Source organism: Pristis pectinata, chromosome 28, assembly GCF_009764475.1.
Source record: "Pristis pectinata isolate sPriPec2 chromosome 28, sPriPec2.1.pri, whole genome shotgun sequence".
In the NCBI taxonomy this organism is placed as follows: domain Eukaryota; kingdom Metazoa; phylum Chordata; class Chondrichthyes; order Rhinopristiformes; family Pristidae; genus Pristis; species Pristis pectinata.
Genome location: NC_067432.1, coordinates 7,121,510 through 7,265,688, shown reverse-complemented (window position 1 = coordinate 7,265,688; position 144,179 = coordinate 7,121,510). Strand labels below are relative to the sequence as shown.

General features: G+C 44.2%; 2 protein-coding genes across 5 annotated transcripts; both read right to left on the bottom strand.

Annotated features, from left to right (window-relative positions):
- Window positions 1-4,508: 4,508 nt before the first annotated feature.
- Window positions 4,509-18,192, bottom strand: LOC127583867 (transmembrane emp24 domain-containing protein 3-like). The gene is made up of 3 exons (XM_052040261.1): window positions 18,049-18,192; window positions 7,656-7,904; window positions 4,509-4,751 (listed from the first exon to the last, which is right to left on the bottom strand). Exons 1-3 carry the CDS (start codon window positions 18,190-18,192, stop codon window positions 4,509-4,511), a joined length of 636 nt encoding a protein of 211 aa, XP_051896221.1.
- Window positions 18,193-33,053: 14,861 nt separating this feature from the next.
- LOC127584045 (membrane progestin receptor gamma-B-like) lies at window positions 33,054-131,498 on the bottom strand. Of its 4 annotated transcripts, none has more exons than XM_052040579.1 (9): window positions 131,397-131,498; window positions 88,343-88,553; window positions 75,907-76,034; window positions 60,123-60,328; window positions 58,170-58,296; window positions 51,064-51,108; window positions 46,064-46,160; window positions 44,574-44,718; window positions 33,054-42,366 (listed from the first exon to the last, which is right to left on the bottom strand). In XM_052040579.1, exons 2-9 carry the CDS (start codon window positions 88,391-88,393, stop codon window positions 42,101-42,103), a joined length of 1,065 nt encoding a protein of 354 aa, XP_051896539.1. In that variant the 5' UTR covers window positions 88,394-88,553; window positions 131,397-131,498; the 3' UTR covers window positions 33,054-42,100. The 4 variants fall into 4 exon arrangements, with proteins under 4 accessions (XP_051896539.1, XP_051896538.1, XP_051896540.1 ...); XM_052040578.1 differs by lacking the exon at window positions 131,397-131,498 and adding an exon at window positions 113,723-113,869; XM_052040580.1 differs by lacking the exon at window positions 131,397-131,498 and adding an exon at window positions 102,687-102,721.
- Window positions 131,499-144,179: the final 12,681 nt, after the last annotated feature.

The window sequence follows — 144,179 nt, the reverse complement described above, 5'->3', positions numbered from 1 at the left end:
CAGAATTAGGCCGTTCAGCCCATCGAGTCTGCTCTGCCATTTGATCATGGCTGATTTTCCTTTCCAACCCCATTCTCCTGCCTTCCCCCTGTAACCCTAAACTCCCTTTACCAATCAAGAAACTGCCACATCCCAAAATGGGATTCACGCTAGTCTATGGTTCGGAACACCTCTTCAGCAGTGATTCCATCTGGAGTTTCTGTAGAGTGGTACTGGGTATGTCCGAAGGTGCAGTGGGTAGTCACCACTCTGTGGGAGAGCTAGGGCAATGGAGAGTCTATGGTCAAGCAAGTTGGCACCATTGTTTGGTTCCTGGTTCTAAGTTTTTGTTACTTCTACCTGTAACTGTCAGGCTGCAGACAACAGGTAGTTAAAAACTGAGCACAAACTGCTTCAACTAAACACCAGATCAGTCAGTTCTTGCTCTCTTTGTTCTCTGTAATGAGAAACCAATCACTTATTCGGTTGGCTGACCTGCCCAAATGGCTCGAGCCCAACCCTCTTCAATAGTCAACAGAAGAACAAGATGTGCTGATACTGCCCAAGCCTTGTTGTTGAAAGTGTCTCCAAGTTTCATGTGCCACCATTCGCCAAGAAATTATGTCAATCTAGCCAAGTTTAATTAAACATAAACCTTTAAGTTGAAAGAGGTCTAGTCTCTGTGCCATTGCTCTTTGCTGGCTCTGGGTCTGGTGATGACACTATAGTTGTCAGTACATTGCAGTTGTACAAGACATTGGTGAGGCCACATTTGGAGAATTCATTTTTGGTCACCCTGCTATAGGAAAGGTGCCATTAAGCTAGAAAGAGTGCAGAAAAGATTTACAAAGGTTTCCAGGACTCAAGGGACTGAGTTATTGGGAGAGGTTGAGCAGGCCGGGACTTTATTCATTGCAGTGTAGAAAAATGAGAGGTGATCTAATAGTGCTGTATAAAATCATGAGGGGCATAGATAGGGTGAATACACACATTCCGTTTCCCAGGGCTGGGGAATTAAGAACTAAAGGGCATAGGTTTAAGGTGGGAGGAGAGTGATTTAAAAAGGACTTGAGGGGCAACTTTTTCACCCAGAGGGTGGTCCGTTTTTGGAACGAGCTGCCAGAGGAAGTGGTCGAGGCAGGTACATTAACAACAGTTAAAAGGCATTTGGACAGGTACATGGATAGGAAAGGTTTAGGGGGATGTATATGGGCCAAGCGCAGGTAAATGGGACTGGCTTAGATAGGCATCTTGGTTGGCGTGGACTTGTTGGGTCGAGGGGCCTGTTTCTGTGCTGTACGACTCTATGGCTTAAAATGTGGTCGTCAAATCTACTGGCTTCCATTCACCAACACCACCCCCACCACTCCCGGCTCATCTCATTCAGTGCTGTGTGGGACATAGTGAATAACAATGATATGTATTGATACCAAGCCTTTAATGTAACAAGAACAACTCAGGACATTTCACAGAAGAGTTGGCAAAACACTTACAGCCAGGCAGACAAGTGGTATCATATCCAAAAGCAAGATACTGCAAATGCTAGAAATCTGAAATAAAAACAGAAAATACTGCAAATTCCCAGCAGGTCAGACAGGATCGCCACAGATGCTGCCTGACCCAAGTGTTTTAGCTCTTACCAAAGGAGCTATTGCAGCTGGTGACAAAAGCCTTCGTCAAAGAGATAGGTATCAAGGCGGGCCTTAAGATCAGAAAGGGAGACCGGCAAATGAAGGTACAACCACCAATAGTGGGGCAATTAAATTCAGGAGAGGGTCAGGGGCTGGAATTGGGAGAGCGCAGAGTTCCTGCTGGGTCATGGGGCTGAAGATAGGGAAAAGCAAGACACAGAGGGATTTGAAAACCAGGATCAGAACTTTAAAACTGAGCTGATGTTGAAGTCAAAACAGTCAGCCATTACTAGGCTCCTCGTGGCCCAAGACATGCCTATTTCTTTGATCCATTCCTCCTATCAGAAAGCACCAGTTATTAATTTGCGGGAAGTGCTTTCATTTCTTTTTCAGCCGACAGATTTACCAATTGCAAGCTTTCCAAGAAACACTGGGTTGAAACTAGCAGCGGAAAACCTGGCCCATTTCTTACCCCATCCATTCTCCATTGGGGCTAGGGCCAGTTATAAAGTCCCCTGGTTGCACCTCAACCCATAAGCCAGAAAGCCACCTTTACATCACTGAGAACCCACAACCTCAAGAAAATAGGAGCAGCAGTAGGCCACTCGGCCCCTCAAGCCTGCCCTACTATGCAAAATTATCAAGGCTGATCAATGCTGGCCTCAGCTCCTCTTCTGTGTCAGTTTCCCAGAACCCTTAATTCCTCAATCTTTCAAATATTTATCTATCTCCACCTTAAATATATTTAATGGTCTGGGATCAGGGATGCAGTACTGAGAGTGGTGTGCAGTGGGAGCTGCTGGTTTTTAAGCTGAAGTGTTGCCCCTTGGATAGACACAAACAATTCAAAGACAAACAGGGAAGTTCTCCCTATCTCCCAATCAACATTTATTTCCTTAATCAACTGCTGAAAGTCATTGGCAGATTGGTATTTCCGGAACCTTGCTGCGTGAAAAATCGGCTTCTATATTTCCTACGTTACAACAGTAATTGCAAGGTTTTCCTCCGGGTGCTCCGGTTTCCTCCCACGTTCCAAAGACATACGGGTTAGGAAGTTGTGGGCATGCTGTGTTGGTGCCAGAAGCGTGGCGACATTTGCGGGCTGCCCCCAGAGCACTCTACGCAAAAAGATGCATTTCACTGTGTGTTTCGATGTAAATGTGACTAATAAAGATATCTTATCTTAATTGCATTTTATTGGCTTTGAGGTTGAGAACGGGTGCTGATTATTTCCAACTAAGAGGCACAGATACAATGGAATGCTGAAGGACTCCAGAGGCAAGGGTAGGAATTGTCACGCAGAGGGTGAATTTTCCCTGGTTTACATAGAAGAGTACAGAACAGGCCCTTCGGCCCACCATGTCTGTTCCGACCATAAAGCCAAATTAAACTAATCTGATCTGCCTGCATACGGTCTATACCTTTCCATTCCCTGTCTGTTTATGTGCCTGTCTAAATGCGTCTTAAACATTGCTGTTGTAACATTTCCTGAAAGAGGTGGCAGATATGAGAGGAGTGTTTCCAGGTGGGATGTATTTGGATTTAAAAGGCAGACAAGATCACAAGATCACAAGACAAAGGAGCAGAAGTAGGCCATTCGGCCCATCGAGTCTGCTCCATGAGCTAAACTAAAACTATTCCTATCTAGCCCCAGTTTCCGGCCTTATCCCCACCTCCCTTGATACCTTGACTAATTAAATACCTATCAATCTCCCCCTTAAATGCCCCCAATGATTGGGCCTCCACAGCTGTAGGTGGCAAAGAATTCCATAATTTCACTACCCTCTGGCTAAAGAAATTTCTCCTCATTTCTGTTTTAAACCGGTACCCTCTAATTCTAAGATTGTGCCCTCTAGTCCTGGACTCACCCACCAAGGAAAACAGCTTGGCCACATCTACTCTGTCCAGTCCTTTCAACATTCGAAATGTTTCTATGAGGTCCCCTCTCATTCTTCTGTACTCCAGTGAGTACAGTCCAAGAGCCGACAAACGCTTATCATAAGTAAGCCCTTTCATTCCGGGAATCATCCTCGTAAGTCTTTTCAAAGAGGAAAAGGGGAAACCAAACCCCTCAGTGGCAACTTGAAAGATAGGAGAGTTGCTCAGAGTCAGTGCAGAGAGTTAACATGTGAAGGAGGAGTGGAGGGTGGCATTATAGAGGGCAGAGCCTCAAGAGACCACGTGTTGGAATCAGGAGCAAAAAACAAGCTGCTGGAGGAACTCAGCAGGTCAGGCAGCACCTATGAAGGCAGAGGGATGGTCGACATTTCAGGTCGAGACCCTGCATCAGGACTGAGTTCTGGCAGCAGCTTGTTATTTGACAGAGGTCAGACTTGTGTCCAACTGATGGTTTCAAAGTATTGTGCAGCCTGGTTGCTGATTTGGTCTGCCGTTCCCTGAGCAGCAGCCACTGTCCAGTGTGAGCCATGATTCCCTCCCTCTTGGTGGCACCACAGATAACCATCATCCACCACTCTCTGGAACACTGACGTGTACAACTTCGTTACTGGGATGTGAGCAGGACGTTAAATCCACCAGCTTTTGGAAGGGCATCTGAATTAATCCCCATCTGAATTGCTTACACACCCCAACCACATCAGCACCATTCCACACCACCCGTGATTAATTGCTAGTTTTCCTCCACATAGCAAGTGAATTGATCAGTATACAAAGAGGTTTTACAGAGTTATATATAGTTTTGATAGTTGTAAAATTCCCTTGAGGTGTCCTGAAGATACAAAAGGCATTATAAGTGATGACAATAAGACACAGGAACAGTTAATATTTAGTTAACTGTTACTAGTTTCATCTTATCTCCCCTTAGTCATAGCATCATAACCACTCTGTAACACAGCACAGGCAATTAATGAGGAAAGAGCAGTCAATGGATGAATGGTTCTAGGTTCTAGTGCCGGCCGCATATGCATTGGCCTTTTTCTCAGAGAAGAACCTCTTCAGAACAATCACCTGTCCAACCGTAACCAGGAAAAGGATGATGGTCTCACTCGCTGCCCAGTACAGGATATGGGTGTTGACACTGTCTGCATGCAGCCAGTCGATCAGTGCCTGTACACGTTGTTGTGACTGCAGGTTGGCCACTTTCCTCAGGGTATAATGGACGTTGGTACAGGAAGACTCCAGCTAAAGGGGGAAGCAAAAAGGATCGTGATGAGTTTCAACCAACGGGCCATCAATGGTTGTAACGCAAAAGAGGTCTAATGCTTGGACAAATAGTTATGATCAGTCATCAATCTTGTAGGGCTTGGGATAATTGCCTATATGTATGGGATTGTGTAGAATTTATTCTCCTTGCATGCAGTGGCTGGATGAGGCATTAAATGTACCTAAAAGGGGATTTGAGGAGGGCAAGGAGAAGCCTGTTTTACATGGCAAGTTGCCAGAATCTGGAAGGCAACAAATACAAAAGAGAATTGGAGATATCTTTGAAAAGAAAAACTTAGCAAGTCAATGGGAAAAAGAAAGAAAATCAGATGAGTGGGGCAGATTGCACATTTCTTTTCAAGCCTTCTGTGCTGTACTGTATTTTGCTGTATGGGGGCATCAAGGGTTATGGGGAAAGTGGATTCCATGACTGACCAACCATGATCTTACTGAGTGGGATCGATGCGCTCAATGATCAATTCTTTGTTGTGTTTCTTATGCTCTTACGTAAGGAGCCACCATGATTCCAAAAATCTCACCCATTTAATGCAAGGAAAGTGGTCAGAAATGAATCATACCCTCAGTCTTACTTAACCCATCTCCAACAGAAGGCCATCAAATCTAGGCCAAATGCTCCTCTTCCTACTTGCATCCTTGTTTGGTTGTCGCTTTGGAGCTTTGTTGCCTTCAATTAGCGCTCTAGGAACATGAGAAACAGGAACGGGGGGCAGGCCACTCTGCCCTTCAAACCCACTCTAGCATTCAATAACATTGCTAATCCAGTCCACGCCTCAACACCACTTTCTCACTCTCTCCCCACTCCCCCTGACTCCCTTGGAGTTTAAACATCTGTGATTCTCTGCCTTGTACATAAACAATGACACTTCCTCCACAACTCTCTGGGGAAGAGAATTCCGAAGATTCACGGCCCTTAGAGAAGACATTCCTCCTCATCTCCATCTTACATTTTCAACCCCTTATTCTGAAACTATGCCTCCAGTTCTGGATACATCCCCAAGGGGAAACATCCTCTCAGCATCCACCTGTCAATCCCCCTCAGAACCTGTTATGTTTCAATAAGACCACCTCTCATTCTTCTGCTTTCAGACTCTTGAACGGACCTCTCATACAGTAAAAGATGAACTCTTGATCTCCCAATCTACCTTGTCATGGCTCTTGCATCTTATTTGTCTACCTGCACTGGAATATAACCAGAGCACATGCTCTACTGTTCACTTATTTATGCAGCACAATAACAGGCCCTTTCGGCCCAACAAGCCCCCACCGCCCAATTACACCCATGTTAACCCACTAACCCGCATGTTTTAGGAATGTGGGAGGAAACCGGAGCACCCGGAGGAAACCCAAGCAGACACGAGGAGAACGTACAAACTCCTTGCAGACAGTAGCGGGAATTGAACCCCATTCGCTGGTGCTGTAATAGCATTACACTAACTGCTACACTACTGTGCCGCCCTTATTGTCATCATATCGATGACATGAAGTCTACACTTCTTGCTGCCTCAGTAAAGCAGCCAACATAATCAAAATCCCCTCCCCCCAGACATTCTCTCTTCTCTCCCCTTCCATTGGGCAGAAGATACAAAAGCCTGAAAGCACATACCACCAGGCTCAAGGACAGCTTCTATCCCGCAGTTATAAGACTATTGAACAGACCTCCTGTACGATAAGATGGATTCTTGACCTCACAATCTACCTCATTATGGCCTTGCACCTTACTGTCTCCCTGCACTGCACTTTCTCTGCAACTGTAACACTATATTCTGTATTCTGTTTTCCTTTTTACTACCTCGATGTACTTACGCATGGCATGACCCAGATGGCAAGCAAACAAAAACTTTTCACTGTATCTCGGTACACGTGACAAAAATAAACCAATTGCAATCTACCCTACCTTTCTTCAAACATCAATCCCCTTTCTGCAATGCAATGCCAATCCAAGCACATTCTCCCTTGCCCTAAACTGCACTCAGTACTCCAACTGGGGTCTCACCAGTGTCCTGTAAAGCTGCATCAAAACTTCCCTCCTTTTATCCTCCATACCCCTTGCAATGAGGCCAACATGCCATCATCTCTCTTGATTACTTGTTAACCTTTTGTGTTTCATTTACTAAGCCTCTCAGATCCCTTTTTACTACAACATTTTGTAGTCTCAGTGTTAAAAATACACATTCCAGAATGTAGCAAACAGTAGACAGGTTTAGCAGCAAACCAGCTGACACATCTGATTTTCTTTTTTACCCATTGACTTGCTAAGCTTTTCTTTTCAACGATATCTCCAATTCCCTTTTGTATTTGTTGTCACCACACATTCAATAGTTGTAGTGTCGCAGACATTGCAGCCAATTTGTATACTGGAAGCCTCAAAAAAACATATAATGTTTTAGTTTTAATGAGAACAGAAGATGCCAAAAACACTCAGCAGATCAGGCAGCATCTGTGGCAGAAGATACTGTCAACCTTTCAGGCTGGAACCTTTCTTCAGATTTTAATTTGTTTTTTAAATGTTTTAGCTCTGTTGACCAAAGGATAAATATTAGCCTGAACACAGCAGGAATAACTCCCTTGTTCTTCAAAATATTGCTGTGGGATCTTTTATATCCACATTAGGAAGCAAACAGAGTCATGTGTTTAACACTTTACCCAAAAGCTAGCACTGTTGACAGTGCAGCCTTCCCTCAGTACTGCAGAGTACAAAATACATTCCCTGTCTCTGGAATAGGACTTGAACTAACAACCTGAGAGTGTGAATATTGCATATCCACTACACTGCAACTTGCAATGTTTCAAAGCCATTTACTTTTAGAGGCTCTGTTAGGTGAGGTAGCCAGATTTTCACAAGCCCTGTCACAACCAACGGACCTGGGTGAGAGCAGAAGCCCTGCTGGGGTCATCAGGGATAACTGGAGACATTTTGCCTATCTGAAGGTGGAAGTAGATCTTCTTGTGGGTGAAGCTGGAGAACTGGTTGCCAAAGCAGAACTTGTAGACCCCTGACATCTCTGCCTTCCCTTTGTAGTTTTCTTGGTGTATCTTGTGCTTCCTGTAGATCATTTGCCCTTTGGGATCTTCAATGAAGCAATCTACATCATAGTGTCCGCCTGCAATCACCTGTTGGGAACAAAGATGTTCAACTTTTATCAATACATCCAACTAAGATAAGATTTCTTTATTAGTCACATGTACATTGAAACACACAGTGAAATACATCTTTTTGCATAGTGATTTGGGGGGCAGCCTGCAAGTGTTGCCACGCTTCCGGCGCCAACATAGCATGCCCACAATTTCCTAACCTGTACGTCTTTTGGAATGTGGGAAGAAACCGGAGCACCCGGAGGAAACCCACGCAGGCACAGGGAGAATGTACAAGCTCCTTACAGACAGTGGCCGGATTTGAACCCGAGTCGCTGGTGCTGTAAAGCATTATGCTAACCACTATGCTACTGTGCCTGCCAACCTAACTGACTGGTTGCATCACAGCCTGGTACGGAGGCTCCAATGCACAGGATCACAAGAGGTTGCAGAGGGTTGTAGTCTCAGCCAGCTCCATCATGAGCACAACCTTTCCCACCATCGAGGACATCTTCAATAGGCGGTGCCTCAAGAAGGCGGCATCCATCACTAAGGACCCTCACCATCCGGGACATGCCCTCTTCTCGTTACTACCATTGGGGAGGAGATACAGGAACCTGAAGACCCACACTCAATGCTTCAGGAACAGCTTCTTCCCCTCCGCCATCAGATTTCTGAACAGTCCATGAATCTGTGATCACAAACTCATTATTCCTTCTTTTTGCACTATTTATTTTAGTAATTTATAATAATTTTATGTCTTTGCACTGTTCTGCTGCCGCAAAATAACAAATTTCACATCATACAAATCAGTGATAATAAATCTGATTCTGATTCATAAAGGCAAAGGGAGCATAACCAGCTATGCAAATCTCATACTCACCCAGCCAATGGGCGAGGACTAAACTACCAACATTCCCAAAACATGGGGCACATCCTTAACTTGTTCAAACCTTTCTTTCCAAATCTGTCTCTCCCTGGTCTTCTAATTGATTATTGGACCCCATTCACCAGACTAAACACTCACTCCACCACCGACAGACAGACAGTAGCAGCAGTTTGTACCATCTGCAGGATGCACTGCAGCAACTCACCAAGACTCCTTAGACAGCGCCTTCCAAACCCACCACCTCTACTAGCTAGAAGGACAAGGGCAGCAAAAGCATCACCATCACCTGGAAATTGTCCTCCAAGCCACACACCATCCTGACTTGGAGATATATCACCATTCCTTCACTGTCGCTGGGTCAAAATTCTGGAACTCCCTCTCTAAAAGCTCTGTGGGTACACCCACACCTCAAGGACTGCAGTCGTTCAAGAAGGCAGCTCACCACCACCTTCTCAAGGGCAATTAGGGACAGGCAATTAAATGCTGGCTCAGCCTGTGAATGAATAAAAAAATGATTCATTTAGGAGCACTGCACCCACATTTGTGTCTATCAGACAACTCTTACATGATTCAGCAAGAGTTACGATTGTTCATTGGACTCAGAATCAAAAAATTAGAGACTTTTGTAGACAGAGGCCACTCAGCCCATCACATATAGAACATTGAACAGTACAGCACAGGAACAGTCCCTTCGGCCCACAATGTCTGTACTGAACACAATGGCTGGTGACGGAATTGGGGTGGTGGAATGTTAATGGGAATGCACGGGAACGAATAGGTTGCAGGGAAAGTAAGTGGGGGAAATGGGACTGATGGGAAATTTCTGAAAACTGGCATAGACTCGATGGGCCGAACAGCCTTCTTTTATGCCATAAGGAATTATGGAAAGTTCCTGCTGTCAGCTGCTATGGTGGGATTCAAACCCATGCATCATTGGTCTAGGCTTCAGCTCGTCAGTAACATGGTCACTCTGTTACCATTCCCTTTTCAATGTTAACGTTAACATGTTTCCACCACTCACAGGGATCAGACAAGCTCTTATAAAAACAATCACCACCTCTCTCCCGGTTGTTATGGCAATTATCTTAAATCAGTGTTTTCTAATTCTGGTTCCAAGAGTGGACACTTTCTCCATCTACTCGATCAAAATTTTTCATGCTTTAGAAGAGCCCCGTTAAACCTCCCTTTAACTTATGGTGTCAAAGAGTAATAAAGCACGTAGACGGGCCCTTCAGCCCAACTCATCCATGTTGTCCAAGATGCCCATCTACGCTAGACCCATTTCCCTGTGTATGGCCCATATCCCTCTAAACCTTTCCTATTCATGTACTTGTCCAAGCATCTCTTAAATGTTGTCATTGTACCTGCTTCTACCACTTCCTCTGGCAACTTGTCCCATATATCCACCACCCTCTGCGTGAAGAAGTTGCCCCTCAGGTCCCTTTTAAATCCTCTTCCTCTCACCTTAAACCTATGCCCTCTGGTTTTTGGTATTGGTATTGGTTTATTATTGTCTCTTGTACCGAGGTACAGTGAAAAACTTGTCTTACAAACCGATCGTACAGGTCAATTCATTACACAGTGCAGTTACATTGGGTTAGTACAGAGTGCATTGAGGTAGTACAGGCAAAAACAATAACAGTACAGAGTAAAGTGTCACAGCCACAGAGAAAGTGCAGTGCAATAAGGTGCAAGGTCACAACAAGGTAGATCATGAGGTCAGAGTCCATCTCATCGTATAAGGGAACCATTCAATAGTCTGACCACAATGAGATCGAAGCTGTCCTTGAGCCTGGTGGTACATGCCCTCAGGCTCCTGTATCTTCTACCTGATGGAAGAGGAGAGGAGAGAGAATGACCCTGGTGGGTGGGGTCTTTGATTATGCTGGCTGCTTCGCCAAGGCAGCGAGAGGTAAAGACAGAGTCCAAGGAGGGGAGGCTGGTTTCCGTGATGCGCTGGGCTGTGTCCCCAACTCTCTGCAGTTTCTTGCGGTCCTGGGTAGAGCAGTTGTTATACCAAGCCGTGATGCATCCAGATAGGATGCTTTCTGTGGTACATCGATAAAACTTGTTGAGTGTCAAAGGGGACATACCGAATTTCTTTAGCATCCTGAGGAAGTAGAGGCACTGGTGAGCTTTCTTGGCCATGGCATCTACATGATTTGACCAGGACAGGCTATTGGTGACGTTCACTCCCAGGAACTTGAAGCTCTCAACCCTCTCGACCTCAGCACCATTGCTGTAGACAGGTGCATGTACACCGTCCCCTTTCCTGAAGTCAATGACCAGCTCTTTTGCTGATATTAAGGGAAAGGTTGTTGTAATGACGCCATGCCACTAAGCTCTCTATCTCCTTCCTGTACCCTGACTCATCATTGTTTGAGATACGGCCTACAATGGTGGGATCATCTGCAAACTTGTAGATTTCCTTTCTCTGGGAAAAAGACTGCATGCCTTGTGATTTTCTACACCTCTATAAGGTCACTCCTCAGTTGCCTACACTCCAAGGACTAAAGCCCCAGCCTGCCCAACCTCTCCCTATATCTTCTCTGTTGAATGGAGAGCAATCCCAGTTCCCCAGTCTCTCCGTGTAACTGGTACCATCTGGTAACTCTCTAAGACCTTGGCATTCTTGCTAAGGAGTGGTGCCCAGAATTAGACACATGACTGTAGAAGATGCAAACCAGTGATTTGCAATAAATCAGCCCTTGAAATCTAACCTTTTATTTATACAGCCTAAAATTGTGTGTGTTTTTTAACTGGCCTACTAACTTGCATTTCTACTTTCATAGATTTGTGCATTTGATTGCTAGGTTCCCTGTTTCTCAATCTGTTTTAAAACTGTACCTTTTAGTTTCTATTACCTTTGTTTATACCTCTTTCCAATTTTCCAAAATGCATTTCTTTTCCGCGCTGAATTTCACAGTTCAACTGTCTGCACATTTTACCAAGCTGCCTTCTGAAGTCTTTTACCATCCCCCATTTTGAGCACATTTCCAAGTTTCATGTTGCCTGCAAACTTTGACATAACACTTGTCCAGGTCACCAATATACATCAAAAGTTTCTGTGTCCCAATGCCAGCTACAGCGGCATGCCATTGTTCGTGTTCCCAAAATCTGATTAGCAACTAGGAACAACTACTTGAAAATCAAAAAAAAAATTACAGGTGCTGTGAACGTGAAGAAAAAAACAAAATACCAGGAATACTCAGCAAATCAGGCAGCATCTATGGAGACAGAAACAGAGTTAACCATAGAACCATGGAACCATAGAACACTACAGCACAGAAAACAAGCCATTCGGTCCTTCTAGTCTGTGCCAAAACTTTACTCTGCTAGTCCCATTGACCTGCAACCAGTCCATAACCCTCCAGACCTCTCCCATCCATGTATTTATCCAATTTATTCTTAAAACTTAAGAGTGAGCCCGCATTTACCACGTCAGATGGCAGCTTGTTCCACACTCCCACCACTCTGAGTAAAGAAGATCCCCCAAATGTTCCCCCTAAACCTTTCCCCTTTCACCCTAAAGCCATGTCCTCTCGTACTTATCTCCATTGATGCCGACCTGCTGAACATTTCCAACATTTCTTGTGTTTATTCATGAGCCCACTAAAGTTTCCCTTGTCCAATCCTGCTACCACTGCCTTTTGAATTTTAAGGATTCAAAATACATGGGATTAACAAAAAACTACTGTTGGAGGAACTCAATGGGTCAGACAGCGTCTGTGGAGGGAAAAGAAGGGTCTTGACCCAAATTGTTGACTGTCCATTTCCGTTCATGGATGCTACCTGACCTGTTGAGTTCTTCCAGCAGTTTGGTTTTTTTTTGCTCTATATTCCAGCATCTGCAGTCTCTTGTGTCTCCGTGGGATTATTGTAGGATTTGTGTAAATAGGTGGTTGATAGTCAGTGATGACTCAGTGCGTCAGGGAGCGGGGGTGCCTGTTTCCATGCTGTTTCTCTCTATGATTTCAGTTTTGTGAACAAGACTAGCAAATGATATTTGCTTTTAAAGTCTAGGTACATACATCAACTGGATTATCCTTATCAACAGTCCCAGTTACCTCACAGAAGAATTAAATTTGTTACACAGAATCTTTCTTGAACTAATCCACCAGACTTAGGTGTGTAGAAGATTTGGCACAACTGTCATTACCTTATACCCCAACTTAGCCCTCGAACATTGTGCTCAATGCAAAACCAGAACCATCACCTCACCTGCAACTCACTTTACACCAGAGGTAGCAGTGTTGGTAGTGGAATGCTCCAGTCAGGACTAGCACATTAAGATTTGGGAATGAACCAAGTTAGACTATATGCCAATTCTTGGGCGCCTTTGTGCTGAGTGAGGTGCAAGTGTACACGTATGGAAGTGATTGGCATAAGAACCAAAAGTGACCTAAGCAAGTTTTTTTTATTACTCAGTGGAAATAGAGTCATAAGAGTACTACAGCACGGAAGCAGGCCCTTTCGCCCATCTAGTCCATGCCAGCCTGGTTTTCTGCCTAGTTCCATCTACCTGCACCAGTGAAGGCTTAGGGTCTAGAATGCATTGGCTGGGGTAGGAGTGAAAGTTTATCCAGCTCCCTTCTGAACATTAAAGTAGAATAAGTATCTGAGAGGAAAGAATTTGCAGAGGTATAGGGAAAGGGATTAGCTGGATTGTTCACACAGAGGTAGAATGGTCTCTTCTGTGTTGTAACTAGATAAGTTAAGATATCTTTATTAGTCACTTGTACATCGAGACACACAGTGAAATGCATCTTTTGCGTAGAGTGTTCTGGGGGCAGCCCGCAAGTGTCGCCATGCTTCCGGTGCCAATGTAGCATGCCCACAACTTGCTAACCCCTACATCTTCAGAATGTGGGAGGAAACCGGAGCACCCGGAGAAAACCCACGCAGTCACGGGGAGAAGGTATAAACTCCTTACAGACAGCAGCCGGAATTGAATCCGGGTCGCTGGTGCTGTAAAGCGTTATGCTAACTGCTACACTACCGTGCCTGCCCATTTCTCTAATCACTATTCTGTGATTCTGAGGCTGGTTCAGGAACCTGGATCTGAAATTGGAATAAATCCAGTTTAGGAAGAGACGTGTAAAGCAGCCTGGCAGGGAAAATAGTAAGAGCTAGTTGAGTGGATGGATGTTGTATGAAAGAAAGAAAAATCAGAATTGTTCTTCGAATGATTAAAAAGCCAAGGTGCATTGGGTAGAACTTCCAAGGAGTGAGTACTGACTGGTACCCTACAGAAGAACTATTGACTAATGTCTGAACCACTCTGAGGAACTGACGGACAGATTTACCTGGCTCTGTGTTGACACATGCTTATCAGTAAAGGCCAACGGTGTGTGTGAAGTTCCACACTGTGTGTCCTTGGGCAATGACTAACACCCAACAGAACAACAGAGACACAAGAGACTGCAATCTGGAGCAACAAACAATCTGCTGGAGGAACTCAGCGAGTCGAGCAGCATCTGTGGAAGCAATGGAATTGTCGACGCTTTGGGTCTGATGCAGTGTTCCGACCTGAAACATCAACAATTCTAAAGCCCCCCACAGATGCTGCTCGACCCGCTGAGTTCCTCCAGCAGATTGTTTGTTGACCCAGTGGAACAAGTCTGAATGGGTGTGGTATGGCGTGTGTGGAGGTGAGGCAGACTGTTGCCTTTTGACCTGCCAGTGGGAAAAGCTGGACATATCTGAACTAAAAGCATCTGAAGAGTAACCTGCAATACTGGAATACAGTAAAACTCTGTTAATCTGGCACCCACTGGAGTTTGGTGGCATTGGATTGGCAGATTTTCTGGACTATTAACACTCCAACACAATTTTCATTCACTTTTATTTAGATGTTACGCAAGGGTATAATAAATTTTCCAATAAGTCTGGTGAGATTCAAGGGAGCACGGTAACCGGGGATTTGGTGAGTTTCAAGGAAGAACGGGAATCAAGGCCCCAGTGAGTTTCTGGGGAGTGTGGGAACCGAGACCCAGTTAATTTCAATGGAGCACAGAATCCAGGCCACCAGTGTGACAAAGGGAGCACAGGAACTGGGGTCCCATTGTGTTAAATTAGCAGCTGGGAGCCAGGTGCCAAACCATCAGGATTTCCAAACCATTGGACAGCAGATTATTGGAGCTTTAATGTATAGTTCATTGAAAAAGACTTGCATTACTATAGCACCTGCTGTGACTAATCATACACTTAAGCACAGTGTTTCAACTTAAGAACCTCAGCAAAACTTTTTCACCCAGCAAGCTGGCTCAACCAGTATTATGTTACAGGCTGTCATCGGGTAATGAACAGATGAACAGAATTTTTACAGATGTCCCCAAGTCAATTTTGTCCATAAGTCAGAAAATAAACAAAAATCACTTGATATGGTGACCACACCCCCACAGTATTGTAATGAAGGGCATCAAAAGGACACAAGACTGATTTGAAAGAACAATCACTAAAAGTGGAGAGAGAGAAGAAACTAGTTCTGCCGTTCATAGGAACAAATGTATGTATGTACGTTGGACTCTTGAATTTAATAATATCATGGGAACTCATTCGTATGTAAGGGTGTCCATAAGTTTAGTATTTGTAACCAGGGGACAGCCTATGGTAACCAGATATCCCCTGTTTCGGTAATACCGAATGAGGGGTATATATTGAACATGATTCCAGCGACAACTCCTCAACTCTTCTTTGAGTTGGCAGCACCTGGGAGGAGAGATGTGCCTTCGGTTTATCTCTGAGAGCGTAGCTCTCCCCCAGTACTGCCAAGGAGAATCAGCCTAGATCACCCTCAGGGACAGACAATTACAGAGATTCACCACCTTCTGAGAGAAGACGTCTGCATAGTTTTAAATGACTGGCCCTCTTATTTTGTAGCTACATCTCCTTGTTTGTGACTCTCCCCCTGGTATAAACATCTGACCATCCACCCTGTCAAGCTCCCTTGGGATCCTACAGGATCCCTTAGGACTTTTTTCCCTGGAATGGGAATCAGAATTAGATTTATTATCACTGACATATGACATGAAATTTGTTGTTTTGCTCAGCGTTGGAGGCTTTACAAAGGTTTATAAAACCTGAGGGGCAAAGATAAGGTGAATAGCCAAAGACCTTTTCCCCGGGGCAGGGGAGTCCCAAACTAGAGGGCATTGGTTCAAAGGGAGAGGGGGGAGGTTTATAAGGGACCTGAGGGGCAAGTTTTCCACACAGAGGGTGGTGGGTATATGGAACGAGCTGCCAGAGGAGGCGGTTAAGGTGGGTACAATTACAACATTTAAAAGACATTTGGACAGGAACATGGATAAGGAAGGTTTAGAGGGATATGGGCCAAATGCAGGCAAATGGGACTAGCTCAGGTTGGCAACTTGGTCAGCATGGATGAGTTGGGCTGAAGGGTCTGTTTCCGTGCTGTATAGCTCTATGACTCTATATGTTTGAATAAGGTCCCCAATCTTCTAATCAGGGAATACAAACCCAAACTGTCTAACCTCTTTTGATAGGACAACCCTCTCATCCCACTTCCCCTCCCCTCCACCTCCCTTTAAGCTGATTTATCCCTGGGGCTTGGCGCTAATGGAAACCAGAAATCTTCTAATACGTTTACTGACTGGTTCCCCGGGAATGTTTCAAAATGCAAAGTGTACAAGACATTGGTGAGGCTGAATTTGGAATACTGTGTGCAGTTCTGGTCACCTACCTGCAGGAAAGATATCAATAAGCTTGAAAGAGTGCAGAGAAAATTTAATAGGTTAGGACTTTATTCCCTGGAGTGCAGGAGAATAGGGGAGATCTTATAGAGGTATACAAAATTATGAGGGGTATAGATCGGGTGAATGCATGCAGGCTTTTTCCCTTCAGGTTGGGTGAGACTAGAACGAGAGGACATAGGTTTAGGGTGAAAGGTGAAACATTTAAGAGGAATCTGAGGGGGAACTTCTTCACTCAGAGGGTGGTGTGAGTGTGGAACGAGCTGCCAGTGGAAGTGGTAGATATGGATTCAGTTGTAACATTTAAGTGAAGTTTGGATAGGTACATTGATGGGAGGGGTTTGGAGGGATATGGTCCAGGTGTAGGTAGATGGGACTAGGCAGAAGATCAGGTCAGTATGGACTATACGCACCAAAGGGCCTATTTCTGTGCTGTAGTACTCTATGACTCTATGTAGTTGCCTTTCAAAGAAAGCAAGACGGGGAGGGGAAAGGAGGGGCGATAACATTTCCACCCTTCAGTACGGATAGCTCTCCAAAGCAGAACTGATGTAAGTTAGCTGTTAAAAATGGCATGCATCAACTGCTTAAACCGTCCATCTGCCAGGTGGCAGCTGTTCATAGATGGACTGCAGTTATACCTCTTCACGCAGAATTCTGCAAGCAGTTGATGCAATATGTGAAACTGCTGACAAGTCACTATAGGATTTGCAGATGAGATTGAGTGAGCTAGGGCTTTTCTCTTTGGAGAGGAAGATGAGAGGTGACTTGATAGAGGTGTACAAGATGATGAGGCATAGATCAAGTAGACAGTCAGAGACTTTTTCCCAGGGCGAAAATGGCTAACACGAGGAGGCATAATTTTGTGATTGGAGGAAGATATAAGGGGGATGTCAGAGGTAAGTTTTTTACACAGAGAGTGGTGGGTGCGTGGAATGCACTGCCTGCAGAGGTTGTGGGGCAGATACATAGAACGTAACAGCACAGTACAGGCCCTTCGGCCCACAATATTGTGCCGACATTTTATCCTGCTCTAAGATCTATCTAACCCTTCCCTCCCACATATAAGAATCTCTTAGATAGACACATGAAATGGGGGGCTATGTGGGAGGGAAGGGTTAGATAGATATTAGAGCAGGATAACATGTTGGCACAACATCGTGGGCTGAAGGGCCTGTACTGTGCTATAATGTTCTATCTTCTATGGCCAGAAAGTTGTGAGTTCAGTCACTCAAGGACCAGGGTCTGGGCTCATGCAGTGGATGTGTGGCGCTGTTGGGTCAAAGGAAACAAAAGATCCCAGGCCATCACCACAAAGAAGAGCAGGTGCCCCGACCAATATCGATCAACCAATACCTAGACATAACATTATCCGGCCATTCTCACAGTGCTGTTGGTGGAAGCTTGTGCACAAATAGCACTTCCACTACAACAGTCCAGCACTTGAATGAAGTAAGTCGCTGTTAAAGCTGTTGTGGGACATCTGGAGGCTGTGACCGGCGCTATGCAAATGCCCGTCTACATCACTCAGACAGCCCAAACGTGTGTATTCCATTTTCCCCCAGAGATTTAAGGACTCTACCTGGAACACGAGGTGATACTCGGCGTCCTTCTCGACCTCGTCGAAGAAACATTGGACCTCCCGATCGGCCAGCACGAAGGTGAATCTCGACAGAGTGGCGCCAGTCAAAGGCAGCAGCGGCAGGAATAAGACAAGGGTGATCATTGTGCAGGGGGCAGAAAGTTCAGATTGCACCGGGCTCCCAGTCCGCAGATTGAAATCATCGCCTCGTTGCACATGTGTCTCAGCTCCTCCCTCCTAAGCCTGACGTGGCACCGAAGTCTGAAGCTACCGGGAATGGGAAGGTGTTCAGAGGACAGCGGATTGCAGGAGGCTGGTCAGACAATGGGATCGCCACTGGGATTTCTGCACCACAGCGCGGTCAGGATTACATCCCACTTTTACCCCGGCCCTCTGATGTGTTCACTTCGTTCCTTGCTGATACCTCCCCCTCTGACCAGGGAAAGCAACATCTGCTCATAGAATAACCATTCGGCCCATTGCATCTCTGCTAGTATATTTAATGGGCTTTCTACCTCAACATCTTACTCGTTCTCTTAATTTTAGGTTTCATGTATTTATTCATTACCTCCTTAAAATTCAGCTTCTAACACGTAAAAGAGAGAAAAGCTTTTGTTTTTAATAAAATCTTTTGCTGGTCGGGAGTTTGTTGGCTATTCAACTGTGAAAGGAATCACAGTGATGGGATTGTTTACGATTCCAGTGGCTGAAGTCCTCCCACATGTCCTATTATTTCTATCTACACTTTCAACGTGTTTTCTGGTTCCTGAGACTGGAATGAGAGTTACATAGAACATAAAACAGTACAGCACAGGAACAGGCCCTTCGGCCCACAATGTCTGTGCTAAACACGATGCCAAATTAAACTAACCCCTTCTGTCTGCAGAATCCCTCCATTCCCTGCAGATTTGTGTCTCTGTCCAAAAGCCCCTTAAATGCCACTATTGTATCTGCTTGCACCACCTTCACAGGCACCCCCATGCTCTATGCAGAAAAACTTGCCCCACGTGTCCTCTTTAAAGCAACAAACAATCTGCTGGAGGAACTCAGTGGGGTCAAGCAGCATCTGTGGGGGAAAGGAATTGTCGATGTTTTAATTACAATTACGATGTTTAAAAGATGTTTAGGCAGGTACATGGATAGGAAAGGTTTAGAGAGATATAGGCCAAATGCAGGGAAATGGGACTAGTTTAAATAGACAAATCGGTTGGCATGAACGAGTTGGGCCAAAGGGCCTGTTTCCCTCTGTATAACTCTGTGACTCTATCTACCTCCTCGCTGAGATTTCCAGATCCTTGACCTGAAACATGAACTCTCTTCCTCTATCCATGCATCCTCCCTGATCTGCTCAGTTTTAAAAATAATTTTCTGCTGTTAGTTAAAATATTTTATATCCATTATGGAGGGGTGGTGGGTGAATGGGAGGGGGGTGGGGGAGGGGGAAGTGTGTAATCAGAAGCTGAGAACCATTGGATCCCTTTCCTAATTGTTCGGTTCTGTACAACCTTGGCTTTAGGGCTTGCAGGAGCTTCTATTTGAAGTGAATTTCATAATTGCCCATTAGCTTAGAACAAACCTACAAAACCACAGGAGCCAGTTTAACGCACTGCAATTGCAGGCGGATGTTCTGCACGTGAGCAGCAGATGGACAAACTGAGGGGAAGGGGGGGGGGGGAAGGAATTCCATGCTCTTTTTTATTGCTGACTTGCCCACTGTGAAATGCGGATCAACGGGAACAAAATGGGCAGAAAGAAATATCATGTAGGGTCGATGGAGAGAAACTATTTCTTCGGATTGAGGGTCCAAGATGAGAGGGTATTTTTAAGGCCAAACCTTTCAGGAGTGAAGTTAGAAAATAATTCTCCATGCACAAGAGTGCGGAGGTTTGCTGCAGTTCTTCTGGTGAAGGTGCTTCCATGGTGCTTTTGGGGAGGGAGTTCCAGGGCTTAGACTCAGCAATGATGAAGGATCGATGATATATTTCCAAGTCAGAATGTGATATTGAGGGGAACCTGCAGGCAGTAGTGTTTCCAACAAAACTTTTTTGGTTGAAGCATTACTGTTGACCAGAATAGCTGAGGAAATCCTACTCTTCCCAGACAATGCCATCTGATAAAGTAAGTGGGACTAGTGTTTCATGTGAAAGGTACCTTCTCCAACTTTTTTTGGAAATTCAATGCACCCCCCACTCTCTGTGTAAAAAACTTACCCCTGACATCCCCCTTATACCTTCCTCCAATCACCTTAAAATTATGTCCCCTCGGTGATGTCCTTCACTGAGTTGATGATCTTTCAGTAGGACTTGATGTTTGTCTCGGTATGTGCCCTGGGAACAGCCCATAGAGGCCTCTGTTACGTTGCTGGTCAGGATGAATCTCAATGAGGATCCTTTCCCCTTTGGCTTGTTCTTTTGAAACAGTGTATGACCTGGAATATTGAGTCCTGGTCACCCTGTAACCACTTCTGTCATTGTTTTACATCACACTCATATGTTGCTATCTGTGCTATCAACCCATTTGTTTTGTTGCAAAGGCTACGCACAGTCTAATAAGAAACATTAAGCATTGATTTTTTTACAGTTATTTACAACTCTGGATTTGCTCTGCCTCACATATTTTCATTTACATCTTCTGCCCTGGCCTATCACACTATTTAGTTTCCCCCTCACTATCCTGTGCCACTACTCTTTCATTTCCTCCTGATTTATTAAACCTTCCATTCTTGGAGCCCTCCCCTCTCCCAGTTAGCTTGAAGCCCTGTCTACAGCCCTACTTATGCAATTTGCCAGGACACCAGTCTCAGCGCGGTTCAGGTGGTGCCCATTCCAATGAAAAGCTCTCGTCTTCCCCAGTACTGCTGCCAGTGTCCCATGAATCAGAACCCATTTCTCCCACACCAAGCTTTAAACCAGGCATTTACCTCTCTAATCCTGTTTACCCTTTGCATATTCGCACATGGCTCAGATTATAGTCTGGACATTATCACCCTTGTGGTTCTGTTTCTCAATTTCACCCCGAGCCGTTCATAATCCCTCATCAGAACCTCCTTCCCAGTCCTACCTATGTCTTTAGTGCTTACCTGGACCATGTCAACTGGATCCTCCCCCATCCCACTTCAAGTTCTTCTCCAGCCCAGAAGCAATGTCCTTAACCCTAGCACCAAAAAGGAAACACAGCCTTCAGGACTCCTTGGAGCAGAGAACAGAATGGCTCCCTGTGTCGTGGTGCTGTGGACAGTTTGCACATCCCCTGCGGTCCCCACTCTCGTCCACACAGAGAGCAAGAACCTCATCCCTGTTGGGTAAGGGTAAAGGCTGAGCCTCTGGAACTACCCTCTGGATCCCCCTACCTACCTCTTCTGCAGTCACATTGTCGTGTCCCTGACTATTGGCCAGTTTAGAGATAGTTGATCTAGGAGTGTGTCTGCCCCCTGGAATATTGTGTCCAGGTAGCTCTCCCCCTCCCTAAAATGTAAGTGTTTGGAGATTGGACTCCAGCTCGTCGATCCCCATCCAAAGTTCCTTACGTACCCAACACTTGCTGGAGACACGGTCATTGTTTATCACAATGGTGTCCGTCAGTTCCCACATGTGGCAACCACTTCATCTGTCCAGCTGTCTGTTCTAATTGGTTCTATTTATTAGTTTATATTAGGTTTTACTATGTTAGGAATACAGACCTTGCTCATATTAATGTGTCCTGGTTTTAAACTCTTGAGCAATCAGAATAGGCAGAAAGAAGATAAAAGAACAATACCCACCAATCACTTGGAGACACACGAGACTGCAGATGCTGGAACCTGGAGCAACACACAATCTGCTGGAGGAACTCAGTGAGTCAGGCCGTATCTGTGGAGGGAAATGAACAGTCAATGTTTTGGGTCAAAATCCTTCATCTGGATTGGAGATACAAGAGACACAACACACAACCTCTTCCGTCTCCATTTTGCTACTCCACTGCAAAGTCTCTTCAAGATATGCCCACTTTGAGGAAGATTTCCTCCAGTACAGATGAAGGATCTCGAGCCGAAACGTTGACTGTCCATTTTCCTCCATAGATGCTGCCTGGCTCGCTGAGTTCCTCCAGCACCTTCGTGTGTCATCCCACCAATCACTCACCTAGTTACCGCAATCAGCTGACTCCAACTGAGGAATCAGCTGACTTACTGAGCAATCAGCTGTCTCCTACTGAGCAATCAGCTGTTTCTTACTGCCGCACTTCTCTTCCTAGAAACTGTGCCGTTGGTCTCTGTGAGGTCTGGTCTCTGAGTCCTCTTACCCCGTCTGCCGCTGCTGCTGAGTGTAAGCCTTGGCTATATTTGTGCTTGGTCACCACTTTCTGTGCTCTCCCTTCATCTGCCTCTGCTGCTGAGGGACTCCTGCAGTGATGTCCTGGGACTGGGATGATTAACCTTCAACAATCATAATCATCTTCCTTCCTGTAAGGAAGACTCCAACCACTGGAGTGTTTTCCTTTGATACCCATTGACTTCAACAGGCATCTGGGTGCCACAGTTCAGATGCTGCCTTAATGTTATGAGCAGTCACTCTCATCTCACCTCTGGAATTCAATTCTTTAGTAAATTGGTAAATTGGTTTATTATTGTCACATTTACCGAGGAACAGCGGAAAAACTCGTCTTGCATACCGTCCATACAGATCATTTTGTTACAACAGTGCATTGAGGTAGTTCGAGGTAAAAACAATAACAGAACGCAGAATAAAATGTTACAGTTACAGAGAGAGTGCGGAGCAGGTGGTCCAAGTCTGGAGTGAAGTAGTCCTGGCAAAACCTAAACTGGTCCACAATGAGTAGTTTATTGGTAAGTAGGGGCCACTTAGTAGCCCTGTAGAAAACAGCTGCCGTCATCTTGCTGATGATCGAGAATAGTCTGATGGAGCGTTAATCAACCAGATTGGATTTGTCCCTTTTTTTGTGAACAGGACATGCCTGGGTAACTGGCCACAGTGTCAGACAAGTGACGTTGCTGTAACTGCAGCATTTACTTCAGCATTTGTCACCTTAGCATTTCTTTTCGCACTACTTCAGATTGCCCTTCTATCTTTGCACCATTCTGTTGTTTTCAAATTCAAGTTACTCTATTGTCATTCACCCACTTGCTATAAAAACACATGGAGGAACGAAATGTCGTTTCCCCCAGACTCATACAACAGAGGACATACATAAAACAGAAGACATACAATAAACGCAGACAAAAAAAAATTGTACAAGTACAAATTTAGTGCAAAAAGCGGTATATACAGAATACAAATTTAGTGCAGGGTTAGTGCAAAACTGAGTTGGACGAGGAAAATCCAGAACTCGGTGTGATGCACTCATTGTATAAACATGTTCAGCAACAGCCAACGTTCTTACACGCCGTTGTGCAAACCAGGGCTTATCATTTTGCGTTTGTCATTCTATTTATTGTATTTATTGTTACCGTAGATAGTTTACTACGTGAGCACGTGAGCAAGGAATTTCATTGCACCCTGGTGTATATGACAATAAACTAATCCTTACTAGAGACACAGCTAATTCTGGAATACAGGGCTTCAGCCTGTCTCAGTACTGAGACTGATAGATTTTGAGTTATTCAGGGGCGGATGGATGGAGATAGGTCATGGATCAGCCACTATCTCATTGAAGGACAGAACAAATTCAAGTTGCTAGCTGACTCCTGCTGTACTTGTTTCTGTTTAGGCTCCTGATAACATACGTATGGTTGCACAGTTTCTGCTTCATCTGAAATCTATTTGAGACATATTAAGAACACAAATATTGTGTCTGCAATTTTGATCACTGGCTTTGAAGAGTTTCGAGGTAAATTCATTAATCCCCAGCTGGACCCCTTTCCCCGCTGTCCTGTCTTTCTTCCATAAAATTGTGTTTAAAAACCTTTCGTACACCCGTAAGGTTGGGCCTGAGTCATCACCTTTCAAAGTCAAGGGACCCCATCTTTGTGGTTTTCCTATGTAATTCAGATGTCAATCATTAGCATCCCTGTTGCATCTCCAAGACTTGAAGGCTCCTCTTGTGTCATGTTACAGAGTCATAGAGAGTCATTGAGTCATAAGCACGGAAACAGGCCCTTCGGCCCAACTTGTCCATGCCAACCAAGGTGACTACCTGAGCCAGTCCTATTTGTCTGCATTTGGCCCATATGTCCCTGAAATTTTCCTATCCATGTACCTGTCCATGTTAACTCAAACCTTCTAGCAGGTGAATGGTAACAGCCATTGCTGTACAGATGAAGCCACACAATCATCCAATTGTAGGTTCCAGTACTAGTCCAGGGACCTGAGGACAAAACCTAGGATGACGCTCTAGTGCATTATTGTGGACCAAGTGCTGAGCCTCTCACTGTACGTTGGAGGTGGCATCTTTAAGATGAAATGATAAACAGAGGCCTCATCTGCCATCTCTGGTGGAGGTATAATGGCCTATGATATCTTTGGAGGAGGTACACATTTTGGGATCTTTCTATGCACAGTTTGGCTTTGGGGGCACCATATAGAACATAGAACAGTACAGCACAGGAACAGGCCCTTTGGCCCATGCTATCTGAACCAACAATGACGCCACTCTGAACTAATCCCATCTCCTTGTACCTGATCTATATCTCTCCTTCCCCGTCCTGTCCATGTGCTTCTCCAAATGCCCCTTAAACGTTGCTTTTGTATCTACCTCCACCACCTCCCCTGGCAGCCCATTCCAGGCACCCACCACTCTCTGTGTAAAAAAATTTGCCTCACACATTTCCTTTAAACTTTCCCCCTCTCACCTAAAAGCTATGCCCTCTATAAATGGAAGTTGTTTCTCTTTAAGTGTGAAGTGTTGCTTTGAGTTTTTTCTATGTTTCATTAGTATCTGCCAGAGGACCAGAAAACAGTGAGGGCACTGGACTGGGCTAGAGCAGGGATGGTAACTGTTGTGCAGAGAACGGAGTGCAGCGCCAAGGAAGGTTACTGGGATGGAAGAGTCTTCATCAAGGATGGGTCCAGGACTAGGATTGGAGACCACATCCATCACAGGGTACAAATGGTCGTTGTTCCAGCCTAGATTTGGCCCTGTGTGATAATAATTATGGAAAGCCTTTCCCTGAACTTCCTCTACCCAATATTTTAGTGGGAGTGGTGTGTGGAGAGGGAAACAGTTGATATTATTTTATCAAAACTCAGTATTTCCAGCACTTTTTGATTTTATTTCAGATACCTTGCATCCACATTATTTTCATTTGTTTTTAACAAGGATGTTGAAGTCACTTGTTTGATGTTGATCAATGCTTTGTTCAAAATGCTGCCAAATCTCTCTGGGTGACTAAGTCTGAGTCTCACCACACCAAGTCTTTTGCTCATTTAATGAGCTTGTTAAACAAGATTGTACCAGATGTTGGCTCCGTCTATGACTAAAGGAGACCTTTTTTTTTGTTTATTTGTTTTTCAGGATCAGGACGTTACTGACAAGGCCAAAATTTATAGCCCATCAATTGCCTCCCTTGAACTGGATGGGGCTTGCTAAGCCATTTTGGAGACCATCCAAAAGTCAACAGCATCGGTGGGTCTGGAGTCACATGTAAACTGGAGTGTGTAGGATTATTGCCTGAAACCTTCAAAACTGGTGGCTGCACACAGATTTTGAAGAACTGAAGACTTTCTCTGGTCTTGGAACTCATTGGCACACAGCTGCACTTGGCAATGTGGACAATCACCAGGACTTTAAAAGCCAACCCCAACTTAACAGCTCCCAGTGGTGTGGAATTATCTCCCTCTCCTCACATTTGTTGAGAGGTTGCATGAACTGTCAGTAGCTTACACTTGCTGATGCATTGGAAGCTCTCCGACCCCTTGCCACAGGGTTCCAGGGAACGCTGTCTGGTCCCCACTGCTCTTGCCTTGTTAATTTCAGCAGTAATGATGAATGGAATAAAGCCTGACTGAAAAGAGGAATCCATTCAAGACCCGATAGCAACGCTTCCTGGATTTCACAAACCTCATGAATGTGACTGGTTCTGACAGGGATCCAAACCGGGCATGCTGCAAATCAAACCCTGCTTTGCCTGCAAATCTGATCAAACAGCAGACCACAGCATAACATCCTGCCCTTGATACCAACTCAATAACATATCTTTGAGATAAACTCCCTCTCTGAAAGGACAAGAAAGAGGCTTACAGACTTCAAGTGCAAATTATTGTTGCTCCAGCAGTAAGCCAGAAGAATTGCTAAGGTAGTGAAAACGTAACCTGTTTGTGGCTGAGGGTTTCCCTAACTGCTGGTCTGGGATAATGGTGGAGCTGGGCTATGTTACAGATGTAGAATATTTACATATTCATACATACTCCCCGCTGCTTATCAAGATTATTAGTGGCCGTCCTTCAAAATGGCATGTATGTTGGCTAGAGTATGTCAACAAGGTGCTTTCTCTGTTCCCTTCCAACATCCCACCACCATCTCCACCATCCTGGGAATAGCAAAAATATGGTGAAAATATCAGGGCCAATGAGAAATAAAGTGCTCTGTAAAAATTCCCTTGATTGGTCTCCCCAGGTGATTACATGGACCAAGTGTTGACTATGAGGATATGGATCTGCTATAAATTGGGCTGGGTCCCTCTCAAAGACAGGGGGGGCCTCATTCACTGCAGCAGACGCATTGCAGGTCCTTGGAATGAGAAGAACCCTTGTTGTAGGAGATGACGTTTTGGCATGGATAGAAGATTTTGTCTCAAATGAACCAGAAGCCTGAAGTCGCACACCACCAGGTTCAAGAACAGCTACTTCCCTTCAACCATTCGGTTCTTGAACCAACCTGCATAACCTTGATCACTACAATTTAGCAACACTATGACCACTTTGATCACTTTGCACTAAAATGGACTTTATTTTTTTTATGTTCTAATTGTGTTCCTTCTTGTAAAAACTGTGCATAATTTATGGATAATTTATGCTTCTCTTGGGAATGCCGCTTGTATGATGCTATGTGCTTGTGATGCTGGAGCAAGTAAGTTTTTCATTGCGTCTGTGCATACATGTGCATGTGACAATAAACTCGACTTTGACTTTGAATAAGATCCTGAGCGGCCTTCACAGGGTGGATGTGGAGAATCTAGAACCAGGGTAACTGTTTAAAAATAAGGAGTTGCCCATTGAAGACAGTGGTGAGGTAATACTTCTTCTTGAAGAGTTTTTGGCATTCTCTTCCTCAAAGAGCAATGAGAGCAAAGTCATTGAATATTTTTAAGGCAGAGGTTTATTGAAACTTGATAGAGAAGGGGAGGAAAGGTTCCCACAGGAATGTAGAGTTGAGGTTACGATCAGAGGACAAAAAGATGTTTCTCAATGAGCGATGTGGGTGGGAAGGGTTAGATAGATGTTAGAGCAAGAAAAAATGTCGGCACAACATTGTGGGCCGAAGGGCCTGTACTGTGCTGTAATGTTCTGTGTTCTATGTTCTATGAAAAGGACATGATGGCTGACATCCAAATCTTGAGGTGAAGATTAGCTATCACTTTATTAAATGGTGAAACAGGTTTGGTACTGGTATTGGTTTATTATTGTCACGTGTACAATGATACAGTGAAAAACTTTGCGTTCCATCCAGGCAGATCGTGCCGTACATAAGTACATTGAGGCAGTAGAACAAAAACAGTGCAGAATATGGAGTTACAGCTACAGAGAAAGTGCAGTGCAGGCAGACAAAGTGCAAGGGCCACAACGAAGTAGATTGGGAGATCAGGAATTCATCTTTAGCATATAAGAGATCCATTCAAGAGTCTGACAGCAGCAGGATAGAAGCTGTCCTTGAGTCTGGTGGTGAGTGTTCTCAAGGTTTTGTATTCTTTCCCTATGGGAAAGAGGAGAAGAGAGAATGATAGGGGTGGGAGGGGCCCTTGATTATGCTGGCTGCTTCCCCAAGGCAGCGGGAAGTGTAAATGGAGGGGGGGGGGGGCTGGTTTGTGTGATGGACTGGGCTGCGGAGTGAAGTGGCCTTCTCTAGTTCCTAACTCCCGTGTTCATTTGTAACGTACAATCCTTTCCAAATTTTATTTTAAACCTATATGCCCTAGTCCTTTCAGATTTGTTTATCTCTCAGTAGGCATGTTATCAGGCCCTATATTATTTTATAGACTTCTATAAGGTCACCTCTAAGCTTAAATGCTGTAAAATAAATAGACCAAAGAGCCCGAGTCTATTTGTGAACTTGAGGTTCTGCATCTCAAGATTTGGATGTCAGCCAGCACATCATTCTCATTGAGAGCCTTCTCTTTGTCCTCCTCTGTACCCTTCACCACATTACCAGAATCAACCAGAACTGTCCTCAGGTTGTGAGAAACAAGGCTGTAAAACAGTTGAATGGATGAATCTGTGAGGAGTTACCAGCACTGAGAGTTAGCGTTTGGTTCCATTTATACGTGGCAGCCCCTGAACAGACTGAGGGTGAGATCTAGCAGGTCCAACTTCCCCATGAAATCATGGGGTCTTTACCCAACCAACTGCTGTGTATGTTGGAAGCAGCAAATCATGGATCATCCCTTGAGTTGCCCTACAGCAGCATTCAGCAGGCTGCCAAGCACAGTGAATGTCTTCACAAATGTTCATAGAATATAGAACATAGAACGTTACAGCACAGTACAGGCCCTTTGGCCCATGATGTTGTGCCGACATTTTGTCCTGCTCTAATATTTATCTAACCCTTCCCTCCCACATAGCCCTCCATTTTTCTATCATTCATGTGTCTATCTAAGAGTCTGTTAAATATCCCTAATGTATCTGCCCCCACAACCTCTGCAGGCAGTGTGTTCCACGCACCCACCACTCTCTGTGTAAAAAAACTTACCCCTGACATCCCGCTTATACCTTCCTCCAATCACCTTAAAATTATGTCCCCTCATGTTAGCCATTTTCGCCCTGGAAAAAAGTGTCTGACTGTCGACTCAATCTGTGCCTCTTATCATCTTGTACACTTCTATCTCATGCTCCTTCTCTCCAAAGAGAAAAGCCCTAGCTCACTTAACCTGTCCTCATAAAGCATGCTCTCCAGTCCAGGCAGCATCCTGGTAAATCTCCTCTGCACCCTCTCTAAAGCTTCCACATCCTTCCTATAATGAGGCGATCAGAACTGAACACAATACTCCAAGTGTGGTCTAACCAGAGTTTTATAGAGCTGTAACATTACTTCGCGGCTCTTGAACTCAATACCCCGACTAATGAAGGCCAACACTCCATACGCCTTCTTAACAACCCTATTGACCTGTGCGGCAACGCAGGCGGAATTCTGACTTAGAGGTCATAATTCCACATATGGGAGCTTCACACTATTGGCTCCTCAGACACCCACATACATCAAATATCTGATCTGCAGTTCCTCTGTGGTTTATCTGCAAACCAAGGCTTAACCTTTATCTGTTTCTCCTTAGGAATTTGCTTGAGGTCGTGGATGACTTGCTTCCTCTCCGGTTCACTGGTTCTGAGGATGCTGATAAGGCCAATGTGCAACCTGTAGCCTTGTGCAGGGCGAAGTACAAGGTGCTTGATTGGACCATAAGACATAGGAGCAGAATTAGGCCATTTGGCCCATCGAGTCTACTCTGCCATTCGATCATGGCTGATTTATTATTCCGTCTGAACCTCATTCTCCTGCCTTCTCCCCGTAACCTTTGACGCCCTTGCTAATCAAGAACCTATCAACCTCCGCTTTAAATATACCCAATGACTTGGTCTCCACAGCCATATGTGGCAATGAATTCCACAGATTCACCACCCTCTGGCCAAAGAAATTCCTCCTCATCTCTGCCTAAAGGGACGTCCTTTTATTCTGAGGCCATGTCCTCTAGTCCTGGACCCCCCCACTACTGGAAACATCTTCTCCACGTCCACTCTATCCAGGCCTTTCAATATTTGGTAGGTTAGGGTTAGGGATCCCCCCCCTCATCCTTCTAAACTCCAGAGCCATCAAAGACTCCTCATACATTAACCCTTTCATCCCCGGGATCATTCTCATAAACCTCCTCTGGACCGTGTCCAACACCAGCACATCCTTCCTTAGATATGGGGCTCAAAACTGCTCACAATATTCCAAATGTGGTCTGACCAATGCCTTATAAAGCCTCAGCACTACATCCTTGCTTTTATATTCTAGTCCTCTCAAAATGAATGCTAACATTGCAACTGCCTTCCTTACTACCGATTCAACCTGCAAGTTAACCTTTAGGGAATCCTGCACTAGGACTCCCAGGTACCTTTGTACCTCCGCGGGTGGGTGTTATGGGGCTTGGGACAGGGGGGAGTTGGTGCTCTCCTCCCACTGTTTTTGTTGGGCGTCCTTGTGCCACTGATGAGGTTCTCAATACCACACCTTCTCCATCTTGAACAGCCATGGGCCAGAGATTTGGTGGGGATGTTACAGTTTGTGGTCATTCTTGGAAGGTTTCCTCTGTCCTCCTGGTACTTACCTGATGCAGCAGAGCTCGGAGTAGTGCGTCCATTTTAGGAATCTGTTGTGTGGCACATGACGATGTGACCTTCCCAATGGAACCAATTAGAATCCCAATGCTGTGGATGATGGCTGGCGTTGGTTTGCTTATCCTGCCAATAGATTTGGGAGATTTTACAGAGACAGTGTTGGTGATATCTCCCCCGTAGTCTGAGGTGCCACCTGTAGATAACCTATACTTCTCAGAAGAATGTAGGACGGCAGTGATCACAGCTGCCCAGTAAACCATGAGATTGATCCAGGGCAATGAGACCATGAGATATAGGAGCAGGATTAGTCCATTTGGCCTATCGAGTCTGCTCTGCCATTCAACCATGGCTGATTTTTTTAACCCCTTTCTCCTGCCTTCTCCCTGTGACCCTTAACCCCCTTACCAAAAAAGAACCTATCAATCTCTGCCTTAAATACACCCAATGACTTGGCCTCCACAGCCCTCCATGGCAATGAATTCCATGGATTCACCACCCTCTGGCTGAAAGAAAATCCTCCTCATCTCAGTTTTTAAGGGATGTCCCTTTATTCTGAGGCTGTGCCTTCAGATCCTAGACTCTCCTACTGATGGAAGCATCCTCTCCATATCCACTCTATCCAGGCCTTTCAGTATCCGGTAGGTTTCAATGAGATCCCCCCTCATTCTTCTGAAAGGCCTCAACCTTCTGAGAAATCCTGGTAAATGACTGCAACATGTAGGATTATTATCTCCAGTGGGCATTAAGGTCCACAACAGTGATTGCCTCCAGCAGCTTGAAGGGAAAAGATCCCATAGAAAGAATGTTGCTTCCTGATTATCCAACTATGAATATTGCAAGAATTTGTGAAACTCAGATTGGACTATTTAGTCACATGGGACACTGCAAGCCATCAATGTTGGACTCTAATATTCATAGTCTCCTGTAGGAGAAGGGATGTCAATAGGGGTACCGATATTTCACCCATTGTATCTGTGTTTATATACTGAAACCAAATGTATGAAACATAGAAATAAAGAAACATACAGGAGAACACTACAGCACAGTACAGGACTTCCGGCCCACAATGTTGTGCCAACATTTTATCCTGCTCTAAGATCGATCTAACCCTTCCCTCCTACATAGTTCCCCATTTCTCCATCATTCATGTGTTTATCTGAGTCTCTTAAATGTCCCTTATATATCTGCCCCCACAACCTCTGCAAGCAGTGCGTTCTACGCACACACCACTCTCTGTGTAAAAATCTTACCCCGACCAGAACTGAACACAATACTCCAAGTGTGGTATGACCAGAGTTCTACAGAGCTGCAATGCCACCTCGTAGCTCTTGAACTCAGTACCTCGACTAATGAAGGCCAACACACCATACACCTTATTAACAACCCTATTGACATGCGCGGCAACCTTATATGTGTATGTATATGTGTTTTTTTTCTCTCTCTTGTTCTGTCACTCTCTCTCTCTCGCTCCCTCCTTCCCTCTCTCCCTCTCTCTCTCCTCCCACTCTCTCCCATCAAAGTGGAGAGGCAGACTTTCTTGGACTGAAAATATGTTCCTGATTTCCAACAGTCTTGCTCTCCACATTACCTACTTTGTGTTTGCCCCAATCTCCTGGACAATATTTAGTGCTCAACCAACAACAACTGACCATCACCACATCAGTGTTGTAGAATCATGATGTGCATAAATTGGTGACTGCATTTCAGAAAGTATTTCATTAATTGTAAGTCACTTGGGACATCCTAAAGTTGAGAAAGAAAGCCTTTATTTGCAACACTTTTTCCATTAATCTTCACAGATGATTAAAATATGGCTATTACCTGGTGCAGCCAGCATGTAACAGACCTGTTCTGACCGCGAGTCTGATGCACCAACTGGTACTTTAACCATGGTACTGAAACAATGACATCCAGCACCAATATTGAAACATATAAATTCAAACAAATAAGGGAGTAGGTTATGACACGCAACTGCTCTGCCCAAGACCGCAAGAAATTGCAGAGTTGTCAACGCAGCCCAGTCCATCACGCGAGCCAGCCTCCCCTCCATTGACTCCGTCTACACTTCCTGCTGCCTCGGGAAAGCAGCCGACATAATCAAAGACCCCTCCCACTCTGGTCATTTGTTCTTCTCCACCCCCCCTCCCCTCGGCAGAAGATACAGTACAAAAGCTTGAAAGCACGTACCACCAGGCTCAAGGACAGCTTCTGTCCCACTGTTATCAAACTCTTGAATGGACCTCTCATACAATAAAGATGAACTCTTGATCTATCTATCTGCCTCGTCATCGCCCTTGCACTTTATTTGTCTACCTGCACTGCACTTTCTCTTTAACTGTGAGACTATAATCTGCATTCTGTTTCTTTCCTTCTGCACTACCTTGATGTACTTACGAATGGAATGATCTGTCTGGATGGTGCGCAAACAAAGTCTTTTCACTGTTTCTTGGTACATGTGCCAATAATAAACCAATTACCAATTACATTGGTGGCTTACACCCTAAATTACTGGAAAATCCACATTGTTCTGCTGATGTCCTTGATTAAGATGATGATAACACATCAAATACAATAGGTGTGTGCTTTTAGCCATGGAAACTTACTGCATTGGAAGCCACTGCAGCAATGAAACCATGATAGAAACATATAAATGGACAGTTGCATGTTTTTGATGACAGTTCTGTAAAGACAGCAGACACCACATAACCTCCAGAAGAGGTTAGAGATATCTGGGAGCTGTGTGAGAGAGTCGATCATTGAGCTGAATGCAGCAGCCAAAAATCAGTCGAAACTCACCCCTTTTCTCCATCACAAACCACAATTTGACTTTTTTTGTTATTAAATAACATCATTTACTTTCCCACTAACACTATGAATTCAGTGTTAGTTGTGAACACTGTAACAAAAATAGAATATCTTGCACAAACAAGTTACAGCTGAAAATGTAGAATTCTCATCGTCTAAAGATACGTCAGTAGTCAAAGGAATCACAAAGTTGCAATCTTAGTGCAGTTATCTGATTAAAGTAACTTAATTGCATTTCAATGAAGGAACAGAAAGAGCTTGAACAATACAATTCACATCCCACATAAACACAAAACTACATTTTCCTGTATTCAGAACACACGATAAACTGTAGCCAGGCTGACGCAGACTCATACATAAACCTGGCTGATTAATATATACATATTTAATTTCCCCTTTGTCTAAGTTCTTTGCCAGCCTGTGATTCTACTTAGCACCAGGCAGTTTGCACCAGTGTTAAATAGGCTTTGATGGTTGCTCTGACTTTGAAATGCAACAATGCAAGGCTCATCCAGAGGAGAGAATCTCAATTGACCTCACTTGATTCCAGAGTTGCATCGTAAATTCCCAGGGCAAAGCAAAACTGTTTCACCCCTATAGGGCAAAATGCACCCTGTTGCATTGTCTGTGGTCAATGGTATTGTATCATAATTTGTGGGAGGTCACAGTGGCTCATTTATTTGCTATTTCACTTTGTTCTTAAAGAGATCTGGGGTGCTAGGACTGCACAAGCAAGGCTTTCCTTTATCCATGTGTGGTGTCAACGTCAAGAAACCCCAAGTTAGTTATCATCCAGGGAGATTTTTTTTGTAATTCTCAGGACACACAAATACCTTCATCAGTGCAACATTTTTCCATTTACATCAGCTGTCCTGTGGACAATATAAATAAAATTACCATTATTTTAAAATCTACGGGGTGTGCACTTCATTGGCAAGAGGCATTTATTACCCAAACTTTATTTCCTTTTTAACAGTGAAGGTGAGCTGCCTTCTGCAACCACTGGATCCCTGCAGTAGTGTAAATCCCTGGCAGTTCAGGCGAGCTTCCCCAATTTTGCCCCACATTCCCCCAGAACAACAATTGGAAATATTTATCATATCCCACAATATGTTCCCTTTGCTCCTCATCGTTAAGATGTAATTTTCCAAAAGTAAAGGCACAGACATACAGACATAGAACCTGCAACACCTGATAAGTAACTTGGTGCATGAAAGCACCTTAATATAGAATAGGTGACAAGAAACCGATTGTGAAAATATACACTTAAAAGGAAGTTTCAACATCATTAGTTTATAAGTACAGGTTGAAAAAAAAACTTGTGCTTCTGAACAAAGAGATGACTTCAAATTTATTCTCTGCGTTTGAGGCTAAGTTTTCACAGCTCAGAGTTCCAAAGGTCCCTTGACACTTTATCAGGGAATTAATGAATCAGAGCTTCTTTGTTCAAGTCCTACCTCAGAGATCTGAATTCAGACTCTGCACCGCAGTACTGATGTGGCGTTAACTTTGTAGGCTGATTCAAGTGGATGTAAAAGATCTCACTACATGGTGTTGAAGGAGGACAAGTGAGAATTCCCTCATGATCTAGTAAACGTTCATCTCTCAATGAAAATTACAAAAGGATGAACCAAATGTTCATTGCATTGGTGTTTGTGGGAGCTTTCTATGCACAACTTAACAACTAATCTTTCCCACATTACAGCAGTGACTACACTTAAAAAAGTTTCTCATTGGAAGCCCTGAGTTGGTGAAATGTGCTACAAGGATTTTCTTTTGTCCTTATCCAGTTTTTCATTCAATCCATTAATGGTCACTGTAATAGCCAGCTCCACAATCTCCCCATGGACTGGGTAAAGCCATTTCTCTGGAATTCCCTCTTAGATTTACTGCTGAGTATTCATATTTATGTCCCCTAGCTTTGGAGACATAAAATAAGTGCATTGCGAATCATGTTGTAACAGGTTGAATGTTTTTACAAGCATATTTTATGTAACAAGAGACTTCAAATTAACATTAAAAGATCTGCTTATTTTAACAGACATACATGAAATGGAGAGTAATGTGTCCCTTCAAGGTGCTGTTGCTAAAATATTAAAGTATAAAAAAATGCAAATATCAGAAAATTGCCAGCAATCTTTTTTTTAAACAAAAGAAATCAGTACTTAATAGTTTGTTCTAGGTTGGGACCAATACATAGAGCCATAGAGTTATACAGCACAGAAACAGGCCCTTTGGTTCAACTCGTTCAGGCTGACCAAGATGTCTATCAGATCTACTTCCACTTGCTTGCATTTGGCCCATATCCCTCAAGGCCTTTTTTATCCATAGAACTGGATTTTAATATTTCCGGGAGTGCAATCCTCAACCAGGTAAGTTTGAGGCGATTTGTTACAGCTCTAGGTTATGGTGCTGGCTTTGTGTTAGACTTTTTAACCCCATGAACACAGCACTGTGCCAAGCTCATCCTAACTCCAATATTAATTTGGCATCTCCGTGAACAAAAGGTTAATTTGAAGCAAGGTCACAAAGACAGCCAAAAGTGCAATTTCTAAGAAAAACTTTCTTTGAAGTAACTCAAAATATGTGGGCTGTATGGGAGAGGGATTTGGAAAAATAATTGGAGACACAAGAGACCGCTGATGCTGGAATCTGGAGCAACAAACAATCTGCTGGAGGAACTCAGCGGGTCGAGCAGCATCTGTGGGAGGAAAAGAATTGTTTTCAGGACTGATGCAGGGTTTCGACCCGAAACATCGACAGTTCCTTTCTTCCCACAGATGCTGTTTGATCTGCTGAATTCTTTCACCAGCTTGTTTGTTGCCGGAAGACCGTTTGATTGGGTGAGGAGACATGTGCCAGGATCAAACCTTCAGGAATGCCTTCAGCCACCTTTGGCAGTCCAAGCTATATTGTCATAGAGTTGTAGAGAGACACAGCACAGAAACAGGTCCTTTGGTTTACCATCTAGCACCAATATACACTAATCCCTTTTCATTCTCCCCACATTCCCAGATTCTCTCCACCCTCTACCACTCTACACACTGGGAGTAAATTACAGTGGCCAATTAACCTACCAGGTCACAAGTTTTTAGGATGTAGGAGGAAACTGAAGCACTCGGAGGAAACACATGTGGTCACAGCGAGAACACGCAAACTCCACATAGACAGCACCCGAGGTCAGGATCGAACCCAGGTTGCTGGAGCTGTGAGGCAGCAGCTGCGTCACTATGCTGCTAGTGCCTCAGACTCTGAGTGTAATGGCCTCCAGTCCCAATTAACCAGTTGAGCACATGGAGAAGTCTGCTGCTTCAGTACTGATGGTGCGTTGCGTTGCCAGGGGTGTAACTGAGCTCAGCTGCAGGGGTAAACTCAGATGGATGTTGAAGAAGTTACAAAGAAGGCAAGGAACCTCCCCACGTTCCTCCCCAGCTAACACCAAAAACAGACAGGTCATCCATCTCATTTACTGCTTGTTGGATTTTCCTTGCTGTGTGCAAGCTGGCTGTTGGGTTTGAACAGATAAGGTAATAGGATCAGGCAAAGAACAAGGGCAGCACCCCCACCTGGAAGTTTCCCTCCAAGCCACACACCATCCTGACTTGGAAACATATCACCGTTCCTTCGTTGTTGCTGGGTCAAAACCCTGGACCTCCCTTATAGCATTGTGGGTGTACCCACACCTCAGGGACTGCAGCGGTTCAAGGATGAAGCTCACCACCACCTCAGGGGCAATTAAATGCTGGCTCAGCCTACGTCCCTTAAATGAATATATAAAAAAAGACAGGTAAGCAAATGCCAGCCTTTCACTAGTAACACTCAGATTGAAAACATTGGTCATTGCAGACTTCCCCAGAAAAGCTGGAAAAAATTTGGGATTTACTTGGCTGGGTTTATCCTTTCTCAGCCCAAAGCCTGGTCAGTTTTCAAATCACAGAGTCAAACAGGATGGAAAAAGGCTCTTCAGCCTGCCAGAATCACACTGACCATCAAACATCCACACACTGATCCCTTTCTTCCCCTCTTGTTTCCTCATCCACTACCTCCTCTCCCCCGCCAACTCTCCTGCCACCCACCTACACTAGGAGCAAGTTACAGTGGTGAATTACACTGTGGAAACCCACGACATCAAACGGAGAACATGCAAAGTCCACACAGGTCAAGGTGAGGGCTGAACCTGGATCTCTGGAGCTGGGAAGCAGCACCGCTGGATATAGGTAGCATTTTTGTGCATCTGTTCCGTATCTAGTGGCTATGAGATGCTGCCAAAGTTGAAGAATTATTATGAGGAGAGATGACGAGGCCAAGTTTGCTTTCTTTGGAACAAAGGAGACCGCAGGGAGATTTAACTGAACTATTACAACATTAGGAGAAGCCCAGACTGGGTGCGTAAGAATGAACTACTTCCCTTGAAAGATAGGTAGCTAATCAGGTTTCTTAACTTTAAATTTACTGCTGGAAAGATTAAAAGAAGTTGAGGAAAAATCCTCATCCCCAAACTGTTGGAGATCTGGAACTTATTGCCTGTGGTCGTGGTGAAGACAGAAACCTATTTCAAAGCTTATAAGGTACTAAACTGAGTGCTTGAAATGCAGTAACCTAGAGATAAAGATAATCTCAAATCTCTTTGTTTACTGACGTGGATGTGATGGGTCTCCTGTGCTGCATGTTGCTATCATTCTGTGATTGTCTTGAGACATCTCACCAACCTGATTGTGAGGTATGATGAATTTTTGCAGTGATGTGCTTCCAAATTACGGTCCAATTGTTTCTGGGATGAAGGTACAAGGAGAGAGTAAAGAGAATTGTCCAATACTCACTGGAGTTTAGAGGAATTAGAATCAGGTTTATTATCACTGACTTATATGACGTGAAATTTGTTGTTTTGCGGCAGCAGTACAGTGCAAAGACATAAAAATGACTATAACTTACAATATAAATAAATAGTGCAACATTTACCCATGTAAGATGGTGAGAGGCAGTTTTCCCTGGCTAAAGATCGAGGGAGAGTGCAGTCTCAGGATAAGAGATCAACCAGTTATCACTGAGGTGAGAGATTTCCTCACTCAGAGAGTTGTGAATCTTTGGAAAATGCCCCAAAGGGATATGAAAGCTCATTTGATTTTAATTAAGGCTAAGACAAGTAGATTTTTGAGCACTAAGAGAATCAAGGGATATGGTATAAAGCTGGAATATAAAGTTCTTTATTCATTCATTGGATGTGCACCTCACTAGCAAGGCCAGCATTTTACCCAAACCCATTTGCCCTTGAACGGATTGGCTCTTTTGTCACTTTCAGAGTCAACCTCAGTGGAGCAGAGTTCAATGTCACGCATCTAGAACATAAGAAACATTAGAAGGTAGGAGCAGAAGTAGGCCACCTTGGCCCTCAAGCCTGCCCCACCATTCAATATGATCTGTCCCAGGCCTCATTTTCTCTTCTATGCCAATTTCCCATAGCCCTCAATTCCCTGATCTTTCAAAAGAATATATAATAGAGGACATTTTCTTAACTCTTCTTGACCTCATTTTGTACCTTTCCTTTCTCTCTTACTATAGTTACTATTTGATGGCTTTGCAGTCTTTAAACTATTCTCTTCAACATTGTTGGGATAACCGTCTGGGCTTTAGTTTCTATCTGTTCAGCAGGGTAAGGGTTAATTATCGAAAACCAATAAGATCAGATGTTTTTAAACATCTCAGATGTCTATAGGCACATGATCCTCTATCATAAGAGCAGGGGAAGCAATCAACAGTTTCTTATCCATTTCCTGTATTTCTAATGGGGGAAAATAGTTACTTTGAAGACCATCGATACCCATTGGTAATTTCTCAGGATTAATCAATAGTGTGTTCATCATTATTCCTGTTAAATAGCCCTTTTAGTAGTATCCTATCATTTCTTTATGACAGCACCACGCTCTTTATAAAAAGCAACATTAAGTACCTTTAAGATATATTAATAATTGAAAATTGTTTGAGAAGCAAATGCGCTATTTTTTATGTACTAAGTCTGTCACTCCATTTTTAAGGCACATGGGGGACAAACATTTACATTGGCTCAAAATACAAGATATTGTTTTATAACATAGAATAAACCTCAGAACATGACAACCAGTTCAAGGTTACAATAGACAAACAGTCCATTCAATCCAGTCATCTTTAAGCTGATTATTATCCTCCACATGGGCAGTGATTTGGATTCTATAACCTTTCCCTATTCTCTCAACCCTTTATTCCCCTCATCTTCAACTGGCCTTAAGGGTAGTAGAATCTCTGTTTCAATTACTTACATACTCTACAATTCTTTGTGCAAAAAAAAGTCTTATCCTAAATCTCTTATGTTGAATCTTGTATCAAAGCCCCCTCATTCCGGACTCCTCCAGCATTGGATACAGTCAGTGTCCAGCTATTCTGCCCCACAACATCATCCATTCAACAACTACAACATTTCAATCTGTTTTAAGTAACACACACCAAAGGCATTCAGGAACCCCTTGCAAAATTATATGAGGATTTTCTACGGTTCTAGGATTGCCTTTCCCTGTAAGTACATTAACTAGAAAATCAATCATTGATGGTTGGATGGATGCTTTGACCTTTTGAGACCGAGTTTAACATTAGGCAAATGAAAATGCAAGCTTCAGTGCTTTCTTAAAAAAGTAGACATGTAGCCTCTACCCTGATCGCACAAGATTGTCACAGGTTTTGAGCCAATTTAGTTTTCAACATGTAGGATAATGAAATCTCTAACCTTTAAGTGGAATATTATATTACATTTTAAGGTCCAATTCCCATTAGAACCATCACTGGTTTGAGTTTGGAGCAGGGGGTTTGTCTAGGTTTCTGTTGCTCTTAGGGGTGTAGCCATCCCACGTGACATTAGCATCTGAAACTTGAATGTGCACGTGTCAAATTTCTTTGTTCCTCACTTGTAACAGACACACTAAATTTCCATTCAAAGTAAATGGATTGTATTCTCTGTTAAAACACTGAGCATATGTGAAATGTTTCTAACTTGTTGCTTTGTGTTGATAAAATTACTAAATTACCGTTTCCTACATTACAACATTGCCAAACTCCAAAAGTTAGAAAAGGTACAATTGAATCTTATTGTCTAACATAATGCTTCAGCAACATCTTAGAAGATTTATGCCTGTTTTTGTTGAACTTCCTTTCTTTGCTAACATTTTTAATGCTACATTCGTTCGCATAGATTCACACAAAAAAAACTGAAAAAGATACCGTTTGTTGACTTCTGAATCTCCCTTAATCTCTTTTCTAGAAGGCTATTACAGATTCTCTAGATTTCCCTCATCTCTGGTACCATTCTGAATAGACTCTTGGGAGCTCAGTCCTACCAATGATACAGTTTGGTGATGACAACATAATTCACAGTTTGAATTTTGACCTACATCTTTCAGCGAGGAAATGCTAAATTGCTGAATTCAATGTATTTTATCCTAACATCATAATATACTAACAGAAAAGCTTTATTGAGAAAACAAAAACAGATGCTTTTGAGCTGGAGGTGGGGAAATATTTCTTTGATCACTGTGCTCAAAAAAAAGCGTGGTCCTGATTTTTCAGTGCCTCTTTACATTCAACTTTCTTCATGTGAGAAGCAAAGTATATTCTTACAATCTGGCAATCGGAGAAATTCTCCACTCAACATCTTCAAGGAAGTCCTGGACAAAACGTTTTCTGTAACCTTAAATTAAATAGCCTATTCTGGACAAGAACTCATTAATCTAAGGAGAACAGTGATAAGGTAAGGCAAAGCAAGGGCACCCTTACAACAAGAAGAAGAAACATTCGGAGTACCTTAGAGATCTTGGGAGGTGGCATTTCAGGCTACGTTTAAGCATTAATATAATGAGTTAGATGCAGAGTAACATTGTTTAAATTCATTTTAAAATTCTCTGTCATGAGTTTAAATTCCCCAATGGCCTCACCTCTCCCATTTTCGTGATCTCTTCCAGCCTGATAAACCTCCAAGATCTTTCTATACCTGCAACGAAGGTCTCTTCCGATGAAAATCAGTGAACTGCTCCATTGCTGTTAGCTGTGTCTTCACCCGCTAAGTCTTAAGGTTTGAAATTCCCTTCCTAAACTTCTCTTCCTCTCTACCCCATTTTTCTCTTGCAAGTGCCTCCTTTAAATCTAGCTCTGGCCAAACTTGAGGGCAAAATTAAGATGTCAGTTTCTTTAAATTTGGTCCATTTTCTCAAGATTACAGCCTAACAATGATAATTGCCTGGTTCTTCCTTGAGCTAGGGTGGTAATTAGTTCTTAAACACCTCCTGGAACATACATTGACAAGAACATCTGTTGATTCAACTACAGCAAGAGATGTCTTTTTCTCAAACTCTCATAACCTGGTCTCGGAGATAAAACCCCAATCAAATCTCTTCTGGAGGAAAGGCACAATGTTATCTTCCATCCAAACAGGAGAGCTTTTACCTCCTTTATGCAACAGCTTTCAGAGGCACTGAGTTGATACAGAGGCCACTGAACCAACCTGTACTCATCCAAGACCAGTTTTATAACGCAAAAACATAATGGTGTAATCTAAATATCCACAGCACCAGGCACAAGCATATTAAAGGTTACCATACACTCATTAAAGGCACAGCATATTATTTGGGAATTCTAGTCCTTTTAAGTAAATGTGTACTTCATTTCTTCCCTTGTCAGAGTATTGAACTGAGGTGGATTTCCAAATGCTTTTCTCCTTCAGTAATCTTGGCCTCTTCCTCAGCTGGGCCAAGGCAAGGTGTGTTGTCCTAATCGACCTTTAATTTCTCAGTGTGGTGTTGATTCTTCACTTCAGGCATCTTTGGTTTCCAGTACAAGCCCAGAGAGAACAGTGCAATGATGAGGAGGTTCACCAGAAGGGCAAGGCTAACCGCACCAATTGTGTCCATGAATGAGGGCAAAGACGCATGAAGTGTAAGCCAAGCTTGGCGCAACGTCATGTCCATAGTGATAGCTTTCATCTGGAAGTGTGTGCCTATGATAGCACAGATATGAAACAGCTGATGACTGTGACCTGAAAGAAAGAGATCCAGAAGAGAGGTTGTCACAATGCATGGAAACTCTACTCAGTGTTCCTGAAAGCAAGTTACTGAAGTGATATCCATGAAAAGCAGTTTGTGTTTAAGTTTCCCACAGATTCAGTTGCTTTATCTTTCAGCCAATGAACTGGTCAAGCATCAACCAAACAAAGTCATTAGCAAAGCCACGGTTTTCAACCCTAATGTCACCAACAGTACTGCCTCACCAGAGAAGTTGGCACAGTGGCATACAAGTGAGAGGAGTGATGTTAACATTGAATCTGGATCCCATGAATTCTCATGGCCTCTGGTCAAAGATGAGGAAGGAAATTTCCTCCTGATTACCACCGACCACCCTGGCTCAGTTGATGAATCCATGTTGAGCACCACTTGGAAGAGACACTGAGGGCTAAGGAGGCAGAAAATGTAGCTTGGCTGGAGAACTTCTCTGCCCATCACCAGGGATGGGTTGGCAGCACCAACACTGACTGAGCTGGCTGAATTCTAAAGGGCACAACTTCAGGATTAGATCTGCAGCAGATACTGAGGACCAACAGAAGGCATAAACCTTTCTCCCTCACCCCTCAACCTGTCACAATACAAGGATGGAATCATCTCCACAAGGATCATTCAATGGTCACTCCATACTGCCATGGAAAGATGCACCATCTCTCATGTTGAGTAACACTATAATCATACTAAGTGGAAGAGATTTAGATTGGCTGAGTATATCCATGGGCCCTTTGTGTCATCAGCAGCACCAGAGTTGTATTCCATCCCAATCTGTAACCTCATCGTCTGACATTATACACAGTGATGCAGTTAACGCTATTACAGCGCCAGTGACGCGGGTTCAATTCCCGCCACTGTCTGTAAGGAGTTTATACATTCTTCCCGTGTCTGCGTGGGTTTCCTCCGGGTGCTCCAGTTTCCTCCCACATTCCAAAGACGTAGGGGTTAGGAAGTTGTGGGCATGCTATGTTGGCGCTGGAAGTGTGGAGACACTTGCAGACTGCCCCCAGAACACTCTACGCAGAAGATGCATTTCACTGTGTGTTTTGATGTACATGTGACTTATAAAGCTATCTTGTCTTGTCTTATCTTATCTTATACGATAAGATGAACCCTTGATCTCTCAATCTACCTCATCATGGCCCCTGTATTTCTCCACCTGCGCTGCATTTTCTCTGTAACTGTAACACTACATTTTGCATTCTGTAATTGTTTGCTGTTTGTTCTACCTCGATGCACTTACGTATGGCATGATCTGTCTGGATAGCATGCAAACAAAGCTCTTCCCTGTATCTCAGTAATGAGACAATAATAAACCAATTACCAATTTCCATTACCATCAAGCCAGGGGACCAGTCCACAGTGTGCCAAGTATACGCAGAAATAGATGCCAACTTGGCGATGGTACAGCATTGGAATATATGTACACTGATTAGAGGAAGTAGCAGTCCATAGAGAGCTGGGTGCTCCCACAACCAAAGGATAAGATCAAAGGTCTGCCACATCCAGTTGGGAAAGTTGGTGGAAGACTAAACAGTTAAGGAGAGGAGGAAGCTCCCTGAGCATCCGCAAATGCGATGATGGAGCCACATGTGTGAAATTGCCAAAAACAAGGATGAAAAGTCTGCGATCAACTTCTGGCAGGAGATTTGAGTGGATGATTCATCAGCCTTTCTCCTGAGGTCCCCAACATCACAAAGCCACTTTGATTTACCCCGTGTGCTATCGATGAGAGCATTCGCTACATCAAAGATTATTGGCCAGGGCATTGCTGTCTCTTCATGTTGAGCAACATCTGTCAGTGGAGTTCACCAATGGGACTCCAGCTGTGGTCAAAGTGTGGAGAAGTCCATTAAGCACCTCATGCATTGCCCAATGGATGGTCTTCACACAACCATGGTGGACCTCTGAGGTAGAATGATGGAATGTTATAAGTTATAAATTCCTAGAATGTTCTCCCTGATATTATTCTCTTGATATTAAAAGCCCAGGTTACTAATGTTTATATTGTCAACATACAAATAGCAAAATCAAACTTTGATCCAAAACTGTCCCTTTTTCCTTTCCTGTCCTCCATTTCAGACAGAGCAAGGGTTGGTTTCTGGCTGTCTATTTTCGGGACACAGTTACTAGTAGGTAACAGCACTAAGAATGGCATTGAGGTATTGGTATCATAATTCCAGCTCCTCACCAATGTAGTCAAACCTCCCTGGAGCAAGGCGCTCGGGTAAGTGAGTCGCAAACAGGAAGCCGGTCAGGAATGCAAGCACCACGTGTCTGTAGTGGATAGGAATCGTCTCATTGTGTGCACATCCTTCTCCTGTGCAAAGGAACAGCTGGGCAGAGGGAAAGAAGACAGAAACGCTACCTGTTACACCACAGCTTGTCCAGAAAATCTCAGGACATTCTTATAATAACACAACACCAAGTACACACTTCAAAAGAGCATCTGACCATGTCTGTAGCTTGGAAGCCTCATTGTTATTTATCTATTTATATGTAAACTATGCATATATTATATGTACATATTGTGAATATATATGTACAGAATGTGTACGTAATTCTGTTTTAGTTACATAATAAACATTGATATCACTTTGACACACTTTGTATGTCAAGGTGATTTGACTCCGGCTTCATTAGGGTTTGTCTTCTATGTTCGATTTCCATCCAGACATTAACTAGCAAAGAACTAGTTCCACCCAACTTTTAATTATTTGCTCCTGTGTCCTTCTCCTCATGGTTCTGAGTTCAGTGGGTGGTTGCTTCTGTTTGACACCTAGGGATGGGAAGCATTGTGTTTAAGTTACTGGACTAATAACCCAGAGGGTTAGATAGTGACCAGAGTTATGAGTTCAGTTCCCACTACCGGGGAAGTTGAATTCAGATAACAGAACCGGGATAAACAGTTAGTACCATGAACTGTGGTAACCATGAAACTACCAAGAAGTTACTAAATGTCCATCTGGTTCACTAGTGGCCAACAGAGAAAGAAATCTGGTGATTACCCGATTTGTTCTACATCTGATTCCACACCCACAGAAGTGGGATTGACTCTTAACTGCCCTTTAATAGCCTAGTTCTGTTGAGTTGGAACTCCTTGAACTCAAGGAGGCAGCTCACCATGACCTTGACCTTGGATGTTGTCTGTGTGGAGTTTACATGTTCCTGGTTTCCTCCCACATTTTAAAGATGTGCTGGTTGTTATGTTGTTATGTTGTTAATTGGCTGCTGTCAATTACCCCTTATGAAGGTGACTGGCGGTAGGAAGATCAGGATGGAGTTTTTGTGCACATGAGAGAATAGGTTACCTGGAAATAAGTGGGGGAATGAGATGGATGGGATTACTCTGAGAGCTGGCATAGACTCAAAGGGCCAAATGGTCTCCTTCTATGTCATAAGAACCTAATATGAATCTCAAGAGCAAATGGAGATGGCCAATAAATGGTGACTCTCTCACCCTGTAAGAGAATGAAGAAACCCTCCCCGTACTTCACCTAAACGTAACAGGTACAACAAAGGCAAGAATTTGATTCCCACATGCTGAGTTAAACATTAAAGTTATGGAAGGAATTGAGGTGTGTCAGCAGCTTCCAAGCATGCAGCATGCCCTGAAATAAAGGCAAGTGAGCAGAAGGCATTCCTCTTAATGTTACCAATACCACACAATGCTAGACATACCCTGTAAAACAGCGGGATGTTATCAAAGAAATATGGATAAGCAAACGCCAAAATTCGCAAGACTTTGCTCACGTTTGGGTGTTCCTGCTCTGGAAATCTGAAACAAGAACAATCATTAGAGGAGGTTACACAACAACAACGTGTTCCTTCTATAACCTGAATAAAGTCAGCCTGTTGTTGTGGCCGCTGCAGCTAAATATGAAATGGCAGCCGAACCTCCTAGTTACCTTCTCTCTCATTTGCATCTTCTCCTTTCTTCCCCTTCTATGACCATGGTTCCACTGCATCTTGTGAACACCACCAAAGACTCATTAGGGCAGAATTGCGGAATAGTCGGACGTTTCACAAAGGTTGTTTCCTATATACAATGCCTAATATTCAGGTCAATGACGTTGATGGAATGGTTATGAGGACTGCACCATATCTGGTGACTACTTTTTTCCCTGCCCATTTATAAGTTTGGATTTTGAGGCTTGTACCTTGTGATGGAAAGAGGTCAAGAAGATGGAGCTCAATCCTACCCTCCTCCATGTTCACACAGAGCTCACTGAGTAGCATTCAGAAGTGGGAGTTCTGGCTGACACTTCTGACCAAGCTCAAGGTGGTTGAGGCTAGCTGAGGAGATCTAATCATGTATACAACCCAGATCAATCCAGGTAACTAAAGCTGACCCTTGCTGGTCTGAAGCACACAGTGCAATGAGTCACAGAGTCTGTACCAACCTTGGGAGGCCTACCTTCTCCATGTTTGGCCTTTCTTGATTTGTCTTAATTACCATTTTATTGTATCGCAATGTTCCACTACACCAGAAAATGGTGGTATCAACAAAGCAGATGCCCAGCTTAAGCCTGTGGTGGCGTAGGACCCAGCAGAGTGCAATCTTAGGGTGCCAGTGCAAAACTGGCTTAGATCCATCCATGGAGAATTCCTTCACCACACCTGTAGCAGAGATACAGGTGAGTGATGTTCCCACTGGCTGTGTGGTACCTTGTCCAAAAGGCCACATTTTGTGTTAGTTTGACCAGTGAGACAACAGGCCTTGACCCTGCTCCCCACCTAACCCATCACACCCAACATCTGGTGAGGATGCTGGATCGATCAGCTGTGGGAACCCTGGTTGTTGTCTGTCTCATAAACCCCAACCCCCAACCAGCACACACCACCACGGACCACCCCACCTCCCACCATGACCTGTGGCACAGTTCTGCTTACATCGATGAAAGTGAGGGATTGGGCGGTGAGTGGGTGGGGTTGGTGAGGGGAGAGTGGTTGGGACAGGCGGTGCAAGTGAAGGGGTGAGCATGGAGAGGTGGGGTTGGGCTGGGTGAAGGGGTCGGAGAATGTCGGTGGGCATTGAGTGAGCGAGGGGTCGCAGGCGGCGCGAGTTTGGAAGCTGCAGTGGGAGGTGCGGTGTGTGGAGAGGTGGGCGGGATGAGGGTGGAGAGAACAGTGGGGGATTGGGTGGTGGGGGTTGAGCAGGGATGGACGACGAGGGGGGGGCGTGTGTGGTGGAGGGGCTGGGCAATGCTGCAGGGCTGGCTGGCAGGTTTGGAGGTGGGAGAGGGGTGGAAATTCGTGTGGGCTGAGGGTGCAGGGTGGGGGTGGGGAGGAAAGTGGGCTTGATCTGTGGAGGGGTTGGAAGCTGCCCACAGGAGATGGGTGGTGCAGAGGGGTGGGTGGGGTGAGGGTGAATCAGCTGGGAGGGGCGAATGGTGATAGGTAAATGTTGGGGGTTGATGAAGGATGTATGATGAGGCTGGGGTTTGAGTGCTGGAAGGGTTGGGGGCAGGTGGTAGGAGGTGAGATGCTTGGAATTGGAATTGGAATTGGTTTATTATTGTCACATGTACAGAGTTACAGTGAAAAACTTGTCCTGCTTACTGTTCATGCACATCAATTCATTACACAGTGCATCGAGGTAGTACAAGGTAAATCAATAACAGAATGCAGAATAAAGTGTCACAGCTACAGAGAAAGTGCAGTGCAGCCAGACAATAAGGTGCAAGGCTATAATGAGGTAGATTGTGAGGTCAGAGTCCATCTTATCGTAGGGAACTGTTCAATAATCTTACAACAGCAGGGTAGAAGCTGTCCCTGAGCCTGGTGGTGCATGCTTTCAGGCTTTTGTATCTTCTGCCTGATGGGAGAGGGGAGAAGAGACAATAGCCAGGTGGGTGGGGTCTTTGGTTACGTTTGGTGAGGAGGCTGGGGTGAGAGTGGATGGATTTGGGACTGAACGGTGAGGGGTTGGAAAGTGGGGGTTGAGTGATGGATGGATTGAAGAGGTGGGGATCGGATAGTGGGGGAGTTGTATGGGGACGGGTGATGTCAGTGGTGAACTGGTTACAGGGTGGTGGGGTGAAGTGCAGGGGTCCAAAGGGGTGGGAGGAGGTTATGCATGGATAAGGTTTGTGTGAGGACTCCTCAGCAGAGTTCCAGAGACTGAAGCCGGCCTGAGCCAGAGGTCAAACACTCAACTCTCGTGTTACGGGGCAGAGATCCATGCGATAGATTGGACACTGAGGGGCTCTGGGGAAATGACGGCTGAGCTGGAAATAAGTCTTAAGGCATTGGATCAGTCTTGATCTCATTGAATGGTGGAGCAGGCTTGAGGGACTGAAGCCTGTTCCTGCTCCCTCTGTGTGAAGTTTCAACCAGATGGCATGGTAAAGTACAGAGGCTACCTGGGTTATGAAAGATCTGACTTACAGGAATCCAACTGTTATGCAAATTCTCCCATAAATTTTTAAAGTAATTTTCCAGGTAGGAAAGTTAGTTACAGAAGTGCAAACATCTTCAGGAGTTATGGAATAGGGGTGGAACTAATTACTTCAAAAGACAACCAGTTTTAAAAACAAAAGTTTACATGAAACCTCCCTGCTATAATCAAACAGACACCATTGTCTGCAACAACACACAAAAAGATGAAGGAACTCAACGGGTCAGGCTGCATCTATGGAGGGAAATGGACAGTCGACATTTCAGGTTGAGACCCTTCACCATCGTTGGTTAAGGTCACAGGCTGCTGGTTGACAGCGGGAGGCCGCTTAAGAGATTTGCTTTTGAAACTGACAAGGCAATCTCTTCTATTGACACTTGTAAAATACTTGGATGTGGGATATTCTGATTCTCTACCATTGTAACTACGCAGGGGAATAAAACAGATAAATGTTCATCGACTCTCATTGAAATTGTTTGTTTCTGAGTGAAGGAAAATACAGTTTATGGACAGTTCTCAGGAACAGAACCCTTTCCTAACCCGGGGACTGCCTGTGTATGGGTACCAGTGTGTAAATATTATCCAGATCACCACCAGACACTGCCCATCCCTCTTCACCTCCTGAAAGCATGGACAACTTATTGATATATTGGCCGATGGTTCCTGTAGCTCTGGGTGCCTGTGACCTGTGTTACGTGCATGTCCAACAGAAGCACCAGAAGACTTCAGTAGTGGAGGCTGATCCTGAATTCACTTGATTTCTGCACCTGCATACACCCGGAAAAGTGGCAGGAATCCTAAGGGATTTTCCTTCCCTTACAGAGACAGTGGGGGAAGTATTCGCATCACTTGGTTCTTAACCAGCAGATTAAGAACCAAGCCAGAGCTGAAAGTCTCAGACACTAGGTTGGGTGGTTAGCACGTGGCAATGGCATCTTGTTTGTAGGCAGGACTGAGGGGATCCAATTAATACCCAGCCAAGATACTTCATTGCAAACCATCATCATCACCATATTGAGATTCTGACGGAAAAGAGAAGAAGATCACCTGAGAATGCAAAGAGTTAACACAGAGTAAAGGAGTAGGGAGTGTGGATGCTATTATATGGAAAAGGGGAGGTATTCTCATCTGGGGTTCGTGGCCCACCCTGGGCGTCTATGAGATGCTGTTAGCCCTGGTGCGTCTGAGCTGAGGTTTGGTCACCCAACAATGTCCTTGCCTTTCGATTGGATTGGATCTCCATGCTTTGTCCCTTCTGGGGAAGAAGGGTTAGGGTTGTAGGAGCTGGGGTTGTTCACCTTCGAGCAAGAAGGTTGAAGGGAGACGTGATAAGACATGCACCGGGTTATGAAAGGTTTAGATAAGGTAAACAAAGAAATGGCGTTCACATCGGCTGATGGGCCAAGGATCACGATACACAGATTAAAGGTTTTGCACAAGAGATATAGAAGGTAAAGTGAGAACGAACTGCCTTGCAATACTAGAACTGGCTGCCGATGAGTGTGGTGGAACCACACTCGAAAGGAAGTTGGATAAGGCACTTGGAGAAGTAAAGCTGTAGGGCTATGGGAGTAGAGCAGGGAAATGAGACTGACTGGATCGCTCCATTGAGAGCCAGCATGGGCTCAATGAGCGAATGGCCTCAGTCAATTCCATAATGACTCTATTGGTGAGGAACTCCAGCCTTGCCCCTCCTCTCCCATCCATGGGAACTTCAGCCTCAATCCCATCCCACTCTCTTCCTATTGGGGTTTTGCTGCTCGCACAGTGACACCAATAGTCTGCCCTGACTGCCTCAACCTTCTCCCTTCAGTGCCTGGAGTCTCACCCTCCACCCCACCTCACAATCCCAGTGGGATTCCGGAGCATCCACTTCCCAACACTCATCCGGTTTGAAAAGGCTGAGACGCCTGCTGAGCCAGCCAGCTCCTAGGAGCCTTTCGGAGCGAGTGCACACACGGAAAGGGCTGAGCCCACAGCTGAGACCATGCGCGCTTGGTTGGGCTAAGGGATAGAGATAAGGTTTGTGGAGTAGAGTCGGTGGAATTTGGGAATCTCAGAAGCAGGAATGGTTGAGAACTCCCGGAATAGAGAACAAAACAGCAGTCACGGCCTACTCATTCAAAATATAACATGCGTGTTCTAATATGCATCCTGTGCTATTTTTAATGCAAGATATTGAACACTAAAAGGTTGCTGGCAGGGCTTAACAGGCACATTAGACATCCACACAAAAACAGCCACATTATTCCGACCTTACTTTTGCTTTGCTGTCACTTACCGTTCTGAGACGCTGCAGTTAAAGTGGATGAAGGGCATCCCAAGCCTGCACAGAGGTTACCAGAGCAAGACAACGAAAGGGAAGGAAATGGCAGGTTTTGTGTTAGTAACAAAGGAAGTGGGAAGAGCAGCACTTTATACACACAGTGAGAGACAAAACACCTCGAAGAGCCAGCATCGTCATCCAAATCAAGTCCATGTGAAGAAACTTCAGGCGTTTGTCAAACGCACACAATGTCTGTAAAGGGGCATCACTCTTTTCCCTTGGTCTGAAGCCCTGCCAGAGAATGTAATGTAGGGAGATACTCTGATGCAGCACCAGGGGAGAGCTGCACTCTTGTCTTTCGGTCGTACTGACAATTGAGATCTGTCCCGTGGCCATTATTTCAAACAGGAGCTCTGTATGGTACCCTGGGCAACATCTACCCCTCAGCCACACAGATTACCTAGTCATCACCTCTCTGTTCTCTGTGGGAGCTTGCAGTGCAGAAATTGGCTGCAGTCTTTCCTATATTATGATAGGCAGTACACTTCAAGACATATTTAGCTGGCTCAGAAGTGCCTTGGGATGTTCTGATGTTGTGAATGGTACAATATACATCTCAAAGACCTTCCTTACGATCTAGTGATGTAAGTCATGTTTAAACCATGACTCCATCACCCCCATGCAGTGCAGAGATAACAAGAACACTGCTTGTGAAATCAAAGGTACTTTTCATCTTCAACAAAAAATATCAAAAATCGGACCGACTGATGGCACATTGATTCCAGAGAAAATCCCATCCTGACAGAGAGTGATAATCCCACAGTTCCATGGCTAACACATGCAAGCAACTCAGTGATATTACAATGGGAATAAAATCCTTGCTCTGATGTGAGGCAGCTTTGAATTTGCTGAAGGACTTTACTTAAAACAATCCTGCATAATGCACCAGTCAAGCACTTTAAAAAAAAATTAAAGGATTAATTCAGAAAAATTCAAAGACTGAAAAGACAATATAGAATGGTAGATATTTCCAGGACTTGAGGGCCTGGGTTATAGGGAGAGGGTGGGCAAGCTAGGATTTTATTCCTTGGAATGTCAGAGACTGAGGGGTGACTTTATAGAGGTGTACAAAATCATGAGGGGCACAGATAAGGTGAACACACACAGTCTTCTTCCCAGGGAAAGGAAAAAAAACTAGAGGGCACAGGTTTAAGGTAAGAGGGGAAAGATTTAAAAGGGATCTGAGGGGCAACTTCTTCACGCAGAGGGTGGTAAATATATGGAACGAGCTGCCAGAGCAAGTAGCTGAGGCAGGTACAATAACAACATTTAAAAGACTTTGGATAATTATATGGATAGGAAAGGTTTGGAGGAGTATAGGCCAAATGGGACTTGCCTAGCTGGGCACCTTGGTCGGCATGGGTGAGTTGGGCCGAAGCGTCTGTTTCTGGGCTGTATTACTCTATGACTCTAGATGCAGCAAGATTGTCTGACGATGCATCTGTAATGAATAGCAATTAATGTACATCTGAAATGTTAATTGATCATTTCTCTGCTGGAGCCATAGTGCCCTTCTAGTGCTTTCTGCTTTTAAGTTAACTTCAGGCATAGTTCAGAACCATTTTGGGTGCATCCAATGTTCTGAAAGATCAGCAGTACCACATGCAGCCAGCAGATGTCACAATTTCCTGCAATTGCTTTAATATTGGGTGTGAGAATATGCAACTTGCAATTGCAGGGCAAAGTTGAGACAAATAGTGGATAGGTATGTAAGGGGATAAATGATAGAGGGAATTAGTCATAGAGCCACAGAAAAATGCCCACGGAAACAGGACCTTTGGTCCAAGTTGTCCATGCTGACCAAGATGCCCAGCTAGGCTAGTCCCATTTGCCTGTGTTTGGCCCATATCCCTTTGAACCTTTTCGATCCATGTGTCTTTTAAGTATTAATGTACCTGCCTCAACCACTTCCTCTGGCACCTTGCTTCATATACCCACTACCATCTGTGTGAAGAAGTTGCACCTCAGGTCCTTTCTAAATCCTTTTTGGGCAGGCACGGTAGTGTAGTGGTTAGTGTAACTCTTCACAGCGTCAGTGACCCGGGTTCAATTCTGGCCACTGTCAGTAAGGAGTTTCTATGTTCTCCCCGTGTCTGTGTGGGTTTCCTCCGGGTGCTCCGGTTTCCTCCCACATTCCAAGACGTACAGGTTAGGGTTGTGGGCTGCTATATTGGTGCCAGAAGCGTGGCGACACTTGCGGGCTGCTCCCAGAACACTGTACGCAAAGATGCATCTCACTGTGTGTTTCGATGTACATGTGACTAATAAAGATATCTTATATAAAAAAAAATCTTTCCCCTCTCACCGTAAACCTATGCCCTCTAGTTTTTGATCCCTTTCCCTGGGAAAAGACTGTGTGCGTTCACCCCATCTATCCCCCTCAAGATTTTGTACACCTCTGTAATGTTACCTCTCAGTCTCCTACACTCCATGGAATAAAGTCCTAGCCCGCCCAACCTCTCCTGATAACTCAGGCCCCCGAGTTCTGGCAACATTCTTGTCGTGAATGGGGGTCAGGTAAATTAGGTTGGGAGAGAGATCACATGGGGTTGAGAATGATTTGCTGGGGTATGGAGGAAGAGAGGGGTAATGGGGCTGAGTCAGCTGGTCTACCAGGAGCTGGTACTGTCTCAACGAGCTGAGTAACCTCCTGTCGTGCTGTAACATTTCTGTGATGCTTATATCTGTGCTGCAAGTCCAATGTAACTCTGTGGTATTTAGTTTAAGGTGAAATACTTCAGTACTAAATGAATACAGGATGTAAATTGTCTTAAAAATATGCCACTGTAAACTAACAATTACCATTCCCTTGACAACAACATTCGAGATTGAAGCTCTGATTGTTGTCTGTGAGATAGTCAATTGCGGCATTAAAAACATCGATAAATTTTAACAGTAATCTATGTTGCAGTTCCCCAGGCACCAGTAGTTGGTGCCTCAGGCAGACAACCAGCTGCGTGCTGATACAGTGCCAGCTATTCGGCCAGAGAGGAATCACAGCTCATATTGATCTAACACCAATTCAGTTGCTCACATCAGGGAATCATAGCAGAGTGCAAATCTTGGTTAGTTTTCCTTTCTCTATAGAAAGAAAATCAGTCTTGACACAACCCTTTTCATTCAAACTCAAGAAGAAATGACAACAATTCTGTTAACGTTGTCGGTTTAATGGAACACAACGGGATAAAATGTGATGACTCCAGGCAACACATCATCAACAAAAACCGGAGAATGTGGCTGCAGGAGTCCTGGATTCAGCATTAAAGCAAACTTTACATGACCCTGAAATAAAAACAGAAAATGCTGGAATCACTCATCAGATCAGGCATCATCTGTGGGAAGAGAAACAGAGAAAACATTTCAGGTTGTTAACTCTTCCTCTCTTCACAGATGTTGCCTGACCTGCTGGGTGTTTCCATTTTGTTTTTCTGACTTTACTTCAGATTTCCAGCATCTGCTGTTTTCTTTTAGTTTTCATTTACATGACCATGGGGAAGTTTCACTGTGTGAAAGGTGCTATATAACTACATGTTGTTGTTGCTGTTGCCTTGTTTACAAGGCTGCGTAGAAGTATGAGTTCACCTAAGACCAGCACTTTGAGGAGAATGCAGTGTAAATAATGTCCAAAGTTTATTGTCCTGAGCTGCTTCTCTGGGACATCCCTGAAGCTGTGAAAGTCAAAGAAATTTACCATGCACTATGCCCAGAAGAGGAATTTCCCAAATTTGAACTCAAGCCAAAACTAAACCCAACCCAATCACATACTAACGTGGATACGGTGCAGGGGTAAACTGCACCTAAGCACTAATCGCATATGATCACAAGCATTACCCAAGCATGTCTTCTCTCATTATTAATACCTCTTGGAAGTCTCAAAGTGATGGTCACGTCACATTTGGATGGGAGAGGATGGGATAAATCGAGATGCTCTGTTTAGATGATACCAAATTCGGGTGGTATAATGATCGGGTCTGCTAGGGGCAAGGGAAGACTGAACAATACAAAGGGGTCCACTGCAATGTTCCCAACTGAGATCCCTGCCCCACCTCCACACCATTGTCATTGGTCAGCCCACTTGCTCGTGACACATACTGTCCAATAGGAAAAGTGAATGGATTCTTTGTTAGACAATTGGATGGGTCTTGGCTGTGAGTCAAGCAGCCTTTTGCTCCTGGTCTTTGTTATTTATAATAACTCAGTGTGTCCAAAGAAAAGGTACTCAGTTTCTTAAATGCCTCTGTGATATTTTTCCTGGTTATGTCACGAGAGAATAGACTTTCAATCCTGGAACCTCCTGGTGCAGTCCACAGGATTGGCAGCAAAAGTCTCGAAGCTCATTGATGTCCTTAGCTTAAGCAAGAAGCAACTATCTAGAGGCCTGGAGATCTCTCCCCAACCAGAGTCAGTGCCATCAACAAAAAAAAGTAAGAGGAAAAGAAGACTTAATTTCTACTGCACCTTTCACATCTCTTTGAGAATGTACCTAAAGCCCTTCTGAGCTGTGAAGCTTGTAGCCAATTTGTGCATAGCTCACTCCCTGAAATAGCAATGTGATATCAAGCAGGTATTCCAAATGATGTTGGCTGAGGGATAAATATTGGCCAGGACCTTTGGAAGAAGCTTGTAGTTCTGCTTTGGAATAGTTCCATTGGATCATTTATCATAGTCACAGAGTCATAGCCATACTTCACAGAAACAGTCACTTTTGCTCACGAAGTCCGTACTGACCATCAAGCACCCACTTACACCAATCTGACACTCACCCCATTTTACTCTCCCCTCATTCCCCTCAACTCTTCCTAGATTCTACCTCTCACCTATACACTGGGGGGAATTTATGGTGGCCAATTAATCTACCGACTTACATGTCTTGGGAACGTAGGAAGAAAGTGGAGCACATGGACAAACCCATATGGTCACGGAGAGTGTGCAAACTCCACACAGGCAGCACTGGAGGTCAGGAGTGGACCTGGGAAGCTGGAGCTGTGAGGGAGAAGTTGTACCCACGGTGCCACTACTTGATTTACTGTCAATTGTACACTTGGAGAGGAGTGACCAGCCGTTCCAGAGGAAGTTACCAGCCCAAGAACATTGTATTAGCTATTATTTTCTCACGACCAATCAGAGGAATAGACACAACATCAATGTCAATGTGTGGCAATTTACCCAGTGGCTCAACATTACAAATAAGGTGGTTTGAAGCCAATTTTAAATGAATTAAATGAAAACTGAGAACTGTCTTCACAGAAAGTACTGTGTACAGTTTTTGTCACCCTGTTAAAGGAAAGACATGACTAAACTGGACAGAGTGCAGAAAAGATTTACGAGGATGTTGCCAGGAGTCGAGGGCCTGAGTTATAGGGAGATGTTGGCCAGGCTGGGTCTTTATTCCTTGGAATATAGGAGAATGAGAGGCGACCTTATCGAAGTGTTTAAAATTACGAGGGGCATAGAACATAGAACGTAGAAAGACTACAGCACAATTCAGGCCCTTCAGCCCACAAATCTGTGCCGAGTAGATAAGGTGGACGGTAACAGTCTTTTCTCCAGGGGAGTCCAAAACTAGGGGGCATAGATTTAGGGTGAGAGAGGAATGTTTTAAAAGGGGGGGCAACTTTTTCACACAGAGGGTGGTGAGTATATGGAACGAGCTGCCAGAGGAAGTGGTTGAGGCAGGTACAATAGTATAATTTAACAAGCACTTGGATGGGTACGTGGAGGGGTGGGGTGTAGAGGGATATGGGCCGAACACAGGAAATTGGGACTAGCTGGGTGGGCACTGTGGTCACATGGACTGGTTGGGCCGAAGGGCCTGTATCTGTGCTGCATTGCTCTATGACTTTATGATTCTAAAGAAGAGTCAGAATGTGGAAGATGCTGGCTTCAGAACAGGGACCATCTTAAAATCAAGTCTTGATTTTACACAGGGATTAAGGGTGCTGGGCTCAGATTAACAATAGAAAATTGGGATTAAAGTTAAAGGTGCTGCCTTGGTTAAAAGCAGAATATTGACATGGACTCAATGGATTAAGAGGCTGACTTTTCGTTCACTGGACACAGGAAGGTAGAATTTCCACAAGGGTTCACAGGATTTCCTAAAGTAGATGATTGGTGTAAATCTCAGATAAATGGGCAATTTCCCATTTCCCAGGAGAATCCTGGGTGGAAATCCTACCACACAAAGACTGGGCTAGTACACTACACAGTTAGAATAGATAGACATCAAATGAGAAAAAGGAATCTATGATGGCCTGTGACCTTAGGGTTACTAGGGTCACAGTTGTCTGAAATTTCAGCAGTGACTCTCAATCTCCTGCTGTTGGTATCATCAGTCCAGGAATTATGATGGGAAATTGAGAGAACACCAACTGGGCAACAAAGGTCAAAGTGTTATAAGGGTCAAAGTATAGCATGGGTTACAGTGTCAAAGTATAATTGCCACAATCAATGCATAGTCATGGTGCAGTATCACAGTATAACCTAGGTCAAAGTGTAACTAGGGTCAAAGAGTAACTATAGGGACATGACATAATTAAGACCACAGTCTTTTTGTGGTCAAAATACAATTAGGAATCGGAGTCATTAAGATAACACTTTAATTAGGTCTGAATCCATTTGGGTCAAGGTACAATCAGGGATTAAAGTCATTAGGGTCACGGTATAAATAGGTTGAGAATACAATTAGGTCAAAATGCAATTTGAGGTCAGAGGTTTTAGGGTCACTGTATAAATAGGTTAAGAGTACAATTAGGGTCCAAGTGCAGTTAGAGGTCAGAATAGAATCACTGTATAAACAGGTTCAGAATATAATTAGGGTCAAAGTGTAATTAGAAGTCTGAGTCATTATAAATAGGGTCAGGTCCGAGTTGAGGCCTTTTATCTTAGAATTCTAATGTTTTTTGACAATTTGGATTCAGTCATTCCATATAATGTTCTGTACTCTGTTACCAACATATCAGTGGGCAACGGAAATCTCACCCAATGGAGTGGCGATTGTGATTCCTTACTGTGGCAATGTAACAAGAAGAAACATAGTGCGACGCTGTGGTCACCTGGCTTACCGGGAGTAACACGATAGAGCAGTGCAAACAACGGTGTTGAAGACAGAAACAGGCACAAACCACTTGTGGAAGGTGCTGTTGATCCACTTGTCCGGCATGATGTAGGCTCCATAGACAGTGGCAGAGCCTGAGGGGGTGAGAAAACAATGCAAAACGCAAAGTGGTCACATGCATTTGATTGGTACGTAATCTGGGCTGCACCTCCTCAGAGTTTCTCTTGTCGCATGCCTCTAATACACGTAGTGGTTTGTGTGAAGGAGGAGGTGCCTCTGCCTCTTGTTGATGAGATAGGAACGTCGCTGCCTGCTGCTACCTGTCCTCAGCAGTGAGGTGAGCTACCTTCTTGAATCACTGCTGTCTGTGGGACAAAAGTCCCAGATGTCAACCAGGATGCTGCCTGGATTAGAGGGTATGAGCTATCAGGAGAGGTTGGACAAACTTGGATTGTTTTCACTAGAGCGCAGGAGGCTGAGGGGAGACCTGATAGAAGTTTATAAAATTATGAGAGACATGGCAAGGGGAGACAGTCAGAATCTTTTTCTCAGGCTAGAAATTCAAATCCTAGAGGATGAGTATTTAAAGTGGAAGGGGGAAAGTTCAAAGGAGATATGTGGGCCAGGTCTTTACACAGAGGGAGGTGGGTGTCTGGAATGGGCTGCCAGGGGTGGTAGTGGAGGCAGATATATTGGTAAATTGGTTTATTATTGTCACACGTACCGAGGTACGGTGAAAAACTTTGGTTTGCATGCCATCCATACAGATCATTTCATTACAGCAGTGCATTGACGTAGTACAAGGGAAAACAATAACAGAATGCAGAATATAGTGTTACAGTTACAGAGAAAGTGCGGTGCAGGTGGACAGTAAGGTGCAAGGCCATAATGAGGTAGATTGTGAGATCAAGAGTCCATCTTATCGTACTAGGGTACCGTTCAATAGTCTTATAGCAGCGGGATAGAAGCTGTCCTTGAGCCTGGTGGTACGTACTTTCAGGCTTTTGTATCTTCTGCCCGATGAGAGGGGGGAGAAGAGAAAATACCCGGGGTGGGTGGGGTCATTCATTATGCTGGCTGCTTTACAACGCAGCCAGAAGTATAGACAGAGTCCATGGAGGGGAGGCTGGTTTCCGTAATGTGCTGAGCTGTGTCCACAACTCTCTGCAGTTTCTTGCGGTCTTGGGCAGAGCAGTTGCCATACCAAGCCGTGATGCATCTGGAGAGGATGCTTTCTATGGTATATTGATAAAAGTTAGTGAGGGTTAAAGGGGACATGCCGAATTTCTTTAGCCTCCTGAGGAGGTAGCACTGGTGCACTTTCTTAGCTGTGGCATCAACATGGTTGGACCAGGACAGGCTATTGGTGATGTTCACTCCTGGGAACTTGAAGCTCTCAACCCTCTTGACTTCAACACCGTTGATGTAAACAGGAGCATGTGCACCCCATACGATACGATGGAGGCCTTTAAGAGGCTTTTACACCGACACATGAACATGCAGGAATGAAGGACATGGATCATGTACAGGCTGAAGAGATTTAGTTTAATTTGGCATTGTGTTCAGCGCAGACATTGTGGGCCGAAGGGTCTGTTCTTGTGCCGTACGGTTCTACGTCCTATGTTAAGTAAGGAGGTCTAGAGGTTGACCAGTGATGATGGAGGGAGGGCAATTTATGAGCGTGATTTGGAGGGGAGCCTGCTGGTGGTGGGTTTCCACACACCTGCTGCCCTTGTCCTTTGAGGTAATAGACAATGTGGACTCGAGAAGGTGTTGTCAGAGTAACCTTGGCAAGCTGCTTCAGTGGAGTTACCACACATTGAAGCCTCAGTGTGCCAGTGATGGGGAAACCTGCTGCCAAACTTATGGTGGGGCACCAAGAGACGCTGAGAGGACATCCAATGCCAAGTGCTGACATGTCAGTTGTTCATTCAACAGTAGTCAATGTAATAACTTGTACCTAGACTGTAGAGGCTAAGAGCTCCGTAGTCGAAAAAGAAGCAGATATGCCTCGCTCGAGTGGACATTGAGCTAAATGTGTGGGCACAGCTCGAGGTAAAAGGATAGATACAAGCTGACACCATGTAGACGAGGAGAGGCCATGTATAAGTTTCATTCCAAAAGTCCAGCGTGTAGGATAGGGCCAGCAAGTTCCAGACAAAGTACCTGCAGTGCAAAGTAAGACAACATTTTAATACAGAGGAAAGCGTGGAGGGAAGTCCATCTTCCACATTACAAGGGTGACTACATTTCAAACTACTTCACTGGCTGCTAAGTGCTTTGGGAGGTCTTGTAAGGACAGAGTATAATTAGGGTGAATGTCGACTTAGGGGTTGTGTCTCATTTCCCTTCTCATTTACTCGTGACTTACAGGTTGTGTTTGGGTTTGACTCACATGGAACAAGATTGGTGGAAGGTGTGAGGTTATGAAGGTTATGTGAGGAAGACTTCATCAATAGTTGTAGCTGGAATGGGCACAATGGAATTTCTGTTAGTTGTTCCAAGGGTGCGGGGCTACACACTGAAACCATCGAATTCTAAAATGCCTTCTTAGTATAGTAATTATAAGCACCGTTGTTCACTTTCATGTCCTGTGTATTTGTTGATGCTACACTGGCACTTGAACCTCTCACACAGCATGAGAAGTCAGAATTCCTAAAATACTACTTCTGTGAGGTAGTATTTGCACAGCAAGCTCCCATAAACAGCTATGTGTTATTAATCTGATATCCTGTTTTGTGATTGAGGAATGAGTGTTGGCCAGGTCACTGATGAAAGCTGCTGCTCCTGTTCAGCAGACTGGCATGGGATCTTTTACAAATGTGCCATCAGGAGAGGATGGACAAATTTGGGCTCTTTTCTCTGGAGCGACGGAGGCTGAGGGGTGATCTGTTGGAAGTGTATAAAATTATGGTGGGCATAGATAGGGTGGACAAGCAATATCTTTTTCCCATTATTGAGTAATCCAATACCAGAGGGCATGCATTTAAGGTGAGAGGGGTTAAGTTCAGAACAGATGTGAGGGTTTTTTTAGTTAGAGAGTGGTGGATGCCTGGAATGCGTTGCCTGATAGGGTGATGGAGGCAAATTCATTGGGGGCTTTTAAGGGGGGCTTGGATGGCACATGAATGAGAGGAAGGTGGAGGGACATGGGCATTCTGTAGGCAGGAAGGATTAGTTATGTCGGCACAACATTGCGGGCCAAAGGGCCTGTTCTGTGCTGTACTGTTCTATGTTCTATGTTTTAAACAACTGTGAGGACAGACTGAGAACATCACACAGCATCTCCAATATATAGCACTTGCTCAGCATTGACCGAGGATGTTAGCCCAGACTTTTGTACTTCAGACTATAGAGTGGAACTTGAACCGAGAACCTTCAGAAAGCATTTAACCAACTGAGCCACAGCTGACAGATCACTTGAGCCATCCAGCTTCAATCCTTAACCAAGCCAAGTTGGGTCCCCAAAAGGAAAGTTCCAATTGCATTCTGGAAAGTGTAATGACTTCAAAGGGGACTTCCTCTAAGCAATTATCCCACAACATGAAACTGAACAAAAGTGTTGTGAATTATTATACCGAGAAATCATTTTGCTGTGGGAAAGCAAATTTTCCATCAACTCATTGAGCCATTAAAGAAAAGCATCATGTTATAAAGGCAAAATTAACTAAACAGGTTTCTTCTCTTTGCCTCTGTTATTGGCACCAAATGCCAGTTACAAGCCCGCTCATTACAGAAGGCACATTCTGCCAGTCTATTATTGATATGCCACATAAACATCACCACGGTCTCGGAAGTTCTCTGGTGGGGTCGTGGAAACCACTGTAAACAGCTCAGAATCACCACTCCCACAGTCTCTTCAGATTCAAAGGATCTTCCTTGTTACCTCTCTCTCCACCTCTTCCCTCCATAAATGTTAAGGAGATTAATGGGGCAAGAAATAGGCAGAGAGACGGAGATTGGGATCTGTGGATATTCTGCAACCTCCAATGGATTTGGTGGTTTCACTCACAGTAAAGTCTCAGCACTAACATATACTGGTTGATCCAAATGGCCAGTTTCTATGCTTTATATTCTAATTCTTCCTAAATGGAAATTCTATCAAATGAGTTGCAAAGTCCAATTTTTAGCACAGATGTTCAAAAAAATCAAAATAGCATTCAGCCAATGTTTGAGGATGAAATGCAATGCACACAAAATGTTGGAAGAGCTCAGCAGGTCAGGCAGCATCTACGGAGGGAAATGAACAGTGGACGTTTCAGCTGAGACATCAGGATGAATCCTGATGAGTCCTGATGAAGGGTCTTGGCCCGAAACGTCGACTGTTCATTTCCCTCCACGGATGCTGCCTGACCTGCTGAGTTCCTCCAGCATTTTGTGTGTGTTGCTCCAGATTTCCCGCATCTGCAGTCTCTCTTGCATCTCGTTTAAGGATTAAATATTGTTTAACTTCCCATAAGAACAGAAGAACTTAGGAGCAGGAGTAGGCTACTCGGCCCCTCTAGCCTGCCCCACCATTCAATATGATCATGACTGATCTGCCCCGGCATCATCTCCTCTTCTGTACCAGTTCCCCAGTACCCTCAATTCCCTGATCCTTTAAACATTTACCTACTTCTCTTTTAAATATCCCCAATGATCCAGCCTCCACAATCCACCAGGGCAGAGAATTACTGAGATTCAACACCCTCTGTTCCTATGCGCCTTAGATTTAAATGGGCACGGTAGTGTAGCGGTTAGCGTAACGCTATTACAGCACCAGCGACCCAGGTTCAATTCCAGCCACTGTCTGTGAGGAGTTTGTACGTTCTCCCCGTGTCTGCGTGGGTTTCCTCTGGGTGCTCCATTTTCCTCCCACATTCCAAAGACGCACGGGTTAGGAAGTTGTGGGCATGCTACATTGGTGCCGGAAGTGTGGCGACACTTGTGGGCTGCCCCCAGAACACTCTATGCAAAAAGATGCATTTCACTGTGTGTTTCGATGTACATGTGACTAATAAAGAAATCTTATCTAATCTTGTAACCATTAGCATTTAATCTTATAACTCACATCACTTATCTCCCCTGTCATGCCCACAAAGGGTCTTATACATTTCAATACGATCACCTCTTGATCTTCTGAATTCCAAAGAATAGAGATCTAAAGAACTTCCCTTTGGATATGTCATGTGATGAACAATACCTGTCACAGTGCAGCACCCTGAATATTGCACAATCCTTCAGTACTTCGCTGGAATATCAGTCTAGGTTTCATGAACAAGTCCCTGGCGGTTGCTGTAAACCTATAACCTTCTGATTTTAGAAGCAGGATTGGAACCGAAGAATCACAGTTGACATCTGGACAATTAAAGAGGTGTATTGATGGTATAGAGTGGATTGACCTTATAGAGGTGTATAAAATCATGAGGGGCATAGATTGGATGAATGCACACTGTTTTTCCCTAGGGAAAGGGAACCAAAAACTAGAGCGCATCAGTTTAAGGTGCGAGGGGAAAGATCACCCATGTGTCTAATTCTGGGCACCTCTCCTTAGCAAGAATGCCAAGGTCTTAGAGAGTTACTGGATGGTACCAGTTACATGGAGAGACTGGGAACCGGGATGGCTCTCTGTTCAACAAAGAAGTTATAGGGAGAGGTTGGGCAGGCTGGGGCTTTAGTCCTTGGAGTGTAGGAAACTGAAGGATGACCTTACAGAAGTGTATAAAATCATGAGGGGTGTAGATGGGGTTAAAGCACACAGTCTTTTTCCCAGAGAAAGGGAATGAAAAACTAGAGGGCAAAGGTTTAAGGTGAGAGGGGAAAGACTTAAAAGGGACCTGAGGGGCAGATGGTAGTGGGTATATGGAACGAGCTGCCAGAGGAAGTGGTTGAGGCAGGTACAATCACAACATTTAAAAGACATTTGGACAGGAAAGTAAAGGTTTAGAGGGATTCAGGCCAAATGCAGGCAAATGGGACTAGTTTAGATGGCCACCTTGGTCGGCATGGATGAGTTGGGCCGAAGGGCCTATTTCCGTGCTGTATTACTCTATGATTCTAATTCACAGTTTGACTCAGTTATAATTCACTTGAAGTTTCTTTTTAAAAATTTGTACAGGGGATGTGGACGTTGCTGGTGATGTTGCCATTTATGGGCTGTCCTGAATTGCCCTGGACTGAAGAGGCAGTTAAAAGTCAACCACTGGTGAGTCTAGAGTCACATATACAGGTCAGACTGGGCAAGAATATTAGTGAATCAGATGGGGTTGTACAACAATTTGAGTGCTTTCATGGTTACGGTTGCTGAGACTAGCTTTTCTCTGTAATTATGTGTTTTAATACAACAGATTGTTGGAGGCAAAAATATCACCATATGAATAGGTGCCAGAAGAGGTGCAAAATAAAAGATTTGCACAAATGGTACCAGAAAGGAAAGATTCTAATTATCAGGAAAGAATAATCCTGATAGATGTATATAAACTTGTGAGAGGCATAAATAAGGTACACAGAGTCTTTTACCCAGCGTGGCAATGTCAATAACTGAGGGGCATAGATTTAAGGTGAGAGGTCCAGATTTCCAGCGTCCGCAGTCTCTCTTGCAGCTCCTTTAAGGATTAAATATTGTTTAACTTCCCATAAGAACAGAAGAACTTGGGAGCAGGAGTAGGCTACTCGGCCCCTCTTAAGGTCAAAGAGATTTGCGAGGCAAGTTTTACTTTACACAGAGAGTGTCAGGGGCCTGGAACGGGCTGTCAGGGGAGATGGTGGAAGCAGATAGGATAACAACACTTAAGAGGCATTCAGACAGGCTCATGAACCGGCAGGGAATGGAGGGATACAGACCGTGTGCAGGCAGATATGCAGCTTAAATTGGTATAAAGTTAGGAACAGACATCATTGCCCATGGGGCCTGTTTATGTGCTGTACTCTTCTGTGTAATAGGTTGGGGCTCTCTTCTTCAGAAAAGACCAGATGGAAAGATTTGGCAGGGTAGACATAGAGAAAATGTTCCTGCTTTTGGGAGAATCCATACTTTTGAGCAATAAATATTATAGACCTAATAAGGAATGTAGGAGAAGGTACTTTAACCAGAGCCATAGAGTCACACAGCACAGAGACAAGCCCTCTCGCCCACTGTGTCTGGGCCAGCCATGACGTATTAATCCCATTCACCACTGGCTGGTCTGCACCTTTCTACGTGTTGGTGATTCAAGTGCTCATCTCAGTTGTGAGAGTCTCTGCCTCTAACACTCCATCAGGCAGTGCGCTCCAGATTCCAACCATCCGTGGAGTGAACAATTTCTTCCTTAGATCCCCTTAAGCATGTTAGCCCTTACGCTAAACCCTATGCCCTCTAGTTTTAGACACCAACAGCACAGTGGCGCTGCTGGTAGAGCCACCGCCTCACGGCTCCAGAGACCCAGGTTCGATCCTGACCCCTGGTGCTGTCTATGTGGAGCTTGCACGTTCTCTCCTGTGACTATGTGGGTTTCCCACAGGTGCTCCAGTTTCCTCCCACGTCCCAAAGATGTGCTAGTTAATTGGATAATTGGCCATCTGGGGGGGAGGGTGCGGGAGGTGCTGGGAATGTGGAGAGAAGAAAATAAGGCCATAAGACATAGGAGCGGAATTAGGCCATTCGGCCCATCGAGTCTGCTCCGCCATTCAATCACGGCTGATTTATTTTTCCCTCTCAACTCCATTCTCCTGCCTTCTCCTTGTAACCTTTGATGCCCTTACCAATCAAGAACCTATCAACCTCTGCTTTAAATATACCCAATGACTTGGCCTCCACAGCCATATGTAGCAATAAATTCCACAGATTCACCACCCTCTGGCTAAAAAAATTCCTCCTTATCTCTGTTCTAAAGGGACGTCCTTCTATTCTGAGGCTGTGCCCTCTGGTCCTAGACTCTCCCACTACTGGAAACATCCCCTCCATGTCCACTCTATCCAGACCTTTCAATATTCGGTGGGTTTCAATGAAATCCCCCTCATCCATCTAAACTCCAGCAGGTACAGGCCCAGAGCCATCAAACGCTCCTCATACATTAACCCTTTCATTCCCAAGATCATTCTTGTAAATCTCCTCTGGACCCTCTCCAATGCCAGCACATCCTTCCTTAGATATGGGGCCCAAAACTGTTCACAATACTCCAAATGTGGTCTGACCAATACCTTATAAAGCCTCAGGATTACATCTTTTCTTTTATATAGTAGTAGGGTAAATGGGTGCTTGATGGTTGGCAGGGACTCAGTGGGCTCAGAGGTCCTGTTTCTGTGCTGTATCTCTTTATGACTCTATGAATCAGAATCAGAATCAGATTTATCGTCCCAGACATATGATGTGAAATTTGTTGTTTTGTAGCAGCAGTACAGTGCAAAGACATAAAAATCTATAAATTACAAAAATAAATAAGTAGTGCAGAAGAAGGGAATAATAAGGTAGTGTTCATGGGTTCATGGACCGTTCAGAAATCTGATGGCAGAGGGGAAGAAGCTGTTCCTGAATCATTGAGTGTGGGTCTTCAGGCTCCTGCCTTATGGTACTACCTCCTCCCTGATGGTAGTAATGAGAAGAGGGCGTCTCCTGAAAAGTGAGAGTCCTTAGTGATGGATGCCGCCTTCTTGAGGCACCGCCTCTTGAAGATGTCCTCGATGGTGGGGAGGGTTGTGCCCATGATGGAGCTGGCTGAGTCTACAACCCTCTGCAGCCTCTTGTGATCCTGTTCATTGGTACCTCAATACCAGGCTGTGATGCAACCAGTCAGGATTCTCTCCACCGTGCGTTGTAGAAATTTGACTCTATGACCTCTGCTCTGACTATTTTCCTGCTGGCTACTCTATCTATGCTCCTCAGAATTTTGTATACCTCAATCGGGTTCCCTCCTCCATTCCAAGAAAGACAAACCCATTCTATCCATTTTCTCTTCATAACTGAAGTGCTCCATTCCAGGTAACATCCTGGTGAATGTCAGAGAGTGGTTAGAGAGCGGAATATTTGAGGTAAATGGTATGGATGCATTTAAGGGGAGGCTGGAAGGAGTAGGATCTGCTGATGGAGTTTGATTAAGTAGTGGGTGGGGGATGACGGTTATGTGAAGGTCATTGTTACCAGCGGGGCTAAATATCTCCTTCCTATTTATTCAATCCAGATGGAGAATCACAGGCAACAAAGGAATCAAGGGATAATGTGGAAGCAGGTACAATTACAATGTTTGAAATATATTTAGACAGGTACATGGATAGGAAAGGTTTAGAGGGATATGGGCCAAACATAGGCAAATGGGACTAGGTCAGGTAGATGACGTGGTCAGCATGGATGAGATGGGCAGAAGGGCCTGTTTCCGTGCCGTATAACTCTATGACTAATGGGCTCTGGCAGGAACATGTAAGGAATGTAGACACTCAGTTATCACCTTATTGACTGGTGAGCTCACTTGATGAGCTGAATGATCCACTCTGGGTCCTACCCCTCAGGAAAACTTGCTTGGCAAAGTTACACAAAGAATGAAGCATCTTATAAATGTAGTCACTACTTGTTTCCCATATCACGTGTAGATTTTTCCTGAATTATTTACGGGCAATGACATTGCAGGCAGCCTGATGCCTGAGTGCTTTCTAATGAGCTTTGATTAGAACTGGCTTCATTGGCACGCTGGCCCACACGTCAGCTGCACCCTTCAGCAGAGTGGGAGCGATTTATTGGGTAAACCTTGTGGATCCAACATTCTTTACTTCGTAAGAGGGATGTTGTGTTGTGAAAGTGGTAACTGCTCTGGAGAAGGGGATTTAAGTATAAAGGCATTAGACAGAATATAATAGAATGTAATTCCTATAAATCCCCGGACGCATTGTTCCCACGTTCCAACTAAATGTTGGGAAGAAGTGGTTTTGGTAGTTGCCCCATCTCCATCCCTGTTCCTGGCGACAATCTGAAGTTGAACCAGATTCTTGCATTTTTCATGGAAGTGAGGTCTCAATGTTACTGTGATCTATTCCATCACCGTGGCCATCAATCTCCACCTTCGTTTCGTTGCTAAAACACTCAGTCGTGGGATCACACAGCACAGATACGGGCCCTTCCGCCCACACCGACCAACAACCACCCATTCACACTAATCCTACATTAATCCCATTTTTGATTCTCCCCACAACCTTACGTACTCCCCCACATTCTTCCACTCACATAAATCTACCAACCCACACGTCTTTGGCCTGTGGGAGCGCCCGTTGGAAACCCACGCAATCTTTTACCCGTGCACTCCTTTCCTTCCGATCATCGTTCCAGTACTCTCCAGGAAACCCTCTGATCTCTCCCACTCACCCCAGACTTGAAGCCATCCACCGCTCTGCTGCTCAAGTTCTCACTCACACCGAGTCACCTTGACCCACCACTGTTGTCCCTGCTGGCCTGTACTTGCACCCAAGTCAAGCAATGCTTACTTTCATAAAGCTCGTTTTTGTTTTCAAACCTCTGTACAGCCTCGTTACCCCCTCCTTCCCTCAACCCCCTCCAACCGCGCCCCCGCCCCACCATGCCCATCACCCACATCCCTGTAACTTCTCAACAATTCCAATATCTATGTCCCTCCAGGCTCCTGCAACTCCCCAATTTCAATTATTTTACTACCTATATTATATATTGGCTGCCAATATCCTAACCTGCCATTGCTTCTCCCCAAACCTCTCCATCCTATGCCCCTTCTTTAACGTTCCTTAAAATCTGCTTCTCTGACCAACTTTCTGGTTGTCTGCCATGACAGCACAACCTGATGCTTGGTTTCAAATGTTGTTTGATGACATGCCCATGAACTGCCTTGAGATGCTTTTCTGTCGTGAATATGTTACCAGGACTGGAAGGTCTGAGCTATAAGGAGAGACTGGACAGGCTGGGACTTTTCTCCCTGGAGTGAAGGAGGCTGAGGGCTGACCTTATAGAGGTTTATAAAATCATGAAGGCCATAGATAAGGTGGATGGTCACCGTCTTTTTCCCAGAGTAGGGCATAGGACTCTGATGGACTCTGACCTCATATTCTACCTTGTTGTGACCTTGCACCTTATTGCACTGCACTTTCTCTGTAGCTGTGACACTTTACTCTGTACTGTTATTGTTTTTACCTGTACTACATCAACGCACTCTGTACTAACTCAATGTAACTGCACTGTGTAATGAATAGACCTGTACCATCGGAATGCAAGACAAGTCTTTCACTGTACCTCAGTACGTGACAATAATAAACCAATACCAATACCATAGGTTTAAGGTGAGAGGGGAAAGATTCAAATGGCACCTGAGGGGCAAGTTTTTCACACAGAGGGTATATGGAACAAGCAGCCAAAGGAAGTGGTGGCGGCAGGTACAATTACAACATTTAAAAGCCATTTGGACAGGTTCATGGACAGGAAAGGTTTAGAGGGAGATGGGCCAAAAGCAGGCAACCTGGTTGGCATGGACAAGTTGGGCCGAAGGGCCTGTTTCCATGCTGTATAGCTCTACATTACGTAAGTGTTGCTTCTAAGATAAGATAACATATCTTTATTAGTCAAATACACATCAAAACACACAGTGAATATGTCTTTTGTGTTAGAGTGTTCTGGGGGCAGCCCGCAAGTGTCACCACGCTTCCAGCGCCAACATAGCATGCCCACAACTTCCTAACCCGGGCGTCTTTGGAATGTGGGAGGAAACCGAAGCACCCGGAGGAAACCCACGCAGACACGGGGAGTTTTCTGCTAGGTTACAATTAATTAAAGGGTTTAATTTTAATTAAATAGTTTAATGCCACCTTGACCAGTTTAGAATCTTTTTATGCTTTTATTTTACTTACAAAGATGAAACACAGTGGACACCTTTTGCATCTTCTTACCAGAGCTCAGCTGTGGTCAGAGCACAGACTGAGATGCCTTGCACTTGATGTAAACATGCTGGTGTAGGACATTTGCTAATTGACTCTGAGTGACCATAAAACTTAGCAATAGTGCTTGTGATTGCCATGGGGATAATTAGGAGGGCATTTATCACTTCCATTTGCCTGTATTGCAGCAGCCAGCAAGCCAGCAGGAAACTCTCAGGCTCCCTTTCATATTGCACCAAGGAGTTTTCTTGACTATATCATGAAAATGATTCAAAGTAAATTGCTGCCAGGGGAAGTGCTGCAAAGTGATCCTCCAGGGTCAATCGTGCTACTTGCTGCAAGATGACAGGTCTGATTTATTCTTGTACATTGGCTGCTTCAATAATAAAACAGAGAAGGAGCGAATGCACAACCATTGTCTTCTGCTGCTTCACAAGTGGGCCATTCTGCACGTGAGGCATCACACCCAAACTGACCCTGACCTCACTGTTAAGAACCTGCATTTATATACAGGTAGTTCTGCTATAACGTGATAGTTACAGTCGTAAGGAACCTCAGGTAATAGAAAGGTACATTACAGCAGAAAAGAGATGCTGGAATCTGGAGCAATACACAAAAAGTGCTGGAGGAACTCAGCAGGTCAGGCAGCATCTATGGAGGGAAATAAACCGTCGACGTTTCAGGCTGAGACCCTTCATCAGGAAAGGAAGAGGGCAGAAGCCAGAATAAACAGAGTTGAGGGGGAGGCAGAAGGGGGAGAACTACATCAGAACAGGCTGTAGTTGCCTTCAAAGCACAGATTGCGCTCTAACCAATGCGACTCATGTAATGCAAATCGTGTCCCCTAATCCATCCACCGCGTTACAACCAACTTGTGTTACAGAATCACGTGTTGCACCAGAAATACCTGTACCGCAGTCATTGCTACCTGTTGTTCAGAGATCCTGAGTGCTCAGCCTTTGGCCCACCACTGATGTTTACTGCACTCCCTTTAAACCAATCAGGGCCCCCTTTCCCACGCATCTTTTAAACACACTGAGTTCTTTCGTGTTAAAAATTGTGTATAATTTATGTTCAATTTATGTTTTTCTTGTGGATGCTGGTTATATGATGCTTACAGCACCAAAGTCCCGAGGGTGCCAGACTGTTGGATTTACTTGGATAACACGTTTCAGAGACCCAGACCTTCATTTAGCACCTTACTTGAAGTGCAGTTATGAAATGTAGAGGACAATTTGCACACAGCAATTTGTGGAGCAGCAGATCACAACAGTTGTGCCTGTGATGCTGCAGCAAGTAATAGACCAATACCAATGCCTCTGCATACATCTACTTGTGCGTAAACTCGACTTTGACTTTGTTTTCTGTGCTCCGTTTTAACCCACTAGGGCCCCGTTTCCCATGTTCCCTTTTAACACAGCAGGACCCCATTTCCCGCACTCCATTTAAACATTCTCTTGGCACATTTCCTGCACTTATTTAAAACTCACTGGGACCCCATTCCCTGCACTCACCTGCTTCATTATTTAAATTTATTATGCCACTGTGTAACTTCTAAAAAAGCAAAATTAAAATGTGTTGGGATATTTAATAGGAATAATATCCACTATCGCCAAGGTCCCAAGGGTGACACACTATTGGAGTTACTTGGATAACACCTTTCAGAGACTCAGACCTCATTTAGCACTTGACAGCTCATTAAGTTGGACTTGAAGTACAGTTATGAAATGTAGAGGACAATTTGCACACAGCAAGCTTCCTCAAAGTGTGTTCTGATCAGGTCATCAATTTTTAATGATGTTGATTGAGAGGATAACTATTGGTCTGGACATTAGGAATAGCACTTCAGTATCGTGCGATAAGATCTTTTACATTACCAGAGAGAGTGGACAGGGTCACTAAAAGACAACACCTCTGTCAAAGCAGTGCAGTCACAGATGGAGACACAAGAGACTGCAGGAATCTGGAGCATAAAACAACCTGCTGGAAGGTTGAGCAGCGTCTGTGGAGACAAAGGGGTGGTCGACCATTTGGGATGAGACTCCAAGTCCTGATGCAGGGTCTCGAACCGAACGTTGACCATCCTTTTACCGCCAGGAGTTTGTCTTTTCTGCACTCACAGAGCTGCCCTGGAGAGACACCCGTGATTTCTATACTGAGGGGGATGGAGTGGGTTCTGAACCAAATCTTTCTGATTGGAGTTGACAGATCTCTCTCTATGGAGGCACAGGCATGTAGGAAACATGACCGCCAAGTGCTGCACAGTAAGATCCCACAGGCAGCAATGGAATATAACCAGAACACACGCTCTATTGATGACATGAAGTCAACACTTCTCACTGCCTCGGTAAAGCAGCCAACATAATCAAAAACCCCTCCGCTTTGACAATGAAAACAAGGCTTTGTACCCATGGTTGAAGTGAATCTAATTGAAATGGGTTGGAAATCAGCCACAATCACAAGCAATTCCAGAGAGAGAAATCACCTGGCACTTCCAGTAGAGCTGGCATGAGATGGCCACACCAATCAGTACTGTAAATTGGTAAATTATTGACACAGGTACTGAGGTACAGTGAAAAATTTGTCTTGCATACCATTCATACAGATCAGGCCATTACAACAGTGCATTGAGGTAGTACAAGGGAAAACCCGTTAGTGTTAGGCAGTTTTCAACGGTTTTAAACAAATACACAGAGGCATTTGCAGCTACCCCAGATTTTTATAGTATTCATACTGAGCCAAGTTAAGGTGGGAAATGTCCCTCTGAAAGCCAAGGCAGTGGCTGGTTTGGGAAATAAAGAAGCATTTACATAGAAATAGAAAAGTGGTTCAGGGTTAACATGGCATCAGCTGTGGCTCACTTGTCAGGTTCTGGGGTTCAAGTTTTATTCAAGAGATTCAAACACAAAAATTTTGGCTGACAGTACAATGCTGAGGGAGTCCTGCGCTGTCAGAGGGTCAGTACTGAGGGAGTGCTGCACTGTGGGAGGGGCAGTACTGAAGGAGCACTGCACTGTGGGAGGAGAAGTACTGAGTGAGTGCTGCACTGTCACAGGGGCAATACTGAGGGAGTGCTGCACTGTCAGGGGGGCAGTAATGAGGAAGTGCTGCACTGTCACAGGGGCAGTACTAAGGGAGTGCTGCACTGCGGGAGGGGCAGTACTGAGGGAGTGCTGCACTGTCACGGGCAGTAGTGAGGGAGTGCTGAGCCTTTTTCATGCATAGATGTACTTGTGCAGATGACAATAAATTTGACTTTGACCTTGACGATTTGAGGGACAGTATTCAGGAACATCTGCGCCTTTGGATGAAGCTGTTTTAAATCAAAGCTCCCTCTGATCTCCTGGGTTAAAGTAAAAGGTCCCTTTGCACCATTTCTTGGCGGAGTAGGGGAGCTATCCCAGTGTCTTCACCAATATCCACCCCTCAACCTACATGGCTCACCAGATTACGTGGTGATTATCACATGCTGATTCCAAGAGCTTGCTGTGCACATATTGGCTCTTCTGATTGCACATTACCACAGTGAATAGAAATCAAAATTAAGTGAAAATCCAAAAAAAAACTGCAGATGTTGGAAAACTAAGATTAAAGCAGAAAATGCCGGAAACACTCAGCAGGTCAGGCGGCAACTGTGGGAAGAGGAACGGAGTTAATATGTCTCCTTCCCTTCAGAAGGGTCTTCGATCTGAAATGTTAATTCTGTTCCTCTTCCCACAGATGCAGCCTGACCTGCTGAATATTTCCAGTATTTTCTGTTCTTATTTTATCATTCAAAAGCACTTCATTGGTTGTAAAATAGTTTGGGATGTTCTTGAGGATGTGAAATTGCCCTTGTAAACGAGGTTCTTTCTTCAACAAAGACAAAAATTACACTGCTACTGTCACTGTAACATTCTTCACACCATTGCAACAATGGAACAAAACTTTGTCACGTTATATATAACCTGACACACTGCCAAATAGAATGTTACAGCTTGTACTATTGATAGTTGTTCCAATGCTCCATCCAGTCCCCACCTTACACTCCCACACCCTTAAAACTTGACAAAAGAGGTAATAGGAGCAAACATTTCAGCTGCATCTCAAATTGAATAATTTATTCCCAGCCAATTTCTGAAATATTACAATTTGATTGGATAAAATCCCCACCCCTTGAGGGTATTTTACTCTCAAAGTAAACAATGTCTGCCAACCCCCCAACACACACCACCCCACCCACACACCACCCTAACAAGGTAAAGCCTTGGGATTAGACTCAGCTCTGTTCCAATCACCTTCCTGTTTTTTTCTACCAAAGTTGGTGATCTTATATTTTTCCACATTTTATTCCACCTACCATGATCTTGCCCACTCACTTGATCTATTTTCCTCCCTGCATTCTACTTTATTTATTAACAACATTTAAAATGTACTTGGACAGGTACATGGATAGGAAGGGTTTAGAGGGATATGGGCCAAATGTGGGCAAATGGGTCTAGCTTAGATGGGAATCTTGGTCGGCATGGACCAGTCAGGCCGAAGGGCCTGTTTCCATGCTAGATGACTCTACGGCTCTATGACTGTTTGACTCACAGCACACTCTGCCCTGAGCCAAAGTCTACAAAGGAAAATGTCATTGCCTGTGGGACATACCTTGTGGTGGAGGTCAGGAAGCAATATTTGCAAAACATGACTTTCTCTGTGGTTACTGCAGGTGGATAACCTTGTTCTTTAGCTGGAAGTTTGGTGCAGTGGGCTATGCCCAAGACACTGATCAATAGTCTTAATAGGGCCTTTGGTAAACTCTACCTCTCAGAATTTGGGCCTGTCAGGTGGAGAGTCTTGCCATTCAGCAACACTCTGAGAACGTTGGGTGAAGAAACCTACAGTTGACTTTAAAAGAGGGTGCAGGAAAGGGTCACAAACATGTTGCTGGGACCGGAGAGCTTGATTTATAAGAAGAGACTGGACAGGCTGGGACAATTTTCCCCTGGAGCGAAGGAGGCTGAGGGGTGACCTTGCAGAGGTTTATAAAATCATGAGGGGCACAGATAAGGTGGAGGGTCACTTTCTTTTCCCCAGGGTAGGGGAGTCTAAAACTAGAGGGCGTAGGTTTAAGGTGAGAGGGGAAAGGGGACCTGAGGGGCAAGTTTTTCACACACAGGGTAGCGGGTATGTGAAACGAGCTGCCAGAGGAAGTGGTGGAGGCAGGTACAATTACCAGGCTTAAAAGACATTTGGGCAGGTACATGGAGAGGTAAGGTTCAGAGGGATGATGGCCAAATGAAGACAAATGGGACTCGTTCAGGAAGGCACCTTGGTCAGCATGGACGAGTTGGGCTGAAGGGCCTGTTTCCATGTTGTGTAACGCTATGACTCTAAGAGGTTCCAACCTTTTTGCTTGATTACTATCAGATCAATCTTACTGCATCAATCTGGTGCACTGGTAGAAATACCGTGTGTGATTTATAAAGCTACGATTACAGTCTCAGGTCTGTAGCCTGAGCTCAAAACAGTACTAACATCGACTAGATAAAATCAAGATTTTTTCTATTAAAGATGAGTATCCCTTAACACCAATAAAGCAGATTGACTCATCACTCAACTCATTGCTGTTGGTGAGATCATGCTTGGTACAAACTGGAGCGACAAACAATCTGCTGGGGAAACTCAGTGGGTCGAGCAGCATCTGTGGGAAGAAAGGGACTGTATCAGTTTCCGGTCAAACTGATGTCCCGATGCAGGGATTTCAACCCGAAACATCAACAGTTTCTTTACTCTCACAGATGTTGCTCGACCCGCTGATTGTGTGTTGCTCCAGATTCCAGCACCTGCATTCTATGGTGTCTGCTCTGTACAAACTGGATACCTATAGTGACCAAACCAAACCCGTGAAAGCTTCCAGTTTGTCCTCTGGCTCTTACCAGGTTGGCAGGAAGTGGGTCCAAATGTTCACAGTCTCATTCGTCAGCTGGAAGAGGCTGAATAAGCAATCCGTGGCCGTACATCTTGGTTGGCGGTAGCCGAAGATAATGCTGTGTTCATGGAATACCTGTTGTGGGCAATCACAGCACAGAATTAAACTCCCATAAGATGCAGTGGCAGAATGTTGTGGCTCAATTTGGACGGAATGTGGAGAGAATGGAGATAACATTTAGGTTCAGTACCACCCAGGCATACCAGGACAGGGAATTTTATTACCTGGTGGAACCTTCGAAAATAATTAATCTAGAAGTTGGACTTTTATGCCATTTTATAGTGCAACCTTCTTATAACACGATAGCAACCATTTGGGGAGGAAGTCCCACCCATCGGGAAATTAGGTAAGACATTCTGGGTCACCTTTGCGTGGCTGATGCATTGCTGTCAGCATTAACACACGTGATCGTCATCAATGTGTGCAACATCATCTCTGCTTGCCGATAGAAAATGAAGCAATGATGTGCAACCTATGACCTTCGTTTGTGGCTCACAGTAAAAGAGGGGCAAACCCCACCGGATGCCAGCAAGAAGGTGTAAGTTAAAGGATATCGATCGATGGCTGAGACCCCCACCGGCTGCCATCTCTACTGCCTGAGACTTCAACACTCTGCATAGTTCACACATTATCACTGGGTCTCGCAGTGCTTCTTGCAGCCAAGTACAGCAGCGATAAGTGTTACCCTCTCTCCACAGCGATAAGCTTGTACCTTACAGTGGCTCAAGGTCACACACAGCACAGGATTCGATCTGCACTGGTGAGGAGATCTGAGTGGGGGCGGGGGGGGGGTGCAGGGGGATGCTTAGATATGCTGAAGACATGTCTCCACTTTCCTCTGTGTTCTCCTTCACCTTCACAGTATAAGACATTTTTATTAGTCACTTGTACATGGAAACACACAGTGAGATGCATCTTTTGTGTAGAGTGTTCTGTGGGGCAGCCCGCAAGTGTCGTCACGTTTCCGGCGCCAACATAGCGTGCCCACAACTTCCTAACCCTTACGTCTTTGGAATGTGGGAGGAAACGGGAGCACCCGGAGGAAACCCACGCAGACACGGGGAGAACGTACAAAATCCTTACAGACAGCGGCTGGAATTGAACCCGGGTCGCTCGTGCTGTAATAGCGTTACGCTAACCACTACACTAATCGTTTAATGCTGTGTACTGTGGCTCTCTAATGTTGTGACTTTCTTCCCATATTTCCCGGTGAAAAAGCCCAGGAACTGTGAAGGTATGTCTTGACACAGCAGTCAGGGTAATCGTTTTCTCAGAAACGGTAAATTTTCCCAATTTCACGATTTCTTTATGAGGGGACCTTCCTGATCAGGTGATAATGCTAAATGCCCTGTTCATTTCGTGCACCAAATAAGGGTGGACTCCAATTTCTAGGCAATTGAAAGCTTCTATCTCACTGTTATAAGACTCTTGAACAGTCCTCTTGTATGATTAAGGTGAACTCTTGATCTCACAATCTACCTTGTTGTGGGCCTTGCACCTTATTGTCTACCTGCACTGCACTTTCTATATAACTTTAACACTTTATTCTGCTTTCTGTTATCGCTTTTCTCATTTACTACCTCAATGTACTTATATCTTGAAATGATCTGTATGGATGACATACAGAACAAAGTTTTTCACTATATCTTGGTACATGTGACAATAATAAACCAATTACCAATTGAAGCTGAAGTGATATTGAAGTGATAAGGTTGAGCCAAGAGCAGCATCACATGGGGCTCTGCTGGATGGTGAAAACACACAGGGACAGAAGAAAAAAAGCCACCGAAGCTGCAGTAGGTGTCTAAAGTTCCAAAGCTTCACTGGGTGAAGACTTTTCTCCTCAACTCTGTCCTGAATGGCTGAGCCCTTGGTGTTGAAATCTCCATGTTCTAGGTATCCCAACCAGGGGAAGCATCAATTCCACATCTACCCTGTCAAGCTTCTTAAGAATTCTGTATACATCCTTCTAAACTCAAGGGGGTATAGGTCTAGCCTGCTTAACCTCAGCTCACACGATAACCCAAGAATCCATCTCATGAACGACTTCAGTTGCACTACATCCTTGCGAGCTGGGAACCTAGAACCTGGGCATCGCATTCCAGATGTACATCTGCTGGTCCCGATGTAATGGGAACAAGATGTCTCCACTCTTGTACTCAAATCCTCATACAATGAAGGTGAACATAACATTTGTCTCCCTCATGTCTTACTGAACCTGCATATTACTTTTCAGTGCTTCACGTTCAAGGACCCAGATCCCTCTGCTCACCATCACCTGTCAGTCTCTCGCATTTACACACTGCTCCACTCTTCTAATTTTTCCTACCAGAGGGGATCACCTCACGTTTTCCCTCATTATGCCCCAGCTTCCATGAAGCCCCTTTACGTGCCCCTCACCCTCTCTCACTTTACTTTGTATCTTCAGCAAATTCAGGAATAGAACATAAAACATAGAACAGTATAGCACAGGATCAGGTCTTTTGGCCCATGATGTGGCGTCGAACTAATTAAGTTAATGATGTCCAATTAAACCAATCCCACATGGTCCATATCCCTCCACTCTGCATATTCATGTGCCTATCTAGGAGCCTCTTGAACACCACTATCATATCTGCCTCCACCACCACCCCCAGCAGCACATTCCAGGCACCCGCCACTCTCTGTGTAAAAAACTTGCCCCGTACATCTCCTTTGAACTTTCCCCCTCGCTCTGTAAATGCATGCCCTCAAGGATTAGACATTTATCACTTTATAAATGACTTGACACACTGCCAAAAATCACTGGGAAAAAGATACCAGCTGTCGCGACTATCTATGCCCGTCATAATTTTATGAACTTCTATCAGGTTTCCTCTGCTGCTCCAGAGAAAACAACCCAAGTTTGTCCAACCCCTCCTTATGGCACCTGCCCTCTAATCCAGGCAGCATCCTGATGAACCTCTTCTGCACCCTCTGCAAGGCCTCCACATCCTTCCTGTAATGGAGCAACTAGAATTGAATACAATACTCCAGATGCAGCCTAACCAGAATTTTAAAAGCTGCAACATAACATCCTGACTTTTGAACTCAATATCTCGGCTAATAAAGGCAGGCATGCCATACGACTTCTTTGCCTCATTGTGATTGATCATCAAAATCATTGATATAGATTGTGAGCAGCTGGGGTCCCCACACTGATTCCTGCAGCACCCACCAAGCACAGCCTCTCAATTCAAGAATGACCCATCTACTCCTAAATTCTGTGTTCTGTCTGAAAATCAGTCCTCAAGCTCCACCAGCATTTTATCCCCAATATCATGTAATTTAATTTTGTTTAATAATCTCTTGTGTAGCACCTTATCAAGGACCTTTTGAAAGTGCAAATATGCCAATTCTACTGGCTCATCTACTAACAACCTCAAAAAAAAGATTCCCTTTTAATAATCCATGTTGACTCTGTCCAGTGCTATTATTCTAAGTGCCCTATTACCACTTCCTTAATAATAGCTTCCAGTAATTTTCTTACTATTTATAGCAGACTAACCTATCCATAGTTTCCTGTTTCCACTGGCTACTTCTCAATCCGTGGTAACCATGTGGAATTCTGGAAGATGACAACCAGTGTTCCTCCGAGCTACTCAATCATCTGCGGTAGTTGTCCATTATTTGTGGAAAGTTCTTCCAAAAGGACAGGCACAAGATTTCAATTTCTCTGCTATTTCCTTATTCCTCAATATAATTTCTTCAGCTTTAGTCTGCAAGGGACCCACAGTAAATGTTGCTAATCTTTTCCTTTTTACATATCTATAGGACTTCTTCAAATGTTTTTATATCTTTCACTCTAGCCCAGTTTCATTTCCTACTCTCTCTTTCCTTATCAATTCTGAAATGTTCCCAATCCTCTCAGCTACTGTTCCTTCTGGCAACATTATAAGCCTTTTCCTTTGATTTAAAACTATCTTTAATTCGTCTTGATAGCCATGGTTGGACTACTTATCCTGTTGGTTTAGTTTTGCCTTTAAGGGATGCATTTCATTTTTATTTCATACATTATTTATGACGATATGCGGGTTGCAGCTGCCTCACAGCTCCCGTAACCTGGGCTCAATCTTGACATCCGATGCTGCCCGTGCAGAGTTTGAACCTTCTCCCAGAGACCGCAAGGGCTTCCCCCCATATCCCAAAGTCATGCTGGTTGGAAGCTAATTGGCTGCAGTAAATAGCCCCCAGTGTAGGAGGGTGGTGTGACGAGCATCCAAAAGGGAACAGATAACAGGGAAATAAGTAGGGGAATGGGATTGTTGGGTTTGCTCTGAGAGCCAGCATAGACTCGATGGGCTGAACGGCCTCTTTCTATGTCATAAGAAAAGAAAATAATGTGAAGGGGCATAAAGTCATACAGCTCACTACATTACATTGAGCATCAAATGTTGATCTAGATAAGATATCTTTATTAGTCACATGTACATCGAAACACACAGTGAAATGCATCTTTTGCGAAGAGTGTTCTGGGGGCAGTCCGCAAGTGTCGCAACACTTCTGGCGCCAACACGGCATGGCCACAACTTCCTAACCCGTACGTCTTTAGAATGTGGGAGGAAACCGGAGCACCTGGAGGAAACCCACGCAGACATGGGGAGAACGTACAAACTCCTTACAGACAGTGGCCGGAATTGAACCCAGGTCTGTAAGGGGTTTGTACGTTCTGCTAATTTGTTTATTCCTCTCACATCGACTTCCCTCCCACCCAATCCCCATCCTCTTGCCTTCCACCTACACAAGGGGCAAATTTACAATAGCTAAATAGCGTATTAAACAACACATCGTAGGCATGTAGGAGGTCAAATTAACCTGCTTGGTTGGTCTTCTATACATTAAAGATTCATTTCCTCTACTACCAGTAGTTGCCTTGTGCATTGGTAACTGCAGTATGTACCATTTGCAAAACACACAGCAGTTTCTCATCCAAGCTACCTCCAACTGCATCTCCCAAATCCGCAACCTCTACTTCCAAGAAGTAAAAGGGAAGCCAGTGCATGGGGATACCACCACCTGCAGGTTCCCCTCTATGTCACACACCATCCTGACTTGCAAAGATATCACTGGTCCTTCCTCATCACTGGGTCTAAATCCTGGAACTCACTACCTGACACCACTGTGGCAGTACCTTCACCAGAAGGACTGCCATGGTTTAAGAAGTTGGCTCACAACCATTTTCTCATTGGTGGTTAGGGACAGGCAATAGAGTCTAGCCTTTCCACTGGTGCCCAGATCCAAAGAAGTGAATAAACACAAAGAATGGGCAATGATGTACCACCAGGCTCAAGGACAGCTTCTATCCTGCTGTTATAAGAATATTGAATGGACCTCTTGTAAGATAGGATGGATTTTTGACGTCACAATCTTCCTTGTTATGACCATGCACCTTATTGTCTGCCTGCACTGCACTCTCTCTGTAACTGTAACACTATATTCTGCATTCTGTTATTGCTTTACCTTGTACTACTGCGATGTACTGTGGTGAAATAATCCTTTTGGATGGCATGCAAAACAAAGCTTTTCACTGTACCTCAATACATGTGACAATAATAAAGCAATTTACCTATAATTCATTTAAAGCCAACCTTTCCTCCATCCTACAAAACGTTGGAGGAACTCAGAAGATCAGACGGATCAGTCCAGATGAAGGGTCTCAATCTAAAATGTCGACTGTCCATTTCCCTCCACAGATGCTGCCTGACCTGCTGAGTTCCTTGAGCGTTTTGTGTGTTGCTCCGGATTCCAGCAATCTGCAGTCTCGAGACACATCTTAGTTTGGAATACCTGGCTTTTCTCTTTACTTTCTCTCTGAGCACAGGACCGGAGAGATCCCAGCATTATAGTCTCTTCCCCGGGTACACCTAACTCCACATTTTTAAACCAATATATGGAGCTTAAATGAATGTGTCAGTTTTAGCACCACTAAATAAGTATTAATTTTACAAAGATAAAATATTGTGAAGCACTTGTACTAGACACCAGTGTAGAACTGAACACAATAAACAAAATATCCCCTAGGCAGTGAAACTGATGTTATTTTTAGATCAGTAGCCATGGAGACAAAGTGAAAAAAAGAGCTCATAAAGTGGCATAAATTCACTGCAGGGAATTAGAATCATGTGGTCTGAGGAGGCTCTTTGGCCCCTTTTGCCTACACTGGTTCTTTGAAGGACCAATCCAATCAGTCCCTCTACCCCTATTATTTACCATTCTACAAACATGTTCAAGTATTTCTCCAATACCCTTTTGAATATTGGGAGTGAATATTCTCCCACAGCTGTTTCAGGAAGGGTAGCCCAGGGCAGGAGGTATTTTCCTCATCTTCTCTCTGAACCTTTCTCCAATTACCTTTAAGGTGTGTCCAATACTCCCGTCAATGGAAAGAGTTTCTCCTTATTCACTCCATCAAAGGCGCTCAGAAGTTTGATCTCCTTAAATATTCCTTGGTAAAGCAGAAAAATCCCTGCTTCCACAGTCCTTCTCCATAACTGAAGTCCCTTGTGTGAGTGGAACTGAGGGCACACTTTGTGCTCTATCTAACAATTGCTAAAATATTAACCATTCAATGCAAAGAAGTTGATGGAGTAGAAAGGACGTGTGCAGGCAAACCCTAGTCTGAGGCAATGTCAGTCAGGATGACAGTGGGGGTGAGACAACTCTCTTCCAAACTGCTGGGGCAAGGAGCTGACAGATGGGCCAATGTTCCTATGTTGGGTTGCTATCTGTTGATCCTCTGTGCGTGAGGAAAGTGGGCAGAGCTTGGACACTCCAATCACAAGGTTAGAAGTGAGGATGTTTGCTGACAAGACCATCATATTCAATTCCATTCACAGCACCCCAGCAAATGTAGCAGGCCATTGCCTGCATGTAGCAGGACCTGGACAACATTGAGGTATGGGCTGATAAGTAACAAGTAACTTTCATGCCATAAAAATGCCATCTCCGACAAGAGACAATCCAACCATCTACCATCGACATTCAATGGCATTACTAGAGTAACAGAAGGACTGCAGATGCTGAAATCTAGATGAAAAACACGATGATGCTGGAGGAACTCAGTAGGCCAGGCAGCATCCGTGGAGTAAAGCAGGCGGTCAACGTTTTGGGTCAGGACCCTTCTTCAGGACTTCCTGAAATGTTGACTGCCTGCTTTTCTCCATGGATGCTGCCTGGCCTGCTGAGTTCCTCCAGTATCATAGTGTTTTTCAATAGCATTACTATCACCGAATCCCCCACCATCAACATCCCAGAAGCTCAGCTGGCTCAGCCATGTAACTACCAGGGCTACAAGAGCAGACCAGAGTATCCTGTGATGAGTGGCTCAACTTCTGCCAATCCAAGGCCTTTCCATTATCCTCAATACCCTCAACTCACCTGGGCGAGTACAGCACCAACTGTCAAGTAGCTCAACACAATCCAGGTTAAAGCAGGCTTCTTAATTGGCACCCCATCAACCACTCTAGACATTTATTCTTTTTGCCATGGGTGGACCATGGCTGCAGTGTGTACCGTTCACAAAATGCATTGCAGTTGTTTGTCCAGGCTTCTCCAATATCTCCCAAACCTGCAACCTCTACCACCAAAAAAGGACCGGGGACACCACTGCCTGCAGGTTCCCCTCAAAGTCGTACACCATCCTAACTTTGCAATATATCACTGTTCCTTCTTTGTCAGTGCGTCTAAATCCTGGGGAATCCCGGCCCAATAGCACTGAGAGAGTACTTTCACCAGAAAGACTGCAATGGGAGCTCAGCACCAACTCTTCAAGGATAATTAGGGATGGGGCATAAATGCTGGCCTTTGCTGGTGAGACCACAAAATGGTCTCTCTGGTCAAGTCATCAGCTGGGAAAGATGGCTGTGAGGGCCAGCAGCACTCGGGGGGCACGGAGAGTGGGTGGGGGAAGGGTCTAAGGTCTTTAACAACGGCTACTTGAACAAGGCTCACTAAACCATTCTTATCTCATCCTACCATCTTTCTAGTAATCATATTGCATAAAACTGGAGTTCTCCAAGGTCATAACCATTACCATTTGAATTTCCAGCTACTCGTTAAGTACATTTTTATGAATAGTGCTAACATGTTGAAACATAATGAAGAAGACAACAATAGAAAGAGTCAGGAGTTGCCCTGCTGATGTTTAGGTAAGTGGATATTTAAGGTGGTGGCCCTTAGTGTTCTGGCTCCTTGTTCCTTCCTCCAAGCGTGCAACTCCTTCATTGGGACAGCTTTTGCTTGGGTCTCCTCACCCCTGTCCAGTGTTTGACCTACTTGGTTCGTGTCGGTGCTTTTGCTCCTGAGGGACTTGCTGCCAGGTTTCTTCATGTTGCTCCATGTCGTCCTTTCCCTCTCGTGTTTGTTCTGCTCCCTGGGCGAGTCTCCACCAATCCCCATGGCAGCATGTGAATAATGATCACTTGTTCTTAAATGGGTGGAACATTCTCAAAATATAAACTGTCCAGTGCCAGGCTGAATATTCCAGGAATAGTGTCTACACTGGACTTGTGTGCCATGAATCCCTGTAATCTCCAACATGCACATATCTGGCTTGCTCTGAAAGCAGAGTCCTGATTGGTTCAGCTGAAGTGGGACGAAGGTTTTCAATTGGCACCTTCTGTTGGCAAAGCCGCTTTGTGATTGGTCCATTGATTGGCTGGGCCCGGGATATGGCTGCCATGGACCCAGATGAGTGGCTAAAAGTGAGTTAGTGTAATCCGACTGGGGACACTGGCAGTAGGTGCTTGCCTTGCCAGCGATGCCCACATTTCATTAATAAGTTTTAAAAATTGGCAGCAACAGCATTTTGAACCATGTTTGCAGCTACATGGGAAACACCAGTGAACTGATACTTAATTTTAATAATCATTATTAAATACAAGTATAAAAAGTATCCAATAACTCCGATCCCCGTTTTTGTAAAAAATCGGTATGTCATCACTTCAAACATGCTCCACATATTCTCAACACTTTTTACGTTAATGAGGTTCCCCTGAAATGGCTGCCTGTTTTATTGGATACTGGCTTATAGCAGTGGCTGATGACAGTGTTTAGTCCTGGAACACTTCCCCTTCCCTAAGCCAGTTGCAAACACCCTCCTGCCAACTTGCCAGAGTTCAGATAAAATAACGGACGAGGGATTTGGTTTGGAACCTTCCTATTGAAATAGGAACATGCTCTCGATCCTGTTGCGTCGTTCAATAACATGATGGCTGATTGATTACTGGAATCAGCTCCAACTTCCTGGCTGATCCTCAGAATCCTTGATGCTCGCTGAGTGCAAAACATAATACCTTATTTTCTTTTTCCCATAGACTTGCAATATTTTCCTTTTTCAAACATATCTCCAATTCCCTTTTTGTATTTTTCGCCACCACCCATTCCGGCCTCCCAGACTCTGGCAACTCGTAGAGTAAAACAGGTTACTTCTTACCTTCTCTAAGTCTCTTTCCAGGTATGTTTAATGACCCGTCCTGTCTCTACATAGCATTGTACGGCATAGAAAGGGGCCTTTAAGGTCATCACGTGCATGGTTACCCTTTTGCCCATCTATGCTAATCCAATTTGCCCGCATTAGGACCATATCTTCTGATGCCTTGACTATTTCTATCTAAATACCTCCCAAACATAGCAATTGAATCTCATTCCATCACATCCTCTGACAGTGTTTTCCAAAAATCAACCACTCTCCACGTAAACAAAAACTTACCCCTAATATCCCCTTTAAAATTTCTTCCTCTCACCTTTTGTTTCAATATACCTACAATGAGAAAAATAGATTTTGGCTATCTACCCTATTGATGCCTCTCATAATCCTATCAAGTCGCACCTCAGCCTCTCTAGATCCAGGGAAAACAAACCCAATCTATCCAAACTCACCTCCAATCCGGGCAACATCTTGGTGAATCTCCTCTGCACTTTCTCCAGTACAATCCCATCCTTCCTACAGTATGTGTGAACTACACACAATACTCTAAGTAACATATTGCAAGTACTTATGCAAAGTGAGTAAGCACTACAGAATCCCATACACATGAGCAAATACCCCAAGCCCTTCAAGATTGAGCAGAAGTTTGAAGATTTATCATAACTACTTGTCTAGGCATAGACCATTACAACCATTGATGGCCTGTCGGTAGGAACTCATCATGATCCTTTTTGATTCCCTCTTTAGCTGGAATCCTCCTGGACCATGGTACCTTATTCCCTGTGGATAGTGGCTAACTTGTCCATATCAGCCATGAATGCATTCCAGGGCTTGGACTCCACAGCTGTCCGAGGGAGAAGATTCACCACCCTCAAGAGAAGAAATTCCTCCTTGTCTCAAATGGACGACCACACATTCTGAAACTATGCTCGCTAGTTCTAGTATTACAAGGGGAACCCTCCCCTTGGTATCCACCTAGTCAAACCCCCTGATCTCAGAATTTTACATTTCAAATATTTATCTACTTCCTACTTATCTGCTACCCACAATGATCCAACCTCCACAACCCTCTGGGGAAGAGAATTCCATAGGTTTGCAAGAAGTACCTACCCACCTCAGTTTTAAATGACCAACCTTAAAATTATAATTATGTCCCCTCATTCAAGATTCTCCCATGAGTGGAAACATCTCAACATATATCCCCTTATATGCTTCAATAAGATTATTCTTCTAAACTCTAATGAGTACAGAATCAACCTTTCCTAATAAGAAAGGCCCGTCATCCCAGGTAACAACCCACTGAACCTTTGGTGAATTATCAAAGGATACCCCTCCTTAAATAAGACAGACAAAACTGTATTGCAGGTCATCTCAGTGACAGGGATAACTCCGACTAGAATGCAAATAATGGATCACATTCTATCAAGGATATTGTTTTGCTTAAAGTGACATTCACACAGGTGCTCTACTTTTTTTTGCCCTTCATTTAAAGACTCTGGTCTCAGAGGAATAAAGTTTACATCATTTATTCCAACACTGCCTTTACTGCAATAAACAACAGCATTTCACTCCATCTCTCTCTCTCTGGGATTCCAAAATGATTTTCTCATTTTGTTTCCTGGAAGTTGGCTCAACTCTTCCATAAGGACAAAGCATTATCCAAAAAAAAAGTCAGGTGTGGATCCAGCTAGTAATTCGGGTAAGTTCTGGGAGATAGGATGCTGGGCAAGGAAGGAGGAGATCCTGAAGGTGGAACCCACATTCAGTTCTTGACCAACTGTATTGCTTTTCCATCCATATTGCAACATGAACCAAGTAGGGGTTACAGCGAACAGGAGATTTTGGATAAAGCAAAGATAATTTTTCTGCTTCCTCACTTTAGGAGCTGGAATCATTGGAATTTATGGCATGGATGGAAGCCATTCAGCCAATGGACTTTAGGCTAATCCTACCCAGCACTCAATCCGCAGTCCTTCTAGTTAAAGCTCTCAAAGTGGTCATCAATCTCAATGTGGCTCCTGCCTCCACCAAACCTTGAGGTAGTGAATTCAAAACCCCTGCCATTTGCTGAGTGAAATACTTTTTCTCAACATACCTTTCTGCTAATTAAACCAAATCTACACCCCTTGTTACTGACCTCTCTCTGCTTGGGGAAATGGGTCCTTTCTGGTTGATCTGTCTGGGCCTCTCTGAATTGTATACACCTCAATTAAATTCTAAAAAAAAAGCAACACTATGCAGTCTCTTCTGTCTCAATAGAAATTTCATGAAGCAGGTGGCAAGATGGTGCCAGAGCATGGTGACTCGTTGCAAGCTTCTCTCTGTAGATCTGCTCATTACTTCTATTAAATCATTCTACTCTTTTAAATCTAAATTCTATGATAAAATGGACTCTTGACCTCACAATCTACCTCCTTATGTCCTTGCACCTTACCTGCCTGCCTGCACTGCACCTTCTCTGTCACTGTATCACTATATTCTGCATTCTGTTATTGTTTTCCCTTATACTACCTTGATGCACTGATGTAATGAAATGACCTGTATGGATCGCATGCAAAGCAAAGTCTTTCCCTGTACCTTGATACATGTGACAATGATAAACCAATTTACCAATTGAAAACCTTGAAAATCAAAAACACTGGAGGAGTTGGAAATGTGAAACAGAAACAGAAAATGCTGGAAATACTCAGCAGGTCAGGCAGCATCTGTGGTGAGAGAGAGCTAATGTTTCAGCTGGAAAGCACATTATCTCTTCATCCACAGATTCCTCATAGACTCATGGAGACAAACAGGACAGAAACAGGCCCTTCGGCCTGCCATGTCCATACTGGCTGTCAAGGACCTATCCTGACTAATCCCATTTACCAGCGCTTGGCAGGCCTAACCAAAGCGTTTGCAGCATTTACGGCCATAGAACTTGAATTGGAAATATACCTACTTTGGGCACTTGATTGATGCTGAGGAGACGAGGTAATTTTAAGCTCAGCATTCCTGAAGTTATTTTGGTGTTTTGGCCCAATATAGTGTCTTCTTCTTGGACAGGCTGAGTGTGTGCTGGTGTCCACGGGTCCTCTGCAGTCTCCCTGACTCAGCAGGCCTTTTCATTCGTTCCGTCCTGGGCACTTGACCCTGGCTGCAGCACATCGGCACTAAGGGGGAAAGCATACATGTGTCATCGTCAAGGCAACGCAGATATAAGTGACTGTCAGAGGCACTAACTTTTGACCAAAAAGCCACTCCTTTACCAATTCACTGTAGCTTTATCTCTTCCAGTTTGCATCTCAGTCTCCTCACAAAACATGCTTTGTCATGCCAAGATAACAGGATGAATGACTGTCCAGAGAATGTAAATTAATAGTTCGACTGTTTCCTGATAATAAACTGAGAGCCACACAAAGACTACATTTTACAGTCCACCCACAATTTATAACTGCTATGTATTAAGTTACGAGTGTTTCTCGAATAGAAGCCTCAAATGTGCACAATGGTGGTTCAGTTCTTGGCAGTGAAACTGAATTCAACAATGTCTTTAATCTCTTGCTTTCACATCTCACAATGGCCCAGTCAATGAGAGCAGTGCTGAGGAAATACTCCACCATATAGATTGGACAGCCCCTAACTGGACTCCCAGTTTGTGCTGAACTTTAGGATTCCCAGGGTCGACAATTAAAGAGCAGGAGGAGGCCATTTGGTCCCACAAGCCTGCTGTACAACTCCGTTGGATCTTGGTGAACTGCTTCAGAAATTCATTCTTCCCATCTTTGCTACAAAAACTCTCAATAATTAATATTGATCAAACTAAGTCTTAAAAATTCCAATTGATCCTTCGCTTATACAGAAGCTCCACACTCTCTCTCTGCCATCAGTAAACCGTAGCTGCAGTTCTCACTGCCTGCAGAATGCACTCCAAGACTTCAAGAGGATGTTCCAAAATGGCCTAGAGCAGCAGGTGCATGGGAGCACCACCTGCAGCAGGTTCTTCTTCAAATTGCACACCACCCTGTCTTGGAAAGCTATCATCATTCCTTTATCTAAATACTGGAACTCACTTCCTACCTTCAAGGCATGGACTACAGCAGTTCAAGAAGGCAGCTCACTACCCACTTCTAAAGAACAATTTGGCATGGGATAAACACTGGCTTAGCCAGTTACACCCACATTCGCTGAGAGAGTAAAAGTATTCCAAGGGAGGGAGTGTCAGATTTCCACTCCTTTCTATGTGGAAATACTTCCCTGATGCTGTTTCTGAATGACCTGGCCCCTGTTTTAAGACTATGTCCTTGGTTTCTATAATGGATGAGCAGGAGCACCTGTCAGGGTTCCTGATCCTGATCATTACATAAGGTCTATATCTGCGGACAATGCAAGGTCAGACTCTCAACACACTGCCTTCAGATGCACGCTCTGCTTGACACTGCCTGTCGAAACTCGGAAAGAATGGTACCTGGGACAGGTTCAAGAGAGCTGCTTACAATAACCTTCTATATCCTACATGCTTCTCAGAAAGCAACTCATATGCACCAAAGAGAAGAAACAAAGACAATTTGAGATGGGTGAGGAATTTTTAGTCTAAAATTACTCTGATGCCACAATCATGCCCTTCCTGTAATTCCCATGTTTATGATCCATGCTTGCTTCTATTTTCTGCTTCCCTATACAGTAAATGTGAACCCACCCAGACAAGGTCTGGAAGCAATAAAACTTTTTGAAATGTCCAGACTTTTATGTTTCCTTGGCTAAGCCTTACAGATTAACTGGGAGTTTTCTGGATCCCAGCCTTGCTTTTCCCTTTGGATAAACGTTTATCTTGTGCTTTACTGATGTCTCTCATCTCCCTGCAGGTTATGTGAAGGAATCTCTATATAGCATCCATTTAAAGGAGATGGTTTCTGTGGAAAATGGGAATCTCTGTAGACTGGTGGACATCGAATTGCCAACTCACTCAAACTGTCAATGATTTTTGTTTTGAGGAGAAATTGAAGCATTGAAAGCCATGGGATTAATATTTTACAGAATGGCTGTAGTAGGTGTCACAGAAAGGGTTAAATTATGATGTCTGGTCACATAGATATTTCCTGACCTATAACTTGTGGCTATGCAACTCCTTTAACCTGGTAAAACATCCAAGGTGGATCACAAGGCACTAAACAACTAAAATTTGATACTGTTTCACATGAGATATCAAGTGATTAATAGCTTGGTTAAATAAATAGGTTTTAAGGAGTGTCTTAAAGGAGAAAGGGACTGGAAAACTGAAGATACAGCCACTAAAGGTCGAGGAAAGAGGATTACTGTAAAATTAAGGTATTTAAAATGATAAATGATAGAGTAGGTAACATTTTTCATCTGCTGAACAAGGAGGCAAAATTAGACACAGGAGTAAAAGCAGGAAACATTTCTTCACATAAGCAGTATTAGAAGTCTGTAATCAAAAGCAGAAATCAGCAGAAGTTGGAAATCTAAAATAAAAGCAGAAGTGGTGTAAATATTCAACAGATCAGGCAGCATCTGTGGGAAGAGAAGCAGGGTTAATGTTTTAGGTTGAACACCCTTCGTCAGGATAGTTTACTCCATTGAATAGCAACAGTCCAAAATCAGGTGCTCGTTCAGAGGTAAGCATGTTATGCTTCTCATGTTTGTCATGCTGCAGCCATCTCAAAGGCACAACAGTCAATCAAAAGATGAACCTTGGTTGGTGCAGATTCATTGGGTTGAAGGCCCTGTTTCTGTTTTATGTCTCAATAACTCTAATTTACCTACCAGCACGTCTGTGAAACGTGGGAGAAAACCAGAGTACCCTGGGGAAGTCCTCATGGTCACAAGCAGAACATGCAAACTCCACACAGACAGTATCTGTGGTCAAGCTGACTGGAGCTGTGAAGCAGCAGCACTACCTGCTGTGGCACTATGGCACCCTTTTCACCATTGAGGCATTTCTGAATACTGTCGTACTTAATTCAGTAACAGATCAGAGAAGGTGGGGTATTTATGGGACGGTGGGGTGGTGGGGATTGGGAGTGGGAGGTAAGGCTGGGTTACAAATGAAGCTGTACTTATAAGAGCAGAGGGAACAGGATGACCGCTGCTCAATTCTAGTCTCACATCGGACAAATATTTCACTGAAGCATCGTGGAATCAGGTGTTATCCAAAACTGAGACAGTTATGGAAATTAACCAAAAAAAAAGCAACAAATCTCCAACAAGTATCGCAGTGGTCTTTAAAATGCATTGTTGGTTGAAGGTCAATAGGATTCACCATAACATTTAGGACCTAGGGTTGTTAGTAAGTTCACCTGTGTGTGATTTGTCCACTGACCTTGCACATTCTTGTTTATGTATTCGTTGTATTTAGGATGTGGACATCACTAGCAAGACCAGCATTTAGTGTAATCTCCAGCTGCCCCGAAACAGGGTAACTTGCTGTGTCCTTTTAGAGTCATCCACATTACTGTAGGTAATATGTAGGATAGGTGAGGATGGCAAATTTCATATAGAAAAGTACAGCTAGTCTGAGCAATGATCCAGTGCTTTCCTGGTCATCATTGCTAGGACTGGCTGTATTTTTCTATATGAATTACAAATTATTAACTAGGTTTAAATTCCATAGCTGTCGTGGCGGGATTTGAACTCACATCCTTAGCCCAGGAACTTAACCAATGTGCTACCAACTCACCTGAGCCTCTCCCACATATATTCTGTGGTGCTCCAATTCCTACTCAATAGCCCAACCTTCTCAATGCTTAAACTCAGAATTTTCATCATTTTGAGGTTTTTCCTGCTTAACTATCACCAGCCCAGCGGTCATCCTGTTCCCTCTGCTCTTATAAGTACAGCATTTGTAACCCAGCCTTACCTCCCACTCCCAATCCCCACCATCCCACCGTCCCATGAATACCCCACCTTCTCTGATCTGTTACTGAATTAAGTACGACAGTATTCAGAAATGCCTCAATGGTGAAAAGGGTGCCATAGTGCCACAGCAGGTAGTTCTGCTGCTTCTCAGCTCCAGTCAGCTTGACCACAGATACTGTCTGTGTGGAGTTTGCATGTTCTCTTTGTGACCATGAGGACTCTGGTTTCCTCCCACATTTCACAGACGTGCTGGTAGGTAAATTAGAGTCATTGAAACATAAAACAGAAACAGGGCCTTCAACCCAATGAATCTGCACCAACCATCAAGCACACACTTACACTAATCCCCATATATACTCCCCACATTTCCATCAACTCCCTCCCGGCTCTATCACTCACCTGCACACTAGGGGCAATTTACAGCAGACGATTAATCTACCAATCCGTATGTCTTTGGGATGTGGAAGGAAACGAGCATCCAGGGGAAACTCACATGGGAGAGCATGCAGACTCCACACAGACAGCACCGGAGGTCAGCACTGAACCCGTGTCACTTGAGCTGTGAGGCTGCAGCTCTACAAGCTGCGCACTGTGCCACTCTAAATTGGCCACTGTAAGTTACCCCATAGTTTAGGGAAGTGGCAAAAGATCCAAAGGAGTGTTGATGAGCTACATGAAATAAAGTGGGGGCAATGGGACTGATGGGATTGCTCGGTTGGGAGCTTGCATGGAACTGATGGGCCGAATGGTCTTCTTCTGTGTTGTAACAACTAAAAAAGATGATCACATTGTTGTTTGTGGGATCTTGCTCTGCACAAACTGGCTGCCAAATTTCCTACATTACAAAAGTACTCCACTGGTTTTGAAAGGCTTTGGAAAGTTCTGAAAAGATATGAAAAGTGCTATAGAAATGCAACTCTATCCTTTATTCTAACTACCTTAGAAACTATACAGATCTGTATAGTACAGATCTGTGCCAAAATCTGTCACCGAATCACAAACATTGTCTGGTACTCATCTTGGTTTGAATTTCTCTAATGATATTATCAGAGTCTTTGTTTCAATGGAAAATGCACGTAGCAGACTCAGTTTGGTAAGTTCAGGTATTTAATGACTCTGACCTAAATTTAAGAATTACCAGCATTAAATAGATCCAGCACTTCAATTGGCAGTTTGTCTCTGCCTTGCCATCGTACGGCCTGACATTCCAGAGATTGCTCCATCAGAGATTCTGTCCATTCCATCTTATACCTAATGAAGATTAATTGCTTCCCCGTGTCTGCGTGGGTTTCCTCTGGGTGCTCCGGTTTCCTCCCACATTCAAAAGACGCATGGGTTAGGAAGTTGTGGGCATGCTATGTTGGTGGCGGAAGCGTGGCGACACTTATGGGCTGCCCCCAGAACACTCTATGCAAAAGATGCATTTCACTATGTGTTTCGACGTACATGTGACTAATCAAGATATCTTATCTTATCTTAAATGCACCTTCGTGTAGAGTGTTCTGGGGGCAGCCCGCAAGTGTGCCCACAACTTCCTAACCCGTACGTCTTTGGAATGTGGGAGGAAACCGGAGCACCCGGAGGAAACCCACACAGACACGGGGAGAATGTACAAACTCCTTACAGACAGCAGCGGGATTTGAACCCAGGTCGCTGGCACTGTAAAGCATTACACTAACCGCTACACTACCGTGTGTTTCGATGTACATGTGACTAATAAAGAAATCTTATCTTATCTTATCCTCAGGCTGCATCTACAGCTCTTTCATATTCCAGCAAGAGAAGAACAACACCTCATATTAGAGTCATAGAGCTTTACAACACAGAAACTGGCCCTTCAGCCCAACTCGTCCATGCTGACCAAGTTGCCTACCTGAGCTAGTTCCATTTGCCTGCATTTGGCTCATAACACTCAAAACCTTCCTATCCATGTACTTGTCCAAATGTCTCTTAAATGTTGTAATTGTACGCACCTCTACAGCTTTCTCTGGCAGTTTGTCCTATATACCCACCATCCTCTGTGTGAAAATCTTGCCCCTCAGGTCCCTCAGATTTAAAGCTTTCCCCCTCACCTTAAATCTATGTCCCCCAGTTTTAGACTCCCTTATCCTGGGAAAAAGAATGTGACCATTCACCTTATTTATGCCCCCCATGACTATGAACCACTATAAGGTCACCCCTCAGCCTCCTTCGCTCCAGGGGAAAAAGTCCCAGTCTTTCCAGTCTCTCCTTATAACTCAAGCCTTCCAGTCCCAACAACACCCTAGTGAATCTTTCCTGCGCCCTCTCAAGCTTAATGATATCCTCCCCATAGCTGGGCATCCAGAACTGCACACACTACTCCAAGTGCAGTCTCACCAACAACTTGTACAGTTGTAACATTACATCTCAACTCCTGTACTCAGTGCCCCGACCAATGAAGGCAAGCATGCCAAATGCCTTCTTCACCACCCTGTCTACCTGTGTCTCCACTTTCAGAGAACTATATACCTGTAACCTTTGGTATCTCTGTTCAACAACACTCTCCAGGGTCTTGCTACTTATTGTGTAAGCCCTGCCCTGATGTAACTTACCAAAATGCAGCACCTCGCACTTGTCCAAATTAAAGTCCATCTGCCATTCTTTGGCCCACTACACCAGTTGATCTAGATCCCATTGTAATCTTAGCTAACCCTCTTCACTCTCCACTATACCACCAGTTTTGCTGTTATCCGCAAACTTACTCACCATGCCAACTAATTCCGCCTGGGTAGTATACATGGTATGAACATCGAATTTTCCAATTTCAGGTAACCTGCAACCCCTGTGCTCCTTCCTCTGTCCTTCTGATCCACCCCAGTTCTCACACTCCCATTTTGCCAATTCCCTCCAGCTCCCTGTCATCCAGGTTCGTTTCCCTCCCCCACCTGGCTCCATCTGCCTATCACCCCTCCCTTATCTGGCTCCACTTATCCCCTTCCTTACTTATCAGTATCTGCAGCCTCTTGTGTCTCCACTTATCACCTTCCAGCCTCTGTCTCCATCTTCATCTCCCCCTCCCCCTCCCCTCACATGGCTCCAGCTACACCTTTAATCGCTTGTACCTTATCTTTCTCTACCTATCGTCCACCAACTGCAGTCTCCCAACTCCACACCTCCCCCCTTCCTCCCCCACCTGGCACCACCTGCCCATCTTCTCCCTCCACGCCCAATTCCGCCTATTGCCGGCCAGCCCCCGCCCAACACCTCCCTCTCACCTCTTTATGCTGGCTGTCTTCCCCCTCCTCCCTCAGTCCTGATGCAGGGTCTCGACCTGAAGCATCACATTCCACAGATGCTGCCTGACCTGTTAAGTTTCTCCAGCTGCTTGTCCTTTGTTCCAGAGAGCCTCCCCCTGTACCTTGCCCCTTCCCACGTACCTTACCCCTCCCCTGTACCTTGCCCCTCCCCTGTACCTTGCTCCTTCCCTTGTACCTTACCTTGCAGATCCTTCTCCAGTAAGTATCTACATTGCAACCATGCAAATGATAAGATGCATTCTCCATGCATGGTTGCAATGATTCTACCTGGCCCTTTGTCATGTTGGTGACTGCCAGCAGGCTATTGCGCCATGGGCTGCATTGCAGCTGAGTCTGGCCACACTCTCACTCATTGTCCCCTTGCATACTTCCCCAGCAATAGTCACTAAAGGTGGCCAGAAGCAAGGATTTGTCCTCTCCTTAACCCAAAAATCCTCAGGTAACAACTTGATGGTGAAATTCACCACCGCTTCCATTTCATCAGCACAGACTCTGCTTGTCTGAGGTAAAGAGTGGATAAAGAGAAAGACATAGAACCAGCACTAAGCAGTGATCTTGCTCCTCTGCGCATTTCTGAGACCTGGTCTACCTGCATCTCAAAGCACTGAAGAGATACCACCAATGCTGCCTTTGTAAAATCCTCCAAATCCGATGGTAGGATAAGTGAACCAATATCAATGTCCTGTCCCACACTAATGTTCCCAGCACTGAGAATTACACTCAATTGGCTCTGTTGGACAGGCCACATCACAGATACCAGTCTCCCAAACCAGATACTCCATTCCAAGCTCTGCCACAGGAAGAGATTACTTGGTGGATAAAGGACCAGACTTAAAGCTGCTCTCTAATCCTCAAAAAATCATCGCCAACAACTCCTGGGAATCCCTGACCCATGACCACTCAAGGTGGAGAAGAAGAAATGAGAATGTCACTGAGAACCTCAAGTCCAGGCATCAGGAGCACACAGAAGCCTGGAGTAAATGGCAGAAGGAATGTACCAGCTTACAAACTACCCCCACCCCCACCCATCTTATCAGCTTGTCTGTGGGCCTCACATTGGCCTCATCAGTCACATCATAACCCACAGATGTGGAGTGGAAACTAGTCATCCCTGATCCTGCAGAACTGCTTAAAAAGAATTACATTTGGGGATGAGCAAATGCCAGAATTAAGAAATTAAACCATGAAAGACAACCTGTTAAGACACCGTCCCTTTAAGAGGAAGCTTCTGGGGAACAGAATGTCTCAGGAACGTTAACCCAATACAGATCTTTTTTTGCATTGTTTTCCTTTGGTTCTCAGTTTCTCGCCTTCTCTTACCAGAAGTAAAGCTGCTAATGGCTCACAGATCCCACAGCTTCCACGCTGTGCCAACGTATGGAGTGATGGCTTGTTTCAGCAGACTTGTGCCTGGCTAAATGCCAGTAGTTTACTGGAGTGTGTCATCTAGCTCGAGACTCCGAGTCCCAGCAAATAACTCTTCTCCTTTGTCTCCAGTTTTGCAGTTCAAAGCTACATTTAGTCAGGGGTCACTTTGCAAAGCAGTCAAAACAGAGCACACATGCAACCTTCTGTGTCCCTCCAACCTTGCTACCACCTCGTGCCTGGTGCTAGGGCTGAGTGCAGGCAGCTAGACCGATCGGAAGCATTTCATGGCTCAGTCACACTGCAAGTGAAAGGGTTTAGTCCCAATGGCAGGGAATGTCTTCCAAATGCAAAAAAATAGCATGAGATAATGAAAGTCATTGCGCCTTGATTAAAGGGCAATAGTTTAACTACAGAACTAGCAATTGCTTAGGAAATTAACTCCTTGTCTGTCCTGAAGCTATGCACTGCTTGGTTCAAAGAGTGTCACTGCCCTTTACTCTCTAGTCTCTTCAACAGTGATTCTGCTCAGTTAGATTGCACAGATTACTGGGTAATGATCTGGAAATAGCCTGGCTGCTAACTAGAGCAGCTAATTTATGTATCTGCTATTGCTAGAGAAATAAAGGACTGCAGATGCTGGAATCTAGATGAAAAACACGATGATGCTGGAGGAACTCAGCAGGCCAGGCAGCATCCGTGGAGAAAAGCAGGCGGTCAACGTTTCGGGTCAGGACCCTTCTTTGGGACCGCTATTGCTATCCTTTCACAAATAGGTGAGTTAGTTAATTGGCAGAAGGATCAAAGGGGCGATGGTGGGCATCTGAGAGAAAATAAGTTGTGGGATAACAGGGAAGTGTCAGGAAGACCGCAGATGCTGGAATCTGGAGCAAAAAAACAAACTGCTGGAGGAACTCAGCGGGTCAGGCAGCATCTGGTCGACGTTTTGGTTTGAAACCCTGCTCCAGGACTGGGAATGTGGGGGGGTGGGGGGGGGGGGGTGAGTGGCCGGTACAAAGAGGTGAGAAGGAGGGGAGAGGCAAGGGCCTTTTACACCTGGCTCCATCTGTCTCCTCACCTGGTTCCACCTATTGCCAGTCAGCCCCTGCTTCACCCCTCCTATTCACCTCTGTGTACTCCACACACCCCCCCTCCCACACTCTCAGTCCTGATGCAGGGTGTTGACCCGAAACATCGACCATCCGTCTGTCTCCACGGATGCTGCCTGACCCACTGAGTTCCTCCACCAGTTTGGTGATTTCTTTCTGAATGATGCCCTCATTGTGAGGTGCCCAGCATTTGCAGCATTTCCTCCCTTCCAAAATAGTATAATCCATCTTTTCCATGTGGGCATTGTCCCTTTACGGAGATAGGATGAAACATTGAGACGTAAGAAGATTCACAGATGTTTGTGACACCAACACGTTTCTTGACAAGCCTGATTTTCAACCTATTAGAAAAGAATGTTCAATTAGTCTTCATTTACATATTTGTCTCCATTCATGACCCATGTGCTGTTGTCATGTTAACATCATTATTTCAGATGAAGTGCTGGTAAATCTTTCGTCTCTTGAGAAAAGATGTTAGTGAACTTTAATTCTTTATTTTCCTTCTGGTTGGAATCATTTTTTTTCAGTCTGGGTGTAGAGTGTCTCCAAATAAATTGGTCATAATCTAACTGGTGATTATGGTACTGTTGGGATGAAGTTAACACCCTAAGTATTTAAGATGCCTACACTAATGATTCAGGTCTGATTTCAAATCCCACCCTATAACCAAGGAATGTAAATTCTGTTAACTAATTGCAAATAGAGAATAAAAAGCTTAATTGTTAAAGTGAACCTGTTTGATCATTGTACCAGATCAACTAGTTTTCTTATATCTTCTAGTATCTTATAAATTCATTCTGACATAATGTGACTCCAGATCCTTAGCAAGACAACTGGCTCTGAATTTCCCATGGAAGTTCAAGGGTAATTAGGAATAGGTAACAATATAAACCACAAGAAACTGCAGAGAGTTGTGGACACAGCCCAGCGCATCACAGAAACCAGCCTCCCCTCCTTGGACTCTGTCTTTACCTCTCACTGTCTTGGTGAAGCAGCCAGCATAATCAAAGACCCCACCCACCCGGTCATTCTCTCTTCTCTCCTCTTCCGTCAGGCAGAAGATACAGGTGCCTGAGGGCACGTACCACCAGACTTAAGGACAGCTTCTACCCCACTGTGATAAGACTATTGGACGGTTTCCTTATATGATGAGATGGACTCTTGACCTCATGATCTACCTTGTTGTGACCTTGCACCTTATAGCACTGCACTTTCTCTGTAGCTGTGACACTTTACTCTGTGCGATTATTGTTTTTACCTGTACTACATCAAGGTACTCTGTACTACCTCAATGCGCTCTGTACTAACCCAATGTAACTGTACTGTGTAATGAACTGACCCATACGATCGGTATGCAAGACAAGTTTTTCACTGTACCTCCGTACAAGTGACAATAATAAACCAATACCAATACCAAAACTAGATGATAATGGGATCTTGCTTGGCTTTTGAAGAATAGACTGAAGTCAAAGAAAAGCATCCCTTGAATGAATGATAGCATCATGTATCATGTCAGGCAAACCCACCATTTTATTATAATTTTGGTCATCAATGATATTGCAAAGAAAACACTAAGGCCCGTCCTTAAACTGCTGGGCAAAATTCTTGCAAACCCAGACTTCCAGAACAAATCTAAAGGCCTGACGGTAGCGTAGCGGTTAGCACGATGCTGTTACAGCGCCAGCGATCGGAGTTTGATTCCCGTCGCTGTCTGTAAGGAACTTGTATGTTCTCCTGTGTCTGCGTGGGTTTCCCCTGGTGCTCCGGTTTCCTCCCACATTCCAAGGGCATACAGGTAGGTTAATTTGGGTTTAAAATGGGCGGTGCGGACTCGTTGGGCCGGAAGGGCCTGTTACCACGCTGTAGATAAAATTTAAACTTAAAAATTTAATTAAAAAAAAACCAAAGCAATAATCCGGGCACTGACCCACTGGGAACATTTTGTGAATTTAGTGCATCTTTTATATAACCCAATTATGTGAACATTTAGATAATAAGGAGCAGTGATGTGATTCCTTGTGACATCATAAGTACGATATATTGCACTGTGAGTTGTGGCTGTAATGGTGATCACAGGGTAACCTCTGGTAAGGTGGTCCGTTCAGAATCTTTGACCTCCATTTCCCCCAAGTACAGATCCTATCACGTTTGGAATGTTTCTTTATTGAGTCCTAGTCGTAAACATTCTGCCAAACGAGCTACATTCTTTTGTACAGAACATAAGTCACAAAGTTAGAAGCAGAATAGCAGGTTATACGAGCTTGGTTGGGTTTGGGTTGGGTAATAATCTTCTTGATGCAATTATAAACTTGCCAAAGAAGAAACTGCATGGTGTGCTTTTCATGTCTCTTTGAGATTCCAGAGTGTTAAACAGCCATTTGGAATATTACTGTCATCCAAGGAATGCAGTAGGATAAAATACTGCAGATGCCTGACATCTGAAGTGAAAACAGAAACTCCTGCAAACACTCAGCAACTCAGGCAGCATCTATCGGCAGGGTAAAAGAGTTAACCATTCAGGTTCATGACCTTTTATCAGCATTGATATAAAGCCATGATGAAAAGACTATTAATGCCTGTTATAAAACTTAAAACATTCGTAGTTTCCAGTTCTGGAACATTAACTTTCAATTTCATTTCTTTCTCCATAGATACTGCCAGACTCCCTGAAGGGAGACCTGATAGAACTATATAAAATTATGGGAAGCATAGGTAGAGTACTTTTCCCAGGGTGGAAATGTCAAATACTAGCGGGCGTAGGTTTAAGATGAGAGGGGGAAAGTTTAAAGGAGATTTACAAGGCAAGTATTTTTTACAAGGGGAGTGATAGGTGCCTGGGATTCGCTGCCAGGGGAGATGAAGGAAGCAGATACAACAGCAATGTTTAAGAAGCATTTAGACAGGCACATGTACAGCCAAGGAATAGAGGGATACACACCATGTGCAGGTGGATGGGATTAGTTAGATTGGCATCATGGTTGGCATAACTAAAAGTGGATCGGAGGGCCTGTTCCTCTGCTGTACTGTCCTGTGTTCTATGCTGTATGTTCTATGCACCATTTTTTGCAGTAGTTAACTAGATATAGCAAGATCACATGAACAGTGATGTTCAGACCAATTGAGCCTGTTTCTTCCATTGCCCTCACAGAATTAAGATCAATCATGACTGGCCTTCATTAGTCAAGGCATTGAGTATAGGAGTTGGGAAGGTCTGTTGCACTTACATAGATGTTGCTGAGGCCACACTTGGAGTATTGTGTACAGTTTTGGTCACACTGCTACAGGAAAGATCTTATTAAACTAGAAAGAGCACAGAAAAGATTTACCAGGATGTTGCCTGGACTTGGGGACCTGAGTTACAAGGAGAGGTTGTGTAGACGAGGACTTTATCCCCCTGGAACATAGGAGAGTGAGGGGTGACCTGAGAGAGGTATATAAGGTCATGAGGGGCCTGGACAGGGCGAAAGCACATAGTCTTTTTCCCGGGGGTGGGGGGGGGGGGGGAAGGTGTGTTGCTGAAAACAAGAGAAGATAAGTTTAAGATCAGAGGCGAGAGATTTGAAAGGGACATCAGGGGCAGCTTCCTCATGCAAAGGGTGGTGTATATTTGGAATGAGCTGCCAGAAATAGTGGTTGAGGCGGGCACATTAGCAACATTTAAAAGCCACCTTGATAAGGTTTGGAGGGCTAAGGGCCAAACGCGGGCAGATAGGACTAGCTCGCTGGGTAATATAGTCGGCGTGGACGAGTTGGGCCAAAGGGCCTATTTCCATGCTGTATGACTCTATGACATCCAACCAAAAATACTCCACTGTGGAAAGAGCAGGGAAGTTTCCAACACTCCACACTTTTGTAAGGTGATTCAAGCAGAGCTCCTGAGCAACTGACTGAAAACTCATTACATAGCCACCTATCCAATACTCTGCCTTCATCAGCTCAGGTCCCACATGCCACTTGACGATCCCCATCTCTGCCCTTCCATTATCCTTCTAGTAGGGGTCACCCTGCATTGTTCTGTATCTCAGGGCAAATGCCAGATTCTCAGGGTAAAAAACTAACCAGAACGAAAAGGAAAAAAAAACATCTGTTCTCTCGTGGATTCTTGAACTGTCCAAATTTGGATTTGAACCAGAATGGCAGGCCTGGCTTAATAATCTACAGCAGCATCCCAAATGTTTATTTTATAGAGCATTAGCTTTCTGTGTGCCCATAAAATACAACATAAGAACATAGAACATATGCAGGAACAGGCCCTTCGCCCCACAACCTGCTCCTCTGCTGTTCTATGTTCTATGCTCAAGCATGATGCCAAATTAAAATAATCCCCTCTGCCTGCACGTGATCCATATCTCTCCAATCCCTGTGTATTTATTGCCTATCTAAAAGCCTCTTGAGCGCCACTGTCATATCTGCTTCCATTATCATCCCTGGCAGCCCATTTGAGGCACCTACTGTGTAAAAACAAACCTGCCCTGCACATTCCCTTTAAATATTCCCTCTCTCACCTTAAAGGCATGCTTTCTAGTATTCAACATTTTGACCCTGGGATAAAGATTCTGGCTGTCTACCCTATCTATGCCTCTCATAATTTTATAAGCTTCTATCAGGTCTCCCCTCAGCCTCCAATGCTCCAGAGAAAACAATCCAAGCATGTCCAACCTCTCCTTATAGCTCATACCATCTAATCCAGTAAAGAAGAAGGGATCAGATCAGGCCCTAAGATCCCTGAGTCTGTTTCTCCATTCAATAAGATGATGGCAGATCAAATTCACCCTCCGGTCTGATCCCCACGTTTCTTTCGTACCCTAGACCTGCCAGTTTGTAGATGTTGTTTGTCACGTGATCCAAGTCTCACTGTGAAAAAGAGAGGTTTATTGGTGTCCATAGGCATCACTTCTTAAACATGAAAAAATCCAACATCAACACAAAGTCATTGTGAATCTCACGTCTTTCCAAACTACGCTTTTCTGTTAGTAAACCTCTTTAACAGTCCCACTCTGCTTCTGTTTACCACTTGTTTAAATATTTCCCTGCTTTTACGATGTAATATTCCACACATTCTGACTTGAGGGGAAAAAGCAGAATGATTTGCAAAGGTCAGATGAACCATTTCTAGTTATACAGAATTTCTGTTAATGGCTTAACTTTCTGTTAGTTACAAATTAATCTCGGTCAGTGGGAAAATAATATTCTCATCATCCAGCAATAAACCTGCAGAGTTAACTTTTAAAATACCTTAATGTATCTTGCCAAAGGCAATTGGCAAACCTCTTGGCAACTGTATTGAGTCAACAGCTTGTACCCAAATATCACATTTAATGTTGCAAAATGTTCACGGGAGTTTTAGCAAACAGAATCTGTTAAGAATAAAATGAGGAGATGTTCATGTACCTTCACGAAAGGGTGTGCAGCAATTAAAGGAGGAGCATCACTTCTTCCTTCTTAGGGCAAATAGAGATGGGAAGGGAATGTTGGAAACATCTCATTGAAAGGAATAAAGGAAGGTAGATCTTGAGGAGTACTGCAGATGAGGAGGTAGAGAGGTTTAAAAATGGAAATACAGAATGGTGAAAGCATGATCACAAATGACCAAGCAATAGACACTGGGGAAGTGCAAGGTGTCATAATAAAGGAAAATTGGTTTACTATTGTCATATGTACTGAGGTACAGTGAAAAAATTTGTCTTGCATGCCATTGATACAGTACAACAGTGCATTGAGGTAGTACAAGGGAAAGCAGTGTTATAGTTACAGAGGAAGTGCAGTGCAGGCAGACAATAAGGTGCAAGGCTATAACGAGGTAGATTGTGAAGTCAAGAGTCCATCTTATCGTACTAAGGAACCATTTAATAGTCTTATAGTAGCAGAATAGAAGCTGTCCTTGAGCCTGGTGGTACGTGCTTTCAGGCTTTTATATCTACATGTGCTGAGCTGTGTCCACAACTCTCTGCAGTTGTGGAGTATAGAAAACATAGAACGTAGAGCATTTCAGCCCAGGAACAGGCTCTCTGGCCCACAATGTTTGTGCCCAACATAATGTCAAATTAAACTAAATCTCTTCAGCCACTACCTGATCCATATCCCTCCATTCCCTGCATGTCCATGTGTCTATCTAACAGCCTCTTAAACGCAAAAGGGATTGAAGGGTTGATTGGTTACAGTATCCTTGTGGGCTGCCCCCAGAATACTCTACACAAAAGATGCATTTCACTGTGTGTTTTGATGTACATGTGACTAATAAAGATATCTTATAACATATTCTGTAACACTACTTCAAAGAAGATTGAATGTTCCCCACAGTGGATTTGTCTCTATCAAACATCTAAAGTAGATTAGTTGGACAACAGACCACTGCAATTCAAACTGTTTCTCTGGTTTCCTACAGTACAGTGGTTACTACACTTTAAAATGCGTTGGGACATTATGACCTTTCTTGACGGGTTTCCACGAGTTAAGCTTGTACTGTCTCCTTCTACTCTAGGTTTGCGTTCTCAACTTTATGTCCCCATTGTTCCAAAAAAGCAGTGACACGGAATGTGCCCTCTGGTAACTTCGTACCATTGTGTATTCCTGAGTGTGAGGGTACAGGAGAAAGGAATCATCAACGTGCTTAAAACAAGCGGAGTCCTGTCATAGTTTACCCCTTCTCGCCCTAAGGACTGCCTTAGTTCAATTGCAGTGTAGCAACAAACTCTGGACTCTCTCTGACCCTTTGGTAACAAGTTAGTTGCATTGATGTAGGACTGAAGGGGAACTCTAGAGTCAGAGATGCCATCTCCTGTTAAACTGAGCCAGCACCATCTTTTGTTCAATTACTCTGAAAGGGAGTTTCCTGAGTGAATACCAGTTTCTGAAATTGCCATAAAAATGATCATGTCTGCACACCTTAGTAATGCATCTTCTGTGAAGGGCATTTCTGAGAGACACGGCAAGGTATGAGTAGTTGGGGGAACACCATTGTATTGTTCTTATTCTTGGCACATACAACTAACGGAAAGCATTTGTGTTCAGTAGACAGGGAGCTGACGTATCCATCACCTTGATTACAAGTTGAAACCTTATTTGGTGACAGTCTTGCTTCTGAGTCAGAAGGCTGTGTGGGTACAAGTCCTGCTCCAAGGACTTGAGCACAAGAATTTAGGCTGAAACTCTGTGCATTCTGAGGAGGTGCTACAACATCAGAAATGCTGCCTTTTGGATGAGATGTTAAAATGTGGTTCTTCCTGTCCTCCCTGTGGCAATATTTTAAAGTGAAGTGGTGAGGGTTGGGTTTACCTCCAGTGACCTGGTCAGTTTTTATTCTTCGATCCCTACAAAAGCAGATTATTTGCTTATCATAGCGCTGTTCCTTGAGGGAGCTTTTTGTGCACTGATTAGTTTGCCACATTACATCCATAACTGCAACTGAAAAGTGGCTGTAAATCACTTTGGCATGTTCTGAAATGGATATGAAAGATGCTACAAATGTCCAACTCTTATAAGCTAAGATAAGATATCTTTATTAGTCACATGTACATCGAAACACACAGTGAAATGCATCTTTTGCGTAGAGTGTTCTGGGGGCAGCCCGCAAGTGTTGCTACGCTTCCAGTGCCAACATAGCATGCCCACAACTTCCTAATCTGTACGTCTTTGGAATGTGGGAGGAAACCGGAGCACCCAGAGGAAACCCACACAGACACGGGGAGAACGTACAAACTCCTTACAGACAGTGGCCAGAATTGAACCCGGGTCACTGGTGCTGTAATAGCGTTATGCTAACCGTTACACTACCATGCCTGCTTTCCATTATTATCTTGAGTAGAGAGTACTTCTTTCAAACATTATCCAACATCAAGCCGGTGGTTTTTGGCATTCACTGCACTGCTCTTTATATTGTCACAGGAATGAACCTGGAACATGAAATAAATGTAGTGAAATCTGAGGATATTAGGCATCAACTGGTGTGAAGACATATGGGACAGGACTGTTAGCAGCAGAAGAATAGAGAGATAAGGACTGAAATGGTCTTTGTAGTAATCAGTTATTCTTTGCGAGTTTTAAACAGGGTTAAGCAATTAATAAACTCTGGCACAAATACTTTGCCAGAGTTACAGGGAGAGGTTGGGCAGGCTAGGACTTAATCCATTGGAGAGTAGGAGACTGAGGGCTGACTACTTCTTAAATTACTTCAAGCATTTTGCTTCCATTAACAACATTTCAGTATCACCACAGATGTTATAAACAACCCAAGTGCTAACAGCAATGTAATCAAACAAAAGTTGATTCCAAAGCCAGAGGTGGGGAGGCTTAATGAGGGAATTCCAGAGTTTAGGTCCTTAGCAACTGAAGGCACAGCCATCAACAGTGGATCAAGGGGAACGTGGGGATGTGTAAGAGTGGTCCAGATCAGAAGATGGATACAGGACAAGTCCCTTCACAATGAATATTTTTTTCCTGCAAATTTACAGAAAGGGAAATACGGTTTCTAAATAGACACATGGTGGAAAATCCACAAGGTTGATTGCTTGTCTCTACTGAGTGAACCGATGGCACTCAGAACCATTATTGTTGACCCACTTGCCCCTAAGGTAGTGAACAACAGCCACAGTTCCTGCTTCAGGTTGCTGGCCAGTGTCTATTTAATTTTTCAAGATCTGATTTCCCTTTCTGTGAACGTGCAGGAAACCACATCCACAGAGAAAGATACTTTCCACAGTCTAGCTTTTAGATAGTTTTCTGACTGTGAAGGCATCCATCCACATCTTACAAGGCAAGAGGTTAACAAGAGTCCTGACATATGTAGCCAGAGCAAGTCACAAAAGGCCATTTCGTTTATTTATTGAGATCCTAGTGATATTTCTCATATTCTCTCTAGGTGTAAACATCACCAGTAGATGTTGTGGCCAAGAAAGCTCACCAGCGCCTCTACTTCCTCAGGACGCTAAGAAAATTCGGCATGTCCCCATTGACCTTCACCAATTTTTATAGATGCACCATAGAAAGCATCCTATCCAGATTCATCACAGCTTGGTACGGCAACTGCTTTGCCTGCGACCGCAGGAAACTGCAGAGAGTTGTGGACACAGCTCAGCGCATCACGGAAACCAGCCTCCCCTCCATGGACTCTGTCTATACTTCTCGCTGCCTCGGTAAAGCAGCCAACATAATCAAAGACCCCACCCACCCCGGACATTCTCTCTTCTCCCCTCTTTCATCAGGCAGAAGATACAAAAGCCTGAAAGCACGTACCACCAGGCTCAAGGATAGCTTCTACCCCGCTGTTATAAGGCGATTGAATTGTCCCCTTGTAAGATGAGAAGGACTTTTGACCTCACAACCTACCTCATCATGGCCTTGCAGCTTACTGTCTGCCTGCACTGCACTCTCTCTGTAGCTGTAACACTATATTCCGCATTCTGTTATTTTTTCCCCTGTACTACCTCAATGTACGGATGTTGTGAAGTGATCTGTATGGATGGCATGCAAAGTAAAGTTTTTCACTGTACCTCGGTACAGTGACAATAATAAACCAATTGCCAATTACCAATTATTTCCTTATGACACAGAAGGAGGGGATTTAGCCCATAAATCTATTCTGGCTCTCAGAACAATCCCATTAATCCCAATACCCCTTATTTCCTTGTAACCACATCTCTCTCACAGACCTATCGACTCCACCCACCGACACTTGGGGTAATTTCCAGCAGCCAATTAAACTAACAACCTGCCTGCCTTTGGTACATGGAAGGAAACCGGAGTATCTATCCACATCCGGAAACCGTACTGTCACAGGGAGGACATGCCACCTTCTCACAGCTACCATCAGGCAGGAGGTACAGAAGCCTGAAGTCTCACACCACCAGGTTCAGGAACAGCTACTTCCCTTCAACCATTCGGTTCTTGAACCAACCTGCACAACCCTAATCACTACCTCAGTATAGCAACACAATGACCACTTTGATCACTTTGCACTGAAATTGATTATTTTTTTGGTTCTAAGTGTGTTCTTTCTTGTAAAACTTGTGTTTAATTTATGTTTAATTGATGTTTTTTCTTGTGAATGCGGCTTATATGATGCCATGATGCTGCTGCAGGTAAGCTTTTCATTGCACCTGTGCGTACATATACTTGTGCACATGACAATAAATTCGACTTTGACTTTGAACTCCACACAGACAGCGCCAGAGGTCAGGATAGCATCTGGGTAACTGGAGCTGTGCAGAAGCAGCACTACCTACTGTATTACTGTGTGGTTGCAATGTAAATAAGATCTGAAAACAAGGCTTGAAAAATTGAGGCTGTTTTCATCAGTGTCAATGGGACCAGGGGACAATTCAACAGGAGTGATCTAAAACCAATCAAAGTAGACGGAAAACTTTTTCTTGTGTTTGAGATGACATTCGTATAAGATTAAAAGCAAGGGGTTTAGAAAGGAGAGCAGAAGAATGACTTCTTGTTCAGTGACTTACAGAGTGGCACTGGTGATGGAGATACGAGTGAGGCCAAACTGCATGGACATTTAAAGGTAGATTAGATAGGAAATTGAAGGCAGTAAAGGGATACGGGATCAAAGCATTTGTGTAGGATTAGGAGCATTGCTTTTATGGAGCAAATATATCAACATGAGCTCAATAGATGGTGTTTGTGCTGTGGTTTCTTTACCAGGATCTGGGCATCACTGGGATGGTGACTATTAGTCATAGGGTCATAGAGTTATACAGCATGGAAAAAGGCCCTTCAGCCCAACTCATTCATGCCAACCAACGTGCCTACCTGAGCTAGACCCATTTGCCTGAGTTTGGCCCGCATTCCCCTAAACCTTTCCTATCCATGTATCTCTCCGTATGTCTTTTAAACGTTGTAATTGTACCCGCCTCTACTACCTCCCCTGGCAGCTTGTTCCAAATAGCAACCACCCTCCGGGTGAAAAAGTTGCCTCTCAGGTCACCTTTAAATCTTTCCCTTCTCACCTTAAACACGTTCCTCTACTTTTAGACTCCCCTACCCTGGGAAAAGGATTCTTGGTCTTCCCCAATTGCCCTGGTTGTTGAAGGGGGGGATAAAGTGAGATAAGAACAAGCAAAGATGTCAACAGATGGGATCTGGATTTCTACTAACGAGGGGGATGACAAGCAGCTTAGTCCCACTCCAGATCTTTGAGCACCTGGTCTGAAACTCAAGCGCTGTATTGAGGTGCTGCACTGTTGGGATGCTATCTTTCAGATGAGGTCTTATGCCAAAGATCTATTGCCCTTTCAAGTGGATGGCGATGATATTATGGCACAATTCTGAAGTTCAACAGGCAGTTCTGCATGGCTAATAACAATCCCTCAGTTAAATCACTGCAACAAATTATCTAGCCATTGACACTCTTTGTGGGAACTTCCGGCACGCAAATTAACTTCCACATTTCCTGAATTAAAAAAGTCCTCATTGTAACGCAGAAGATGTTCAGAAAGTAACTCATTGACTGTAAATCTCCCATTTTACGGTTATGAAATGTTCTATATAAAGTCAAACCTTTCCGGTATTTTCCTTGTCACAGAGCAGAAGAAGCAACAGTGCGAGACCGTCAGGAGAAGGACTCACAGAATTCCCATGGAAGAGAGGAGGAGAACATCTTCAAAGTCAGGGCACAAGAGATTGCAGATACTGGAACCTGGAGCAGCAAACAATCTGCTGGAGGAACTCAGCGGGTCGAGCAGCATCTATGGGGGGAAAAGAATTGTTGACATTTCAGGTTGAAACCCTGCATCAGGACCAGAAGCAGGATTTTAACTCAAACCATTGAGAGTTACTTTTCCCCCATTGGTGCTGCTTGACCCACTGAGTTCCTCCAGTAGATCGTTTTGTTCCTTCAAAGTCGGCATGACTTGAAGAGAGTTTGTGGTGGAGTAGTAAAATGTTCATCCAATCACCATGGATGTCCACTATTTATAGACCTCCATCCCCATCAGGAATTTCTTAGGGCTTCTTTCTGGAACAAAGACCCAACCAGTACTCCTTCACCATCACCCTCATCCAAGTCCTGATTCAGGGGTCACAATCGAAACATCCACCATCCCTCTGCCTCCACAGATGCTGCTCGACCTGCTGAGTTCCTCCAGCAGTTTGTTTCCTGTTCCAAATTCCAGAAACTGCAGTCTATCGGGTCTCTGTTATTTTCTTTGTGTAGTTGGGTAGCTCATTCTAGTATTTTGATTATGATGAAATTCTTTGTGTAAATACTGAACCAGTTAGTTACCACTCTCTTTTCTTTGTTCACAATACAAACATGCATGTGGGGACAACACTTGATACTGTTGCCACAATATACACTTTTACCAACACGGTAATTGACTCAAATAGGGCACCGCTATCCCTGAATTCCTGACATCTGTTCAGTAAACTCTGTTCTTTGCTGGCAAATCCATAAAGAAAACAAAAAAGAGAGAATTTGCAATTCAATGTGGCTTTTCATGGCTTCATTTTGAAGCCAATACAGAATTTATGAATGAGGCCATTGTTACTCAGTAGTAAATGCATTGCACACAGCAAGATTTCACAAACAGCAATGGAGTACAGACAAAATTATCTCTTTTAGTGATAGAGTTGGAGGGGTAAATATTGACCAGCACATGGAGAACTTCTCTCTTCCTCTTCAGGTAGCTCCATCTGATGCCCAACTGAAAGAGCAGAGTTTATGCCTCATCACAACACATCAGCACACCATTACCACTGCACTTGACCATCAGATTAGACCTTGTGCTCATATGACTGAAGCAGGATTTGAACAATAGCTTTCGCATTCAGAGGGAAAATCGCCATCATCAGTTTATCAGCTTACTGTCACAGTTTCTCACTGACATTGAATTTGAGTTCAAACGCCCACTCACCTTGTAACCTCCAATACATCTCTGAAAGAATTTCTGCAAAGTAGATAAAGGTGGATCCCAAACATAAGTAAACATTCCTACCGACTATTTTCTATGTAAGTTTGAGTTCCATTAATTGTTTCCCACTTGCCCTTTGTACAAGTGCACGGGCTGTTTTATTGACTGGCGAGGGACGAGACTGCAGTCACTGACACTGCTCTGTGATACAACACGTTACAGACCATCCCTGGGTAAAGTACGGGTTCTGTTTTCACAGACGTCCATCAGTCGATTTTGTCCATAAGTCAGAAAACACACCAAAATCTCTTGATACGGTAACCACACCTTCACAGTATTATACTGAATGGCATCAAGAGCACATACGACTGATAAGGCAAGATAAGATACTTATTTATTAGTCACGCGTACATCGAAACACACAGTGAAATGCGCTTTTTGCATTACTGAGAATGTGCTGGAGGGCAGCCCACTAGTGTCGCCACACTTCCGGCGCCAACATAGCATGCCCACAACTTCCTAACCTGTACGTCTTTGGAATGTGGGAGGAAATCGGAGCACCCGGAAGAAACCCACGCAGGCACGGGGAGAACGTACAAACTCCTTACAGACAGCGGCCGGAATTGAACTCGGGTCGCTGGCGCTGTAATAGCGTTACGCTAGTTGCTACACTACTGTGCCAGCCCATTACTAAAAGTGGATAGAGGGTGGAAATGAGTTCTGCTGTTCAGAGCAACAAATGATTGGGTGTACATCAGAGTTTTGAATTGAATAATGTTATGGGAGCTCATTCAGATGCAGGGCTGTCTATAAGACAGGCGTCTTTAACACAGAAATGGCCTGTACCTGGAAAAGAACAGATCACATTGGAAACACACACACTCCATGAAGGAGATGGTGAGTTATTGTTCCTTTATAGTGTGCCAACAGGCTACTGAGCCCATTGGCCTGTGCAAAACTCTCGCACCACCTGAGTTTCATTCGTATAGTGCCTTTAAAGAAGTAAAATGTCCCAAGGCTTCAAACCTTCCTGCAGTGGGAATCATCCTTGGAGAATTCACAGCACAGAAGCAGCTCATTTGTCCCAACAAGATTATATCCAATTCTTCCTTCTTCATTTAAGCTTATCCACATATCCTTCTAATCCATTCCCTCTCCCGTGTTTATCTAACAGAAGTCTAAATTCTCTTTAAAATCATTCCCCCTAGCTTGTCAGCAAACAGGCTCCAAATAGTCCCAAAAGTCAGATGGAACAAGAAAGCAAGGCTTAACCCAAACCCTCTGCAAAACCGAGTTAGTCTCTATTATCTGGTTACATCACCATAGCTACAGACTTCAAAACCTGCCCACTCAGCCAAAGAAATCTTCACTGAAGCTAATTGTAATTTAGGGAACCATGAGTTATTATCCCCCTTCACTGTCATAAGAACATAAGAAATAGGAGCAGGAGTCGGCCATCTGGCCCGTTGAGCCTGCTCCACCATTCAATAAGATCATGGCTGATCTGGCCGTGGACTCAGATCCACCGACCTGCCTTTTCCTCATAACTCTTAATTCCCCTACTATGCAAAAATCTGTCCAACTGTGTCTTAAATATACTTAATCAGGTAGCTTCCCATTCAGAGAATTCCACAGATTCACTACTCCCTGGGAAAAGCAGTTCCTCCTAGGGATGACAAGGCTAGCTATAGGAATTCCTATTGGCTGGCCCGTGTGGATTACCCAACTCAGCACAGAGTAGGAACAGGAAACATAGAATGGCTTCGGGTCCTTAAACTCTTTAAGTAGCATTTCCCTCCCCTGGGTCAAGTTGTGGGTTCAAGACGAGAACCAATGACAAAATGTAGGTTGAGGCTTCATTGATCTGCCAGGGGAGATTAGAATGGAATTTTCTATTTTATTCCTCAAACAGCATCAAGAATTAATAGTTTGGTCATTATCTCATTGCTGGTTGTGGGACCCAGCTGGGTTCAAGTTGGCTGATGTATCCTCTACACTTCAATGCCTGCTTGTTGGGACATCCTGGGGTTTTGAAAGGTGCAATAAAAATACAAGTCACTTGTTCCATCAGGAAGTGCTACTACCCATGAGGGTGGGAGGTGAAGGAGGGAATTCTAAAGCTTGACCTTTGCCCTGACTGGGTTTTCCACAGGGTACAAAGCTTGTTACTGTGGAGACAGGGCAATGCAGGGTATAGATGAACCTTGGTACAAGGGGCTTTCAGTTCAATAAAGCTGAAAAATTAAGATCCAAAGCATTGCAAATATGCCAATGCAGCCAGGCCTATCCATCGTTGGAATTCATCTTAATAAGAAGAGAACCTTTTCAAAGGTACCCTGCACCTGTGCACGCTGACTCTCCATAACGTAGTTACTTAGAAGTGCACATCACTACACCCCAAAGTAGGGACAGTTAAATTTAACAGCAGGAAGTATTTCATCAGAATAGTTAGCAACATGGAAAAGTTCCCAGGTTACAACAATGGGTCAGTGAAGATCTGCAATTCTCTGCCCCTGAGAGGTATGGAGACTAGCTCATTAGAGGCACCTAAAATAGAGGTAGATAAGTTATTGAAATATTGGGAGGGCTCTGGGGATCTAAGAAGGAGTTGAGTCCTGAGGTAGGTCAGACATGATCATATTGAATGGTGGGGTAAGCTTGAGGGGCCAAGTGGCCTACTTCTGCTCTTTCTTTCCAGTTCTGATGAAGGGTCTCGAGCCGAAACATAAACTGTTCACTTCCCTCCTTAGATGCTGCCTGACCCACAGAGTTAGAACATAGAACATTACAGCACAGTACAGGCCCTTCAGCCCACAATTTTATCCTGCTCTATTGTCTATCATAGAACATAGAACATTACAGCAGAATTCCTCCAGCTCCTTTGTGTGTTGTTCCAGATTTCCAGCATGTGCAGTCTCTTGTGTCTCTACTTCTGGCTCCTATGTCCTTGTGCTCTTGTGATGTCATTTGAGAACCAGTTGGTTGCAGCAACGAGAGGTTGTTAGAGTCAATCTGAACACAGGGGAAAGAAAGGCCAAATAACCTTTACTCACCTTTAGTTGTTTTATGATCGCCGTGCTTTGAGTGTGCCCAAAGTTTTCCGCTGACAAAGTCAGGGAGACTAAGGGGAGCATAATACAGCTATTTACAGTGCTTTAAAAGTACAGTATAGTTTAATTAGTATTAAAGCCAGTTTAACTGGCTTCCTATTTTGAAGGGGCAGACTGCCGAATTAGAATCATAGAGTCAAAGAGTAATGCAGCATGGAAACAGGCCCTTTGGCGCAATTCATCCATGCTGCCCAAGGCGTTTGTCTAAGCTATTCCCATTTGACCACCTTTCCTATCCATGAACCTGTCCAAATGCCTTTTAATTGTTGTTATTGTTTCTGCCTCAACCACATAGGTACAATTGGACAGGTTCACAGATAGGAAAGGTTTAGTGAGATAAGGGTTAAGTGCAGGAAAATGGGAGTAGCTCAGGAGGTTACCTTGGGCCGAAAGGCCTGTATCTGTGCTATATAACTCTATGACCCTGTGAGTTCCTCTGGCATTTATCTTTTATCCTGCCTTGCTCAATTAGCAAATCTCAGAACAAAGTTTGGAATTAGTTATTCCTAAATCACTTTATATCGATGGAAAGGACTCCCTCTGAAAATGGCAGATGCCATGTCAATATCTGTATGTAGGAGTTGGACACCGATCAAATTCTGAGTAGTATCAAGGTCAAAGAGAGATAAATACAGGCAAAGATAATTAAATGCTCTGTAGTGCATTGTTGCTCAGCCGTGGGAATGGCATCAATGGAATGCAAGCAGTCAGGCTTGAAGCATTGTTACGCCAGAACTTCTGACATTTTGGTTCCTCTGAGCATCAAGGCAGAAATTTACAGAGTTAGTTCCTCTTTGTAAATTTCCCTGTCTCTGCCCACCTCTCTCACCATACCCCTCCCACCCCACACCTTCTAAAGCAAGTTGACAGAAGTGGAGGGAGGTGCTCCTCAGAGTGGCCATTTCACAAATTATTTCCACCTTCATCCAGGGTAACATGGAGCCTCCTGCTCTTCTTTCTCTTCCAATTAGTTTGGTGCCTCCGTATGAGCTTTGGTCTCTGCTTCTGGCTACCGCATTTACAATGCACATGAGCTATGGTGAGATGTTTTCCCACATTAGAGGTACAAAGGCCATGGAGGAATTTGGATTAAAATTTAAAACCAATGCTTTGATGGGGCAGTGATCTGTCTTAATGAGTTTTGGTCGTACTTCAGATGTTCAGGTTAAAATAAGAACGGAAAATGCTGGAAATACTCAGCAGGTCAGACTACACCTGTGGGAAGAGAAACCGGGTTCACAAGGTAGGTTGAAGACCCTTCAACAGAACTGGAAAAGTGATAAAAGAAGTGAACAGACTCGGAGAACAGCGGAGCAGACTCGATGGGCCGAATGGCCTACTTCTGCTCCTTGGTCTTGTGATCTTGTGAATGTTTAAATTGTGGGGGTGGGGGGTAAACAAAGGAAATGTCTGTGGGATTTTCAGGTTTAAATTGATTTCTTCACTGTGACCAGATCTGTGCTCCATACAGTGTCAAGTAACTCAGGCTAGACTAGGAATCAATCCCAGGACATTGACAGCTCTGTTGTTCAGCCTCCCCCTCTATGATGCCTCTGCTTTCAATGAAACTCAACATAATTTTCTGCTCCTGTTTCCATGTTCCTATCAATAATTGAACTGCCAGCTCTTTAACACAAGGCTTCCATTAACTATATTGTTGCATTGACATTTGCAGAACTGGTCCCTTGCTTCACACTTAGAACTGATACAAGTAAATTTCCAAATTAGCTGCTAATTAAACCAAGTTAATAAACCTTTGTTGACAAATCTATTGGCAATTAAAATGTTGGTCAATAATCATAAACCTATGTCCAGTTTCAGGTGATTTGGAATTGCCTCATGTTATTAGGTCAGTTAAATATAAGTCACAAGAGTCACACTGAAAGGGTAAGGCATGAATCAGATGATACCTTATTAATTCAGCTAGCTATGAGGGAAATGTTAGAGCTAATGAGGATGGAGCAATGAAGAGGCATGAGGCTGGGAACAAAAGAGTAAGTTGTGAGAAGAGACCGGAGAAAAGTAGGGCTGCAAATTGGTCTACATTACACCTGTTTTTTGGGTATAAAATAGGTGCAACACCTATCTATATAGCCATGGGACTGCCTGTCCCAACCTGTGCTGAACTGGTGGATTATTCCAAGCTGTGGCTAAAACAGCCATGACCCTTTAAATATGTTAATGACAGAGCTAGCACCTACTGCAAGAGCCTGGTACAAGTTAGGGGAGGTGCTCTTTTCCACCAATGTACCTCAATAGCCTCAAGGGTGTCACCTGTGGTTACACTTAATTATTAGCCAAGTATTTTGCTTACATAGATTTGAGATTAACACTACCATTTGGTGTTGTTTTCTCCAGAGGTTACAGCTGGCTCTTGCGTGGTGTCTCAGGTTGAGATTTTTTTCACCCCTGAGCCCTCAGGTTTGTGGGTTCATGTTCTCTCCAGCTCCTAACCTAGGCTGACAGTTTAGTGCAGAACCTGAGGGAGTGCTTTGACGGCTGAGACTTTAGACTCAAATGCAGCACTGAAAGAGAGCATGGAAGCTCTCCTGCTGGCCAATATTTATGCCTCAACACCAGCGCTAACCTGGATGAAAAAACAATGGACAATTGACATTTCAGATCAAGACCCTTCATCTGGACCTGAAACTGCAACTGTCCGTTTCCCTCCACAGATGCTGCCTGACCCACTAAGTTCCTCCAGTAGTTTTTGCTCCAGATTCCAGCACCTGCAGGTTCTCATGTCTCCGATAAGACATGCGTTAACATGGATTATCTGGATATCTTGTTGCTGTTTGTAGGAACTTGCTCTGTGCAACACAAAAGGCGCTGGAGGAACTCAGCGGGTCAGGCAGCATCTACAGAGGGAAATGGACTGTTGACGTTTTGGGTCGAGACCCTCAATTGGCTGCTCTGCTTACTAAGTTATCACAGTCCTGCGAAAGAAGTTCATTGGTTGCAAAGCTCTTTGAGGTATCTTGGCATTGTGAAAAGCTTTAAAGAAATAGAAACCTTCTCATCTCAAGTGAATATAAGAACTTACAAATTCAGAGCAGGACTGGGCTACTGAGCCTGTCAAGGCTGCTAAGACATTCAGTGAGGTCCTAGCTGATCAGATTAGAACCTCAGCTTCTCACTCCAGTCTAACAGTGGTGCAGTTAGTAGAGCCATTGCCTCACAGCACCAGAGGCCCGGACCTCCAATGCTGTCTGTGTGGAGTTTGCATGTTCTCCCTGTGATTGCATGGGTTTCTGCTGGGTGGTCTTGTTTCCTCCTACATCCCAAAGACATGTGGTTTGGTAGGAGTTAATTGGCCTCTATAAATTGCCCCTAGTGTGTGTAGGTGAGTGGGTAGTCTATGAGAAGTTCAAGAGACTGCAGGGGCCATAAAAAAAAGGGATTAATGTAAGACTTGTGTAAAATGGGTGGTTGCTGGCATGGACTCGATGGGCCAAAGAGCCTGCTTCTGTGCTGTATCTCACTATGATTATGACTATGATTCACTGCCTTTATTATGAGTGGGCAGTACAACGGTTCAGATAGTAGAGATTCTGCCCAAAGATACACATGTTGGTGGTTTAATTGGCCGCTGTAAATTGTCCCTGGTGTGTGGTTTAAGTGAGACAACGTGGGGGGAGTCAATGGGAAAGTGGAAAGAAAAAAGTAGGGTTAATGTAAATAGGTGCTTGATAGTCGGGCAGATTCTGGGTCAAATGGTTTGTTTCTGTTCTCTCTCTCTCCATAAAGCAGAGAGCAGAACTTAGTTCTTTTATTAGACTAGTTACTCAATAGTTGTGTAACTGCTGAAAGTGACTTGCTCTCAATAATCACCTAACTGTGGAACAACAAATATTTATTCAAGTCAGTAGTGCAAGCTATCTACACCACCATCCCCTCCCTTCATTGCTTAACAAAGGCTAATTGATTTTGGGTGGGACTGTCTCTGATAAAAGCAGAATATTTTTGTTTGTCGTTTATTGCTTATGAACTAAGTGGTGCACAATTCCACTGCAAAGGGCACAAGTCAACCACATTGCTAAGGGTTTGTAGTCACATATAGGTGTGCATTCCTGGTAACCTGGGGAACAACAACAGAAGTACTCCTGATTTTTACTGTTATCTTCCCTGGAACATAGGAGATTGAAGAGGTGACCTAATAGAGGTATATAAGATCATGAAGGGCATAGACAGGGTGAAAACACATAGTCTTTTTCCCAGGGAGGGGGTACTAAAAATAAGAGGGCATAGGTTTAAGATCAGAGGTATTGGTTTATTATTGTCACTTGTACAGAGGTACAGTGGAAAAACTTGTCTTGCAAACCATTCATACAGATCAAGTCATTACACAGTGCATTGAGGTAGTACAGGGTAAAAACAATAACAGAATACAGAGTATAGTTAGTGATGTAGAATTTAAATTTAAGAATAGAACGATTATAGTAAAAATAATGAGTAGGTCTGCAGAGAGCAGCTTGCAATGAGTAGCCACGTTCTGGCACCATCTTGCTTTGTTTAAGAACAGAGGCGAGAGATTAAAAGGGATATCAGCGGCCGCTTCGTCACACAAAGGGTGGGGCAAATTTGGAATGAGCTGCCAGAAATAGTGGTTGAGACAGGCACGTCAGCAGCATTTAAAAGCCATCTAAATAAGTACATGGATAGGTGAGGTTTAGAGGGCCATGGGCCATACGCAGGCAGATGGGACCAGCTCCCTGGGCAACATAGTCGGCATGGACGCATTGGGCCGAAGGGCCTGTTTCCATGCTGTATGACTCTATGACTCTACTCTGTTTTACACGTATTCTGCCTGACCTGTGTTTTCAGTTTTTATTTATCAACATCAATAGTTTGGTGCCTGGTTAAAACCATGGGAGTCACCACTGGGAAATGATGACATTCACCCTGGGATTTGCTCCTGCTAACAGGTAGTTTTCTTACTGTTCTTGTTCCTGCCTGGAAGCTGCCTCTAGCTTGAGGTGGGCCCAGAAAATCCCTTGGTGCTATCCTTCCCCTACTGTCAGCCATGAATCATTAGGTAGCAGTGCTGGTTAAAGGTTCATGGGCTTCAGACTGACTCTAGTGACTCGAACACCACAAACTGTGGCACACTCCAGTGTTGATAATAGTGTTGTTTTGGTGAGATGTTAAACCCAAACTACTTCATCTCTCTCAGGTAGCTCTAGAGCCTCATGGCTGTACATAGACCAGTATGTCCAGGCTAATATTCATTCTTCAGTCAGCATCAACCAAACGGAGTCCTTCCATTTACTGTCAAGGTGTTTGTGGGAATTTGCTCTTTGCCTTGTTTTCTGTTCAGGGATCAGGTGGACACGGATTTAAGGTGAAGGACAATAAAAGCAGAGAGGGGGAGAGAAGTTAAAACTTTATCACACAGAAGTGGCAATGATCTGGAACTCACTGTTTGTTGGAAACGGAGCCACTCAAGCTTTTCAAATGGGTGGTGGATAGACATGTGGAGAAAACTTGGACAAAAGAGATTCTGCAGGTGCTGGAACCTGGAGCAACACACACAAAACGCTGGAGGAACTCAGCGGGTCAGGCAGCATCTATGGAGGGAAATAAACAGTCGGCGTTTTGGGTGGAGAGCCCTCCCAGACTGACATGTTTATCCATTGGCCTCGTCTGCTGCCGTGTTGAGGCCAGACGTAGGTTGGAGGAGCAACACCTCATATTTTGCCTTGTTGTCTCCAACCCGATGGCCTCAACATTGATTTCCCTAACTTCCGGTAACCCCTCCCCTCCCCACTTCCTTGTTTTTTCTTCACCTCTGTCCTCCCTCATTCCTGTGGCCCCCTTCCCCCTTCTCTTTCCCCTTCCCCTGCCCTCATGACCTGCCCGTCTATTCCCCACCTCCTTCCCTTTATTCCATGGTCCACTGCCCTCTCCTACTGGATTCCTTCTTCAGGCCTTTGCCTCTTCTACCTATCACCTCTCAGCTTCTTACTTCTCCCCTCCTCCCCCACACCCTCACCCTCCTACCTTCCCCCCTCGCCTCGACTCGCCTATCACCTGAACTCTCCTATCCCCTGCCTGCATGTTCTCCTCCCCCTCCCCTGACCTTATTCTGGCTTCTGCCCTTTTGCTTTAAAAAAAAGTACTGATGAAGGGTCTTGATCCGAAACGTTGACTGTTTATTTCCCTCTGTAGATGCTGCCTGACCTGCTGAGTTCCTCCAGCATTTTGTGTGTGAAGAAAACTTGTGTGAGGGACTATAATGAAAGGGCAGGGGCATGGGTTTGGATTGCTCTGTAGGGAGCTGGCAGAACTTGATGGGCTGAATGGCCTCTGCCCGTGCCTTTATGATTCTATGACAAAAGTGACTATATCAAATTCTTCAACTGCAATGTGTTATGGGCCAGCCTGAAGTGAAATAAGGTGCTATCGAAATGCAAATTTTCTTTAGTGCCTCAGAACAGACCAGGGACTGAACCTGGAATACTCCAATTGACACAGATCAGTTTCGTGGGTTAAGATACTTAAGTATTCTTATGCTCTCCAAACCGTTGTCATGGGAACTTAGCCCTGCCGCTGCTTTTGAGCCAACATGTTCATAATTCAGATTGCCCACTGTTGTCCTAATCGTATCTTTCTATCACTCACTGCCTGCCTTGTGGCTCATTTAGTAAACGTAGTCCTCAGTATTGTGATGAACCAGGCAGAAGGAAGGCTTGGATTTCTGGAGGAATTGTCATGGCTGTAGGATTCCCCAAGGTGTTAATGAACTGTCTCTGTTATAGTGTCATGAACAAGTCATAGAGTCATGGAATGATACAGTACGGAAACAGGCCCTTTGGCCCACTAAGTCCGCACAGACTATCAACCACCCATCCACACTAATCCTGCATTTCATCCCATTTTTTATTTTCCCCACATTGTCGTCAGCTTCCCCCCCCAAAGATTCTACTGTTCGCCTACACACTGCAGGCAATGTACAGCAGCCAATTAAGCTACCAACCTGCACGCCTTTGGGATGTGGGAGGAAACTGGAGCGCTGGGGGAACCCGCACAGTCACAGGGAGAACATGCAAACTCCACACAGACATCAGTGGAGTTCAGGATTGAACTCAGGTCTCTGGTGCTGTTAGGCAGTGGCTCTACCAGCTACACCACTGGGACATTAATCTGTGCAGGAAAAAATCCTTCAGGCAGCATATAACGATGGCCATGGTAATCAGAACGGGTGATATTGATTGAAGTGCAGATAAAGGCCCAGGACTGTACAGTCATTTTCTGAAAGTTTGCAAGTCTAAACTGCAATAACCACCATGGGCAATGATAGTTAACCTTTGCATTTTCCCATGGTCTGTTTTGGCCATCCTCTACAATATTAGGCAGAGGATAACTGGGCTTAGATGCATCCCTGTGGGCTGCAGCCAATAAAGTTTATTCATATCTGAATGTGGATCCCGGAGGAGTTGGAATGCTCACTTCTGCTCCACCTTCAACCCTGGTCAGCTTCCGGCATCGCCCCTGACCACTACCTTTGTCACAGCCGTTCACCTTTCTCACCTCTCCAGTCCCAGTTTGCTACCCTTCCAATCCCAGGATGTTCCGTCCTGATCATTGCTGACCACAACCCACCATCCCCCTCTCCACCTCACTAATTGAGCTCCTTCTATCAGGTTCATTTGAGCAGATATCCAATAGGGTCTCAACCTGAAATGTTGACTGTTTATTTCCCTCCATAGATGCTGCCTGACCTGCCGAGTTCCTCCAGCATTTTGTGTGGGTTGCTCCAGATTCCAGCATCTGCACAATCCCTTGTGTCTCCTGCGTGCCCAATATTTGAATCCTCTTGCAAATTTATAAACAGGAAGAAGCCATTCAGCATAAAAAAAAACTATTTTGCCATTCATACAATCATGGTTGATTGTGGCCCAACTCCAGAGGACCACCTTTCCTTAATCTATCTACCAAGCTCTGATATGAAATTAATGATTAACCTAGCACCAACTGGTGTTACTGGAAGAAAATTTCTAAACTTCTACCACCCTTTGCATGTGGATGTCCTTCCTAACTTCCCACCAGAAAAGCCATGGTCCAGTCTTGTCTGGTGAGCTTCCCGAGGACTTTGCATAAGAGTCTGCAGCACATTGGGACTCGGTACAATGAGCTTGAGGTCTGTCCATTCATGGTGGCCATCCAGAGCTGTGTTCCGTCCACTAAGGAGCAGAATGTTGAGCTGTTCCATTGGGTTGTGTCCCGACCCTCTTCCACATAACCTTCGTGTCCGATCACACTCTGCATCTTACCCCACCTGACTTTTGTATTCCTCTTTTTTCAAGTAACTGCATAATTGTCTTTCAAAAGAATTAGCAGTTATCAGGGATGTAGTTGCAGTAACACTAGCTGGCTGAATCCACAATGGATTGGTCTGTATTGTTCACATAATTAAGTCCAAGACTGGCTCCAGTGTTGACATAGGATGTCAGATTACTGGTATGGATTCTCAGAAAGACGTGATGTTGATACACTTATGGGGTGATTTTTAGCAGGCCAGACAGCATCCGTGGAGAAAAACAGACAGTCAACGTTTTGGGTCAGGACTCTTCTTCACGTTGACTGTTTTTCTCCACGGATGCTGCCTGGCCTGCTGAGTTCCTCTGGCATCTTGTTTTTTTCATCTAGATTCCAGCATCTCCATTCCTTTGTTTCTCTGGGGTGATTTTATACCATTTTGAGGGAGAAGGGAAGGTGGGAAGACACCATCAAAGTAGACGGTCACCTTGAATACAAAATCCAGCTCATATCACTGAAGCTTCATCCCTGTGTTATATGACTGGTTTAGATTCTTTAAACCAAAACTTGCGTTTGTAGTGAGCGTTCAACAAATTTAAGTGTCCCAAACACTTCACACTGAGTGATTATAAACAAAAGCTGATGCCAAGTCACCTATAGAGGTGTTATGATAGTTGCTGGAAAGCTTGGTCAAGGGGGTGGACTTTAATCAGTTGTAAAGGAGGTGGGAAAGCAGGTGAGGCAGAGAATGAGACCTAATGTCGCAAATTAGTAATTGGAATGGAGCGTGTGGAGAGTGAGGTAGGTTGCATGCCGGTATTTTTATTTTGTTATTTTCAAGCAAAAATCTTTAAGTAATCGTAGAGTGACAAAGCAGATGTCCGCATAGTACAGGCAGGTAGATCCAGTTCCACCATTGTTGTGTTAAATTGACGTGTCATACCAGTTACCAGGGTTATCAAGACAAGTCAGAGCTTACATCAAATCAAAATATGATCCAGTGAGAGTGGCAATGGACACTTGGTTATACTCAATATATAACAATATACTCAATATAAAGCAGGTTTTACACTTGGTCTTGCTCCCTTTTAATCCTTTCTCTTGTTACTTCTGGTCTTGTTTCTTCCAGTGCACTTCTGGCTGGCTGCTCTTGTTCTGGTCTGGAAACTAGATCTGAAATTCTGCTGCCTGTGTCCTAACTTCCAATACTCCCCATTCACCCATCACCCTTATGCCCATTGGCCAATATCAGCTTCCATTACTGCAACACCTCAGTTTAAAAAATCTCCACTGTCTTTCCCTCTCCCCACTCCCTCTGGCCCTCTAACCTGCAAAGCTCTGAGCTGCAGGTGGATCTCAATGCATGATTTGCAAGGGTTTAGTGTGCAGGTATGCACGTGGCTAGGCAAACTAACAGAAAGTCATAATTTATTACTAAGGGAATTGAATACAGGAATAGGGAGGATATGCTTCAGTTGTGTGTGCCATTGGTGAGACCACATCTGAAGTCTTGATCTCATTTAAGAAAGGATGTAACTGCATTGAAAGCAGTTCAGAGAAAGCTTATTAGTCTGACACCTGAATAGGTGGTTGTCTGATGAGAAAAGGTTGAACAGGCTGGGCTTTTATCAACTGAAGTTTAGAAGAATGAGAGTGAACTTGAATGATCCAGAGAGATCTGGACAGGGGAGATGAGGAAAGGATGTTTCCTCTTGTGGGAGAATGTAGAACTAGGGTCACTGTTTAAAAATAAAAGGTCACCCTTCTAAAACAGAAATGAGGCAATTTTTTTTTCTCAGAGGATCATGAGTGTTAGGTATTCAATTCCTCTGGTGGAAGCAGAGCCTTTGAACATTTTTAAGGCAGAGGTAGGCAGATTCTTGATAAACAAAGAGGTGAAAGGTTAACATGTGTAGACAGAATTGCAGAGTTGAGGTTACAATCAGAGCAGCTCTGATCTTATTGAAGAGTGGAGTCAGGGCAAGTAGCCAAATGCTCTGCTCTTGCTCCTAACTTGTATGTGTGTACGTTCGTGTGTATCAATGTCCCTTTAATTCTGGCCTCTTTCTCATCTCTGATTTTAAACACTCCACCATTGGTGGCCGTGCTTTCAGCGGCCTGGGCCCTGAGCTCCCCACCTCCCTCCTCCTTCCTTAAAAAATTACTTGCTCAATCACATTTTAGTTGTCTGCCCTAATATCCCCTTACATGGACAGTTGCCAGTTTTTAACAAATGCTACTTCTGTGAAGCGCTTTGGGACAATTTTGTTGTATTCAAGTTGTTGAAAAAATGGAAGTTTCATTATATCTGTCCAAGGCTATTTGGATATTGATATATTTGCAGACTTTCCTTCATTCCTCCTCCTCCACCTTCCTTCCTGAAGACACCAGCCCTTCCAGTGTACAGTTTCCATGGTAATGACAGTTGTTTTATCAGTGAGTTTCTACATGGGGGATTACTGGTTGCAAACGAAAACAAGTTTTACAACCAATTTCTGCCTTACCAGTCGACCAGCTCTTTGCACTAGAGTTAATGATAGTGATCAGTAGAAAGAATGCTTTCATCATTTTTACAGAGTTCAATTTAACCTACCCCATTGTCACAGAACATTCCAGTGACATACAATTTTATGGAAAATCCAAGGAGGATGTAATTATTCACCAAGGTATTGGTGGATCAAAAATTGAGAACATATCCCACACACAAAGCAGTCATCAACTCATTGAGATATTTAGTTATTAACAAAAGAAATTTGAGTGCTCCAAAGAGAGTCACAAAAGGCTGACAAACTATGGAGCTCAGTACACATACAGCGTTCATTCTCTTCAACTGAATTCAAGGAGGTAATTCGATGCTAATGGTGTTTGTTGCCCTGCCTTTCTCCTTCCTTTGTCCAACCACCACCCCTCTGTCCCTGCCGCCAACAACCAGGCAGCACGCAAACAAATCATTCTGGGTCGACACAAGAGTGCATTCCTGGCAAGTGGAAGTAGGTTTGAGGGTACTGCCGTATCACTACTGAGGCCTGGTGTAGAAATGTCCACTTATCACCAGTGAGGTCTCTCTGTCTAGGCAGAGGATGCAGGCTAGCTACTCTACATTCTACCCCACCCCAATCCTGACCCAATCCGGAGACACAAGAGATTCTGCAGATGCTGGAATCTGGAGTAACACACGCAAAATGCTTGAGGAACTCAGCAGGTCAGGCAGCATCTATGGAGGGAAATAAACAGACAGCGTTTTGGGTCCTCCAGCATTTTGTGTGTGTTATTCCTGACCCAATCCGGAGAGGATTTCCCCGTGGATGTGATGAGGAATTGGTGATTTTCTTCCACTCTAAGTGGTTAATGATTTCCAGAAGACTGCAGATATGAAATTTGGGTAATTAAGTATATTTAGCATACTGTTAAAAAAATTGGAGACAGAGAGACTGCAGATGCTGGAAATCTGGAGCAACACACAAAAAGCTGGAGGAACTCAACGGGTCGGGCAGCGGATCAATGGGATGCCCCCTCATCCTTCTAACCTCCAGTGAGTACAGGCCCAGAACCATCAACTGCTCCTCATGTGTTAACCCTTTCATTCCAGGGATCATTCTTTTAAACCTCCTCTGGACCCTCTCCAATGCCAGCACATCCTTCCTTAGATATGAGGCCCAAAACTGCTCACAATCTCAGTTATTCTCTCCCCACAAGCACCAGACCATTCACTTTCTGCCAATGACTGGGGTGAGAATGAGGTCTCAGTAGGGGCACAGGGTCTGTGGGACTTTGATAATAGAGGAAGTGGTCCTTGGATAGAAAGGGAATGATGTCCCTTGACCAACTCACCTCTCCCCAGGTCCCACTCGTAAGTGTTGAGACTTTGACAATATACATATACTCTGACTTTTATTGAAAGAGGCTGGGATACAAAGGGAAGGAGGTGTTGCTGAGATTGTTCATGGCTCTTAAAGGGGTATTCAGAGTAGATGTTGAGATGTTTTCACTAGTGGGAGAACCTCGAACGAGGGGACACGGTTTCAAGATAAGGGGCCGGTCACTTAAACTGAGAAACAACTTCTCGCAGAGGGTGGTGAATCACTGGAGTTCTCTGCCCAAGAGAGTTATGGAGGTTGGATCACTGGCAGACCTTACAGTGGCTGTAGATAAAGATCTGAGGATTGAGCGCTACGGGGATCTGGCACAGGAAGGAGTTGAGGCCTGAGGTAGATCATCCATAATCATATTAAATGGTAGAGCAGGTTTGAGGGCCCAAGATTACTGCTCCTATTTTCCTGTGTTCTGGTGAGACTTCAATTACTGTAAGAGTGTGCAGTCTTGGTCTTAGATACTAACGATGGATATACTTACTCCGGAGTCAATACAGCACTGAATCTAGAGAGACACAAGAGATTCTGCAGATGCCAGAATCTGGAGCAACACACAAAGTGCTGTTGGAAGAACTCAGCAGGTCAGGCAGCATCTATTGACCTTGCAACCTATTGTCTACCTGCAATGCACTTCCCTGTAGCTGTGACACTTTACCTCTGTATTCTGTTATTGTTTTTACCCTGTACTACCTCAATGAACTGTGTAATGAATTGATCTGTATGAACGGTATGCAAGACAAGTGTTCCACAAGTGACAATAATAAGCCAATACCAATACCAATCTACGGAGGGAAATAAACAGTCGATGTTTCGGGTCGAGGACTGGAAAGGAAGAGGGCAGAAGCCAGAGTAAGAAGGTCAGGGAAGGGGGTAGGAGCACTTGCAGACAGGTGATAGCTGACTCCAGGGGAGAGGGGGAAGGTAGGTGGGTGGGGGGAGCGGAGGGGGAGTTGTAAGAAGCTGAGAGGTGATAGGTAGAAGAGGCAAAGGGCTGAAGAAGAAGGAATCCAGAAGGAGAGGGCAGTGGACCATGGAATAAAGGGAAGGAGGTGGGGAATAGATGGGCAGGTCATGAGGGCAGGGGAGGGGAAGGAGAAGGGGGAGGGGGGGCCACAGGAATGAGGAAAAACAAAGGGACACAGAATCTAAATAGTTTTTTTGTATCAGACTGTTGCCTTCTTCGTAAGATTGGCCAGATGTTGGAAGAATGAGAGCCAATTTCATTGAGACATGGAAGGTTCTGAGAGGAACTCACAGGAGAGTTGCTGAGAAACAGTTCCTCAGGCGAGTGAGCTTAGTATTAAAGGGCACATTTTTGAGGTCAGAAATTTAGCCCTGAAATGAAGAGAAATTTCTTTACAGAGAGGCATAGACAGCCAGAATCTTTCTCCCAGGCGAGAAGTGTCGAATGCTAATGGGCATAGCTTTAAGGTGAGAGGTGGAAGTTTAAAGGGGATGTGCGGGGCAAGGTTTTTTTACACAGAGAGTGGTGGGTGCCTGGAATGGGCTGCCAGGGGCAGTGGTGGAAGCTGATATGATAGTGGTGTTCAACAGGCTCTTAGATAGACACATGAATATTCATGGCATGAAGGGACACGGATCACATGCAGGCAGAAGGGATTGGTTTAATTTGGCATCGTGCTCGGCACAGACATCGTGGGCCGAAGGGCCTGTTCCTGTGTTGGACTGTTCTACGTTCGATGTAAAGAGCATTATAAATTTTTGGAATTCTCTTCTTCCATAAGGTGTGGATTCTCATGCCTGAGAATAGATTCGTGGATAACAATGGGATTGACTTGATGGGGATCTGGGGGAAAGTGGTGGAGGCAGAGGGTCAATGATGATGGATCGGGCTTGAGGGACAGTCTGGTCTATTCCTGCTTCAATATTTTACATTCTCGTGTAAGTCTACATCAACTGCACTAACTGATGGTAACTGGTACCGTACTGGCTAAGTTCTCAATAAAACTTCAAATACTTCTGGCTTCTATGACTTAAATCGCTCGAGTTGTACTGGGTAAAGGAACTACCCCAAAATGTTTAGCTCAGTTGATACCATTATAATTATAAAGTCAAGTCATTGCAAGTTCAGATCCCACTGCAGATTTGACCAGGTTATCCAGACCATTTCAAATGCAGAAGAAAGAACAGAACGCTGGGAGAACTCAGCAGGTCGAGCAGCATCTGTGGTGTAACAATGCTTCAGGTTGAAATCTTGCATCAATCCTGATGCAGGGTCTTTATCCAAAGCACCGACACATGCCCTTCGTCTCCACAGACACTGCTCGGCTCGCTGAGTTCTTCCAGCGTTCTGCGTTTTGTTCCAGAGTCCAGCATCTGCTGGCTTCACTTCAATGCAGAATTGAGAAAGTTCGGACTGTCAGAGATGTTTCAACTGAAGATGTGATTGGGAATATTCAAACAAAAAGGACTGACTTTTCCATGGTTCCTTTCACCACCTATTCTGGACATCCCAATGTGTTTTATAGTCAATGAAGTATCTTTGAAATGTAGTCAATGCAAAATGGGAAACCAAACCAGTTTGGGGCAGTGACTTCCGACAGACAGCGACATAATGATAATCAGAGATTCTTGCCTTTAAGTACAGATACTCCTCGATTTAAAAGCATCCTCTTAGATTTCACTACAATGAATAGTACAGGAATGCACTGTACCAAAGTATTTCAGCCAGCCTTTCTCACCTGCAACATTTTACTCAAAAAACACTTCACAAGAATGCATCCCTGTCATAAATTGAGGAACGATGTGGAAAATTGCATTACGGTGGATTTTCTACCCAGACGATCTCAGCTTAGTATGACCTTAGAAAGACCATCTCCCTCGGTGCAGCACTCTCTTAGAATCAGTGTAAATCTTTCTGTTCAAATCTCAGGAGAGGGATTCGAACCTGTAACTTTCTGACTCAACTGAGCCACATCTAGTTAGCTGGAGCAACCTTTAGAATTTGCTCTTTGAGGTATCTCTGTCAGTATTTTCTGGAGCATTTGGAAATAAAAGATCTTAGTTGTTATTACACTAATTCTTGCATTTAATCAGACATAATAAGGATCCTGCCGTATAAAAGAGAGTAGGGAATGGCCCAATGCTCTCTACCACTTTCAGCTACTCACAGCCATGCAAGTTGGTCACTGCTGATAACCATGCTCAACGTCACTGCAGTTACAAGTCATCACTAACTCTGAAGGCAAATCTTCAGCTGTGACTGTTTGTTGGAAGTGATTCCGTGAGATATAATCACATCTCTTTTCCTTTATCCCAGCTTGGGTTGGTTGGGGGTGGGGGTTAGAGGGGAAACATCAAGCACTGAGCTGGGAGATATCTGGGAAAGAAAGTACTGCTGAAGAGACAGGCTGTGAGGAGGTTGTTGGGAAAGGGTGTGGTCAGCACAGATCTGTTTGGGACACAAATTTCTGGGCAAAGTGGCAGAGCTTTTTGATCAAACTTTTAGTGTGTACTCGCAGAACTCCTACTCCTTTACTACCAAGAGGAGGCTAGACGCAGATTAGAGGAACAGCACCTGATATTCCGCTTTGGTAGTCTCCGACCTGATGACATGATCATCAATTTCTCTAACTTCCAGGAACCACTGTCCCCTTTTTTCCCTTATCCCACTGGCCCTATCACCCCATCTCTTTCCCCTTTCCCGCCCTCTCAATCTGCCCGTCTCCCTCACATTCCTCCCTCCGGTTCCCTTCCTCACTTCTTTCCATGGTCCACTGTCCTCTCCTATCAGATTCCATCTTCTTCAGCCCTTTGTCACTTCCACCTATCACCTCCCAGCTTCTTACATCACTCCCACTCTCCCCCCCTCCCTCACCTGCCCATCATCCCCCTCACCTGGATCAACCTATCATCTGCCAGCTCTTGCTCCCCCCTCCTCCCCACCTTTTTATACTGGTTATCTCCCCTCTTTCTGTCCAGTCCTGATGAAGGGTCTTGACCCGAAACGTCGACTGTCCATTTCCCTTCATAGATGCTGCCTGACCTGCTGAGTTCTTCCAGCATTTTGTGTGTTGCTCCATTATCCTATGCTCTGATGGAGCTAACTCTGAACCATTTATTATTGTACGTTATGTAGGAGAGTAAGAAATAGTTGCTCTTCTTTCCTTGCCTTTTGAATCACTTTAAGTCTCAATATAACCCTGAACTGTGACACCATTCAAGATTCAAGAGATGTCGGGTGTGGTTTACCAGGTACCACTCTCACTCTGAGTTGGCGAGTTTCCCATCCCACTACTTTGGTGCAAAACCCAGGCAAACACACTAGTACGTGACCAAGGGAGGTGTTGTCTTTCGAATGAGATGCTAAATTGAGACCCTGTCAGGTGGATGTGAAAGTCCCCATGGGGACTTCATCAGAGAAGAGCAGGTGAGCTCTCTGAGACCAACACTTGTCCCTTGAGAAACACCACAAAAAGCAGAATATTGAGTGATTAACTCGCTGCTGGTTGTGGGATCTTTCTATGTTCAAATCGGCTGCAGCAATGACTTCCAAAGTCGTTGGAAAAACATCGCAAAATTCTTCAGAAGACTATTAGGAAACAGAAAGCCATACTTGGTGAGTTGACCAAAAATATGATCAAATGGAGAGGTCTTAAAGGATAGTGACATAGAAAGATTTTGGGAGTTGTCTCAGAGTTTAGGGCCTTGACAGGTGTAGGCACAGCCACCGGTGGTGGGGCTTTTAACTCTGGGGAGGAGCACAAGAGGAGGGGGACGGAGGGGGTGGAATTGGAGGAGAATGAGGGAGGAATTGGAGGAGGGAGGAGGTAGAATTGGAGGAGGGCAGGAGTAGAAATGGAGGTCAGAGATTTTGATGGGTTATGACCCTTACGGAGACCACAGAGGAGGAGAAATTGAGATGTGAAAACAGTAGGCTCCAAAGGTACCTTGTTAAGTATAAAAAGCTGTGGGACAAAGTGAGAATGTGCTACAGAATCACACATCTTTCTTTCCAAGAAGCTTGTACACCTCAAAAGGCATGTCAAAAGTGGTTTTATATAATCAGTAAACCCACAGCCACTGACAGACACAATAGCACTGTTTTAACCCAGGCTTGAGAACAAAAAGCGATTTTACCAGCAAGCTCTGAGACCACTAACATTAAACATTAAAGACAGGAGGAAGTGCCTGCCAAGAGTTAACAGAAGGAAAGCCAGTCCTCTGTCTCCTGCAGCTGTACAAACGCAATGAGCAACAAGTTAGTTTCACGGAAAGCATAACTGATACTCTTGCTCGCTCAGTTTGAATTCTAAGAATGGCAGAGACTTACCTGCTCTCCCACTCTCCTGCCAATCGAACTCTGCGTGTTGCAAGCTGCTTCTACCTGTAGTAATTCTGAAGTAGGTGTGTACATGTGCCGTGCGTGTGTGTGACACACACAGTTATATTGCTTTACTTCCTGATCTGCCCCTGCATTTCTAACTGCTCCTGCGGTCTAGGAAGAGGAGGGAGTAAAAGAAAACCAGGTGAAGGAGACTTGTGAGAGGGCAGACAGGAAAAGAGGCAGTCAGAAAGAATATTCTGAGCTGTTAGTAGTTACAATTCTCTAGTTAATCAACATGTGCTCATCACACCTGTAAGTAGATATCAGCTATAGAGCTTTGGTGAGGTGTGTATAATGGGATAAATTATTATTTCTTTAGCTTGGCCATTCCACACAAATAAATGTACAAAAGTAAGAGATTAATAATTAAAGTAGTTCCTGCAATAAATCAGATGTTGAAATACCAAACAGTAATGGGCTGTGTGCTGCTGCTGTGGTTTATATGTCACAGACTGAAAGAAATTGGGTGACAGAAGCTGCAACCCAAGAATATATTATTGCAAAAAGATGTTATAAAATATATGGGCCTTATTCCTCTAACCAAGGGATTTGGAGCCTGCTGGGGCACAGTCCCACAGATATTTGTCTCTGCTGGGACACAGTCCCACAGATATTTGTCTCTGCTGGGTCACAGTCCCACAGATATTTGTCTCTGCTGGGTCACAGTCCCACAGATATTTGTCTCTGCTGGGACACAGTCCCACAGATATTTGTCTCTGCTGGGTCACAGTCCCACAGATATTTGTCTCTGCTGGGTCACAGTCCCACAGATACTTGCCTCTGCTGGGACACAGTCCCACAAATACTTGCCTCTGCTGGGACACAGTCCCACAGATATTTGCCTCTGCTGGGACACAGTCCCACAGATATTTGTCTCTGCTGGGTCACAGTCCCACAGATATTTGTCTCTGCTGGGTCACAGTCCCACAGATATTTGTCTCTGCTGGGACACAGTCCCACAGATATTTGTCTCTGCTGGGTCACAGTCCCACAGATATTTGTCTCTGCTGGGTCACAGTCCCACAGATACTTGCCTCTGCTGGGACACAGTCCCACAAATACTTGCCTCTGCTGGGACACAGTCCCACAGATATTTGCCTCTGCTGGGACACAGTCCCACAGATACTTGTCTCTGCTGGGACACAGTCCTACACATCTTTATCTCTGCTGGGACACAGTCCCATGGGGCATTGTCTCTGCTGGGATACAATTCCACATATGGGAATGTCTCCTGGTGCACAGCTCCAGAGGAAGGAGCCTTTGTTCCCACCTGGCCTGTGTACCTCAGTGCATTTACCATTGGACCCAGCCTGATTTACTTATTCTTAATAACTGTGTGGTAAGTTACTGAAGGTACTACAACAAACTCTCAAATATCTAATGCCTAGGCTGTGCCTAATCAATCACTGTGTCGTTAGAAGTACCAACCACTTCAGTGCCCCTGGGCTCCAGAAGGAAGAAGGAGCCAAGCTGTGAATGCCGAACTATGAATCAGTGGAGCTTGCTTGGACGTTCATGTGCAGAACTAGCCTGAGGTCGAGCTTCAGCTTTGGTGTGTGATTTCTCCCACGGCTGAATAGCTTGACAGACCTCACTGTTTGGGCTCATAGCTGAAAATCACGAGTTCTGTTGGTGTGTCAGTGGACACACAGGAACCTAGGGATCATTTTCCATGCAGGAAATATCTCAGGGCAGAATCAGAACAGTTAAATAGAGTCTGGCTTTCTTACAGCAATTAAAGAGTTAAAATTCTTTCTGTCTGAAAGAGCCCATGATCTTCTGAAAATGCGAAGTCACGCAGGCACTGATGCAACCAAAACTCTTGCAAGTACCGATTGCTGTGTGTCTGATCACTCTCTTCAAATACCTCAATAAACCAACTGCAACCTTCATATAAAATAGACCTTTGTAATTATACAGGAAACACTCCTTGTTGAACCATTTATATTTCCCTGAAACACTTTCTCTGACATCTGTAATCCTCAAGGCTTCAGATGCTGCCTCACTCTTTTCAACTTTCACCGAACACGTGACATGTGCAATTTCATGTAAGTGACACAATAATTTTTCCTCAAAACAATTTCTCCCTAGTTCCAAGTTCCATTGCAGTAATGGTGATTTGTAGATCAATATTAATATTCCCAGATCGCCCCTGCACTTATTTGAGTTTCAGCAAAATTCACATCATAGTTTGTTCGTCAGAAGGGACTAGCTGCCTCTGGGTCAAAATTTCACTTCTGAAAGTTTAACAAGAAAAAATTTGGAAAGTGTAATCAAAACAAGGAGTCCTCGCTAACTTTTGCCATTATTGTAGGCCCTTCACCTGTTTACCCTGCTCAATGACATTTCAATAAAGGGGTCTAATCCTGGCTAACTATTCTTGTTCCACTCTAGAAGTCATAAGAACCCTGAAACAAAACAGAAAATAATGGAAACACTCAGCAGATCTGACAGCATCTGTGGAAAGAGAAACAGTTAATATCTCAGAAAGGGTCTTTGACCTGAAATATCAACTGTTTCTTTTTTGACAACTGCTCCCTCATTTGCGATGTGCTTCCAGCATTTCCTCCTCAGATTTCCAGCATCGGAAATTGTGGTGGAGGCTGATACATTAGGGTCTTTCAAGAGACTGTTAGATCGGTATATGGAGCTGAGTAAAATAGAGGGCTATGGGTAAGCCTAGTAATTTCTAGGGAAGGGACATGTTCGGCACAGCTTTGTGGGCCGAAGGGCCTGAATTGTGCTGTAATTGTTTTATGTTCTGTGTTCTATCTGCAGGCTTTGTGGTCTCTGCTGCCCTTACCCTGGTACGCATCAAGTCCTGTTCAGCCATCAGGCTCAGTGCTTTCTGAACCACATTGACTCTCAGTAAGAACATGGAGATGCAAGAGACTGCAGATGCTGGAATCTGGAGCGAAAACAAACTGCTAGAAGAACTCAGCAGGTCAAGTAGCATCTGTGGAGGGAAAGGGATGGAAAATATTTTGGGTTGAGACCCTCACCTTATTGCACTGCACTTTCTCTGTAGCTGTACCGTACTGTTATTGTTTTTACCTGTACTACCTCAATGCACTCTGTACTAACTCAATGTAACTGCACTGTGTAATAAATTGACCTGTACGATCGGTATGCAAGACAAGTTTTTCACTGTACCTCGTTACAAGTGACAATAATAAACCAATACCAATACCAATAAAAACACCTCGATTTAAATATTCTTATTCTTATTTTCAAATCCTCTACACCGGGTGGTCTTGCCCTCCCTCTCCATATAATTCCCCCTTCTTCCAATAAGGAGCACAGAATGAACGCTGGGTGGGGGATTTCAACATCAGTCACTAAAGAGTGGATTTGTTGAGTCTCCACCAACTGGGAACTGAAGCTCAGGGCAGGCAGACTGGGTCCACAGTGAGCAAAATGACAAAGTTTAAATCAACGACCTCACCCTCACCAATCTCCCTGAGGTAGATGTTCTGGTCCAGGAATGACCACCACGCAAAGTCCCACCTATGCGTAGAGGACGTCCTTCATCATGTTATGGCGGCATGTTAGGCAGTATCCTGGTAAACCTCTTCTGCACCCTCTCCGTAGCCTCCACACCCTTCCCATAACAGGGCGACCACAATTGAATGCAGTACTCCAGCCGCAGCCTCAGTGCTCAGTGAAGTGATAGAGTTTGGCTCCCTGTTATCAAGCACATTTACTCACCAATTAATAACCAATGCACTGACGCCCAATTTCAGTTCTGCCAGGTCCTCTCGGCTCCTGACCTCACCACAACCTTGGTCCAAACATGGACCAAAGAGCTGAATTCCAGAGCTGAGGTGAGAGTGACTGCCCTCACACTGAAGGGGAAAGCAGTGCATTGGCTGGAGTCGAACCTTGCACAAAGGTCAATCATCCCAGCCCCAGGACATCACTGCAGGAGTTTCTCAGGTTGGAGTCCGAGACCCAGCCATCTTCAGCGGCTTCATCAATGACCTTCAGAAGTGGGGATGTTCTCTGATGACTGAACAAGGTTCAATTCTGTTTGCTGCCCCTCAGCAAATGAAGCAGTGCAGACCTGTATGCAGCAAGACCTCGACAACACTCAGGACGTGGCAAGTAATATTTGCAAGTGCCAATCAAGACCATCTCCCACAAGAGAGTCTAACCACTCAGCCTTGACAATGAATGACATTAGAATTACTGAGCCCTCCACTGTCTGCATCCTGGGGTCCATCATTGACCAGAAACTCAAATGGACCAGCCACATAAATACTGTGTCCGCAAAAGGTTCGGTATCCTGCGGCAAGCTACTCACCTCCTGACATCCCAAAGCCTCTCCACCATCTACAAGTCAAAAATTAGGAGCATGATGGAATACTTTACACTTGGCTGGATGAATGCAACTCCTACATCACTCAAGTACCTTACGGTTATCCAGGACAAAGCAGCCTGACTGGTTGGTATCTCACATCACTCTAGACATTCACTCCCTCCAGTGGCTGTGGTCTATATCATTTACAAAATGCATTTATTGCCTATTTGCCTACCTATTGCCTTGCCTACTCCAACAGCACCTCCCAAATCAGTGACCTCATCCACAAAGATGGACTAAGGCAGGGAGTGCATGGAAACACAACCAAATCACACATCATCTTGATTTGGAATTATATCATCGCAGTTAGGATGGGTATTAAATGTTGGTCTTCCTAGCAATGCCAGATATCAAAAAAGAAATAATTCTAAAAAATCCGCGAGTTCTGTGCTCCTCCAATTCTGGACTTTTGACCATCCTTAAATACTCAAACATCCTTTGCCTCCCCACAACTGTCCAGGCATAAAGCTGTGGAATTCTCCCAAAATCTCTCACCTCTCCATCTTTGCTTTTTCCTTCAAGATGTTCCCTAGAATTTACCTTGTTGGTTAAGTTTTTGGTCATCTCCAATTTCTCCTTTTGTGGTTTGGTGCTAACTTTTTTTCTGATGATGCTTCTATAAATAGACTAGGGATATTTTTGTCCAGATGAAGGGTCTCAATCCAAAATATCAACTGCCCATTTCCCTCCACAGATGCTGCCTGACCTGCTGAGTTCCTCCAGCAGTTTGTTTTTGTTTTGCTTTGTTAGGGCATTATATAGTTGGCAGTATTGTTGTTTGGTTGTCCCCACTTTCCTAACATTGGATGAATAGGGGAAGGAATTCTCTAGCAACCTGAGCTGTGATAGTTGGGGAACATAATCTCCAGTATCCTGAGCTGTGATTTGTTGAGGAAAGGATTCCTCTGCATTCAGTGCCATAAAGTTCTTGAGGATGGTCAGTGGTGGGAGCGTTCCCTCTATCTATTCACTTCTGTGTGTGAGAGAGACTAATGTCAGATAACACATGCCAATCACCCAGGACCAGAGACGTCTCAGCTCAATGGGAGCGATGCATCTAAAAATGGCCAAGAGAAACTAACATATTTGAACCTATTTTACATCATTTGGAAATGCCTTTAACATTCACAAGTAACACTCTGGCTCTACATTGTTGTGTCAACATATCTTGCTTTACACTTCTCGTATTTAAATGCAGATTTTTGGAAAAGATTAGAAATCCTTTCTGTAGAAAAATGTTTACTATCCTTATTCTTCAACATTGATATTATATCTGCAACAATTTGTGATATCTAAGGTGTGATGTGTTCAAAAGTTATATCGATGAATATTATATAAGGACAGTACATCTGAAAGTAATGTTGAAGGTCTCCCAGCTTTTTCTCTCACTGGAACAGTGAGGTTCCTGTTGATACCACAGATCACTTTGCACTAAAATGGACTTGGTGTTTTCTTGTTCTAATTCTGTTCTTTTTTTATAAAAATTGGGTATAATTTATGGTTAATTTATGTTTTTCCTGTGAATGCTGCTTATATGATGCTATGTGCCTGTGATGCTAGTAAGTTTTTCATTGCACCTGTGCACACACATACTTGTGCATATGACAATAAACTTGACTTTGACTTTGGTTTGTTCTCAGTCTCTATCCAGCTGGTAGTGGCTGTGTGGTGTGCTTAGCTTCAGAAATTCAGCTCCATTGACTTCTGATGGGGCCTAGATAGTGAAACTGAAGCCCTTGCAAAACATGACAACCAGACTGATACGAGAGCCTAAAATAATCTTTCCGACCCTGCTATCCAGCTCCACCATTGAATAAGATCATGGTTTCTCCTCCAGCTTGTCTATTTCCTGCTCAGTCTCTTGATTCCCTTGGGAGTTCAAAATTCTACTGGTCTCTATCTTGAATATGAGTCAGTATTCACAACTCTCTGGGAAGACAATTATGAAGATTCAAGCCCTCTGAGAGATCTATTTACCCTTCATCAATCATGTGCTCTTTAGTTCCAGCCAGCTCTCAGCATCCATCCTGGATTCTTCTGCTTTTCAATGGAATCAGACCTTATTCTTCTACACCTCATGGAGGATATACCCCACTTATTCAATCTCTCCTCTTGAGACAACTTCCTCATTCCAGAATTAAGCACCGCTGCGTCTAACTGAAGTATATCCTTCCTTAGCGAAAGACCTACCTCTGGAAGACCTCGACCAGTATCTGTGGGCAGATGAGCCAGGTGGGGGAGGGGGTGGTGGAGGTGGAGACAGGGCTGGTTCCACCTGCCAATCATTCCTCCTTTATGTTTCTACTTACCACCTTCCTTGCTTATCAGATGCCAGCATCTGCAGTCTCCACATCATCTTCTAGCCCATCACCCCCTCCCCAGCTTGTTCCACCAAATACCTGCCAGTCCCTCCCTCACTCCTCCCTCTCTACCTGCTATCTCCACTCTACGCTCTCAGTCCTGATGCAGGGTCTTGACCCAAAACATCGACCATCCATTTGCCCTCACAGATGCTGCTCGACACACTGTGCTCCTCCAGCAGTTTGCTGTTTGCTCCAGATTACAGCATCTGCAGTCCCTTGTGTCTCCGTCTATATCCTTCCTTAGCTTATTATTATCTCAGACTATGTATCATGGTGTTGAAATGGATTTAGCACAATCAGACTGCATGGAACAGGAGTAATTATAACTAATATTGGATTCCTGCTTGCATTATTACACCAGTAAATCAACACTGGTTGATCTAAACAGTTGTCTTTATAATTACCAAAGAAGGCAATTTTTCTGCGCACTGTACTAAATTAATGAGATGTTAGAATAATTCACATGGACATCCTGACTGTGGAATTAGCATCACTATAGGCTTGGTAAGATCATCATTTTCATTGCTGAAGTCCTGGAATTTGCAGCAAAATGTTGACGGGTTCATATGGAATTTGCAGCATTTCCTATTGGAAGAAAAATTCAAAGAGTTGCATTTACGTAGTAACCATCACAACTTCAGGACAATGGAGACACAAGAGAGTGCAGATGCTGGAATCTGGAGCAACATACAAAAAGCTGGAGGAACACAGGTCAGGCGGCATCTGTGGAGGGAAATGGACAATAGATGTTTCAGATCGAGACCCTTCATCTGGACCCTTCATTGAAGGGTCTTGACTTGAAATGTCACTGTCCATTTCACTCCATAGATGCTGCCTGACCCGCTGAGTTAACATAGAACATTACAGCACAGTACAGGCCCTTCGGCCCACAATGTTGTGCCGACATTTTATCCTGCTCTAAGATCTATTTAACCCTTCTCTCCTACATCGCCCTCCATTTCTCTATCATTCATGTGTCCTCCAGCTTTTTGTGTGTTGGTACTTCAGGACATGTCAAAAACCTTTTAAACCATGGAGTATAGTATATTTAATATTGGTTGAGAGCAATAATTGTTGATTTAATGGAGTATATAAGAGATGCCTGTTTAGTATGTTGAGGAATTAACTAGGGCATCACACTATTTTAGATCTGGTGTTGTGCAATGAGAAAGGACTAATTAATAATCTGACAGTTATGAAGCCTTGAGGAAAAAGAGATCAAAATACGATAGAATTTGATATCAAGATTGTAATTTATTTTGTTGAATCTGGAATCAGCATGTTAAATCGAAACAAAATAGGTTGTGAAGGTATGAGGTGTAAGTTGCCTATGGTTGATTGGGAAACTACATTAAAAGTTATGGCAGTACATGATTAAAACTTATGAGTGTGTTTAACTACATGAGCAGTAGCTGACATTTACTTAATTAACAAAAAGGTTATAAATATATATCCTTCTACGGCTATGAAACCCAAGGGGAAAAGTGATCCAGTCACGTCTAACAAAAGAAGTTAAAGATAGTATTACATCAAGAGAAAGGGCTTATAAGATTGCCAAAAAAAAGCAATAGGCATGAGGTTTGGGAATTGAGGTTGTAAATCTCCAAAGATTCTGCTAATTATGGGAACAATAGAACTCTGCTGAGAGTAAAAGACTGATAAGATTGAGAAAAGGGTTGGAAAACATTTATCATTTTCAAAAGAAGTTATTTGGAACAATATTTAAATTTCAGGTTCATGCAAGGGCATAAAAAGGACACCAATCTCATTTATGTAACAATTCAATTGCCAAATCAGTCTATTGTAAATCACAATCCATACATTATGCACTGAAAATCCAGGTAGAAGAATTAAAACAAACCAAGTGACACAGGGAATTGGTGAAAGTGTCACAGAGTCAATGGGTGTTTCCTATTATGATTTCATAATTGGTAACTGGAAATTGGCTAGTTCTTGTCACACGTACCGAGGTACAGTGAAAAACTTTGTTTTGCATGCCATCCATACAGATCATTTCACAACATCAGTACATCGAGGTAGTAGTACAAGGGAAAAGCGGTAACAGAATGCAGCGTGTAGTGTTACAGTTGCAGAGAAAGTGATACATTATGGCTTGCTCTGCCCAAGACCGCAAGAAACTGCAGAGAGTTGTGAACACAGCTCAGCACATCATGGAAACCAGCCTCCCCTCCATGGACTCCGTCTACACTTCCTGCTGCCTTGGAAAACAGCCAACATAATCAGAGACCCCACCACCCCAGACATTCTCTCTTCTTCCCCCTCCCATTGGGTGGGAGATACAAAAGCCTGAAGGCACGTATCACTAGGCTCAAGAACAGCTTCTATCCCACTGTTATAAGACTATTGAATGGGCCTCTTATACGATAAGATTGACTCTTGACGTCACAATCTACCTGGTCAGTAGAAGAATTTGACAATTAACTTCACAATGGGCTGTACTCACTCACCAAGCTACAGTATGACAGATGACAATGAGGAGGTTCAACATTGTTTGTGTAATCAGGATAACGTCCGAATTGCTTGGGGGAGGAGAACCTCTGCCCACTTGAGGAAGTGTTCAGGAGACTTCAGCGTAATATCAACCTTGGGAAACCAAATGTGCCTTAATGAAAAACAATGTGATTTATTTCAGGTTAAGAGTAACTGTAGCCAGGAGAAAATTGAGGACATCTTCAGAGCCAGAAAATGTGAAAGTATTACTGAGCTGTGGTCTTTTCCAAGTTTGATCCAAGAGTAGCCACAATGTTATGGGTGGCACAGTGGTGCAGCGAGCAGAGACCGGGGTTCAGTTCTGACCTTGGTTGCTGTCTGTGTGGAGTTTGCGCATTCTCCCTACGATTGTGTGGGTTTCCTCCAGCTGCTTCAGTTTCATCCCACACCCCAAAGGCATGCAGATTGGTGGGTTAATTGGCCACTAGAAATTGTCCCCAGTGTATTGGTGAGTGGTAGAATTAGGGGCAAGTTGACGGGAATGTGGGGAGAATAAAATATGGGACTAACGTAGGACTGGTGTAAATGGGTGGTTGATGAATGGTGTGGGTTCAGAGGGCCTGTCTCCACCTGCACTGCACTTCCCTGTAGCTGTGACACTTTACACTGTATTCTCTTATTGTTTTTACCCTGTACTACCTCAGTGCACTGTGTAATTAATTGATCTGTACGATCGGTATGCAAGACAAGTTTTTCACTGTACCTCGGTACAAGTGACAATAAACCAATACCAATACCAATACCAATATGATTAATGTTGACATTATCAACTGTTAAATAAATATGGAGGTGAAGGGAGGATGCGCAAAAGGCAAATTATCTGTGCAAGAAAAGCCATAACAGCGAGTTCTTTTTAGTGCATTTCAACAGTAACCGTGAACAACCTGATGCTTCCAGCTATGGAGTTGAAGCAGTGATTAGTCATGACCTGCAACGTTGCTAGGAGAAGCCTATTGCTTATACTGTGCATCAAGCACACTGTCCAAAAGTGGGAAAAAAAATCCTCAGACAGAGTCTCCCCTCAGCTGTGCACATCAAGCTCCAATAATCTGATAATGATCTAATAAACAGGCAGGCATGGTAGTGAAGCGGTTAGCGTAACGCTTTACAGAGCCAGCGACCCGGGTTCAATTCCGGCCGCTGTCTGTAAGGAGTTTGTACATTCTCCCTGTGTCTGCGTGGGTTTCCTCCAGGTGCTCCGGTTTCCTCCCACATTCCAAAGACGTACGGGTTAGGAAGTTGTGGGCATGCTATGTTGGTGCTGGAAGCATGGCGACACTTGTGGGCTGCCCCCAGAACACTTTCTGCAAAAGATGCATTTCACTATGTTTCGATATACATGCAACTAATAAAGATATCTTATCTTAATCTCCTTCCTTTTTATGATGGCTATGGACAAACTTTGGCCAGGACACCAGATGCCTGCTTTCTTCTCTGAATTAGTGGCTTGGGACCTTTTAACCTACGGCTTAACGTTGCAGACAAAAGACAGTATTTCCAACAGTGCAGTACTCCCAAGGCCAAATAGACTCAGCCTAAATTCTTGCACTCAAGTACCTGAGGATGCATTTGAACACATAAGATTCTGATTCCCAAAGGTCAAGAGTGAAGCCAGCTGAGTTCCAGCTGACTTCTAGGATGGCAATTTAGAGACCAGCTATTTCAATTGCAGAGTGGAGTCCAGAACTTGGGGTTAAATTACTCTGAGTGGGGAAGCACAAATTAATCAGGGCCAGTCAGTACAAATTATATGTTGGTCCATGTCCCTGTAACTCTGCAGTTCTGTTACTTGTATGTTTTTATTTGATTTAATAGAGTTGTAGAGTCATAGAGAGATACAGCATGGAAACAGGCCCTTCAGCTCATTGAGTCCACCACCCATTTACACCAATCCCACATTCATCGCATGTTTTATTCTCCCCACGTTCTCATCAACTCCCCCCCCCCCAATCTACACACCAGGGGCAATTTACAGCGGCCAGTTGACCTACCAACCCACACTTTGTTGGGATGTGGGAGGAAGCCAAAACACCCAGAAGAAATCCACATAGTCACAGGGCTAATGTGCAAACTCCACACAGACAGCGCCCAAGGTCAGGATTGAACTGGGGGTCTGGTGCTAGTGAGGCAATGGCTCTACAAGCTGCACCACCATGCCATAGTGAACAAGCTTGCCTGAGCTTTTAATTATTAGAACAGTAAGCTGGCAGTGGTTCCAGATACGCATTGCCTTAGATCAATTTATCCTTCTCTGTTGGTTCCCTTCCCTTCTTTTCTCCTGAAACATACCGATTCCTGCTCTGGTTTTGTTTAAGATTTTCTGATTGGTGTGGTGACCTGTGTTCCTGGACAGGATGTGAGGTTGGGCTTTAAAACAATGAATGATTTCACAACTGAACCTATACCTAGTATCAAACGATAAAGAATTTTTCAGTAAAAATCACTGATTAGCAATCAGGAGACTGACTTGCCACTTCTCTAGATCTGACACTTTACCAGTAAACAGTGTGATTACTAGCTCAGACACCAAAGAGATTCTAAAGAGATCATGGTACAAAATGCAATGAATGCACTTCCATTTGTGTTAACTTTTTCATTAAAAGGAAATCTCTGTGTTGAATGGGCCATTGCTCCTAGCCTTGACAGCACTAAATAATATGCGTGGGCATCATCAGGGTAATTGTCTGCAAGGAAATAACAGAAGGAAGCAATTTCTGCCAACTTCGCATTATTTAACAGCAGAGCGACAATTGCTTAAGGACAGAGCAAGGGGATTGCAATGGGCAATTACTGATGTAAGCAATCAAGGCTGATGAAGTTTAATTAATATTGCATCCCCTTCCGGTTTATGTCCTACTTACAGAATTTCAATTAAACTTTCAATAAAAAGCAATAAATCAATTAAAAGCAATTAAGTTGACGAGGCATTAGTGTTTATGATTATAGTTTGAAATATTCCATGTAATGATTGTGTGGCCATGTAACATTGGGAGGTAATGAAGGACACTGAGTGAATTGCTTTAGTGTCTACAGATTTTGCTTAGACACATTAAAAATGACTTATGGAAGCTTTATATCATTGAAATGACTTGCCGATTTTCTTACTAACATGACCAATCTCCATCCTCAATCCCAAATGTCCCTTATGATTGGGTAAGTAATTCTACATCTAACAAGTTACCATGCTAATATGATAAAGTGTCATTCGAGGCTCCGTTGCTGACACCCTCGTGCAGAAGATTTTGGGTTGAAGTTGCAGTCCATTGACATAATCCACACTGACACTCCAGTGCAGATCTGAGGGACTGTTGCACTTTAGTAAACGCCAAGGACTTGTCTACTTCCTCAGGTGAACACAAAAAAAACCCCATAACACCATTTAAGGATGAGAAATATCCAATTTTTAATCCCTTTATTCCATGGTCCACTGTCCTCTCCTATCAGATTTCATCTTTGTCACTTCCACCTAACACCTCCCAGCTTCTGACATCACTC

Bases quoted from the DNA above. Each gene is read 5' to 3' on its own strand.
- LOC127583867 (XM_052040261.1), bottom strand. From the start codon at position 18,192: ATGATCACCCTTGTCTTATTCCTGCCGCTGCTGCCTTTGACTGGCGCC. The intron at 7,905-18,048 runs GTAGAGTCCTTA...TGTTCCCAACAG, and splicing joins AGTATCACCTCGTGTTCCAG to GTGATTGCAGGCGGACACTA. The intron at 4,752-7,655 runs GTCCGTTGGTTG...TTCCCCCTTTAG, and splicing joins GGGCTTCTGCTCTCACCCAG to CTGGAGTCTTCCTGTACCAA.
- LOC127584045 (XM_052040579.1), bottom strand. From the start codon at position 88,393: ATGCTGAGCTTAAAATTACCTCGTCTCCTCAGCATCAATCAAGTGCCC. The intron at 58,297-60,122 runs GTACAAGTTATT...TCACCCCCTCAG, and splicing joins TCTTAGCCTCTACAGTCTAG to GCTCTGCCACTGTCTATGGA. The intron at 42,367-44,573 runs GTGAGGAGCTGG...TCTTTCTTTCAG, and splicing joins AGGGAGGTTTGACTACATTG to GTCACAGTCATCAGCTGTTT.